Raw genomic sequence first — 144179 nt, forward strand, 5'->3', positions numbered from 1 at the left:
CCATTTCTAAAGGTATTCCAAACTGTTATATACAATTCCAATAGAAAATTCAGCATTAACTATACTTATCATGGTTTGGCAGGCCAACCACTGTACAGCCCCCCTTCATTTGAGCCAGACCTTTTGTTTCTTGAGCAGTGCCACTTGGCTGTCCTCACTGTAGCCTGTAGATTCTAAAATAATTGCTGTGATGGCATGGATGTTTCATCATTTGCCAGAAGTCTGGAAATTAACTAAAACGTGTGTTTGAGATGCACTGCAGATCTTGTGAACAACAGTGTGTCTGCAAATACAGGATCTGTGCTTGCAAATGATTAGAAATTGGAAGTTAGCTTATCCTTCAAAACTTGTATTGCTCAGTTAAAAAAGTCATTGCGATCATAATTTTTTTTTTCCAAGAGTGACCTGGCCAAGATGAAATCATTCCAACTGTTCGGTTTGTCACGTAAATAAATAAATAAATAAATAAATGGGGCCTATTTTAAAGCAAGAGCAAAGTTCACCATGATTCTAAAAGTAAATAAAACAACAAAATAATAGTCACAAAACATGTGTTTCACTGCAGACGGTTTCACTGCAAGACAGGCAGCTTGTTACTAGTTATAACCAGGACACCTAGCTGGATTCTGAAAGCTCTTTACCACATAAAATTATTTGCACATTTATTTTCTGAAAATAAATAAATTAATAAATAAATAAAGTTAATAATCAACTTCTGTTGTTTGGTGCTTTTAAAAAGTCTTTAAGTGTTTATTGTTTTCTTTCAAAATTGTTATTTAATGTTTTTACAGAAACAAATATTGTGCCAAGGACGTTTTGGAGTAAACAGCTTTGTTTTTTCTACTGGAACTGATCCAGTCCTTAGAGGGTCTGTGCATAAGCCAAACCTCTACCTCAGGGGAGGAGACTTCCGAAAAATATCAGGCAAATATGAAATACAGTATGATTTTTAATAAGAGGACATGAAAAAACAAGGCTAATATTTTAACCAAAAGACTTGGCAGCATCTGGGAATACATAGGTTCAGTGAATATTCAAAACACTACTTGGAAGTGAAATAATATTGCAGCAATTACACTGTATACCTGTCACGCCAAAAATATTGTTGTTGTTTATTAAAAACATATAAATTTTATAAAGACGACTGAAGCTTTTTACATTAGACACTATTACTGCTATTGAAAATGCTGCCCACCATCGTCTTGTTTTTATAGTACAATAACATGGGGCGTTAACGCCTGGTTAAACCCTCCCTTTTTGGTTGTCTTCTCCAATGAAATACAATATAAATGATGCCCGAGTTGCACACAGCCTGCAGTACAGTGAAACAGAGATTACTCATAGAGCAAGACTTTAGTACTACAGTCCACAGATACGTGAGAACACCACAGACTTCACCGCCACAGTTTTACCATCTGTTCAAAATAAAAGGAATATAAACTTTTTTTTATTTTATTTTATTACTATTATTATTTTGCTATTGCAAGTAAAGGGAACGGACCCTGGAAGGATCCTTAAGACGGCAGCATACTCCCTTAAGAAAGTTTAATCTTCTTTCTAGAGTAAACCGCGTTGAGGTACGTATCGGGGCTGTATAAAGTTTAAAACTGTTTTTTTTTATTTTATTAATTAAAAAAAAAAAAAAAAAACTTTTTTGGAGTAAATGATCGTGGTAAATGAAACCAAACTGCAAGAAATTTGCAGGACTGAGCTGTGTTATGGAATTACTATTTTCCCTGCTGTACTATTAAAACGACACGTTTACTACACGTTTCGGATCTATCTCAAGGGTAAAGCGCTATGCACGCTTTCCTTTGCGCTGTGGCTGATCTGTTTTTTTTTTTACAGTGGGAGGGTGGGGTGTGTGTGTTTTTTTTTTTTTTTGCATTGCATTGCATGTATTTGTAGACTAGCCTGAATTCTCCCAGTCTAATGAATAAATACAGCAGCCTGTTTTAGTTTTAAGTATATATCAGTGTTTGAAAAATAGCAAACATTGTCTTGAAAGATGAAAGGTGTTAGGAAGGCTGAAGGCTTGCTACAGTAAATCACATTTTGTAAACTCTTTTAATAGAATATTCCGGTTTCAGAATTTACAGCTAAACATTCCAGGTTTCATCGTTTTCCGTTGTTTTAGATAATATTGACTTTTTGTTCTAAGAATTTCACTGGACCAGCTTGATTTAGTGGATGAGTGGACGTTAGAAGGACAGCAAGCAATTTCCATATTTGATCAGTTTTATTATGCATTTAGATAAGTAATACAAGTGGTTCAACCGTGAGCTGTTCTTTCAAGAAACATTGTAACTTTGTGCTCCTCAAATAAACAACGAGAAATAGTAAATTATTTGATACAGTGTTTACACAATTTTAATCGTATATATATATATATTAATATATATATATATAATATATATATATATATATATATATATATGCATACACACACACACACACACACACACACACACACACACACACACACACACACACACACACACACACGGTGGTTTGCAGAAGTATTCACCCCCCTGCAAAGTATTCACATTTTGTTGGCACCTGAGCGTACTCAGCGACTCTTTCAAATTAGACTTTACATGTAGAATCTACACAAACTACTCCACATTGATAAAGTTATAAAAATACTTTAGAGAATATAAATAAATAAGATTTACAGAGAAAAACAGATTAATCTCAGTTGCATAAGTAGTCAACCTTTTTGCTACTGCAGCCCTAAATCAGCTCAGATGCAAATGATTTGTTTGAAAGGTCACACAATTAGTGAAATGGTTTCAGCCTGTGTGTACTCAAAGTGGTTTAACTTGTAGATAATTTCCCTCAGGTATATAAAGACTTTCAAGCTGCAACTCACATAGTGATCCAACAAAGCAACCATGAAGACCAAGGAGCTTTCGAAAGAAGTCAGAGATAAGGTGGTAGAGATGCACAGAGCAGGAGGAGGGTACAAGAACATTTCAAAGGTGCTGATTATCCCTCTCAGCACAGTGAAGTCTGTCATCAAGAAGTGGAAGATGCATCATACCACCCAGACACTACCCAGATCAGGTCGCCCTCCCAAACTGAGCAGCCGGGCAAACAGGAAACTGGTTCGAGATGTCACTCTGAAGCCAACAGTGACCTTGAGAGATCTGCAAAGTTCTGTGTCTGAGATGGGAGTCAATGTTCACACATCAACAATAAGTCGGTCCCTACACAAAGCTGGCCTGTATGGACGGATGGCAAGAAAGAAGCCATTACTCAAAAAGCCTAATCTTAAAGCACGTATGGAGTTCGCCAAAAGCATGTAGTTTTTGTGGTCAGACGAGACAAAAATTGAACTTCTCAGTCTAAATTCCAAGCGTTACGTCTGGCGCAGCCCAACACTGCACATCACCCAGTCAACACCATCCCAACTGTCAAGTATGGTGGTGGCAACATCATGTTGTGGGGATGCTTTTCTTCAGCAGGGATTGGGAAGCTTGTCAGGATAGAGGGGAGAATAGATGGTGCAAAGTACTGGCGAATCCTTGAGGAAAACTTGTTTGAGTCAGCCAAGACTCTGAAACTGGGGAGGAAATTCACATTTCAGCAGGACAGTGACGCGAAGCACAAAGCCACACTAGAGTGGTTGAACAAGAAGAGAATTAATGTTCGTGGGTGGCCCAGTCAAAGTCCTTACCTTGAATCCAATCTAAAATTTATGGCGAGACTTGAAGATTGCAATCCATTGATGATACCCAACAAACTTATTTGAGCTGGAGCAATTTTTCCATGAAGAATGGGCAAAAATGTCACCATCCTACTGTGCAAAGCTAGTAGCAACCTATCAAAAAAGACTCATAGCAGTAGTTGCTGCAAAAGGTGCTTCTACCAAGTACTGACTTAAGGGGCTGAATACATATGCAACCAGTAAATTTCATTTTGTACATTTTCTTTGCAAGTTTTGCTGACATTTAACCTCCTCCTCATATAACAGCGTTCAATTTAACCACTACAGCTTTGAATAAAAAAAGTTTGTTTGAAAAACTGCATACATTATTTGTAATTCAACAAAAAATTATTGGTAGGGGTGAATACTTCTGCAAACCACTGTGTGTGTGTGTGTGTGTGTATATATATAAGTATACCGTATACAATGTGTTCCATGTTGCTGTGGTTTTCCAGTAACTTGCGTTTGAATGTGTAAAGCATTGGCAGTCAAAATTTAAATGCTAATATATACCTAGCTAGCTACATACAGGTTTTTTTTCAGTGTTTATGCTGCTTCAGATTCAAACACACTAACACTGTTTCGAATTGTACTGTCATTTATCATATAGGCTCCAGGTAAGGCAAACTGGGTGGTACACATGCTTGGTATATGCCTTCAGTAGACTCTGTCAGAAGGCTTTGACAGTGCAGCTTGTGTATGTGATCCATAGATGAACAATCATTACAAAAACAAACAGGAACAGCCGTCATATGGCTTTAATCACTGCTGCTATTAAAAATAGATGACTAGATCCTAGGCTGGTATGGAAACCCTTGTTGTGGGGTTTGGAGTAACAATAACAAAAACTCCTTGTTTTATTTATTTATTTTGAAATAGTTAATTAGCTTTTTCTTTGCTGGAACAGCAATATTATTGCTGGAGGTAATTGTTTAACAATTTCTTACATAACTTTGCCTGCATATTTAATAATCAAAGTGGCAACCCCACCCTCGCCAACATAAACATCCACAATGCAAAAACAGTATTTCTGAAGTATTAGAGATCAGATTGATTCCTCTGAAACGATTCCTGCCAAGGCAGACGGATAGAGGAGAGGTGACATGTGTGTGGCAGGCTTCGTTATGCCAAAGATATACCCCAAGGTGAGTCTTTTCTTGTTAGTGCTGGCAGGAGCTGCGCTGAAGGCTATTCTCAATTCCTCCTCTCCACAGACCCTTGAGATTCGTAAAAGGTGATGTTGAGGATAATCTATATCAAATAAAGAACCCAGAATTACTGTAGCTTTCAGATAAACGACTGCATTTCAGGTATGACGTGGGATAATATGTTGAATTTCTAGAGCTGTTTCATTTGTGAGTGTTCTGATAAGTCAGACATTAAATCTGTGTGAGATGAAAGGAAGGCTGAAGGTAATATGTAGGCCTTGTAGTGTGTAGTGAGTCTCTTAAGTGTGTTTTTGTCAGTAAGTAAAGTAAGTGTATGCCAGGCATGGTCCTGTTTTGTATTTGTGGTGGTACTTAGACATGCCACTGTTTAAAGCAACTGAATCAACAGACCACTGTGCCATCCTTTACTAAAACCATATGACAACTGACTGACGCAGCGCTGAATATTTCCACACATGACACTAATACCGGCAAACCAGGGGGGCATTGTAAAAGGTAATGAAGAAGATTTGGTGTTTGTGAGTTACTGTAATGCAGAGTTGGTGGTCATGAAACATGTTGGACTAAGAGCTCTATTGCAGGCACAATGCAAGCTTCACCACACATCTCAGCCAATGCACCCTGCTTTTAATCTGGAAGAGCATTTTTCCTGCATTTTAATAGCCTGTTTTCACTTAATAACACACAATCATCAGACTTTGAAAACGTGATTGCAAAAAAAAAAAAAAAAAAAAAAAAAAAAAAAAAAAAGCGAATGGTAATTATCTTGTGTTATTTAGGTATAACATGCCACAGTTGTGTTACGTTTGGATGAATTTTGCAGTTGCTTTATTTATTTATTTATTTATTTTTTAAATAAGCCTCATTTTAAATAGACAAACCAATTTCCTCATTCAACTTGTGGTTTAGAGGTAAAACATAACCTCAGCTGTTACAGTGTGAGGTGGGATAGTGGTTTGTCATTCGTACACAGCTGGTTTATGTTGGGTCATATTTTAAACTTAAATATGGCACACCTATTTTGTATTGCAAGCTTTAGAATAACTATTTGTGGTCAATTTTAAATTGCGCTACTTTGACTGTTGTATCAAAGAATAGTGAATTGCGCAAGACACTTTGTATTCAAAAGCATGAGTAGGTCTTTTTTTTCAAGGATACAAAGAAACCTTGTAGAAAGAGTAAACTTAATTATGTTGTTTTTTTTAATCGCACAGCAGTGAATAGTTAAGCCTTTTGCCTCCAGTCCAGCCTGAAACCATCCACAGGCTTAATGGGAATTCCAGAATAGCTTAGGGGAAACGTGCTGAGCATTATAAGAGGGTTTAGCACATATGTGATAAAGTGTCAGGCTAGGTGAACTATCCTATTCATAAGTAGGAGGCATTACATCTGTTTAATAATTTACAGTTTATTGATCTGATCTCAATCCTCCCGGAAGGAGCCCCAAGTTAATTACACACTGCTTATTGCTCTTATGCCATGCATAAAATACAGTACAGTACTGTATTTCACTTAATTACAGTTTGCAAGGCGCTTGGCAGTAGATAATTAACCTTCACGCAGCTTTTACAAGGATGTATTCAAGGCCGTCCATGGCAAATTCATATTTGGTGTTTTTTTGATTGATATAATTCAGTAGCGGCTGCAGGATTTAATTCCTGGCTGGGCCCCAAATTTTCACGGACGGGCCGTTTATGACATAATGAAGTAATTACTAATTTGTGTACTGAAGACACTCTATACTGTCAGAAATAGCACCATATTCTCCAAGAACGCGCACTCTACCAAAACATTTTGACAGTCAGAAATCCGATTTACCACCAACAGGCATAGCTGCACAAATTCTGTAACGTTAGCGAGCTACAAGTCACGACCACACATAAAGAAAATGATAGCTTCTGACAAAAGCTCTCCAATGTGTATTCGACTCCCCAAAGTGAGTTTACATTTAAAAAGCTCTCATACAGTGACTAAAAGTGAGTGTTAATACTTCCCTTTGAGCTTTAGAAAAGTGTCAGTTATATGGGAACAAAAACAAAACATGAATAGAGGCATGAGTTGAGCATAACATACAGTACATCTCAGCTGCATCAGTCAACTGAGTTGGTAAAATTAAATGTTTACATTACTGGTGCATTTGTTGATTGTCGGTTCCTTTTCTTTTTACAAAATGTGTCAGGGCATAGCTAATGCACAAGACACAAATGTAGCTCTGGTTTACTGTAAAGTTGGCTAAACGTTCTGTGTTATTATATTTCTTAGCAGACGCTGTTATCCAGGGCGACGTACAACTGTTACAAGATATCACAATATTTTTTACATACAATTACCCATTTATACAGTTAGTTTTTACTGGAGCAATCTAGGTAAAGCACTTTTCTCAAGGGTACAACAGCAGTGTCCCTCGACCCTCCAGTTAGGAGTCCAGAACCCTAACCACCACTCCACACTGCTGCCCTGTGTGGGTAATTAGAAAGCTAATTGCAAATGTAAAAAATAACTAAACAGCATCTGCACAAGCTGGTTGCTTGCGTGCCTTGCAATGAAAGAAAAGTTCCTGTATGTATGCTGCCGACGCGCTGTAATTTCGACACTATAGTATCGAAGACGTAAGCGCTCATATCTCAGCCATCCAATCACCAATCTTTTTTTTTTCATAACCATGACAACGGTACTGGGTGAGATGGATATATATTTTTGATCCACAAGGATAAGCTAGACTTGCTGCAGCGGATTACATTCTGATACGGTTTGGTATGAAATGTTTTTAATTGTCAATCGCTCCATAACTGGGTGGGCCCATGAGCAAAATAGGTGGGCCCAGGCCCCTCAGGCCCAAGTGTGGTGCCACCCCAAATATAATTTACTATGCTTGCTATGGTTTAACCACAATGCAAGCAAACTTAGTAAACACTAACACATTGTTCTGTGTGGCTTGGAACTAGGTTTCAGTTTCAGGCCACTGCATGGCACACCGGAGGAGACTGTTTTCAGTTCCTGAAAAAGTAGCTTCAAGTTTGCTAGACACTCCTGCTCCAGTCTAAAATTGCAACCCCTTAAATCCACAATCTGAATTGTGTACATTAAAATAAAAAAAAAAGAAGTGAACCAATTTTTAGATTTGTAAATCTGGCATGCTGTTCAATTAATTTTCATGGCTTTACTCTGTGTAGCCAATAGTTACACCTTTATAGCAGTCATTGTGACCACTGCTCCACTTGTGCCAGCAGCCTCCAATGGTATAACTGATAAGGGGAAGTACCTGCATTTAGAGCAACAGGAATTTCAAAGACAGACAGTGTTCATACAATGCTCAGACAGAAGTAACAGTAATAAAACTAGAGTGACGCACCTCATTATAAAATTGCACAGTGATTAGCATGTTCAGGGAACTGGTTATACTGAATTTAAATGTTCATTTGAACAAAATAATGCTTTAATAGTTTTGACAGCTTTAGAAAGAATGTTACAAAAGCTGTTTGATAAAGAGCTCCTATTATGTCAGATGGAGATTAGCTGTAAATGACTCTCACTGTTTGATCACAGTTTGTTATGTCATGGTTTTTGTGAGTCTTATAAAATAGCATTGATGTGGCATTTATAGTTCAGCTGTGATAAAGTGTTTGAAAATATTTGCCGCAACTTTCACTGTAAAGTAAGCTATCATTTTATATTGTGTTTTAATGAGAAAAAGTGTTGCCCAGCAAAACTGGGCATTAAAATAATAGTCACTGAGGGTATGCCAGACAAGTTCAAAATTCTAGCTCAAAACCAGATAAGAGCTGATTTAGAGAGGAAAATGGAAAGAACCCAGAACCACTCAGAATGCCTGAAAAACACACTCAATTGTATGAGAAGCGTAAAGAATAATTACAAAACATTGCAGCTACCTACTCATTAAAATACTTCGATTATCTCATGAGCATCAGGAAAATGCTCATGGAACTGTATATATTTTACCTTATCCATGAGCTCTCAGAAAAAATTGAATGCTTTATCATAATTTCCATTAATAATCAGGCAGTTACAGTACATGTAAGCTCCCACATGATTTCCTGCACAAGCGAATAATTCTTTTTAAAATAATACAAAATAAAGATTAATAAACATACATCAAATGCTTATGAAAATCAGCAGTCTTACTGTATGTAGGTATGAACAAGCAAAAGCAGGGTAAACTGCAAACTACAGAGTGATTTTGTTATGCGGGTTGCTGTGGTACACTTTTAAGGGTAATGTGTGCTTCATCTGCTAGCAATTTATGTAATTTGAAATTAAGATAAAGTTTAAGTAGTTTTTTGGCCAGTATTCCCAGATTGTCCAAATGCACAGTATAGTACTAATCTGTTAATTCTGCAATGCCATGTTTAACCAGGTCCCTTTCCCAACCTTGAACATGCCAGTTTATTTGATACTTATTCATTGCCATTGAAGCAACAGCACTAGCTGATTACTGTACACTGTGATTAAACTGAAACACTTACCGTCGTTTATGGTTCACTTCATTGGAAGTTGTTTTGAAAATGAAACTGCTCAGGAGTACTGTTTCCTACATTGAAAGTATAATATTAGTTTTTTCCTGACAGGATATTCTAAAATTACAAACAGTCTTCAGCTGTTGCAGTCTTGTCAAAGAGCCTTTGTTTTAGCAGCTGTGAATGACTGCAGCATCTACCCCAGCACTGTTAAACAAAAAAAGCAAAACAAAAAAAAAACAACCGATGGTCTGATTCTCTGCTGCTAAAGATAGTGTTAGTTACTTAAATAAGAATTATGTTTCCCCCTCAGTAAATTAGTATCTGTTTATTTGTTTTAGTGGTTAAACTCAGATTATTTTCTTGTCATGGAATGCACATCATATTTGTAGACGGATGAATTTGAATTTTGTGGTTCTAGATTTACTAGTACTGCACTCTATCACAGATTTTAATGTTGTTTTAGCTGAAAGGACACAAGCCCCACCCCCCAAATCCTATATACCACAATGCCATTCTGTGACCCAAAAAGGAATTCTGCTCACACTACTTACTGTACTAGGAGAATACAAATGATTGTTTTTTTTATTCCTCTGCCCCCTACAGGTAGATTTAAACTTCGAGTAATAGACTGTATCTGAGTGGTGAATATTTCCTGCACGACAGAAGCAGAAGTCTTGGGACCTGTGAAGAACAAACTTAGCATCACCATGGCTGCGAGTCATGCTGTGTCTGCAGTGCTTTTAGTTTTTTGGTGTGTAGCAGCTTCAGGTAAGTGCTTTTAAACCATTTACATGTTCAAATAAATTGTTTCAAGTTGAAGGAAGAACCAGGTCAAAGAATTTGTTAACAATTTTTGGTTACAAAGTGACCCACCTGAAAAAAAACATTTTAACCCCAATAAAGTGTTTTTAATAAGGAAGATGATTTGGTATTGTTCCATTTTTAATTACAGTATGTGAATGATTCAATTAACCAGACATTTTATGAAATAGTTTTCACAATATTACAAACCCCCCCCTCAAAAAACAGTAAGCGAAAACACAGATGTCAGACTCATATAGAAATTCATTTTTCACACATCAGACGTTTGTTTCTGGTAGAATTTTTCACCTAGCCATAAAGCCATTAGAGCTTAAAGATACATATCGTATTGAGAATTCATAATGTTTAAGGGTTATCATCCCACTGGAATGGGTCAATGCAACAGAAAAAAACTATCTAGGGCTGTAATCAACCCCTACACCCTGTCCAATCTGTAAAAAGGGAATTCTGTATTCTCATCTAATGAAATTTCTTGGCATAGTACACAGTGCCACAGGTGGTCACATTCTCTAACAGCAAACAGACACCAGAACGGGGGCCTTTGAGAGCTGAGAGGCTCTGAAGCACATTAAAAATCTGTTTCAATATGAGGTAAACAACTGAGCAGAGCATCTGTTGTGAATAAAGCTAATTGTGTCTCTGATGTTTTCCTCATTGCAAAGATGGTGAGGTCATGCACAACTTTTCCATCATTTTTTTAATTTTTTTTTACAAGTTGCATCCAGTGGAAGTCATTATTCCGAAGCCAGCGTTGTTTTTTTTTTCCCCGACTGCATAATTTAGTACTTGGCTATGAAACATGTCAGATGTCGGGTTATGAAAGACAGGGGAAAAAAACAACAACAAAAAAACAGCTTAAGCTTGAATTTTGTATGCAGTTCACTGCAATTGATGTCTATTCTTGTCACATCTAGTTTAACTAGCAAATTGTTCTCTTTGGGCATATCATTCCAGTACTCGAATCCTTGCACTGTGAGTTTTAGAATTGATTTTAAAGTTATGTTTACTTCCTTTAAGGGCCTTCATGGTCTTAGGCCATCTTATCTTCTCACACATTCCCTGAAATCACTAAGGTTAGAGATCTTTTGGTGCCAGACCTTTTTGCATTGTTTTAAACAAGGCAGGGTTTAGAGAGAGATTAAGGGTTAGAGTTAAGGATAGGCGTTTCCCCTGTGCAGTGCTGTATATACCTTTTCAATGTAATGTTCTTGAAGATGAGTGCCTGTACTTTTGATGGCAGGTAGGAATGCAATACCTTTGAACTAAATTGCTAAGCTGGTCCGTGACTAGTGGATCTGTCAGCGTCTCGTTGCTGTGTATTTTCTTTGAGAATTGAGAAACCCCTGCTGTATTCTCACGTTTCTCCCAGTGCAAGAGTTATTGTCATTTGTGGCAACCCTTGAATAACTGAGTTAGTTGGAGATTTACCCACATCATAGATATTAAATTAAATAAAGCAGAAAAAGCTGCAATAATATTGAATCAGCTCAATTAACTGTTGAAAAGTGGATTTATTGTCCATTTATAAGTTTTGATTGGATTGTAAAAGAGCTCCCAGTAATTGTGTTCATAATCTCTGTCCTTCCCTGGAGGCTTGCCAGTAATGAAGCTACCAGATCATTCATGGTTAAGCGTTATGGTTTGCTAGCTAGCATTTAGGCATGGATCTGCTTGATAGTGCTTTATTGTATTATAATGAACATGACCCTGTGTGCTTCAAGTTTCAAGGAGATTACAAGGATTATTGAAAAGAAAAACAACAGCAACAAGCGTTGTGTTTGTAAAATGTTATGAAATGATTATATTTATGTTTTTGTTTTTATATTCTTTTGTCAGTCAGTAAGTAGTCTCAGTGTATAGACACAGGAAGCTTGATTCTCTTATTTTCCCGTTGTTTTTCTTCCACTTATAATACTTTCCATCAGCAGAATTCTGGTTGCTGCCTTTATAAACGACATGCCAAATTTCAATTCTCTCAAAAAAAGATATCCAAATTTGTTTTCAATTTCAAAATGAAGAAAAAAAAAAAAAGGGCTGTAGGACTACGTCCAAAAATGAACGCACCTAATATGCCAAAAAAAACTGGAACAGGATGCTTGTGTGACACAGAAATAACTATAAAACGGCTGCATGGCATAAAAAAAGAGCTGTCTAATCTGAACTGAGGAAAACTGCACAGAGTGCTTACTCATGCAAAAAACAAACAAAAAACATTCTGACACCGCCTAGGGAAACTGTATCTTACTGTTCTTTATAACACAACACTTACAGTTAGGAATCCGTTTTGAACATTTGCCTTTACTCCTGCTTCTGTTTAGAACCAACTGGGTCCTATTGATGTTCTAAACAGTGATCTAAATACCGTCGCCTTAAATCTAGTTAAAGGGGGTATTTCATCGCTTAGATCGTGAAATGTGTATGATTCTGAGTTAAAGTTTAGACCAGGTCATTGTTGCTGTGGGCAGCTTTTGGCTAAAGTGAGATTTTGTGTTGTCAGCCAGTACTTGCTGGTGCACATATAACAACTCTCATATACTTCACTATGCTCTTTATCTGGTTCAGCTCGAAGACTGAGGGTGAAAACAAGCAACTGGAGGCAGTTAGAACTGAGCCTTACATATCATTTATTGAGTAAAGCTCTGTGCAAAGATTGCAGCACCAGCACGTGATTCACTTGTAAAGCATTTTTGGGAGAAAAAAGGTATGTAAGCCCAGAGCAGAGCTGCCTAATTGTACACCACTGTTACAGGTCACAGCATCGTTACAGCAGCTCCCCACTGCCCCCATAACAATCCCACAGTGGTGCTTGCGCAGGGGCTTGTGATTCTCACTCTCTGTACCTCCTGCAGTGGAGATGACCTGTATAACAATTTGGGAGAGTTGAGGGGTTTGCCACCATCCTAACTGTCTTATCTAGACACCAGTCTCAATGAGTAGCCTTGGCTGGACTTCAGCTTTGCCAGAGGGTAATTGCAACTGTGACTGGACCCATAACTTTATATTATTTTACAACAGGCTTAGAAAACTAGGGCAAACTATTGCAAGCAGTTTAAATAAATACATGGCTAAGGAAATAATCCATAAAGCTACATAATGGTTTTATTTTTATATGGTATAATTGTTTTTACTGTGAAGCGCTTTGGGATGCTTTGGCATGAAAAGCGCTATATAAAATACATTTGATTGATCGATTGATATGCATTAAAATGTCTTTGGAAACAATTTTATTGAAAGTAGTATTATACAGTAGGTATTGAGTAAAAAATACCATCAAAATACTATGACTACTACTGTTTGAACCAAGAAGCTTCGAATGGCAGCTCTCATCAGAACCTTAAATCAGCACTGGCATTGGAACCTGCATGTTTCCTTAGCGGATTATTGTTTGTGCCAGGCTTGTATTTTGCAGAACCTCACATTGAATGTGTGGCTGCCTTTATCATAAAGTATGCTTTGTGGTTAAAGGTGTTGGCAGAATCTCAGGCAAGTGGCTTTAACAATTCACAAACTATGTAGCAGCTAAACTCAACAAAGGAAATGCTTAGTGTAACGATAAACTAGAATACAGGGCATTCACTGAGTAGGTAACGCAACCAGTTGTTGCTGATTTAGTGCAGTAATATTTAGGATAATTATTTGAGGGATTTGGCGAGTGAATAACGGAAATAAGAAAACTAGTTTTAACCTGTAAATGTAAAAATCCCAAATCAAAAACAGTTTTTCATTGAAAAGTGGGGAAAAAGCACTGCATGAAGAGCTAATGTAGTACCAGTAGTTTTTATACTTCCTGGGCTCCATTCATAAAGGATTGCCGGCAACTGTAAGCAGGTAATTATCCCATAGTTGACTATTTACAGACAACTGAGATTCAGAAGGAATTACGAATCTCAATTCGTAGCTTACATCTGTCAGCTTACATAAGCTTACATCTGTCGCTGAGCCCCAAGGACAATCTTCCATAATAGCATATTTTAAACAGATCTTATGCCTAATAGTTAACGCATATCCTATTTGAATCAGTCCCACAAGACATACTAAATGACATCTGAACATTGTAGTTATATTAAAGCAAACTTTTAAAGGTTTCAGCTGGAAGTTATTCTCAAAGAATTTCTTTTAATATTACGATATATACTACTGTTGATAGTTTTCATAGTTTTGGATGGACAACAGAATGTTCTTGGGATTCATGAACTCTAGGGAAACAAACAGGGACAGAAATATGACTTTAAATCCCTGGTCAGGAACTAGATCCGCAGCTTGCCACATGATCTTCTTTATGGAGGAATAAGGAACATTGCCTTATATGCTATGGCAAAAGGTTTAATACATGTCATTTATGTACAACTTGCCAAATAAGTTAAGGACATACACCATTTTGTAGTTACATTTTTTAAAAGTGGATGTTAAACCTAAAGGAAAGAGTATTTGGTGTTCTGTTATTTTTCGATGACATGTTTCGATAACATAACATGATACTTCATTTTATGCGTGGAAGGTAACCCTATTACAAAGGCTTAGCGATATACAGTACAGTATATAATCTAATTATTGCAAAATATTACTAAGAGCATTATAATAATATTTGATTTAAAGTCCAATAAAAACATATTCTCATTTAATTTTAAAAGAAACGTATGACTGAATATTATTTAAAAATATATATATATTGAACAGAAAAGTGAAATTATACAACAACATATGAATCTCAGCTTTGAAAAATGAATGCAACTAAATAAGAAGAAGAAGAAGAAGAAGAAGAAGAAGAAGAAGAAGAAGAAGAAGAAGAAGAAGAAGAAGAAGAAGAAGAAGAAGAAATCAGTATGTTGCTTGTCAATCTTGTCTGCTAGAAAACAAACAGGTTAATATGGTACATGAAGATGGAAATATGTTGTATAATAATCTGGGGACTTGACTAAAATAGAAAAGATGTACCGTGTCTGGCCATCATGCAAGAACAGACACTTCATTTCTGGCTCAGATGTGAGGAGATAACATAAGGGCCAGTATTGCATTACAGACACAACTGCTGATAAACAATTATTTCACCACTGCCCTATTTAGCTTTATATCCTATACTGTTACTGAAGTAACAAGGTTAATATCTGCAGTTTCAATGGAAATTGTTCATATAGACATTGCCAATGTTCTGGTTTGCAACTCATTGTAACTTTTTTTTTTTCAAAAGCGAGATTGTACCCTGCGAGGTGCATTCTCTACTATAATTTAGGTTACCCCTTCATGGAGATATTCAGCAGTGACTGCAATCCACACAATCATTTATGAACAGCAGGAGAATGTGTAGCAATACGTGACATTTAATGTTTACTTGATCTTCCAGCAGCAATATAATCTTTTCTGACCTTAATTGTTCAGAATTGCTACACTAGCACTCGCTGTGTGATTTCAGATGAACCCGACACAGGGTCTTGACATTGCTGCTTGTGCAATAGCTGGCTAAGACGAGTTTTCTTTTGGCATCACAACTTGAAATGTCAGATTCTTGTTTCAGGGTGATGGATGTTTATTCTGTCAGAATATCCCAGCAATGGAATTTCCCAGCAATTATTCTTTCACTGAAGTACTTAGCATATCTTTCTATAGAATTACACATAACATATTGAAGCGTGGGCAGTTTTGTGGTGTCGTTCTGCATAATTGCATTGAGGTTCAGAGAAATCGAAAATGTAAAAAAAAAATTGCCGGAAAAATCTGTGTAATGCAACCGCCAAATGGTGGGTATTTAGCTAAAAAGTTACATAACCAAGGCCCCATATTAGAATGTACTTGATTGCTGACGGCTAACCAACTGAGACCTTCTAAAAAGCTGAAAAGCTATGAATTGTTTACCTTATTAGTGGTCAGTTACCCGTGTTTATACTCAGTGCATGCACAGAGGCTGCTGTTTATTCAGGTGTTATCATAGAGGAGGCAGTGTGCCGTGCAGTAGAGTGTATGACTGCATGTTTTCTAATAACACACAGCTTGTTGTGTTAAAAAACGTCTACCCGCTTAAAAGTTGTATAAACTCCCGTTTTATTTTATTACCTGAGGAAGGCAGACAGACAACAAAGAGTACCTGTAGATATTTGGAAACTTCAAGTATTTTTATTATTGTGTATAAGGCATTGTGAGCACATAGGCGTGCAATTCAGATGCAAGGAGTGTGCCGATTTTTTTTTTTGATTTTAGCCTAGTACCATCCTGTTTATTCTGAAATAAACCAGAAGGGCTAAAGCTTCCTTATCACTTGCAGATAGACATGGGATCAAGTGTTCCCATGTTGACTGTAGCTGTCGATTCCTGGAAAAGAAATGTAGTAATGTTTTGTCAAGTTTCTGGTTACTGTACTGTTTCCGTTATTATTATTTTGTGTATTTCACTTGGTCCCTTGCCATTCTTTGCACTCTGTAAAGTATGGCCTCCCACACAACAGCATTACAGTGCTAATAGTGGTGAGCAATCAGCTCACACCTCAATAGAAAATGTAAGTGCATTATCTTATCTGGAACTGACTGCCTTTGGCAAACTTGGGAGGGTATTTTAGGAGGGTCCAAGTTTTATAGATCTATTTTAATTGTTTAAACAGACATAAATCTCAACACTGCCACTGTTTTCTTTTGACTGCCTCATTAACTCCACCAAATACAATAGCAAGTAGGCTATTTAGTAGTATGTAGATCTGCAACACTCACACCTACATGCTGTAGGTACTTCACAGCTGCAGGGGCCTTTGGTCTTTGTATATTGCCATGCTGCATCTAATGCTGCTTATTCTCAGGGCAATCTTGTGTGGTTCGGTGGCCAGTCCACAGCACCTCTTGGTTGGCTACTCACATCAGCTAGCTCCCTATTTGCCACCCGCTTTTTGCTGGCATCCTGATTCTTTCCTAATCCTTTGCATGGTTCTCTCTTAGAGTCAAGTTGTTCAATAACCTTCCCCTTGGATGTAGCATCCACACCTCAGCACCCACCAAGGCAGGGTACCCTAAGGTTGTGCAGCCCCAGGTTTGTGCTTATCAGAGTCTCGTTGTTTCAATCTAGGATTTCTACTGAGCCTCTACTAATGTTAAAGTGTGCACATAGGTAATTGCATCATCCCACTAACCGCATGCAAACTCTTGCTTCCTCATGCTGGGAACTGCAGCTTCTTGTCACTGGCAGCTGAGTTTGGACCTAGAACTCTCTGGGCTGCTTTCATCTGGCTAACCCCCCCTCCAATCTGCTTCACAAAGGGGATCTTTCCCTGCATGGAGTTTTGTGACAAAATTCTTGTAAGAATTCCAATGAATCCCCAAGATTCCATTTTATTATCCTCCACTTGTTCTATATCACTTTCAAATGAAAATTCAATAAGATTCTTTCCAGACATCCTGTTTTTGAGGCCTTAAAAGACTGTCCCAATCAGTTTTTTGTATTCACCCCAGCTCGACACGTTCAGTTCAGTGTCCTGGTTTTCCAGATGGATAATTATAGAAATGTGATTCAAGTCCCAATTGCCCCCTTTACCATCTGGGATAGGACTTGGAGGCAGATAAAAAAAAAAAAAAAAAAAAAAAAAAAAAAAAAGATTACAGATTTATTACAACCAAAGCAAAGTGCCCCAGTTTGTTTTCAACAGGATCAGGTAACCATATTTTAGGAGTTTTATTGCAAAACTTCAAGGTCCTTGTAAAATGCATGCAAGAATCTTGTTAATGTTATTTGGTAGTTAATTGATTTTTATATTTTTTGGAGGGTTGGAAGTTTGCATTAACTAGAATGACTAGGTCTTGAACACATTTGTAGAATAACTTAAAACATTATTTGAGAACAGTTTTAAGCATGTCCAATTGTGGGGGTGTTACCAAAAGTCCTGTTCATGATAAATTCTCCCCTTACTGCATGAAGTGACATAAGGGTTCATTTTAACGACTTTAACAGCTGCAGATCAAAATACTGCCACCCTTGAACTGGTCATAGTCCAGTAAAGTTGTTTTATTGATCCCATTATCAACATCAGTAAATGACAAACTGTAATGCAATGAGGCCCAGCCATTGAGCAGGTGCATCACTTCACAGCTGACAGTATTAAGAACTGGTTGAAGTCATTAAAGTACATGGTAAAACAGTAAAGAGAAGAGAATTTGTTAAATATGAAGAAATCAACACAAACCAGTAAAGTAAGTCAGGGAGAAACATTTTTGGTCTAGCAAGCAAACCAGAACCCATGGTCGTGGTAAGGAGGGATGATAACACGTGGCCTTACACCCCTTTAACAGCAGTGGAGTGTTGGGACCATTTTATCTGCTTGTAAGAAGGGTGTACAGATATGACTATAAAAATAGCATCGAATATACATGTTAGCACTTCCCAGTTATCAACCTGGCACCTTATCAGCCAAACATAGCAGTGGAAGGTGGGTGTACAATATGAAATCATGACTAAATAAATCAGTAATTAAGGTTTTACTATACTACACAGCAGATAAATTCTGTGCAGTTTTGTTAATTATATAGTCACAAAGCTCAAACCTGTGTTAGTTTATCTAGTTTTTCACTGCATAATTCTGTTTGATGCTGTTATATTTTTTTTTAGTACACATTTTGCACCCCATCCTCAAAACAGTCCATTAAAAAGAAAAACAAAAAAAAAAACCCTTTGATTCTTCATATTATTATTCAATGTGGGCATGATGTACTGTGCATTTCCTTAAATCTGCAGTGGAAATTACTTAAATCTTTACCTAGTACTCTAAAACTAATTTAGATTGGAGGTTATGAGATGAGTACCCTAATGCTTTCTGTGTGGGCGAGATAAATGCTTTTCGGCATAAATTGAAGACAATAAGTTTCACATTTGCAGAAGGCGATATGGGTGTTTTTATCATTTATGCAAATATGTTTGAATAACCGGCATGATTTCTCTTTACATATTTAATAGCAATAAACCACCCCATTATATTGATTGATATCCCCCATTCTGACAGAATACGGATCAAAAGCAAAGCCTTCAATGTGATTTCTGTATTAAATGTTGTTCACTGACTGCAAAATAAAAATCAATAAACTAATTTGTAGAGGACACTTTTTTTTTTATAGCATTTCTTTGTACAATTTCTTACACGCTTTCTAACATTAACATGTTTGTGTTTCCTTTAAGAAGATGATACAAAGTGATGAGTAAATCTGGCTCTGTAGTTTGTCATTATTGACTCATATGTTTTGGGGGCGGAGGTGTTACCCACTCACACAGAGTTTAGATTGTAAAATACCTGTGCAGTAAGAGTCTGTTTCAAGTTCTCACTTTATTGTCAAATAATCCATTGCAAGTTGCAGAAACAAACCCAAGATTTACATTTTTTGTATTTTTCAAGGGTGACTACATTGTGGTGTATAAGGGATGTGCTTCTAGTTCCACTGCTTAAACAGGAATCAACCCAACTTGTTTCATTACATTTAGACCCCCCACTTAGAAACCAGTGGTTTGGCCACTGTTAAGGAAATAGCAAATAGGTGTTCAGCTGTTCAGCAGTGGGAATGTCAAAGGATTTACAATCAGCCAGGAGTTGGCAACTGCTGCAATACACAAGGCATAATTAACTGCCAACCCTCCTGTTGTTGCTGGTAGATGTCTATAGCTGCTGTTTGTGTTGGAGAGTCCTACCACTTTGCCCTAGTGTATTTGTCAAAATGTATTTAGTGAACCAAGTACTGTGCTGTTGTTGTCAGCTCTGCCAACCATCGTGAGTTTCGTTTAGTTTCCGTTCGAGATCAACAGCTGTGTAGTATGTTTTATATCCCCATGCTCTGATTGGCCACCCCACCTCCATAATTGATGCACTGCTTTCCACCTCCCAGTACCACTCTTTGTTCATTTTTCTAGGTGCGCTTTTGAAATTTATTATTGCCCACATATAGACTCGTAAAAGCTCTCTGTTTTATGTCTGGACTTGCTCATTTCATTTCTCCTGCAGTAAATATTATTTTCCACAACAATGCGAAGAGGCCAGGTGACTTTTTCTAATGATCCAGATTTATATTATAACATTCTCCAGTGACAGTTTTTCATTCCGCTAAATGCCAAAGGTGTCAGAAACAAATTGTATTTATTTATACAACTTTTTAAGGAAAACACTGTCGCTTTTAGTTTCTAATAAATTGGCAACTTTGTAACCAAGAAAGCCAAACAAAATTGTCCCTTCACGGGATTTATTTTCTTCTTTTTGATTTGCTTTTTCATTCAGTTTTGGCAACGAATCTGTCTGATCCACATTAAAGCCATGTTGCTGTGAAGTCTGCTTGCTGGGATTGTCAGACTGCGTTTCCATGCTTATGTCTGCTAACAACTGACAGTTTATTAGCTTTACTTGTTTGTAATTATTTGAGTGAAGCCCATTTTTAGTTTTTCACGCTCGAAATGTAAAGGGTTTCCCCGGGACAGGAAACTGAAAACTACTATCAGAATGCAGCCACGCTGACTTTCAAAGCTTGGTTTAAATAAATACAAAAAATGAAAATGTTTGAAATAATTATGAGCATTTAAAATGTACATTGTAAGTAAAATAAATAAATAAATACATAAAAGTAAAATTCAAAACTGACCTAATTTGTTTCGCTAACCGAAATCAGTCTCTCTTCAGTCTTGTGGCTGTAAAGCTGAGAGTGCCAGTGAAAGTGTATAGGGGTAGAGGTAGATGAGAGAAGAGAGAGAAGGTGAGAAGGGAAAGGAGGCTGCAATGAGGCCAACAGACACATACAACAATTTTATTTTTGTCTGTATTCTCGAGAGGTTTAGTCTGGCCAAAATGAAGATTCCAGATGTTCTCACACACGGTAACCAAGCCTCTGGCCGACCACCATTTGCTAGAGTTCTTGTCAACAAAAAAATCCCTCCCTTTCTGCAAGTAAACAGAGACTACTGGAGGCAATTGCATTTGACTTTGTTTACTGTTTAAAAAGAGAGGAGTTGTTCAAGCAGCTAAAGCAGTTGGAACAATGTATTTAACATTGAAATAATATATTTAATGCATAGCCATGTCTCTGTAGCATGTATTGTGGTACATCCAGATGAGCAGAGAGCAGATTGTGGGAGTAGGCTTTTAAAAGTGTGTTCATATAGAGTTCTCTTTATCTTTACTTCATAGACTCAAGACAGTAGGTGAACTCAGTGGTACACACATGATTCATTGTTCTCCACTGCGTTTACAAAAATAAGCAACTTAGGAACATCCTTCTTCATCTCTCCCATATTTGTATTTTATTTAGCTTAGCGTCAGAATGGAAACAAACATGCTCCATTTCCTACCATTATTCACAAAGCTTGTGAAATTTTTTTCTCAAAAGCATTTTTTTTTTGTTGTTGTTCCAACCATTTTTCCCCCCTATAAAATCATTAGACCTGTAAAATCTCAAATATCTTTTGGATATCTTCCAAACAGTCGCCTTTACTGTCTGGTACTATGTATGGTTGTTTTTTGACAAATTTTACGACTAAAAATTAGACAATTCAGTCTGGCTTTTAAATAAAACCTCAGCTTTGATGAGAGAAGTTGCACCCTGGCAACAGCAAGCTTTTGTAATTATAACCTGCCCTTCTGTTTTTTTTTTTTTTTTGTTTTGTTTTGTTTTATATTCCTTGTTTTGTCTGAATCCCAGTTGGTAATCCGAGGTCACTGTGTTCTATAGCAGCTGTCCTTGATGAAGGAAAATAATTGTTGCAATTCATTAGAATTACTTATTAGAGACCTTGGACACTGTCTGTGGACCAGTGTTCCCTAGATACATTTATTTATTGCTTTAAGTATTACCGTATTGTATAAAGTATTGTAGTAATGCTTTTTTAAAAAATACATATTTTCGCATCGCTGCATTAAAAAATGAAAATTAAGCCATTAAAATGGCAGAGCAATTCAGCAATACCGAATGAACTAACTTGTACTGATTGAGGATGATTTGATTGACAAGTGAAAATCCTTGTTGTTTATATAAACTTTTTATTTCCAAATTGCTGGAGCCGCTGCTTTTGTTTTGCCTCTCCAGATGTTTTCGTTGGCATGATAATGGTTAGTTTCCACTGACAGGCACCATCCCAGTCCAACAGTAACGAGCAGAACCTCTTCAAATCATTACTGCACCCTGCAGGACTGTATTATACTGTCTAGAATTCAGAATTGTGAGTGAGGTTTAATCATGTTAGGCACACTCAACTATCCCTTTATAAAGTCTTGGCACGACAATTGAAAATGTGAGAGTTTTCATTGTGGAAGAATAGATATACTGCGTCTGTATTCAGTATATCTATCGGTATTCATTTTTAAAGCATTAGTTTGAGCCACCGCCTTTACTAATCTCCATATGCAATGACCCATTCACTTCATACTACCACAGTACTAGGAGTGTAAAGTTGTATTTTTGCTCTCAAGTGATATAGTGGTTGCATGAAAAAGGGTTTCAGTACCTCTATACAGTTGGTGTCCTTCATAAGCTGCGGAGAGAAAGGCGACAGCAGGTGTTAACATGCCTTAATGGGGGGGGGGGGGGGGGGGGGGGGGGGGGGTGTTCTCCTCTCATCTGGTCAGGTGATGAGGTACACTTCAGCCCTTGATTGTACACAGCAGTGGGGAGTTTACGTTCCAAGAGAAAGAAAAAGAAACAAACTCCGATCTGTCGCCACTAGCTGCACAGGTGGTCTGTGACGGAGAGCAGGCATTGTCAGACAGTTGCTGGGGGGAGTGTAACTGTAGAGGCTTAATGCTCAGCAGGGGTCAGTGTGGAGTAAAACTGAGAAAACATTTGCTGGGGATGGACAGTATGGTTGTAATATGAAAACATTTGTTGGGGATGGACAGTAGGATTGTAATATGAAAACCAGTAGACAAGATACAGACAAAGTTTCCTTTAAGTTACATAAAAAGCACAATATATAACATACATATAAAGTGATTGCTGTAAGTGATTCCATGTATCTTAGTATTTTAGTGGACTTTAATGTATACCTAATAAAAGCCTGTTTAAATTGATCAATTAATCAGCGATTACAGCGAATTAATACCAATACGATGCTAAAACTGCTCAGTTGTATACTGTTGCTGTCCATTTGGTTTACTGTCAATACAGTCATAATACATGCAGTCCATGCTTTAAATAGCAAACTCACTACTGTGTACTGTATATCAAATGCAATTTTATGCACAGGGCTGCATATTTCATCAAAACAGTAAAATATGAGATATATGTTGGCAAAATTCCCTCTTATTTTTGCTCTTTCGAGAATGAGTCCAGATGTGGGTATAACTCAGAGAAAAGTCTATAAAGCACAATGTGAACAAATACATGGCAACTTGAAAGAAAGAAAACAGGTACTAGTACTTAAGATACAGAACGCTTATGCAACAGATGTGAATTCTGGACATGTGTTATAATGCTGTGCTTCAATGGCTTGCGTTCATCACATGCAGTGTGTCTTAGTCAATAACTGCTGCCGCTACATTGTCTGTATTTCACAGAATGATCTGACAATGTGGATTCATAAGGACGCTTGTAAGAGCATGTTTTTACAACAGCAACAAAAATATTGTTTTGGTCTAGGATGGGTTATGAAAATGGTTGCTGTGTTTCACTTTACTTTGCAGTCCATGCTAGAACCTAATGGAATCATTTTACTGCTATTTTACCTGATTACTTTGAAAACGAAACCTACTTACAATATTGTTCGGTACAATGAAAACTAAAAAATGAACGAAAATATCTGCAAAACCAAAATATCTGCAAACAAAGATAATTATTACTGTAACCATTGCTTTCCAGAAACCTTCTAAGACTGAATCTGTTTCATATTTGAGCTGGCATTTGGTAAATGCATCATTGGTTTTTAGGAAAGCCTCCAATTGAAATGCCAGTAGGTTAGGTCTTTTGGGTCAGGATCCTAATGTTGATACCTGCTTTTAATTACGGACTTGGGCACACGAAACTCCATGCTGGTTAACTATTAACGGCTACAGCAGACAATATGGTTTATGTATTAACAAAATTAAATGATCTGAAAGAAATTCACAAGGCAGTGGCAATGAGTTTTGTTTGCAGTTCAGTGTGTGTGTGTGTGTGTGGGGGGGCACAAACACAAAATGCAAGACTTCGTTAATATGATGGGTTTTTTTTTTCAGAGAATAAACCACATTATCCTATCAATTCAGGAGTACATCAATAAAATAAATCTAACTAGGTCATGAGTAGTCTGAAGTTGTTTCTTATTGGAATTAGAATTTTCTTATCTAGTGATGAGTTTGGAATCTTGCCTGATTTTCTTTGTCCACACCCTCCCTGAATCAGCAGTCTTGGTAAGCAGACAGCTGAAGTTCTGCCACTAGATTGAATCCAGTAATTTTAGACGAGGCCTGTGGAGAATGCAAAGCACAACAGTCCCAGTCAGACTAGTCTTCGTCTAGAATTTCAAGGGCCTGAAGCCAGTTAGCTGTAGGAGTTTCAGGCCAGCACTACCTCACTTGGGGACCCTTAAGTCTTCAGCACTATGCAGAGACCTGCTGTGGCTGTGTCTCTTGCAAAAGCCAGCAGAACAGGTTCCATACAGTGGAGTCACTGCAAGGCAGGAGGTAGGGGTGTGGTGTGGGGGGAAAGATACCACGTCTGCAAAGGCTCTACTCAAAACAAACTTGTTTGAAGAAGAAACAATTCCGACTGCTCACATTTGATTGTGGGAAATGTAGGTTGTAGTTGCGTGCCTTTATTTTATTATTATTTTGCCTTAAAACTGATTGACAGAAATTCAGTGCTGACTTTTTTCTTTTACAGAAGGTTGAGTATAAAATTCTTTCAGTTAAAAAATTATAATATGCATTATGAAGTGATATGTGTACCGTGTTATTAAAATGAAGAAATAAACAATAGGTTATAAGGTGCTGTTGACCATTATGACAATTTTGAACTCCCACAAGGAAATTGGAGACAATCAACTGCCCTGTACAAACAACTTTATGCACTGTATTTCTGGGTGTCTTTAAAGAACTAAGAACAAAGAAAGAGTCCAGTTCCTTTAGAAAGATCCTTTAGTGTATAAATCACAACAAACCATAAAAATAAGCCTATAATTACATCAGACAGGTAACGTATTATGGTTGTAATTTGCGGAAAGGAAGTGCTTGAAGAACTGAATGTGTTTGTTACCTCTTCTGCCCTCAGGCCCGTTGCCCAGGAGCGGATGTGTGCCGGCACCTGTCAGTGAGTCCCACCCTGTGCGTGCCCTGCTGGAGAGCTTCACAGTGCTGTCGGGCTGTGCAAGCCGAGGCACCACCAGCCTGCCACAGGAGGTGCACATCATTAATCTGAGGAGCCCAGGGGAGGGGCCCAGCCAGCACCAGAGAGAGGTATTCCCAACAGAGCCCACATTAAAAGCCATTAACCTGATTATATCGGCAGCCTCCCTTTTAGTTCCTGACCGAATGAAAAAAAAAAATTGGGAATTCCTTGTTCACAAGTATCTAAAATTCTGCTACAGTATGAACACACGCAAAAAAGAAAAGCTTGTGTAATTTGTTCTTTTTTTTTCCTAAAAAAAAAAGTAAAACTGAACAGATTTTATTGCCTTAACAAATAACTGGTTTTCTGACTTTGATGCTTTTCTTCCATGCCCTGAAACTAGTGTTAATAAATATAAAATTAATCTTTCTGACCAAGCGTGTTGCTGTGCAGCCTGGGGTGACCATACTGAGTATCTATTGTGTCTATTGGCAGGGCAGTTATATTATTTAGTTAAATTGTATCATCTAAACAGATTTTCTTTTATCATGGTATGATTCTTTGCCATAGTGAAAAAAAGCATGGGCATCAGATTACTTCAACCACATCAAATGAAAGAATTCAGCAATTACTGGGAACGCTTTCCAGGCTGTGAGTGCTGCTGACTCCAGCAGGCTTCAAGTGCTGTATTAGTTCTTGTTTACTTTATTATTGCACTGCACTGTCAGTCTTAAACAAGGCCCCTATTCAGACCGGCTCCAAAAGTGGGAAGCAAAAATCTTTTCTTTGCATGTTCTAGGATTGGGAAATAATTCAAACCTCTTCACTTATATTTTGTAAATTGCTGAAACATACTGTTCACGTCTTTCATTCCTAATGACCAGATGTTTCTGTAATTAAAGGGCTGTGGATTCCAATCAGCCTTTGTTATGGAGGGAGTTGTCAAACCTATTATTATCCAGTCTGCTTCATTGGGTACTTTGGTTTAATGGCTTGTGTTCTGCTGGTAGCAGTTCAGAGCTGCAGAATGGTTGGCGATAATGCAGGAATGAATGGCTACCTTTCTTGTAGGGTGCGCTTTACAGCAGATGTTTTGATAAGGGTGTGGTGTGACCGTCACTGGAGTGACTGGCTTGCTTCTTCAGGAAAGGCTCTTGAAAGTATGTCCCAGTGCTCTGGGATTGCATCAGTCTGTGCTGTGTGACATTCACCTCTGCGGCTCAACCTCTAATGCCATACCTTGGCGTCAATGGTCCGCTCTCTCTGCCCCCTATTGTAATTGTAGCCCTTGAAAATGGCTGCCGTTCCTTCCCTTAGAATGGACAGGAAACTAAAGAAAGGTCTGCTGGCAAAAGCAAGAGAGCAGAAGATTGTAAACATCCTAGGGAGATCAGATTGTACTTGAAGACTCTGAGATTTAAAACAAAGCAGAGAAAATGTTATCTCGCTTACCTCTGTACAAAAACAACTCTGAGTGCCCTTTTGCCCGAAACAAAATAGTATGGCTTCCATCATCTGATTTTATTCGCAATGTGTTTTTGATTAAACAGTAGTCCCAGACATCTGCAAACAAAGATAACAAACAAATTAAAAAAAAAAAATAGTTGTAACATGCTTTAGCCTTTCAAACGATAGATAAGATTATAAAAAAAGATGATCATATGACCATTCCTAAATCTCACTTTAAAGTTGTGTTAAAATGCCTAAATTGTTTCAGTCTTTTGCCCTGGAAAAGAAACAATAGACTGCTACGTTCAGTCCTTTTATCTTTTCAACTTCCTATTGCAAGGGATTTTATTTCGGGGTAGCGCTTGTTTTTGCGGTTTAAGCACACAAGAGTGACCAATGCCACTGTCGAGACTTGACCAAGACTTGACTGGCTTTACACCAGTTACCTGTTCATAGCGTGGTTTCCACTTGAGTCTGTGTTTATTGCCTAGGACATTCTGCACTGCAGCCCCCTGTGCCCCAACCACTTAGCATCTGTGCTGAAACTTATTGCGCAAGACTATCAAATATCACCATTTATACTGTTTATAATAACACAGCTATGAGTCACATTGTACAAAAGTAAAACTGCTGTGTGTCTTTTTTGTCTTACAATTTGCTTGTGCTTTGATACCATGGCAACAGAATGTTAAGCCCCCCAGGCACTTCCTGTGCATGGGGATAATCTCTCCTCTAAATGGGTCTCGGGGACTTGGAAGATTAGATTAAGGTGGCTATTGTAGTGGCTTGGGTTTGACTTCCATAACCAGCTGTCAGGTTTCCAAAGGTGTGGTTCTCCTTTAACTAACATTTCTCCATGTGCTCACAAGGGATCTTGCTCGCGGTTTCAGCAGCACTACTTGCTTCGGACTCAAAATCTAATATGTTTTGATACCGATTGGAAGTGTATCCTGCAGCTGCTCTAAATGTCGCTCTTCCACTTTGAAATGAATATAGTGAGTTTGCTAAAATTTTGCTAAAAGTTATTGGAGCCATAAAAACTACTCTTCAGAGTTGTAGGGACTGAAATGGGGGATTCAAATCCTTTTATTCAGCAGTTAATAGGCAAACAGTAATCACCGAGACTTATTTTAAAGTTCAAAGTCTTAACCCACCAACAGAGTAAAAAGAGCACTTTCAATAATCTTTCATTAATCCATCATCATTTATGGCAATAAATGTTAATTCTTAAATTACGTGGCAAAAGACTGCATGTATGCTTAATGCACACAGAAAGTTAATGTATAGTGACAAATGTTAATGTAGATGTTTTCCATTCAGTGTCACACATTTCATTAGCAAGCAACTACTGTTGAGTGACATTTGAACCTTAGAGCAATTTCACACTTAATATATTGCGAAGACGTGGATTAAAATGTGGGCACCCTACTCAACATGTTAGTAATGTGTGGTGAGTTTTAACTATAGAGGCTTGCTGATAAGATTGTGATGCACACCATATTCCCAGCCTCAGGTATTTCTGTCTTTGAAATCTTTTAGATCATTATTACAAGTCATAAAAAAGGAAGGAGATTAAAGCTGCAGAACAAAGAGCAGAGGAAGAGTCCAGATTGTGTTCATATCCTCTTCAACAGATATCTCTCATCTTTATAAAGACAGCCAAAGGGTTTTCTAAGGATATTCAGGGAAACCAGCTCCCCATGTCGAAGTGCTCATATTCTGAACAAATTGATTCCAGGATGGTTTTAATTTGATTTAATTAATAGCAACAGTGCTGGCTTTACAGAAACATTTTTAGTGTTTACATAAAATAAATAAATAAAATAAATAAATAAATACACTCTCTCTCTCACACACACACACACACACACACACACACACACACACACACACACACACACACACACACACACACACACACACATATTATAATTACACACTCTTTGAGATTACAATTAAGACTTAACATATTGATTGCAGTCTACCAGTTAAATGTCACTCTACTTTTTTTTTACAAGATGTGTACTGTGAACTGTGGAGGATCAGTCTGTTTCCGTCACTCTGAACAGTTGATAAGGTGTTAAAACCCAGTCTCTGTTGTGTGATCATTAGTCTTGGTGTTAGAATTTAACATCTCGCTCTTCATTAACACTCCTGCTAATGATGACGTGATGAAGCCCACTGTGCCTAGAGGACAGCTCAGAAAAGCTGGACATTCAGTAGTGGGAGGTGGCCGGTTGTATTGCGGTAAGTTTAAATGAATGATGCTTCTTGGGGGAGGTGGTTTGTTAATTCCCTAATTCCATGGCTTTTGGCTGAGGTCACATGTGAATGAGATAGGTGGTGCAGCCCCCAGTAGCTTTTCATCCACATCACAAAACCACCTTCTAATGTCTGTTTAGGTCAGGACAGAGTTGCACATTGTCTGACTGTGGCCAGAGACAGTGCTTCTCACCTTGAGCACTGATTTCACCAGTAAAGGAAGAAGAAACAGAATCACATTGTTTTCAAACGTTTTAACTGCTATACAATATATACAACAGTTGCTTGCATCCCTGTGAAGCCACAAGGTCTCACTTCGTGTGAGGTCCAGCGAGGGGGAGAAGTAAACGGAGAGATATCAAGGTTAGAGCTTTGAAAACATCAGCATGCTCAGCCTGTGAAATTGGCAAAACAGTAGTGGGAGAACAAGAAGTGGATGTCTGTGGACATTACCAAGCTTAGGAAGTAATTATCCTGTAAACATCCACTAGAACAAGGTGTAAGCAATGATGTTTAACCTGGCAACTTCAACTGGCATCTATGAGGCTGCTGCAGCACCCTCCCCCCACTTTCTAAACCTTAACTGTCCTTCAGCTGTTCTCTCAAATATATGATAATGTGAAATATATACAGTATTGCATACACACTATCTACCATAAGGCAGAGGTAGGCGATGTGGGTCTGTTCTACATTACATGGACTGAAGTTGAACTTGGCTTTCACAAAACATTAAGTTGTAACATTATTATTATTATTATTAGTAGTAGTATTTATTTATTTATTTATTTGTAGATAAATAGGAACTCGATCAGTGTGTTTTCAGAAAAACCGCATCCCTTGAGAAAGATCCCACTGTTTCTCCCATCTAAAGCTCTTTCTGTGTACTGTAGGTTTTCTGCCCCAGTACATTATTTCACCTGACAAATTGCGGCTATCTTTAAACAACTACACAACACAACCAGTGGGGCCACTGTCTGTCAGACTGCTTGCATTAGCCCAGCTATGAGCCTTATTTGTGAAGATCAGGTCGTTTGAGGAAAGCCTGAGCTTCTAGACAGTGAGCTTGTTTTCTGTCTGCAGTGAGTACGTACTGGTTTTGTTTTATTAATATATGTATATAGTTGTTTTTTTTTTAAATTAAAGGCTTCTGCAGACACACTTATAAAGTAGCTTAGTTTAAAAAAAAAAACAGCTTTCCCATTAAAGAAGCTTCTCTATTATTGATCCTACTATGTTTAATGTGGCTTCTCCTCTGTTTGTTTTGGACAGAAATCTTACAGAGCTTGTTTTCCAAGTCAATGAAGAAGTTGCTGGTCAGTGATTTTGGTTTTTCAAATTGTACCCAGCAGGACCTTAGAGGAAATAGTGTGTCGGCCAAAAAAGTCTGCTTGTTGCATTCATGTTTAGAGTGTGGCCTTGAGCACAAACTTGGGGTCTGTGGTCAAAATGACATGCAGTTAAATGGTCTCTGGTGACCTGAACAGAGAGAGTTTATGTAGAACGGTTAATTTTCTGTCTCGCATGTTACTGTGGAGTTGTTTTATCAGGATTCCAAAACTCTTGTTTAAAAGACTGTAGTTTCAGAAGAGATTTCTAATAACGCTACAGCAGTAACGATTGTTAGTTACCTCATAACAGCCAGTTTTTTCTTGCAGGAGACTTAATTGACTTAAGTAGACCTCTCTTTACATGCATGCATTCTCAAAGGGATCAATTTTTAGTCAAGCTTTAGTAATTGTTTTGGCAAACATTTAAAATGTTTGTGCAACCAGCATATTGTTTACAGAATTATTTTATTAAGGTCCAAATAATAATTAAAGATCAATATCTTTCTATAAGTGAAATTGTTTAACATTTACTGCTCAAGGTATTGTCTTTTGGATCGAGTTCAGTTGTGTTAAAATTCTGGCAAATTCAATTTTCTCACAAGTTTAATTTTTTTTTAAATAATATTCTAAAGAAGATTAGTCATGAAGAAAACAGTTAATAAATCCTGCACAGGAGGCTGCAGTAACATAGTGTGCTTTGTCAGTGAGTGATGCTTTGTCTTTTTCTCTGTGTAGATTAATGTGGTGAGGATAAGCTACCGCAAGTGTTTAAATGTGCTACCTGGATAAATGCTGGTAACTTCCTTGTCTTTAAAAGTCTTGGCGAGAAGTTTTTGAAATGCAGAATCTTACAAAAAGATGTTGTTTAAAGCACTGATCCACATAATAACTGAGTCTGTATTTTTGCAAAAAATAATAATAATACAAATTAAACAAAATGTGGAACAAAACGACTAACGCTTACCCTTTCTTTTCGATAATGACTGTGTATTTCCTGTGGATACAAGGAAGTGCTTCTATGAAACAAGACAGGAAGGAAAATGGAAAGCCTTCTGTGACATGAATGAGCTTGAAAGTTTGTTAAGAGAAAGGTTTAGTGAAGGGAAAACAGTAATAAAGAAAACCTGGCAACATATGCAGTTAATATAAAGGGGGGGTGGACGGGGGGTGGACATGTTTGCACTTTAATACAGCCAGTAAATGCTTTGAGGCAGCTATTTGGCCTTCCCCTTACCCTGACCCAGTCACTCAATATCAGATTCCTTATTTATAACTGCTACATTATGGGCATTTCTTTTGCCTTGGAATGTAGTTGTATGTACCCTGCCCTGCCAATTTATTAGCAAGGCATCTGTGGCTGTATGTTCAGGGGATCGATGCTGTCATGCTGGACTTGGCTGCTTGTTTGTTGTTTTGATGTCCATGACGATCGCTGCTAGGGTGATCCTAAAGGATAAGATGACTTGCATCCTGCCTCATTAACATCCTCTTCTGGCAACAGTTGTGCTTGGAAGATGCTGTTTTCTGCACAGGCATCGGGGGTTGGGGGGTGGGGTAGATGGCTTTTCTCTATAGAGATCAACGGGCAATGTTGTGTACACAGTAAATGCAGGAGTTAAGCATAGGAAATTGTTGCTACATTGTTACCGGAGCCTGTACATGATCTGGATTAATATTAATACTTATTACAATGTTTCAAAACGAAATAGAGAAAACTCAGGTATTCAGAACTGTTAACATAAATTAACCATCTTGTACTTGTTCCTGTTTTACATACTGTATCAAGGAACTAAATGCTTTAACCTGCTCAGAGATTATACATTACTATGAAAACACTGTTCATCTGAACACTTCAGCTGTATCAGAGGAGTGCAGACAGTTTATTGCAATTTATGATATGATATTTAGTAAAAGAGCGATTACTGGTGCTCTTGAGCTGTTTTTGTGAATCGAGTGAATGCTGAGTAAGTGCATTCGACAGTAATGAATAACTGATGTTCTCTAGAACATTGGATTACACAGTCTGCCTTTAATAGTCTTTTGCTTTCTTGATGTATGGCGCACACACACACACACACACACACACACACACACACACACACACACACACACACACACTACGATCCTCCAGCATTGCCTTATGAGAGTTGGCTAACAACTGCCTTCCATCGGGAGGGGGGGGAGGGAGCAGTTTTGGCCCAGAGGAAGAGGAAATGACATTTTAAACAACAGTTTAATTAGATGTAAAATTGTTTCATTAGCTCTGGGCTTGAAAAATAGCTGTTTCAGCTCAGATAGTGGACTTTACATTGTTAGCTTTACAGTTCCTGAGGGCCTAATCAGCCTGTTAACTGTATCTGTGCAGCCTCCCGGGCAGAAAGCTGACATGTATTTAGCAGCTGTGGCATTCAATGATTTTCCTTTAGGCCTAAATGTATGTGTAATGAAATTAACATCATAGTTTGAAGCATTAAATAAATATTTATTCTTCGCCACCTTTCCAAAAAAAAATATGAAATGGAGCTTTTCCTATATGTTGAACTATCTTTTAGAGAAACAAAAGGTTAACAAAAAAACATTAATGCATACGAGAGAATTACATGGAGGACTTCAGCAGCGTACAGTATACTGTATTTATTGATATGCACATCTCAGTATGATCTGTATGCCATAACCTCATTTGGCCTTTTTAGACCAGGTACAGTTGGGTCAAGCTAACTCAAACTCTGTGTTTAAAAATTGAACAGCTTACATCAATAACATACAAGCGCTCCAGAATCAGGATTGCATTAAAGAATGAGTTGAAACTAGTAACAGATTGGATCTTTATTTATTAATAAATAGCTAATGGGAATTTCAGTCCCTAACTGCTAAATATTTGAAATGGATCCAGATCAAATGATGCAGCTCTTTTTAAAGTCTGCTTTTATTGTAGTAAGAAAGTACTGACAAGACGCTTTCTGAACTGCATAGCTGCAAAAGCTTGTAAGAACCTGGCTTTGTGGGGTTATTCATAAAGTCGCCAGAAGTCACAACTCTGATGTTCTGTTTGATATCAAAAGCTGTTATTTTGGTTGCTACCAAGGGAGTTCTGAAGACTTCAGTAAGAAAATTAAAAATGAATACGGTTCCATACTGCTGTTTGCATAGCAATCCACTACAGGGCCAATAACTTCTGATGAAAGTTTACTTAGTGTAGAGTCGAAACGATATTACAGACTTTATTGTGTCCAATTGTATGTGACTCATATAATGCGCAGTTCACTGCCTACCTCTGTAAAGCGCTTTGTGATGGTGATGCACTATGAAAGGCGCTATATATATATATATATACACACACACACACACACACACACACACACACACACACACACACACACACACACACACACACTTGAAGATACGATTGTCCTCCAATCAAACCTTTCCTCTCCTGTATGAGCTACAGCTTTGAGTTCATAGTTTGAAGCACACAATTTAACCAGTTAACTTGGGATTCTTCTGAGTAGTTATGACTGAAATACAAATCTAACTGTCTTTGCTTAGGAAAGCAAAGCAGTTATTACAAGCTGACCCTTATTGGATAAGCACCAGAAGAAGTTAAATGCAGCATTTTATTTTACACTTATAGAAGATGAGCTCGTTGCCTTGCCGTTTGAGTAGGTACCCAGCTGGTAGAGAATATAAACAACTAGTTGAAGTAGTTTACATTACATTACCCGTAAACTGCACAGCTCCACAGCTCAACACAGCAGACCGACTAACTGCTCCACATACAATACCATGTATTAGGTTATCGAAGGGGTGTTGTTTTTGCAGATCTACTTTGTGCTGAAAGAGTGAAGGGTCAAAACAACCTAGTACTCCCACTAACTGTGATCACTAGTGCAGCTGCAGGCTGGATAGCACTTAAGGTATTGTATACCATATTGCCTAACCTAATGAATCATCGCTAAGCCATTCGGCAGCTTTTTCAAAAAACATGTTTTTGTTTGATCTTCGGCGTACGTTTCTATGGCAGCGGGTGTTTTGCAGTCTTCAAAGCATAGAATTTCTACCAAAAAACATTTCAATAGCATGACTGTTTACTAATATATATATATATATATATATGAGCAGTTTTATAAGCACAAAATTACACGATTAAACCAGACAGTGAACTTGTATCTGTAATTCAACACAGAAGATACATAGGCAAAGTTAATTGAATTACAAGCATAACATTAATTCCAGTAATTCTTGCTGCATGCATAAATATCATTAAATCCTGGTAGTTGTTATTGCCATATGCATTTTGTGTATTGTATATCTAACATTAAAGGGTAAATAAGCACCTTTTTATTTGATTGTTGTTACATGTTCCCATGTGTTGCTACAACTGTTTATCTGTTTATGTTAGGTGTGTGTGTTTGAATTTTATTTATTTTTTTTACATTTTGACCACTTTTTTAAACTTTTAAATTGCATTCCATGCCTCAAGATGGCTTCACATGTACCCGCATGGACCTCTCAGAACTACATTTCCCATCATCCTCGTGCTCATGTATGTAACTGAGATGGATTTATCTGTGAGCAGGTGTGTGTATTAAACAATACACACATCTTACGTAAACAGTTGCAGCAACACATGGGAACATGTAACACAATCAAATAAAAAGGTCCTTATGTTCCCTTTAAATGATTGAATATTTTTACAAGGACCAGATAATTGATCAGAAGCAGCGATTGCCTGAAGTTCACTGACGCAGGACAACAGAACAGGGGTTAACAGATCATCAGATCATGCTGCATAATGTACCACAGAGAATCTCAAAATGACAGGGCACAGCCTGCACCACTACCTTGAAAATAAGAACTGCAGTACAAGCTCTTTCCAGCTCCCTTATCTTTGAGAAAGAAAAAAAAAAGCTTTATCTCCAAGCTCTTTTATGTTGTTCCGACACTGACTGGAGACAGACTGATTGCCATCGGACTGCAGCAAAGAGGCTCCAGGTATTAAAGGAAAATCACTCATGCTCAGCAGCTGGCGAGGATAAAAACAATCAAGACTTTTTATTCTGTTTTTGTTTTCACCAGCACTGCCTCTGTTCTTTTACTGCATGCGATGACCCGTGCGGGACTAAGCGCGCACACACACATTCACAATGTTCAGTAAAAATACAGATTCATAAACTTATTTGTGCACACACATACTCACATACTGTTTTTTTTTTTCTGTTTCAGATTTTTTATTCCAGTTTATCCTTCAAAAATGTCATAGATAAAAAGAAAACTTCAGGTTTAACGTCTGGTCAGGAGTAAGCGCTGTGTGCAATGTAAAAATCCTATTAGGTGTAAAAGATCTGATAAGCCTCTGATAAGTCTTTTGCTTTCTGTCACAGGTTGCAGAATGCAAAGAATGTAAAGCACTCATTATAGTAACCATGCTCTTATGTCCTGTAGTCTTTTGCAGTTATATTAGGCAATTATGTTCAACCATATTCAACGTGTAATCTAAACTGAGTGATCTATATTGGCTGCCCAGGCTAAACTGGGATTTTAAATATGCTAATGAAAACGAATGCACTGTACTGAAGTGCTGCATCTGTCCTCCACAGTCCCCATGTGCGCACATACTGTAAAACCAAAGCTATCAGAGTTTGAATAGCTTGTTCTGTAACACTTTTGAACTATCACTGTCATCACAACTGTCCAATAACTTCACAGTTAGTTATTGAAAAGTTGCACTCTTGACCACTGATCCATTTCCTTTTCCTGTAGGGATACTGGCCCATCCAAAATAGCCCTCCGTTCAGGAGGAGGGGCTGTAGAGGGTTGTGCCTGGGCATGTAGAAACATATTATAACCTCTAGAGGTTTGTTTAACAAAGGTAAAGTAGGGGACTCTCGTATGTGTAATCCGCTCCTTGACCATTGCCAGCGTTCTATTAAATCCCTTATAACCACCCGCTGAACATTAAAGAAACGAACATCTTCTATAATAACTAATGCATAAAAATATACAAAAAGGAGGCTTAGAATAAAATTAAGTATACCTGCTAATACAATAGTAGCTGTTAAGGGAGCAGAACATTTTAATTTGCCTTTAAGAGCCTTGCCAGTTACAACAGTTAGCCATTGGCTGGCAATGTGTGCTATGCGACAAACGTAACAAACAATTGAAGTGAAGGTAAATATAGTGCAGAGTAATATTCTAGCACTTTAGGCAGTAGTATATGATATATGATCTCCTTTAAAGCAACATGGTAGTATAGTAAGAAACTTTAATACAAACTGTACGCCTGTTTTTGCCATTGGATATCAAATCAATTATATAGGCCTTGATTCATATATTTGTGACTTTTCATTTTCTGCAAGGGTGAGAGTGCTCCATTAAGTCAGTGCCAAAAAATGAAGACTCTTATCTAAGATTAATATTCCATTTGAATAATGAATTGCCTCAGCAGTTTTTACGTTGGATTTTCAATGACTCAGACATTAAATACATTGATCAGTCCTGTCAACAGAGGAAACTCCCTTTTCCTCCAGTGAAAGCTAGCTTGCTGTGTCAAGTTAGAAGCTAGAGGCAGTGTCTGGGAGCCAGAAATCTAAAGGCAGCACTTTTCCAAGTTTGACTTTTATTTCTATGCAAACGTTTGTAAGGTTTGGCAAGAGTTGACTTTGCGGTAAACAGAGCCGTCAACGGCCATCTTTCCCTTTTTAAAAAAATGTTTTTGAATTAATTTATGTCTTTAACAACTGAATATTAACGTCTATATTCCCTAGTGAAGGCATAGCGAAGAGTGCTAAATTATAGACCAACATATACAAGGATGTTAGAACACCAGAATGTATACTAAAGGCAAAGTATAGTAAGACACATTTTCAAAATGTGTTATAGTATGAGCAGGGATAAAGCATAATAAAGTGCAAAAAATAAAATTTCTCATGTGTTTCGCTTTACTTATGCACACCTTGACATGACTACCTTCTGTCATTCAGGGCTATCAATGCATGTAGAGATAGATTGCGTCACCTACGTTACAGTAAGCCACTTGGTTCAGGGTTACTTTTTGAAAGGGAGCTTAATACAGATAAAAAGATTAGATTCTGCACATCCAGATACCTTGTGCTCAGTTTCAAGGTTTGTTGATCGCACTTGCATTGAAATGCATAAGCCTCTGCCTACTCACTGCTGAAAGGTTAGGGTCAGCCTGTACACTTTCCCAAGAATGTTGTCTCTGGCCACTTTTCTCCAAGGCAGCACCCAACAGCTGTCCTTCTGTAGACGGCTTTTGTTACAGAGTAACTTTATATGACCCAGTAAGTTTCTATCCTTGGTCTATTAACTGAAATTCGCAATGGTTGTTTTAGATAATACAGCAGGATTTTTTTTTTTTTTTTTTTTTTTTTTTTTAATTTAAGTTATTATTATCTTTAAACCATGCTAAAACAATTAGTTCATCCTTTGGTGGCTTTTGGTCTTTTGTCTTTAATCTGTGTGACTTACAACTTACAACAAAACAAAATATGATTTGAACGGTTCTGTGGTACTTTGATCAGTTTTCAACATTCAGGCCCAGGCCCTGTGACATGGTCTAAATTGCATTACCATGAATCCCAGGGCCCAAATCTCAGGGCTGTTTTTGTAGTTCGGTTGCTATGGTGATCCTCAGCCTTCCGTGAAGACATCATCTCCAGGGAGAAGTTTGCAGCTGTCAGTGGACTGTTGGTATTCAGCTTGTCATATGGGGGGGTGTATACCCCAGTTACATGCATATCTCATACACAGTTTTCAGGACAGAGATGGAATAAACTAGACAGTTTTGAATGTCTCTCCTTAGGTTTGCTAGGAGGACCTTTTCTTTTTGGAATTATTCTTCTGTTAGTTCCATGTCTTTTAACAGGTACTTTTAACAGGTACAATTCAATGACTGCTGTTTTATGCTCTGAGGGTGTACATGCTTTGCTCCACGTAGCAATGACTGAAGAATGGTTGAGGCGAAGTGAATTATATTCTTTTTTCCACACACACACAGACACACACACACACACACACAAAACAAAACAAAAAACCACACACAGCGCCTTTCTCATTCACGGCTGTGTTTGTTAAACCAATGCCAAAACCCACCAAAGATAAGCATTTTGTAATTTCTTCCATTCTTCTCCCTTGTGGGGTATTTATTATTTATTATTTTATGGCTTATACTTCTTCAAGCTGTTCTTTTTACTTCCCTACTTTGGCCTTTTATAAGAATTAGATTATAGCTTCGAACGACCACTCATTTGTGATCCTTCAATCTTTCTGAAATAAACTGTCATAGCATTTTGACCATGGAAACTAACTGTGTCTTACCGACAACAGAAAAACGTGCCGTTTTTATTCAGAGAGTGACAGCTCAGTCACTGCTGGACGCCCCAGCGTGTTTTTTTGCATAACGCACTCTTTTGTAAAGCCAAAAAGCAAAACACTATTTAATGGACAATGAAAGTGTTTGTATGAGGAGGTGAAGGCAGTCTGGATGAATAGAGACTTGTCAGATGACCCCGTGGGACACCCATTAAAAGAGAGGCCCTGAATGCGAGACAGGCTGGAGGAAATGCAGTAGCTTTGCTAGCTTGCAGTCTTCTGATATTCAAGCCATCACGGTAGCAGCCTTAAAGACAGTGCTGCACTTCATTTTACTTTATGTTGGATTTTGATGGTAATGACTGGCATGTCGGGACTGGTCCTATTCACAGCACAAGCAGTGGTGATTTAATCTTCAATGCCACATGCCGGAAACATGCTCGGAGTAGCTCAGTCACCAAGCTGCCCAATCCCTGGCCTCTCTTTTTGAGACAGCTTCCAAAATGTGCCCAGTGCCAATCGTGCTGGAGGTGGTTTTGTGATAGTGATACTAAGGATGTTTTAAATTGTTTGTCAATTTTGCTATCGGTGTTGGACTTTGATCTATTATACGCTCTGTGGATTAATCGCTCCCCTTTCCCTTTTGAAAATCATTATGAAATGTTGCATTTGATCTGATCTTGCAACTACTTGCCTTTACTGTATTTGGGACAATGTAATTTAGTAGTAGTAGTAGTAGTGGTAGTAGTAGTATTAACCCTAACCCTGTCCATTGAGACAGATCATTTAAAAAACTGTCTTCATAAGCTTATCATTATTATTTCGGCACCTCTGTGCTGTAGTTTCAACCTCACTGTCTCGAGGGGATTGAACAGCTTGTGCAGTTTAGCCAAGGACCTAGAGCCAGGAGATCTTGAATGAGATTCACTGAATGATCTTGGGTTAGCCTTTCTGGTACCACAGTCCCAACCAGCTATAGTATATCCTGTACTGCATCACATTTAGACAAACCCTTTAAAAAGCTGTCAATAAGTACTGTATGCTGTGATTGAAACAAGGCAATTCTCAAGCAGGAAACGGCCTAATCTAATTAGCCCTGGAATTGCTAGGGTTAAGATCAGAAGAGCAAGACAAAGGGGAGTTAATAAAGTATTCCTATTTGTTTTCCTCTTCAATCAAATATATAAATCTTGACTTTGCCACTGAAGGCATCCATGTCAGTGGGCTGTTTTCTTTCAGTACAGATAAAAGGACATCTGAATATAATCCATGGTACTTAAAAAAACAAGAATTGTCAATAACAGTCTTCATCAGCTAGATGACTAAACACAAACATTCAGCATATGGTGTTGACTTTTAATAATTAGGTAGGAGTTTAAATTGCTGGCAGTAAATTTGGTCTCTTTCGGCTGCTGAACAGCAAAGTGTCATGAAGGCTGCGTACAAAAACAAAAGTGCTCCACGTAGGAGTGTGCTTGCTTGTCATTAACAGTAGAAGGAAATCAAGCTGAACGGTTGTGTCCATGCTGGGAGGCTTCAAACCATTCATTGTGTGGGATTGATTACAGTAACTCCCTTTCTCATTAATAACAAGGCCCAGTCTGTGCTAAAAGTTCAAATACCATAGATGCTATATAGTTCTCCAGTGCCTTCAGAGGATAGTAATGCTTGGTGACAATGTGATTATTACTATTGCCACTCTAATGTTTGAGCTCCATTGTGGAAAGTAAGTGTCAAGCTGACGGGGTGCCAGGACTAGTTAACCAGTCCGTTATTCCCTCTGAAAAGCACAGATTCTCTGACCTCATGTAGAATATACTGGGGTGTTCCACCATGGTGCAAGCATAGAAAACTGCAGCAAAGGATACTGAAAGCATTGTGTAATGCACAGGGAGACATTGTAAATCACAGAGAAGTATGGTACTGGATAGTAAAAACATGAGGTGAAATACAACAAATGTACAGCACTGCATAAGCATTTGAGGTAGTGCTGTGTTACTGACCAGGTACATTGACCTGCGACTTAATATGGCTGCCATATTGAAGTTGTGCGCGTTTTGAAGTATCAGCTGTGTAGAGGAGGGACTGTTTTCATACAGTACTCTCATCAGCAATGAGAAAGCATGTTTATTGTGATAAATTATGAAATCCAGAGAGTGACTTCAGTAGATAAGAACTGAAGAGTTTATTTTCAGAACGGAGAATCCGCAATGCATTGATTTATTGATTTGCAATTAAATAGATGATTTCATGATGAATGATAAATTTAGCTGGACACCTTGTCTGTGGGTGCTTGACAGCTACCTGCGCAAAGCCAGCTAGGAAAGACTTGTTATCATGCATTCTAGTGCCACTTCCTATCTGTGGCACTCAGGGCCAAAACAAAAGAAGTGACATGAGTGAAAGCCACACAGAGCCTTTATGGTGTTTGATGATGACGTATTGGTTAGGGATGGATTCTCCTTTCCAGAAAAGCAACCAGGTTTTCAATTCTGTATGTTAGATCAAAACATTCATGAAACTCTTACTGATAGGAAAATGATTGGTTTGGAAAGTTAGCTTATTCATCTAAAAAAAAAAAATAATAATTACTAACTGGCAAGGACAAAAAAGTGTTCACCCAAAATTATCACCCCAGTCACTAGTTGAATAGTCAGCTATCAGTCAAAAGAAGATGCAATGCTGTTCTATAACGATGACTTGAGTAATTGTAGAAATGGCTTTCATTGATTTTTCATCATGGTAACACTCTTGCATTTACTCTCCAAAGGTGACTCTTCATGTGAAGCCTATCAGCTCCCTCCTGACCCATCACAAGGCTCTGGTGTTTGTGCTCAATTCACCTCAACCCATGCAATGGAAGCTGAAAGCAGAGAAGCTGTTACCAGGAGTCCAGCGAACCTTCTATGTGAGTAAAGAAACATCCTATTGCTAAAGGCTTGCATTGCTTTCATATGCAAACTTATTTGGTACAATTTCTAAGTGTGAACTCAGTACTGATCATTGAAAGGTATCTAAAAGCACTTTGATACTTTAAGATGGTCCCGTGTTTGAAGTGGTAATTGTGATCATATTGTAATTTTCCGGCATTGCAAGAAATGAGAGCAAATTTTGTGAAGCTACAGGGTCCCTCTGTGGTTTATACTGTAGACCTGTTGCAGATATAGCAGCACTTGGACGTGAGACACACTTGTGTTTCAATATTTGTGTGTAAAGTATTGTTTTGGTAACAAGCTTATTTCATCTCATAGATACAACTTGTCTTTGTATGACATTCTGTGGTAGCCATGGATACATTAGAACTGTTACATGGCTCACTGAGTTCAACATGTTGTCTATAGAAAATAAAAACTTGAAAATATTAGCAAGCTATGCCTCCCTGAATTTGTATTGTGTAATTAATGCAATGTTTATGTCCTATTTATAACATGTGTGCAATTTTGTAGGTGAAGTAGTCCTTTAAAGGAGTACTAACCAAAGTTTCAAAATCAGATATCCTGTGTTTATCACTGCCCCCCACTTCTGTTGAAGATGGTTCTTTGCTTGCATTTCATTCTTTAATTTCCATACTTCAGTATTTCCAAGATATAGCTATAGATGAAAAGTAGCACCTGCTTCCTGGTACTTCATGTACAGCACGTCATGTATTTTAATTCACACTCACTTCACTGGTCCTGCTGCAATCAGACCTACAGCAAAGATACCAGGGTGCCACAGTTTATCTACAAAGTTTTTATTTATTAACATAAGAAAAACAATTGAATAACTGAAATAATCTTAGAATAAAAGGACAACCAGTGTACTTAAAAGAATAAATAACCAAGGTAGATGATCTGATCTGATGTAATACTGTAGCGCTATTCAAGTCATGCAGTAATGATATCCTCTTGGGAAAATGCTGAGCCATATGACTTGCTGTTTTTAGAGTGAATTAATGAGCTACAGTGAGCTGATGGGTAAGCGCACAGTGAGTCAATATTCAAGAGAGCAATGTCTCCTGACAGTCACAGGAAGCAAACAATGAAAGTCTGACTTGGTCATTGTTTCTTCAGGTCAAAAACTATGACAAATGTACTACTTAAATAATAATGAGTAAAGCTGAGGGAACACAAGGCCACTTTTTTATGAATAGCAGCTTGAACCCTTCTTCTGGGAGACCAGCTTTGCTGTGTCAAACCCCAGGTTTCCCCTGGAGTGCCATGCAGTGGCCTGAAAACTAGTCTCCTGAGACCAAGTTCCAGTGGCTTTGTGTTCCCTCAGATTAAGCAATCTCAATCAGCAATATTATCTATTTACCAGTGCTCTTCAGGTGCATTACTCTCGGTAGAAGCATGCCTAGTGTTTGCTTCATCAGTGTGCTTGTCTGTACCGCACAGCAGAGACAGGATGTGTGAGGCTTAAATAACCCCTAAGCTCTGTATCCTTTCCACATGAAGCAAAGGTATTTGTTGGCAAGGCTTGTTGCGAGTAGAGTTAATGTGAAAAGCATGTGGGTATTTGTTTTCACAGGTACTTTGACCAAAAAAAAAAAAAAAAAAAAAAAACTATTCATGCAAAAACAATGCTTGAATATCCTTGCCCAGATTTTTTTGTATGTTCCTGTATTAGGCTTAATAATGTGTTTGGATATATAGTTTTTTGCTTTACAAAAGCTAAGTTTAACTTATAAAGCACAGCGTTTTCTTTTTTTCTTTTTTAATACTCTGAGCATGTACCACTAAACCACAAGAAGTTTGATAGCTCAGCCTTAACTTTTAGACAGCCAATAAAAGTCACTGAAAAAAGTGTTATTTGTTTTGGTTGGAGTAGTATTTATCTGGAAATCAGAAGGCTACATTGGCAATAATAAGTTAAAAAGGTCCAGATGTGAAGTGAAGCAGCAAAATAGAGGCGAGCGCCATGCGGGTCCAGGGGCTGTGTTAATGACACAGACACACTCCACGCTCCAGTTCAATGCAGAGCCCAGTATAGCTTCCAGTTGGGCCTCAGGCACATGATATATTCAGTGTAGTCAATGTTTTGATCATGGGATTCAGTTTCAGACACCCAAGTGATTATGTAAATCACCCACATAAGTAAATGTCTGCATTTTTAGTGTGCACAGGAAGGTTTTTTTTATTATTATTAACCAAACTGTAACTTACATTTGACATTTATTGATTCAGCTATTCCTTGCTGAAATCGGAACCTCTGCTTTGCAAAAGATTTGTGCTTTTTTTTTTTTTCCCAATGATTTAAGTCATAATTGGCTTTCATGTGTTTACTTCAAGATTATTTATTTTGTATCATGAATTCATTTTATTGTAACAGATAAACAGATACTAAAATAATTGTATGTTGGTAATGACTTTGCTGGGGAAATGTGTGTCATTTTTGATATCCCGATTCCTACAATGATAAGTTTATTGTACAGTAATTCAATAATTCTTTGTAAAGAGCCATTAAAAAGTGGTTAACTATCAATGAATAGTTAACTCAATTGAATATGTACTGCAATATGAATACAATAAAAAAACACCTAATCTGTATTATAGGACTGGAGGCAGCCAGGTTCCTAGCTAACATATCTGCATGATATATCTGAAGGGAAATGTCTCTAACAAGTCACTGTGGGCAGTATAGATACAATGAGCGATTCAAGACAGTATATTGGGACATCTTTAAAAATCTATTGCTTATAGTGGATAGTGGCATGCTGCCATTGAGATGTACCTGTGTCATTCGTCTTGTGGAATAGAACTGAGTGCAAATACTGCCTAGCTTTGTTAAGTATAGCTGATCATGTAAGTTAAAGGGGAGGGCAATTTGTAGGTGCTGTACACAGAGAAACTGAAAAAACACAACAAGAATACCAAGATGAGAAAAATATGGCTGATGTCATGTATTGAATTTCATTACTTGGGGAGTTTATTGCTCTTTGATGAGATGTGTAATTTGGCAATAGGACTCTCTTGTTCAAACTGGCCAGTGTATATTGTCTCAGATTTCAGTTTTATTTTTTTAGTTGATTCTCAATATAACGCTTAGTTCCTTCAGCAAAATCTGTATTGAAATAGTCCTGCCAATGCTAATTTCATTCTGCTCCCCATCAATATCATCTAGCTCCAGATAGGCAGGCAGTATACGTTGAGATCAAATATACAATTCAGCATTGTCGTTGGTATGGCTGGCTTTGTGCTTACTTTCTGAATTCGGATTCTGACAAACTTGTGAAAGGGATAATAAGACTGTTCGATACAAAGCAGCTAGCTTTGAGCTAGAATGTTTATTTATCTTAATGTACTTTATTATTATTATTATTATTATTATTATTATTATTATTAGTAGTAGTAGTAGTAGTAGTAATCCATTGCAAAATGGAAACATACAGAGTAAGGTCCAAATGAAATATGATACCCCTACTGGATCTCCAGATAACCAGATAGGGAATACTTTACCCCTTTCAAGCACCAATGCCCATCACAGCCATCATTATCTGCTAGATAACTGACTGTGATGGCTGTTAGGTGTCCTAATCCAAAGATGAGGTCAGTTATCTGCAGGTAATGGTCACTGCATTGAATTCTATTATAAACCAAGCAAATAGTTGTGTGTCCTTGGACATGTTTTGAAAGCGTTTTAAGATTATAGATTGGACTGGATTGCTCAGGCCTCTCACAGTTCAAAGCAAGTTTCAAGATTCGAAAGTCCCTGTTAGCTTTCAGAGGCCTCTGACCAGTGAGATAAAGGATTGCTCTACTGGGAACTCGATTTTGTCTTCTCAGAACCATGACTAATAGATATGCAGAACAACCTATGAACCTAGATTTCATTATTTTAATGCAGACGAAAAATGGCGCGTTACAAAAACATTTAAGATAGATATTTGATTTCCATCAAGCTATTAATGAAATCCCCTGCCTTTGACAAACGTAACTGATTTTTTTTTTTAATGCATTTTTTTTTTTTTAGGCTAAACTGTTGCTTCGTTAGCAGCTGAAGATAACACAAGCTTGATAATTGATATAAAACATTTCGTACTTGCTTTCCTACATTGGGCACATGTGGCAGTAATATGTGAATGTTGACAGGTAGAAACACCAGGAAACCGCATTAAATTGTACTTTTAAAGACCCATGGGCTGGGGTGAAAAGCTGGCAGCAGGCAGCTGTTGTTTTTGAAAAAGAAATAAAGAGCCAAAGCATAGTTAAGTGAGTTTAACCTTTTAAGGTTTACCTCACAGGCACTGCTCTTATGTATAATTGGGTAGAGCAAATCTCGTGAAACTTGGTTATCATATTCCTAAACACTTCAGATACAAGCATGCAGCATAGTAGATGTGCTGGGTAGACAGACATTATTATTATTATTATTATTATTATTATTATTATTATTATTATTATTATTATTATTAATTTATTTATTAGCAGGCACCCTTATCCAGGGCGACTTACAATTGTTACAAAATATCACAGTACAAAGTCTCACATTATAAAATATCACATTACAAGCTGTCACATTATAAAATATCACATATATATCACAAATCTGATTTCTGAAAGATTGAACAGCGATGGACATAAATAAAACTCAGTTGTTCTGGTAATGGTTTGCCTTTAAGTCTCCTCACTTAGTCACAAGAAGTGTCTTTCTGTGGTTACAGTTTTGAAATACGGGTGTTTAAATACAGACACACATTCATTTAGTTTAATACTACCACTAAGCTTGCAGCCCTTCACTAAATGTTTCAACAGAAAATGGATACAGGCAATGAAATTCATTCAATACTTTATTTATTGGCTTCATTGCTTTCTAAGTGGAGGATGTTTAGCAGTGTAATTATAGTGTACAATGTCTGAATTTTTACTGTGTTTAGATGTTTTAGATTGCACATCTCTGTGAATCTATCAAAATCAACATGTCAATGTAAAAAGTGCAGTATAGTTTACTGCATTTAGTGTACACATTTACAGATAGGCCATATTTAAGAGGATGTGACATCAGTTGCTGTTGGCTCAGAACCTGTAGAAGTTGTTATCTGGAGTGAGGGCCAATGTTTTCTCCCCTCATGGAGACTACCTGTTCTAATAGTATGATAAATAATGCTGTTCCCAGACAGTCTGGTACATTTAAAAAAAAAAATTAAAAAATTGAGCATTTTAACTAAAGATTTATTTGAAGCTGTGCTGCAGTAAAACTTTTGGTTTTGTTATCTTTTTATTACCATCGTGCAGCGAGCCAAAATTGTTGAGAAGACGATCCAAAGGTTCAGCGAATGTTTGCCACCACAATGTTGCAGTGTACTGGGAGAGAAATGTCATTAACACAGTAAGGCTGGGTGAAGAGTGTTTAAAGCCTGCACCATTTTGCCATCTCCTTAATATCACACTGAGCTCAAAGCAGCATATTTTGAGCAGCAGGTAAACGGGCAAAGAGTCTGTTAACACAGTTGATCAGTTGGAATGTATATGCATTTGCAAATGTGTGAGCAAGATTGCAACACAGCATCATAGGCTGTCAATTGACTGTTTATGGTATCAAACTGTACCTCAAGAATAATAGTTTTAAAAAAAACAAAAATGAACCAGACTGTCTAGACCAGCTGCAGAGGCTCCACAGAGCAGATTGTTGCACACATGTGAACGTTTATTTCACTGAAATGAAGCATATGGGGCTAGCTTTATTAAAGCCAAAGGGGTGGGCTTTCACATTGGAACGATTCTAACTGGGGCCATGGTGCCAAAATCAAAATCAGCACTTCATTGCACTTTTACACACGTCTTAAGTCACACCCCCCCCTAAACTCCTGTACAATTCAGTAGCTGTTTTTCAGTCAGGTTCTGCTCAGATTGACTGTGTTTACCGTGGTAGCAGCTGGCGCACTGCAGGCTAACGATATATACAGAGGCAAAGTATAGTTCTGGTATTGATGTTCTGAAGTGCATGTGCGCATCCACTGGGATGCAATGATCTCAGTGTTGCAGACTGGGAATGTTTTTATCATTTAAACCAGATGGATACCATGGGGCTTGTGGCTGTACTGTCTGTGCTTCTGCCCAGTTCTGATACATCACCCATTTTGAAAGCCGTCACAGTATTTATAGCTAAGGACAATATGCGTATTGTATAAACACTGGAAATTCAATGCTGAATAAACATACCATGCATGAAAGAATGAGTACAGGTTTCAAGTGATCAGTAAAACCAAGGGGGAGGAGGGAGGGGGGAGACAAGGGCATATTTTGGAATTTTTTTTTTTTTTTTTGTCTTTTCTGACTTCATAGCATAAACATCTTGGCGGTATACAGAATGCTGAGGATAAACACACTCATTTATATTTCATACAAATCTGCAATGCTCTATAATTGAATTGTAGTGTTTCATCCTTGAAAAAAGCAAGTGTCTGTTTTACGTCTCCTTGCCTTTGCTGTATGTTTACTCAAAGCCACTTTAGAATGAGCCTATGAGCTGTCTGGGTAATTGGAGCCTTGTGTGCTGGTACTTTTCCTTTATATGACTCTGACAATGTATTTTCTAATGTGTCAGGTTCTTTAGGTTTAATCCAGTTTACAATGGAAATACAAAGCAAGTAAACCACCTTTCCTGCTGTTACAATGCTAGAAGCCAAACAAACTTCTTGTATTGAGGTTGGATTCACATGCAGCAGGCATACAAGACTGAAGATAACTTTCAAATCCATAGAGGAAACCATCTGTAACAATCACTGTACAAATGTGTGCATTGAAAGTAACAATGTAAATGATATATTTGTCCAATTTGTTTTTTTACATTTACAAAATGTTAGCCCAGACTTTCATTTCATTGGTGTATGTACAGTAATAGGAAACAGGGAAAGTTCAGTCCAGTCAACTATAGTTTTCCAAAGTACCCTCGGGAGATTTAAATACATCATCTAAAAAAACCAAAAACCAGCAACTATAAAGCTTTTCAGTATATGCTTATACCAGATACACTACTGTTGGCTCCTGGGGAAGGGTATAACAAGAAGCACGGTAATAAATGTGCCTGAAATTATTTTGTGTCAGAATGGATGGGAGGCTGTAACAAGAACTGGAGCTTTGACAGGAACGTGTCTGGAGTATTGTGGTAGAAATGAAACCTCAGAAACCTTCTCCTATGTGGCATCCCAGATGTGTTCATACACCAAGTAGCTCGGTCAACTTTCTCATAGCTACAGGGACTCTCACCCCTAATTGGAGGGTGCATTGAAAGATTTGATTAATGTCCGGATCCAGATGTTGCGCTGCCCCCAGCCAGTAACCATGACTGTTGGTAACAGTGACAGTTGGAGTGGTGAAGCTGAGGTTAACGTCTGGTTCTTTCCTTCCCCGTAGGTGTCTGAAGGTTCCACAGTTCGCTTCGAGTCTGGAAACTTCTCTGCGTCTACAGCGCAGCACAAGGAGAAGCTCCCTCAAGGCAACAAACATCTTCTAGTCTGGGCCCAGAAGAAATATGGTGCGGTGACCTCATTCACAGAGGTCAAAGCCGCTCGGAACATCTACATCAAAGTAGGAGAGGGTAGGTGAAACAGGGGCTGCAATAAGAGTGTTAACCCATGGCATTGTGCAACACAAGCGAGTGTCTTACCACTTTGCTTTAGACCTGGTCTCATATCATCGAGAGGGATCAGAACCCGCTGCTCATTTCACTAGCTTAAGTCAACCCTTTCCCTGACCCCCATAGCTTTTGGCACTGCCAGCTGGAAATCTACAGTATGACTTGAGACAACCCAAGAGGGAGTAGTGGGGGGTTCTAAAGTCACTTGACCAAATCATGGGTATGCCATTAAGAAATATAGAGAGACTTAGCTATGGTGTATTGTTGCAGCCTGAGACTTTGTGACTGTGACGTATCCATATAATGGGCCAGTTGTCTATTTGGAGTGTGTGAGTAAGAATGAAAAAAGCTTTTTTGTCCCCCCAGTTTATACCTCTAGAAAGGAATTGGAGTACATGTATTTCTATTAGGGACAGGTTTGATAACATAACCCAATTGTATGCAGACTGATTCCACCAGTACACAAGGATTTTAAGTTTATATCACTTAAAAACACTAATAAGTCAGCAGCTGTGGTAATATTTACAGGATAGAGAGCTTAGTAAAGCCTAGCCTCATATTAAAGAGTTAAGTCAGTAATACCTGGTGTAGCCAAGATGACCTTATTTCGGGTTCGTGCCCCTATAAAAACATGACCCAGAAACTGAACTTGATTTTAAGTCAGTAATACCTGGTGTAGCCAAGATGACCTTATTTCAGGTTCGTGCCCCTATAAAAACATGACCCAGAAACTGAACTTGATTTTTCAGCGTTTTATTTGCACACTTTTGTTTTAAACAAAAATAATCAAAAACAAACAAAACACCTAGCTCTTCCGAGCACTTGCTACACATGTACAGGTCCCTGCCTAACTCTCAGGATGGCTAAGCCGTTTACCTGACATACAAACAAAAACACTCAGGTTTACAAACAGGTTCACACTGTACCGTTGTACAGAGTACACGCCACACAGTCAGGCTCTTCACACAGTAGCCACCCTGAATGAACCAACTCTGGGGTTTATATGCTCAAGAGAAGCAGGTATAGGCAGCTAATTTCAAAATAATGAGGCCAACTGCCTAAACACAAAAACAATTAACATAAATTAAACAATTCAGGCTGGCAGGGAGATTTTTAACCCTGTCCCTACCACAAAACACACATATTTACACTTGCAGGGCCCCTGCCCTTTCACATTGGCTTTTTCATTTTATAAAAATTCATTATAGGAGGTTAATATTTTACTACTACAATGATGGCCCAATTTACATAAAGCATGTTAAAATATATGGTGTCATATAACATTATTGCATATATTTAAAACTGTATTACACTTCCAGCACGCTACTGCATCACAAATGCAGCCCAGAGTGAACATTGTCTGCTAATAGTCCATCAGTCATCATTGAACTCACTGCAGTAAATTATTAGAACACTCACTTGTTGAATGCAGGTGTTTAATAATTAGGATCACATGTGTTTAGACAGAAGTGGCACATCTTTTATATCCTTCAGACTGGCACGCTTTCACTTGCTTAAACTTCCCTTCCTGCTATAATGGGGGGGGGGGGGGGGGGGGGGGGGGGGGGGGGGGGGGGGGGGGGGGGGGGGGGGGGGGGGGGGGGGGGGGGGGGGGGGGTTATACCTCATGTATAATAAATTCATAGTTATAAAGTCATGTTGGCAATACAGTATGTCACACATATGCCATTTGGCTTGATGGCTTACAAATCCATCATTGTGCTGGTTTATGTAATGTGTCTTGAAGTTATGGTCAGTTTATTGTTTATTTCCGTTTTTTTTACTGATATGTTTGTTATCTTTTCCAATAAAAAATATCTAAACAGTCTTCTGAGCATGACAGAAATATTATCTCTGTCAAAAAATACTATTCCCTGTCTTTGCCTCAGGATTTTCCGTGTGTCAGTTTTTCAAAAACATGGAACAGTACAAAAGGAGCGTGCCGATAAAGATGATGTCTACCCTCCATCGGGTTCTTCTGAAGTACAAAGCGTACAGGAAGAGATAACTGGAGGAGTGGTGTGTCGCTTCATAACATAGAGGCTGTTAAAGAGACTTATCAGAGGGGTCTGTGCTACAACTTCAAATGAAACAAAAAAATACAAACAACGATACACATTAATTCCCAATCCTCTTAATTATGAACTCATCACAGAGGCGCAGACAGACATGGAAACAGAGAATGGAAATTGAAGTTTTACACACAAGCCCTAAAAACATGTTCCTGTCTCAAGCTGGAACACCTCATTTAATGACCTGTATACTGATTGCAGTGCAGTTAAAATATTCCCGGAGCAGCGTTTGGAAAATTTGCTTTTGTATTCATGCCTCTATTGTGTTCTCTTTCAGACCCAGTTTTTCCTGTCAACTGCACCATTGAGAAGAACTTCCTGTCTCTGAATTACCTGGCTGAGTATCTACAGCCTAAGCCTGCTCAGGGCTGTCTGCTGTCCAGCCTAGGAGAGCAGAAAGAGGTCCACATCATTGAGCTGCAAGCTCCAAACTCCAACCCCTACAGGTACTGTGCAGCAGTCTGTCTGTCTGTCTGTCTGTGTGCAATGGGAACCAAGCCTTTTCACAGCTTACACTGCTGGTTTACAGAATACTGTAGAAAACAGTTATGAGTCACAAAATGATTTATCAATAGATATTAAATGTTCTCTGTATTCTCTATGTAAGATATTTACAATAGTTTGGTGTAAATATTTAACTGATGTTTCCTAAAATACCTTTTCCTTATCCAAATGTAGAAGCCAACTAATATTAATCTATTTTTCTATTTCCTTTCTCAAACAATAGTGAATTCCCTGTTGTTCAGCGTTTTTTTATTTTATTTTTTAAATTTATTTTAAAACCAAAAGAAACTTACACTCCAGCAGGATTCATTGTTTAACAACACGCAATGCAATACAGTACAATTTTAGCTTCTAGTTCTCCTGTTATGAAAGTAAGAGATCTTGCTGTAAACTAACCTCCATTTTGTTTTCTTTTTATATATAAAAAAAAAAAAAAAAACATTGTTAAATGCTTTTGTGATATGGCTTCTTTCAGCTGTTGGGGTAAAAGTCATAAGTTATCAAGTACCAAGCTCAGACTGTAACTCCAGCGCTGGCGTGGGCACCTGTTTCATGCAGACTGCTCCGTATTCAGAGAAAGATTACAAATTGCAAGCCTGATACCAATCTATTGTGTACAGTATAGTGAGTTTTAGAATCTTGTGAAGGCATTACTGAAAATTGTACCCTGAAACCACTGGCACAGGAAGAATGCAGCAACAATGTTATGTACAATCCAGTGTGTGTGTGTGTGTGTGTGTGTGTGTGTGTGTGCGTGCGTGTGTGTGTGTGTGTGCGTGCGTGTGTGCATGCGTGTGTGTGTGTGTGTGCGTGCGTGTGTGTGTGTAGTAGTAGTAACTAGTCTGTTATGCACATGTCTTGTTGTCTGGGACACTGTCCAGATTTTTTAATCATTTGGCCAGACATTGGAGACATGATAATATGGAAGAAGTTTGATAAATGTACGATTCCTGGCATTTAGAGTTTTACTATGTGTCCTTTCTCTCCAAAACAGCGCTTTCCAGGTGGATATAATTGTTGACATCAGACCTCTCAAGCCAGACAGCACACTTTACAGAGACCTGGTGCTAATACTGAAATGTGAAAAGTCAGTGAATTGGGTAATCAGGGCCCATGGTGTCATTGGAAAGCTGGACGTGCTGGTACGTACTCAGCCTGCACTCTGGATGACTTCTTAGGGCAGACAGTTAATTTATGTTGTGAACAAATTGGTTGAAACTTGTTAGCATGCTAGGTTCTGCACCAACTGTTATTATTAACGATTTTCAGATTCTGGAGGGACTGAGAATAGGATCCCCTACACTGTATTTCTTACCTGTGGCATATGCTGTGTGAAAGTTTCCTGTTTTCCAACATCTGCCACACTCACTAACACCAGTTAGACAATAAATGTGTCACTTTTGTGACATGTGAATAATGCCTTGTTTTGGCTGCGCTGAGGAAGTAGGTTCTGTGAAATTTTCTTTAGACGGCCCTGTAGTTTTCAGCATATCAAACGGAGGGAGGCAGACTTTTTTTTTCGAAAGCCAACCTGACAGATTATTTTTCTTGTATGTCTGGCCTTGCTGGTCTGCCATCCATCAAAACATGAATTATGTGAATTGCTGACAGCGGGCACAGTTTCTAGTATTTCACATGTTGTGCTAGCAAGCTTTGCAATCTTAATTACTTTTTTTTTGTAACAAAAAATAAATGTACCCTTTTTCACTTTTCCAGTTAAACAATCCAACTGTTTCTTGGATAGAAAACCTTATTTAATCCCTAAAATGTACACAGTATTTGTGAATGGTCCAGAGAATTTGTCTGTGTGGGGATATTAGCTCTCTAAAGTGTAGATACTTCCAGTTTCCTTTACTTTCTAGATTTGGAAAGTGAACCCTCTCTAGTGAGTTGTCCCGGGGCGCAAGGATAAAAGCGACTCCTTTTCTAATTACAAAAGAAACAAGATCTTGGACACATGGTCAGAATCAGACAGGTTACTGAGTGAAATGAAGAACGGCCTCCAAAACTGAAAACTACTTCTTACATGCTTGAAATACTGCTCTAAAATAGGCACAATCCTTTAAATGTCAAACATGTTATACCTCATCCTCTAAATCACCCATGTAGCTCTTCCAAGAGGTTAGTCCTAAACAGTTTTCCACCCTGCGTACAGTATATGCAGTGAAAAGTATCACTAATATCAGAGATAGTTGTATAAGTAGCCATAGTTAGAAATACGTTGAAGCCTCAAAGCACAGACTTCCTTCAAGCAGGGGATGAATTTATTAAAACCAAAATCTCTCTGCATTATATTTGTGTAGGTTCAGTTTAAGGCAGATTTCTCCCATATGAAATGATTATTTTAGATGGTAATACAAGTATTATTTTTATTATTTAACTACCAAACGCATCATGTTTCGGGTTTCCAAGAAGGCAAATACTACGATTAACAAAGTCAAATAGAAAAAACGTTTTCATTTTTTCAAAGTCTTCATTAGTATAACCTGCTCTTTGCGAGTGCGCTTGTGTCTCCCTGTGGGAAGATGCCGTTACTGCTTGCCAGGGTGTGTCATTGCCTTCAATTGAGAGAAGTGGCCGGGGCAAGTGCCAGACTTGACAGTGCACTGCGCCAAGTGTGTTTGTTCAGCTGCCCTGCCGTGGTATTAGATCAATGATGTCAGCGGCACTGGAAAAGGGAAAGCGAGCAAACGTGGATCACTTTTTAAACCAAGCCAGCGTCAACTACCGTTCGATTGGAAACACATGGAAGAAACCTGAAGTTTACGGACATTGCTGGAAACTGGAAGGCTATTGCACCCAGTTAGTGAACAATATCAAAAATACTTGAATTGAGATTATTGGCCCATCACACTTAGAGAATGCTTAGAGCACAGTCAGGAAATTGAAAGGTTCTTTCAACTTAACCAAAGCTTTACTTTAAGACTAAGAGAATTTCACCATTTACAGAGTGATTTCATGGATGTTAGCATTTCATGACAGATAACCTTAGCCTGTAAGAATTTGTTATAGATGAAAGGATATGGGTTCAGTAACAGGTATGTCTTCCAAGGATGTCTGTATTCTAGACTAGAGGGGAGAATGTTGGTCACAGAGGTATTATAATAACCTTATAAAAGCTTTGGTACTGTAGGCTGTGGCCACAATGAATTAAAAGGCATGGAGATGTGTGGGAATTGTCTGTGGGAAAGGATTAACATTTGTTCACAATAACAGCAAACCGAATGGGGAACAAATGGGGAATTCACGGACAGTCATGAAACCCTTGCTGAAACATTTTTATATTTTGTATATACTCGTAATGAAAAGGAGCTTATACTAAGTGAATCTAAACATGCATAAACTATAAGATTAGCACGCCATAATATTTCTCAGATATATTTGATACACTGTTTAGCTGGACAAAAAGAAAAACTACATTCCATTTGAAGTTGGAATATAATTAAATAGATTTGAAGCGTATTTCAGATATGTTTGTTTTTCAAAGGGGAAAACACTGACGTGTTTGTGGGGAAAAAACAAAGATAAAATAAATAAAAAACAGCTACATTCAAGCAACCACAACATCAGTTAGGCACCGTGGTATTTACATATCTGTAGCGTCAATGGAAATAACCAAGCATGTTTTCTTATCATGTCAAACCACCATACTTAGAATGGAGGGACAGGAAGACAGTGTTTGGTGTATAGTGTCTTGTGTGGCTTACTAAGTCTGTGATTTGTTTTATAATCACTTTTAACAAATACAAAAGATATTTATTTGCATGGCGCTTATTCCTTTTGTAAAAGGAAAAGCAAACTAGCACAACATGTTACTTTCTGTGTATTTTTATATATTTTTTTTTAATTAAAAATCCCTTCCTACATAACTTTAACTCGTGAGTTATTTCAATAATGATGAAATCTGTTATTGTGAAACACAGTTTGATATTCTTGAAGTGGTACTTTGTATAGCTGTTGCTGCCTGGGTTTCTTATTTATTTTGTATTGCCCCATATAGTATAGGTCATGGTACGTCACTTTTACCTAATTTGCTGCACAAATGGCCCCTGGTAAGGTGTCACACACTGAAGCAGTTGTTCCCTCTTTACAGACGTCCGACAGCACTGGCATCGACAAACATTCACGGGAGAGCGCATTTATTACGACAGCGAAGTGGGATCTGCCCTCCAGCGCTGAGGCTTTGATTAAGTGGGTCAATGATCATGGCTATGGCCCTGTCACCACCTACACCAACGCTCCCGTGGCAAACCGCTTTCATGTGCGCCTGGAAGAAACAGGTATGAGATACGAGAGAGAGAATAAAAAAATAGTCGTGATGTCATGATCGATAATGTGCTGAAAATGATTGCGGTAATCACGATTATCTGCCGATTGATATATGTGTTTAACAAACATATTATTACCATACCTATCTGGGCTTTACAATGCTAGCCTACACTTTACCATGCTTTCACTATACTTTATTACACTCTGCTATATGTTTACAATGGTAAATCTTCACAAGGGTAATATGATCGCAGATAATGTAAATGAGAGGAAACCCAATCCAGAGGCTGGGGAATTAGGAGTAGTTTGGACAGGACTGGGATAATGTTTGTAAGAATGCCAGTGGAGTCACACAAGAAGTTAAAACCAAACTGTTCATTTTATAGATTGGACCCCAACCAAATTTCATGAGGTTAATCCAGACACCTGACATGCTGTGAGAACAAAGGGGCTGTCTTATCCTCTGGTATTCTAAGCCCATAAAGATGTTTTGGAACAAAGTACAAGGCTTTGCAAAAAGTTACATTGGAATAATACATGTACAGTGTGTTAACATTAGATCATTCGATAACTCTAGTTCCCAAAGTACAGATGGACCCAGCATCATACCAGTGCAGGAAGTGAATTTGGACGTGTTGGGCTACAGCTTGAATTAAACGGTAGCACAGTGTTCTGCAATAATCACTATGAGACTGATAAGTGAAGCCAGTAATCAAAGTGTAAAACCTCCTGGGAAAGGATAAACAAAGCAAATAAAACAACACTTAAAACTAATTTTTTTGGTCTCTGTTGTAAAACAAAACAATTTAAATGGAAAATTCAGTTGTTCCTTCCCTGGCCCGAGGCGACATAGAGGATAATCCATTAAGCTCTCTTTTAAATGGCAACTCCTTAGCCTAGAGATAAATAGAGGAAGCGCCTTGCCTCACACTTTAATACTAGCCCAGGTACAGACTTGTTGTGAGTGTTTTTCTCATTGTCTACCAACCGTCAAGGAGGATGAGGTATTTAATGCTGGCTTTGACTTCCAGTCGTGGGCGAGGAGGTCATTCAGATGATCCCCACTGAACCGGAGATCCTGCAGGACCCCAACCCCCAGCCTGGACTGAGAAGCCAAGACGGCTTCGGCTTCCCCTTTCCGTTCGGCAGGGAGCGCTACAACCGAGTGGATGAGATGATGCGGCCGCCTCACGCTTCATTGCCCTTTGGAGACGACATCAGGAAGATGCTGGAGCCGGAGGAAGTGCAGGGCAGCCTCAACGTGGGGCTGTCTGTGCAGTGCGAGGACCACAGGATGGTAGTTGCTGTTGACAAGGAGAGTCTGCAGGTGTGTATGTGTGTGTGTGTATGTGTGTGTGTGTGTGTGTGTGTGTGTGTGCCTTCCAGCCCTGTCACCTGTGGCAAGTGGCACAGACGTGCATACCAGGCCAGTGTGTAATGTCAGAGTACAGTACAGGGCAGGGACCAAGCAAAAGTGATTCCTCAAAAAAATTTAAAAAAACCAATAAATAATACTAAAAAAAGACAAATGTACTATCATACCCTCCAGTTCAAGTTCTCAGATAAACTTTCTGTTTGTGAGCTGTATCTGTAATGCTAGTTATGAGTAAGAGTGTCTTTAAAAATCAGTTTACTGCATAGATGTGTAGGGGGGTGGTTTTTGAAATGTGCTGCAGTTTGACCTTCAGTGTTGACCACAGAGTAGGTGTGAAGCAGTCGAAAGAAGAACACCAACACAATTGTAAAAGAAAAAGAAATAAAATGGAAGTATAATGACGGCTATACAATATACAGTGCACACCTTCAAAACTGATTGATAAAACCTGTGTGGATGTTAGTTTTAAAATGTTATTCCAGACACTGAATGGAAGCGTTTTATTTATTTATGTTATTATTGGTTTTTGACACAATATGTTATTTACATGTTTGAGGTGTGATATGTATGTTACTAAGTACGTATCTCCTTAAATTTATATTCACACAGAACAGAACAAGCTTTTTATTTCCCCTATCATACAATACAGACATGTAGAACTACTGTACAGGGTGACTACTGAGAAAAGGCAATCATACTTGGACATGTGTGTGTGTGTTAGATTTGCAGAGGCTTCACTCTTGGAATTTTTCACATATTTACTGCATATTGCTGCCAGTTTCATACAGGCATCTAAGGGGTAGGCCTTGAGTAAGAGTACTGGTGGCCACATAATAGGCAACCATAATTGTCCCTCTGCAATGCATGGTTTACTGGGTTAGAAGAGGCTCTGTTAAGCATTTGTGAGCCCTTAGAAGCGGACGATACAGCACAGCCTGATGTACCCTTACATTGGGGAGACTGTAAACAACACAGGAAACCATCATGTTGTGTCTGTTTTAAACTAAGAGGGAGGTATGGTCCCCCTTTAATAGAAGTACTGTTTGTATTCAGTGCAGTCTAGAATTGATCTTTCTTTCAAGAGAGTAATTTCAATTGTATTTACTAAAGTGCCACAACTGTTTTGAATCAAAAGTACAACAGTAAGACCTTTAAAGGGAATGTTTGGTTTATATGCCATCATCCCTACTATTGTAGCATCAAGTATAACGCTATGTACTACAAACTGAGAAATGGCCTTTAGCTGTAAAGAGAAATTGTCTCCATTGAAACTAATGTTCTTTTGACACATTTTGCTCCAGGCTAATGGCTACAGAGGCACAGACCTTACTCTGCAGGATCCTACTTGCAAAGCAACAGAAAACATTACACATTATATCTTGGAGACGTCTTTGACTGGCTGTGACACCACCCCCTTCCCCTTTCCCAGTGGCTCACATGTGGTTTACATCAATTCTGTAAGTTCAAATAGGTTGGGATTGAGCGACTGTATGTACCCTGTTCCACTGACACTGGCAGGATTGTAGGCAATTGCAGGATTGTTGATAGTTTGTACAGTAACCCGTATGGTTGAGAATAGTTTTAAGGTGTGTAAGATGGTTGTAACTTTATAAGCCTATATTGAATATATCAGCAGTATATTTTTTCCTGAAAGTTATCAATATAACAACAACAAAAAAAGAATTATAAGAAAGCAGGAGTATGTTATTAGTATATGTTATCTCTGAAAAGCAAGTTTCTTTTTAAAAATGTGTTCTTTTTAATTGGTTTTATTAACAGGTTAGAAATGAAAAGAAAAACCGTAATACATGTTAGTGTAAAACAAAACAAATATATCTAATTAAAATAAATAGGACTCTTCAGTAATAATCTATGTCCAGTTGTGTTCATTCTTTCTTGTTTTTTTTAATGTGTTGGATAAGTAAGACTCTCAAGACTTACTTATCCAATCTCAAAACTTTCCCTTGTGCTTTTTCCCACATATATTTTGCAGAATGTTCTAAGAATATCTCTATGATCATCTAAAACACATAACGTTATCGGGTGATGCAAAACGCTTGGCCATAGCTGTGTGTGTGTTTTATATATATAAAAATGGGAAAATATCAAAATCTATTTCAAAGGGTGCAATGCCTTCTGCAATGAATTTAAGGACAGTGTATGCTCAGCTATTGTGAATGCTGTACTGTGGGAATTTCTCTTTGTTGTGGTTACCCTTGTGTTGTTGTTTTTGCTCACGGGTAGATCATGATAAACCAGTCCTACCCTGGAGAGGGAAGTGGTTTGCTGAGTGATTATGAGGACATGGAGGAGTCTGAAGATAACAGATACTCTGTGGACACTGAGGAAAATGTCGACACACTTCCTGACTCAGTGAGGAATAGACTCAAAACCATCTTGGTAGGTCCTTATCTCTTCACTTCCATGATCATAAAAGGGCTCTCAGCTGGGACACACTCAATACATTATTTACATGAACATATTCATGGACACATTGAATATGTTAAATATATCTTTACTAGGTGATGTGCATGTTACTTTTTATACCCACAGAGTGTTTTATTTCCCTTGCTGTGCACTGCAGTACCTCATTACTTCCCCCAATGTACAAGGAATGTAGAATTACAGTGTGACTACTGAGAATAGGCAGTAACACATGTACCATAAATGCTTAATATTTGCTTTGAGGGGGTTAAGCGTCTCTTAAATTAAGCACGCATTTACTGCATATTGCTGTTGTCCCCGATTTTCATTCTGATGGCTCAGGGTAGCTGTTATTTAGTAGTGCCTGTAACTGGTTTGTATAAGCTTTAGGTTCACATTGATTTGGGAAGGAGGACTATTTTATTTTATTTTTTTTATCCTAGAATAAAATAACCCATCTACTGGTATGTAGCAGAAATATGTTGTTGTTTTGGCCAATGCTTTCTTCTTTGTGATTGTTTTGTAAGGATTGTGATTTTTGTTGGCACCAATTTTTTTTATTATAGTGAAATCTTTAAAGAACATAATGAAAGCTAAGCTCTGGTTTGCTGGAGAATTGCACATTTTCCAAGTCTGGAGTATGTCATTCTCTTTACTAATCAGTTAGTTCTCCTTCCTTATCTTTCAGTTCAACTGTACATACGAAAAGCCAACAATTCCAGAAGGCCCACCATTCAGACCTGGCGTGGCTAACAACAACGTGACCTTCGGCATGGAATTCTACAACACGGCTCTCTTCCTATCTCCAGCCCAGGCTCTCTACATGGCCACAGAGAACAGACAAGTCTTTGTAGAGGTGACTTGCTGAGCAATTCCCTCCATGTTAGTACCCCCAAGTGCCAATTGGAAAAACAAAAAGCAGCCCTGTCCCTTATTATTTTTCTCTTTCTAGTTTTGATTTTAATTTATGTAACCATTGTATTTGAGATCTGTGTCTTTGTAGACTACTGTTATTCTTCCAGTATGTCCTCGAATCTGTTCCTTCTGCTCACAGTCTACATGTTTCATATGCATATGTACGTAATGTCCTGTATTTCTAAATAATATAAACACTGCCTTACTTATGATCAAAACATTTAGTCTGGATCATGGTCGCTTTCGCTGGCTCGTTAAGATCCTGAAGGCTTGGCCGGGGTCATTGGTTGTTTGGTCTGGCTTTTGCTTCCAAGATGATGAAGCAACATTTCATCCTCATAGATTTAACCCCTGTTTCGCTGTCCTAATGCATTGTTTAAATATGCTGTTGGGGTTCCCAGACAGGCTACTTGTAACATACAGCATCTGTATGCAAGTTCAAGCTGTAACGATGGGGAACTCCTTGTGAAATGATTGGTCAGTTTTCTACAAGGTCTGTTCCATTTTAAAGAGACAGAGGACAGGGACGAGGAGAGGGATTTGTGCATAAAGCTTAACGTCTGGTTTTCTGAGGTGGTAGGGGTTGTCAATTCAACGGATTCATAAAACCAATTGATGACAGTTATGACAGTTTGGAGGATCTCATTGAAACCCTTGCAGACCAGTTCACCTCCTTACTTAACATCACTGGAGGAAACAGTTATTGAATTAACACATTTTTTGTGGTGTTTTGGGTTATTACCAGTTTTACTTCCTTTTTTCCAAATCTGGGAGCAGACTTTGCTAAATGCTTGGTGAAGAGGATCCATTATGTATACATTGAAATAAATGGCAATGTATTGCTGTAAACAGTTGTAAAGGATGTCAAAAGGAAAAGTATGATGTGGTTTTACAGCACAGTGGGAGATGGTAGAGAAATGCTTGGAATATAGCAGCCAGGAGCAATGAGGACTGTGATTGTAGACAGGCTAGTGTATGTTTTAAAATCTTGGCAGCGCAAGATAGCCTTTAGCAGACAGATGTGTAGCTTGTGGTTTCTGAGAAGGAAAATAGGGATCATAACTCAAAATGCCTTGTGGTTTGAGATGGAAAGATCCTCTTAAAATGTTGAAGTGACCAAAGTCTTACGACAGAATTGTGTGATTTTTGGAACCGTGTCTATATTTGACAATATTCTTTGAGCTTGTTTCCTTTATAAAAGCCAGTCTTTTGCTCTTCACCAACTAAAAATAAATAAATAAATAAATAAATAAATAAAAACAACTGATGTAAAGAAATACTGGCAGAACATGATTGTTCTTAAATTAAACTGGATAGATTTCCATTCGGTCAACCCTATTTCTTTTCATTAACTGTATATATAAAGTACTAGGGTTAATCATGGACATGGGACAATAGAGTTAAAAAATGTTCTACGGTTTAAAAAAACAAACTGAGAAAAATTAGAAAACTCTTCTTGTATACATTATTCCTTTCATCATTTTAATGGCATTCCAAAACTCCAGTGCAAAACTTTAATCTTGAGCTGGGTTTGTAGGAGGAGAGAGGGTCTTGTAACCCACTTCACACACTTACAACCCTGTTTCTGTGATCTTGTTTTTGTACAGGTATCTGTGACCAAGACTGACCAGGAACTTGGTTTTGCAATTCAAACCTGCTTCATTTCACCCAGCTCGCTCCCCAACGAGCGCTCAGACTACATCATTATCGAGAATGTTTGTCCGAAGGACGAGTCGGTGGTGTTCTACGACCCGCAGACTGTGGACTTCACAGAACCGTACGCGCAGATGGACAAGAAGAGGTTCAGCTTTGTGTTCAAGCCAAAGTTCAACACATCACTGCTGTTCCTCCACTGTGAGCTGACCTTGTGCACAAAGAAGGAAGTGGACAGCAAAGGGCTGCTTAAGGTCAGTTATATAACATGTAATATCATTTGCTGCATATAAAAAATAGGTTAGGTCTTAGCGGACATTTTGAAAAGCAATTTGTGACCTGTTCAGATAGGTAAGGGTTCAACTTCATTATTGTTTTGTCGATATTTGTTCTGATTAAAGCTACATGAAAGAACTTAAAAGGTTTTCCATGAACCATGTTTCATCTGTTTTGAAATGCAACTCTACAACAATGCCCATTTCCAGGAACTTCACACGAAACATACATTTCTGAATTGCAGCGTGCAAAATGACACGCACTCAGCCCTAATGAACTGAGCAAGCGTACAGCACTATTACTCATGTTATCCACAATGGAAAGAGGTATGATTCTGAAAGATTAATGGTAACAATTTAATTTTCCCTTCAAAATCTTAAGTGGGCTTCTTTTTAATGCATTCATTTAAGGAACTTACAAATTACTCAGATACTTAAATCTCCATAAAATCAACAAATGGGTAGTTATTATAATATACAAAAAACATCTCATTCAATTCTATCCAGCATTTCTTTGAAAGTGTAACCAACTGTATAAGCTCACATAATAAATGTATAGTTCTGCCACCAGAAGAATATAATTGAATATAGTTTTAATGGTGATTTTAGTTTATAAATGTGTGCAATAGTATTATGGGTCAAATAAATGCTGTGGTGTAAAGGACATAAAGGGATGTCGTCTTGTAATATTTGCACAAGTAGTATTCCATTGTCTTCATGTAAGATCTTGATCATAACATGCTATTGTATAATACCATAATGTTACATTTTCTGCAATTTACATTTTGTGACTTGAATATATATATATATATATATATATATATATATATATATATATATATATATATACACACACACACACACACACACACACACACACACACACACACACACACACACAGTATATATACACACACACACACACAGTGATTTATAAACAGTGCACCAACTGAAAAAAAGAAACCCATTATGACAGAATTAGGCTCTGCCGTGAGTCTGGCGTCTGGCCCATGGTAATACTTTGATTTCAGTTAGCTTGGAGATTGTTCAAAATGGCGGCTGTGACGTTTGTACTTTCTGTCCTGTTTATTTTGTGTCCTGTAATTCGGGTTTCAAAATGTTTTTGAATTTCAGATTCTATCCTCAAGTCCTCTGTAGTAAGCAGACATGAGTAATGCTAATACTACTACTACTACTGCTGCTAATAATAATAATAATAATAATAATAATAATAATAATAATAATAATAATAATAATAATAATGTGCTCTAGGACATGTTGGACATTGTCTTGATCTCACACTGCTTGTTCTCTTTACCCTGCAGTGTATACCTCCGGATGAGGCCTGCACCGCGGTCAATGGGGACATGATAATTCAGATGTTTAAGCACAGGAAGACCACCACCAAGCCACTGGTGGTTGTATCCGATAAGGGCAGGAAAACTGGTAGGCTGCTTTTCACATGGAGTTTTTTGGGGTGGGGATAAATAACTAACATATTACGGTATACAACAACTGTATACTGCTCTCCCATTGCTTTCTGGACTGATTTAAAAGGATAGATATGTACACTCTTGTCATAGCATGGCTGTTTCAGTATTACAGCACACAGGTTGTGCCTAACTAGACAGGGAGACAATTAAAAAAATATATCGGTATTACTGTAAAAAATTGGCCTTGACTCAACATTTGGAACATATTTTTAAATTTAAAAAGTCGTCACTTTGTGGGGTGCTGAGACGCAAAGCACTGAAAAAGTTGGCGCGCAGGGACAAAGGCGTTTGGTGACGTTATAACACAATCTTGTTGTAAAGAATAATATGTGCAGGATCGTTTACCATCTGGAGCATGTTAGTTTTCAATGTTCTGAATGATCTGAACACAGAGGCAAAGGGATGGGGAGCAGAAATCCCTCTGCCTCAGCTCTGCCACATGTGCATGTTATCATTTAATGAGGATGGAATACAGCTAGGGGCGATTCTTGAACAGTTGTTTCTGCTTAGCTATTCTGAGGCACCCTTTCCCTTGCTCCGGACTATTCATGAATCAGTCAGCACAGAAATAATGTGCATGAATGAGATGTGCTGAAGGAAGCAGTTGGAGATTATGCATGTGGTGTAGGTACTGATACACTGTACAGTGTTAACTTTTGCATCAATATCACATTATTTATAGTAGTAGGTTCTATAAATTAGTTCTCCGGGGTTATAATAAGGTAATAAATCAAAGACATCATCTGTGCTTGAATTTCAGTGAAAACCCGAAAACATTGGTCTGAACCTGACCCGAGCCGATATAGCCTGGTCTCTTAAAAAGAAAAAATAGGGGCCATTTGTGGGTACCCTGGTGGACGAAGAAACAATCGCTTGAAAGACATAGCCGTGCATTTTGTTTTATTACTCTGCAACCGAGGAATGTAGCTTTTTTTTTTTTTGCTTGAAATGGCAAGATGAAGGGGAATCAAAATGGATTCATTTATTTCTCTTAACTAACCTGATTTTGCTGAACACAAACAAAGGATGTAGAGGATTATGCATAACTGAGCTCTCATAACAGATGTGTCAGGAACATTATCATAAAAAAAAGCAAACTTGCGCGAGGTCACACTTAAATATTCTGCCAATGGAAGGGTGCTCACTACTTCATCGTAATTGTGCATTCCTCTGGCAATCAAACATCATTTCATTTGGCTGACTCGGTTAAGGGTCCCTGAGAAATGAATTTGTGTGGTCTTTTTCCATTATAGAATAGCCCAGGTTACAGGTTAATAGATTCCAGAAGTACAGAAAGTTTGAGGAATAGAAACCTAAAGGACCAATCCCATTGATCAAGCCAGAATGTTGCACTGTGATCTGCAAAAAAATACTACTCTTTGAGGGAACTAGACACTGTCAAGCATCAAAGAATAGTGTTTTTTACTTCATGGCTTTCACTCAATGTATTGCTAAGTATTACGAAGAACAAAATTCTTTGGCAATGGCCTGTCTGTCCTTATGTCTTGCTTACATTTTTAGCGATCTCTTGAATTATGATTAAACTTGGTACAGGCATCTCTTAACACATGTTCTTGGTAACACGGCCGTGGTAGCATGGACCCTGTCTTATTAAAAATAGAAACACATCATGATAATGTTTTATGTTTTACAACTGAAATACAACAGTAAATAAACTGAAGGATGCACAAAACATATTGCTAAGGTTATATTGTGAACTAAGAGTAAGCTAAGGCAAATGGTTTGACCTCTTTGCAGGTGTATAGTTAATTAAAAAGCTTAGGGATAAATGGACTTTATCATACAAAATGACTGGGATTAGTAAGAAAGCATCCATCAGGCATCGTCCTTTGAAAATGCATGTGTTGAAAAACTCAACAAGACCATTCAGCACTTTTTTTATACAGCTGTATAACTTTAGACATACTGTACTGTACCCTGTACAAAAAGCTTTAACTGTTTCCATGGTTTACAGTAAAAATAAATAAATAAATAAATATTCAAGAAGGTGTTCTTCTTTAACAGGTTAGAAAAGATTCCTTGGAAACAAAACTTAAAAGAAAAATATAATAGTGAATATGGTCCACTTTATTTCTTTATTTCTTTATTGCTTTGCTTTTATATTACAGGTATGGTCAAAGAAGACCCAATAAAAGCTGAAAAACGTCCCCAGCCATGTGAGTATTCTAGAGAAGGACCACTGCCATGAGTCTGTATGTGTATACAGGGTGATCAAAAGCCATGGAAAAAAAGGGGTGTGTCCAGTCTGGTGTAGTGCAGGATACCATTTGAATCTCTCCACTTCTAACCTCTGCTGTATGTAAAGGCCACCTGCCTCTATAAACTTTGTTTAACTAAAAAGCTCTTTATGTTTTCAGCTGATGCTATTAATGGGAAGGGGCGCAGGTTTTTAGGTCTTGTCCGTTGAGTTCCTGCTCTGCCTTGCCTGTCTTGGCAGACCATTGGTCTGGGGCTGCAGGCTGTGGTTGCTCACCTCTGTGCCAGAAGAAGCCAGTGTGGTTGTCTTGAATCTGGATACTTTAGCTAATAGAACGTAATGTACTGTCACAAACCAAAATTCATACAATAACTTTGCGCAAATATTATACACCTACATGTAGCACGCACACATGCAGAGCCGGCAATATTCTTAATCTGTGTAAATCCTGTATATGCATAAATGACATGCAGTTTCCTTTTAAAAGACTGTGCATATACAGTAAACACGCACACAGGGAAATGTACGCCCCTGCAAAATGGATCACGTATAACATGCAGATGCACACAAGTGTTTCATGGTGCACATTTTTATAACATTGGAGCTCCAGACTGGAGCAAAGACTAAAGACTAAAAAAATGTAACTGCTTTGTGTTGCAGATGTTATGCATGGCTTGGACACGCCGACTGTCGTGGGAATCGCGTTTGCAGCTTTTGTGATCGGTGCTCTGCTGATGGGGGCCCTGTGGTTCATTTACGCAAACACAGGTACGTTTCTTACTGGGTAGATGATTAACTTGATCAGTGACAGCTCTGTTAATCCTTATTGAGAAACAAACTCTAATAGCAGAAACTTCAGCGTGGCCATCAGGGTGTTTTAAAAAGGCAGTCAATGTAGGAAGCAACACCTTTTGGACTGGGAGCTTTTACTTTGAGGTGTTTTTCATTTGTCTCCAAATAGGGTCTTCACTGAGCACACGGTTGACTATTATAATACAATTTAAAGGGAAAGTCTCCAGCCCGCCCAGTTAGCATTACAGTGGGTCTCACGGAACAACCCTGTGGCTACACAGGAAGATACACAAGCAAGCAGCTGTATGCCCTGGGGGTCACAGTTCTTCTTGAAACCCATTGCTTGGCCCTACAATCCCTGTAAGCAAAGGGAGGTCAGTGGCCCAAATCACATTCTGCCCAGATTACAGAATAGGATGAATATTCCCATTGCTGAGTGACCCCTGATTCAATAGGCAATACAGCACTTCTGCTACGCAGCTGAGCTGGCCATCCTAAAGACCCAGCAGTAGAATGATCTGAGAGCTGAAAAAGATTAGAAAGAACCAGGATAGGAGCGCATTGTCACAGAGGTTACTGTACTAGTCTTTTATCTTGGAAAGCATGGGTGCAAATTCACGGCTGAAAGCATGACAAAGAAAACCGAGAATGGCTGCACTGGGGCAGTGTGGTTGTAGACCAGCAGACAGCTCATTCTGAGGAGAGATTCAGGAGTTTTGGAGCAAGGAAATGCCAGCCAAAGAGTAGAGTCTGACAAGTTATCTACTCCAACACATTAAGCAGCATGGCACGAGAGAGATTCATATGTGTAATGTGTGGTTTCAATCTCCCACACACAACAAGCAGAATATAATATTAAAAGTACAGATATGCCGCATGTGTTTTATTCAGTTACTGTAGACTATAGTGTTTTTTGATGGCATGTCAGCTCTCTGTGGTCACCATAACATTTTTAAACAATTACAAAAAAACAAAACAGCATACATACACATTACATAAATAAATGCTATTGAGATTCCTATTATATTTCCAGTGTATTGCCCTGGAGAAACCCTAGCAGGGCCATTGGCTGACCATAGCATTACAGTACCTGCAATGGAAACTCAATGGATTGAAAAACTATTTTCCACAGTGGTTCCTGTACAATTCCACATTGGTACCTGTGTGCTGCTACAGCTATGTATTGGCATAATGGAAAATATTACCATAGGTGTTCCATTTTTCCAATGACTCCTTTTGCTGTCCCTGTCCCTGTGCTGCTATTGCCCCATACAGTAGTTCATTATTACACTTTTGCTTATTACACTAACACTACTAGTAAATTGATTGAAAATAATAGTTGAGGTCGTACATTTTGAGTGAGTATACTAAAAGTTTGTGTGTCTGTGGAGGAGAGGTGAGTCTTGTGTAAATGCCTCTGCCACAATTATTTATAACATTAAGTGTTATAAATAAACGTTTTCATAACAATGAGGCTAATGTTATATGAGTGTGGTTTGAAAATGAGCAGTCTCAGAATAGCAAGGAGAGACTTATATGTGGTCTGCCAAGCACAGTATCCATAGCAAGAAGTGTTAGAGTAATGTGTGGCTTTTGTACTAGGTCGTTTTTTTGATGCGTGTTTAATAAGTGCTATAGAGCAGCTATACATTCTTCTGGCATCAATGAGAGCTGAAATGAATGCAGCACTATTAGTCACCCTCACAAGAGCAGTGTATCTAGAGACTAATGTTATTACTGGCTGTCTACCATGAAAGAAATGTAGTTTCTTTCATCTACATTCAGTTTTTTTCTGCATTAAATGTTTGAATTCCCGGATTAAATAAGAAAGTTTAAACAGGTGCAAAAACACATTAGTGCACACGTACTCGTGCACCATCACTTTTGGGAAGAATGGTGTACAGTATGTACCTTCTCCCAAGAGGAGTGCAACACAATGATTATTGTGGTTAAAACACTCCCCTTTTTGAGGTGTTATTACAGTTGTCATTTCTCTTAAAAAAAAGTCAAACCCAAAAAGACATGAGACAAAGGAGGCCATGTATTAAATGGGTTAGGATATAGAATAACCATGTATATCGCCACATATCTTAAAACGTTGGTTCTTTACCCTAGATGAGGCCATCCTTATCATCCAGGTTTATGTCTTTGATTTTAGTAAAACCAAGAGAAAACCAAAATATGTACAGTATAAACTCTATAGAGCGCATGAAAAAAAATCAATTGGGTACAAGTTAAAATGATGGGTAGGGTAGGTTACAGCAAACCAATGTATTTTTTATCATGACCTGACAGGCAGAACCAGTATAACATTTGCTTAAAAACTGTTTGGCCACACTAGCCGTCTTCTCTTACAAACAGCCCAGAGGAATGAGACACTGTGTGGTGTGAGATACCTTTCAGCCCTGCAGCCCCGTCAGGTCGGTGGGTGACAGCCACACTGGCAGAGCAGTGTGAAGCCAGTGGCTGTTGCCTTTGTGTTTTGCCTCGTTTGTGGAGACAGCAGGTTACTGCCTCCGGTGCTCTGAACCACAGACCTTTCGCAAAGATTTTCTTCAATGCCAAAATACTAAGAACAAAGGTTGTGGCAGGGGCGTGATGCTGGGCTGAAGTGTGGCTGGAGAATGGCGTTAGCAGGCAGATCCTGATGGCTGTGCTCTAGTTCTGTAATGCAACAAGAATCTGCTTTCTTTTTTGACAGAGTATGACTGCAGGTAATCTTGCAAATACTTGAGTCCTAACAAAAGTCTCTGCTAATAATAATATAACATCTCCTTAAGGAGAAGCAGGTAAGTGGCAATTTGTAAGTGGAAGCTTATACTATATCTCAGTATACACTTTTTAAAAACATTTCCCCATTAATCTGTATCATTTGAGGGTATCCGGTCACATAGCGCAAAGCACACAACTGTGAAGCTAGAAAGGCTGTCACAAGTGATATATATTTGGTAGGTGCAATACTTGCTACTGAATAGGATTTCACCTAGAGCTTCCACAAGACAGTTATCACAGACCTGTTTTTGATCGCACCAGAAATGATTCAGACTAGTTTCCTCCTCTGCTGATCCAAAAAGTTTGTCTCTGTCAGTGTTTAATGTCTCAAAAAGATATAGGCTGCGTTTAGGGAGGCAGCCTGAAGGTTTAGAGAATTCTTCCAGTCCAAATGCCCCACCTGCTTCTATTCTCTTATACTCTTAGTCAGGTGCCTTTTTGTATTATTATTATTATTATTATTATAGTTTATCCTTTTTATCCTAAAGTTATCTAGGTTAGTCCAAATCTGTAAAGCTTGTACATTTGCAGAGTGGTGGTATCTCACACTTGGAATGTTTATATTTTAAACACATTGAGAATTCTTTATAAAACTGTCTTGAGAACATGATCCAAATAAATAGGCAAGTGTGGTAGAAGATGCTACACATACCTACCTTGAGAAACACATAGTATACCGTGATTTTTTCTGATACATTATAATAAGAACTGAACCTATCCAGATGAGATGTATGGGATGGTGCACACAATTTCTGAATCAGATTAAGAACTTGCAGACTTCCTGAATATGAATATTGCTGACAGTTTGTGCCGGAGATAACAAAGTACATTTCCAAGTTACTCTCTAATGAGTAACAGCCTGTTTACTGTCAATAGCTGGATGTCTTCCCACTGGCTAGTTTAAAATCCCTTTCTTTCGTTTTCACACTGGCCTCATTATCGAAAGTAACCCCAGCTTCTGAAGGCATAATAATAGAGGGAGCAGTCGAATTGAAAATGCCATTTTTTTCTCTTTGGAGCAGATTATGTTTATTTACATACAAGTCTAGACATAAGCTTTAATTTTTATCATGAATTGCCAGGACGGCCCTCAAGTCTTACTAATTATACAGTAAAATAAATGTAGCCCATCCAGGCTTGGGCTTATCTCACTTTAATATTAGGGTATCAGTAAACTTGGCAGCCAGGAGAAGGATTTTAGTGAGGTTGGGTGGTGGGTGTCTATTTAAAGGCACATTACTTTGAGAGTATGCAGGATATCACTGTAAACAGAATGGGGGTCTTGCAGGCCTTTTCCTGGATAAATCAGTGGAATGTTTGATAGGCTTTTCTTTTAAAGCAAAGGGTAGGATACAATCAGCAAACAACAGAGCAAAGCAGGTCATGTCACAGCACTTTAGAGATTACCGTCACATGTAGGAAGCAGGAAACATTCATAAAAAAAAAAAGTGAACTAACTTAATTCGGAAAATATCCTGCTTTTGAAAAATTACCTGTTTGACTCTTGTCCATACACCACATCAGGTGCAATTAAAATGAGAAAAAAGACCCTTCAATAGAATTTGTGAAAGGGTTCGGAGAGATGACCGTCATGTTTGAGAACTTTCTAGATGGAAAGACATTCATTTTTATTTTATTGTATTATTTATTTATTTATTTTACTTAAGTTATCTGTACCTAAAAGGAGAAGTTTAGCTGAAGAACTGAGAGGGAGTGCATGTTCTGTTTTTAGCTGGCTTTTGGCAGGGATTTGCAGAGTGGAGGGGCCTGAAAAAGGGAATTTCGATAGCCGCTGTTCCTCAAGTCCGACAAGGGGGGAAAAAAGCACTTTTTTGTGGCTCTTGATAAACAACCGGTTCGCAAACTGGCAACATCCAAAAGTGTTCTCTTATAGCTGCACAGGAAGGGAGGGACCAGCACAAACAACAGACGGATGCAAAGCCATTTCACATTTTTAGAAGAAGAATAGAAAAATGATATGAACAACACACCCTTTAAAATCTCAAAACTTCACTATTGCCAGAAAACATTCCATTCAAATTGAGGACTTCAATTTTCCATAATAGTGGAAATATGTCAAAACAGTTTTTGTGAATTGCAGGAAAAGCAGAAACCCACAGAAGAAATGTAGACAAATATATAAGCCATGTTTTCATTAAAAGAAAAAAAAAATCTACTTTGCATCCACTTGGAAGCTAGATATAAGAAGATTAATAAAAAAAAAGGGGGTGGGGGGGCAACAGAGGATATTAAAACAGTGAAAACAGTGTTATACTTCTCAGAAACATTTTTAAGTACCGATAAGAATACACTCATGGGGTTCAAGATACATTATATTTAAAGTGTTCAAGTACAGGGTACTGAAGTGTATAGCTGAATGGAACTGATCTGCAAGATGAACAGGCAGTGAATGAGTAGACAGGTAAGCACTTGTTGCTATGGAGACTCACTGCACCTATAAGTTTATTGAACGAGGCGTTTCCAATTGGATAAGATGCCACTGCCGCTATATCTTTATAGACTAATAAGCGATCCCATATGGTATAGTCATCACAAACTTTAAAAACACTCATTCATATAGTAACACTTTTCAACAAGTGTCTTTTTCAAAGCCTGGATGCAGACACACTCACATCATACAGTGACAACTGTATTTTTTTAAATGTACGCATTAGCAGCCATTAGACTTCAAAGATGAGCAAACGCTGTGGCTTTTCCTGTTGTTGATATTTTAACAGTTCTGCCTTATTGCTTTCACCAGGTGAGACAGCTGGAAGACAACAAGTCCCCACATCTCCCCCAGCCTCTGAAAACAGCAGCGCGGCCCACAGCATCGGGAGCACACAAAGCACTCCCTGTTCAAGCAACAGTACAGCCTAACCCTGGGGAGCGTGGAACAGCCTGGGAGCACAGGAAAAGGGCATGGGTTCACAGCGACTGTTTGTTGATATTAGCTTTCCCAGGATGAAAGGAATTATTTCTGGTTGCTTTTGAAAGCAGAGAATTTTTTTTTCTTTAAAAAAAAAAATCACCTGATGTCCCTTCACAAAACAAAACAAATTGTTTTGTGTGACAGAGAACTACTAATTACCCTGCACTGGGAACTGTTGAAAGGGGCTGAGTTCCTGATGTGAAATACAGGACAGTGTTTTTTGTTTTTGTTTTGTTTGTTTGTTTGTTTTTTTCAAATGCTGCTTTTGTTTATAGAAAAGGAAAATCATGATTTCGTTTTTGTATTCAACCTCTTCAGTATGTTCTTGTAAAATGGATGATAGAAGATGACAATATGGTTTTATACAAAAGAATAAACAAAACTTTAGAGAATGTCTAAAAGTAAACAGCTTCAAATGAGACTTTAATGATTTTTTAATCTTTCCTTAACCACAATGGTTCTGAATTCTAGAGAATGTTGGTTGAATTTAGCTGAAAGCCAATTAAACTACTAAATATATGAGAAACCGAACTCAGAACGACTGCAGACATTATAAAAAGTTAAAAAAAGTAATTTGAAGCTATTTACTCCTTTAATTTTGTATGCATAGTGTAAATAATTAAAGTGTTAAAACAAACAGTACAAAGATATATTTCTTAATAGAATGCAAATGTTCCAAATTAATTCAATTGCGGTTATGTTCCTCGAAGACTTAACTGATTTGTATGGAAGATGATAATAAATACAGTTACAGGATTGGACATTATAAACGAATAAAGATGATCTATTGAAAATGAATAAATAAATAAATAAATAAATATGCTTATTTGGAGGTTTACACCACTATCTTTTTTTTTTTGTTTAAATAATTTACATTTTTATATATGTATAGATAGATATATGAATGGTGATGAAATCCCCTGATTAAAATGTATGCAATATTCCACACTGAATAGCTGTAAATACATTCTCCCACTACATTCTTAGCGTCACTCAAGAAAGCTGAAAAGATTACAGTGACATGATTCACTGGAAGGCACCGTCATTCCTGACATCATTGTAAATATATAAATACAGATACCCAAAAACATAACATTTAAAACTGCCTCCCAGGCCCCACTTCTGATGAGTGTGTTTCTCAGGCTTGACTGTGTCCAGCCAGCATTTACACTATCAGCACTTCTCTTATCATACTCTAAAGCATATTTATCAAGTGCCTTCGCTAAACTGATCGGATGTATTTGATTGGAAAAAAAATCTAAACAGGGCAGGAGGGAAAATTGAGTTTATCGATGCAGAGATGTGATTGTTCGAATTCTGTAGTGTATATATTTTGGATAGAAAACAAATAAGTGTTTATATATAAAGTGTTACCTGTGAACTAATTTCTTGTTTTTACTCAAAAACTTGTGCTTCTGTAACCATGTTTCTTGCTGCAGTTCATGCCTTGTTAGAATGTCGTTTATCTTAAAGCTGTTAAATATATGTTGTATGTAAAACATTTATAGAGATCTTCAGAGAAGACAACAGAGTATTTTAGTAACACAGCTATATTTTTTACAATTTTTGTGGACAGTTTGTTTGTATAAAGTCATATTTGTTTGAAAAACAATTACTTAAATAGAGCCAACCTATACATTTGTTTTAAATTCATTTACTGTGAATTTTGTTTTTATCCCCGCGCCATCTAATTGTGTTTTTGCTACTGTTTTGTAAGTCCCAGTCCTCTTGTCTTTCTTGTGTGAGTTTATGTGTAAATATGGTTTGCTCCATAGAATTAATCCATAGAAAGTGTATTCAGCACAAATACCAAATGGAATCTCACGATTTGCATTGTTTGTCAAGCGCTTTATTTTGTGGGCTAAATTCAATAAAAGATACAGGGAGAATGTAGAAAAGTATTACTATCTTAGTCTATTGTTCTCTGTTACAAATTGTATTATTAATTTAATGTTTGGGGAGGTAAAAAAAATTGTGGCTTTGAAATTCAAATCATTTTACATATATATATAATATATATATATATATATATATATATATTATATTATATATATTATATATATATGCTATAATGTTCAAGTTAAAAATCATAAAAAAAAAAGAATTGTAAACACAGAAAAGATAACTTTATTAGCGGGTTATAATCCCAATTACCCACAATCCTCACATTTGGAGAGATATAGCCCAGGATACACGGCAGCTGTTTTTCAGCCGTGATCATGCTGTGATCCTGAATGTTTCACAATAAAGCATTTTAAGCTTTGTTATAAAGCATTAGCGTGATAGACGGTGCTGAGCAGCTCAGTGTACTAACTGCTCTGCTACTGCATCATGAATGCGAGCCCTCGTATGAGGAGAGTGAATGAGGCTTGTTTTCCTTTCTTTCTAACTAGAGAATAAGCTGTGGTGGAAGGCTGGTAATCATTGCCTATAAAAGGTATTCCAGTGGTTTCGTGTACCTCGGGCCCTTTAAAAACATGTGGTCTGAGGCAGCTGCAGATCTCACAACCTTGCACCAGTTCAACAAATTTTTTTTAAGATTGTACATTTCCTGTTTCTCAACTTTAGTTTTTTTCTTTAAATGTAGGCCTATATCTACCTCACTGTTTTTTTACTGCTAGTTTCTTGACACGTGTGAGTGATGAAGCTATTGTAAGGGGTCTCAGCTGTAAATAGGTCTCTTGTATGCTTTTGTACGCTTAATAAAGCTGTATAATCATTAAAGGTGGAGTCTTGTTATACTTTCTGTGGCCCAGTGAGGGATTCTGGAAATATTTTTTAAGTCATGTTGATGTCATATTGCAGGTTTTTTTTTTTATTTTAATTTTTTAAACGTGTTATTGTTTGGAAATGTTAAAATGAACAAGCAGTTAATAATTAACTAGGATTGTTAATAGTTCCACTATGACATAGTCACAAATCCAAAATCCAAAGCAGTAACAACTATATAATTTGCAGGTTTCCTGCAATTATTTTAAGACCTTTTCCAGACTGACCCACATTATATTCCATTGATATCCGGTGGGCATGCGTTTTCTGGAGTGGTCTAGGTGAAATTGTTCTGTTACGTTAGGTTTGTCCCAGGCAAATAGGTTGATTTCCATATTACTGGTAATAAAGTAATAAGATCAGGTCAATGCTTAGCAGTGGCCATTGGATCAAATCCAAGGGGTTTTGGAGCAGTTACAGCTGTGGTTACGTCTCCATTGGTTATATTCTAAAGGCCTCTGAGCCAAATAAAACTGGCGTGCTGAATCAGACCCAGCGTTTTACAAGCAGGAAAGAGGCCAATGACATCATCCTGGGGCACTGCTAGAGTAAACCGACATGATGGGTAAATATCAACCTTCCACTGAGAAAAGTGTGCTGTGTATGAAACAGCTTGACGAAAGGGGACGGAGCTACTGCATGCGCTTGTGTCTTTGTGTAATTACCTCCCTTCCTTATGGGAGAATACCCCCGGTGTGTCTCCCTGCACCTTCACTGCAGCTAATGCAGACCACCATGAATTGTTATGTGATGCAGAGCAGTACATGCAGATGAGCTTGTGGGTTAAAGACACATGTTTGCATGGCTCTGGACAGACTTTAAAGGGTTAACCAAGTTGCTTTATGAACTCCCCTTGATATATAAGGAGAAATATGGATGTAGAAGACTATGTCAGCTGTATCTAAACAAATGAGTTCATATCAGCAGTGTATTATTTAGTCACCCACTTATGGACAGAGTTAGAAAACCTATTTATTCATTCTTCTAAAATTAGCTATTTGAGGCAGGCAGTGTAGGTTGCATGTTCTAAATTTGCTTGCTAAAAGGCTGTTGCTAAAGAAAGGCCAGATTGCACTTTCCAATGACACCCGGTGTCATCTCTCCGTTGATACAGAACTGATGTGCACGCTGAGTTTTGCCACGTGGGTTTAATTCCCTTAACCTCGAGCCACCTGACAAAGACATCAGTCTAGAACAGAAGCAACAACAGCAGTACAGCACCACCAATCTGCACAGTCTCCTGCATCCACCACACCAGCGTCTGTGCAGAATAATGGCAGTGTGCATTAGTTACAGGGGTAGTTAAAGGGACCAGGAGATTTGAGAGGACACACTGGAGGGATCGGAAGGAGACCCGAGCTAAAGATGATTATACAGCATACAGGACTAAAAACCTCTTTGAAGTGTTTAAGCTGCCCACATGATTAAATATATTGTTTACATATTTAAGCTCATGTTGAAAATATTAGCTTGCTTGGAGAATTGTTATCAGTATATAAAAACGTCAATCGCCTTGCTTCTCTGAGCTAAAACAGAGCTTACATATAGCATTCATAGTCAACCTCCCCTGCTGATGCTGCAAGGTACTGTAGCAGGAGGGTGGATGACAGAGTGCCAGAATGCACCAAGGAAGAGGATGCTTGTGTGTCTGCAGCTAACACTACACAAGGTAAACAGACTGCTTTTTGTTGTAGTGCAGGGCAGAAGGCTAAAGAATGTAGTAAACATCTACCCATGAGTTGGTTTTTTTGGGGGATTTTTTTTATGTAAAACTGAACAGGATCGTGAGGCAAAATAAGGCTTAGGTAGGTCACAGAACAGTTTTGAAACTGTATATTTAAAAAAAAAAAAAATTCTGTAAAGATTTACCGGCACCACTACAGAAATGAGATGCATCTTCCTCATGGGTATGCAATAAACAAGATTGCCTTTCACTTGCTGAGAAAAAACAAAACAAAAATGATAGAAACCAGTGAATACAATAGCTGTTGTTGAGAAACTGGAAATGACATAACCTTATATCTAAGTGTGGATTAAGTAAAACAATATAACACAGACTGCTATTTTGTATACAGATAATACTAATACTATGAAACAAACTTGATGCTAACTTAAATTCCATGAAAATCTGTTGACCCCACTAGCAAAGTTGAGACTTCTCCCTAATTATCCTGGTTGACAAACAAAATAGGTCAAGCCACTTAGAAACTGGTTTCTGAAAATGAATGTTGCATTTCCCAAACCCCAGTGGTGCTCTGTCCTCCTGATAAGGCTGCCTGAGTGACCTGCATTCATTGCAGCTCTTTCACTGGTGCTGTATATTGGGAAGTGCTTGTGAACTTCCGAAATATCTTGATAAGTCGTTCTGTTGATATCAATCACTTTGAATTGTTTCGAGAAAGGCTCAAGTGGAGCGTTAATAAAAAAGAGGTAAGTAAAAACTAAAACAATATTTACACAAGATGAAAAATAATAATAATAAGACAAATTACCACCTTGTATATTTTACACGCTACTTTCCAAGGACCCCAACTAATTTTTCAGCAAACCTTTTTTTTTTTACAAAACATCACTGACCACTATCGGCCTTGGCTGGAGTGGAAAGGTCTTCAAAGACCACTGACAACTCATTGACTGAGCCAGCTAAACCCCCACAGACTCCAATCAATCATATTACACAACCTGCATTTGGTAACCAATAAACCTGGCCCCTGAGTATAATATTTTCATTCTGCAGTACAGCTCTGTTTGAAAACAATCAAAATAAAAGAAGAGAAGTTCATATACAAGTTGGTGGGTTGCAAGACCTTTTTAGAGGCCCCCTCCATTTCCAGATGTCACTGTTTAGTTCTGCCCTTGTGTATATAATACAGACTACCAACCACGCTTGTTTAGGAAATATGAGGCTTATGTGGCTGTGTCCAGTCCATTATATATTTCCTATTCTGGAATATTAAACATGTAATGTATACACACATTCTAAAACATTTAAAAAGATGGAGGGCATTTTAACCAGAATCTAAACTGGACTAACTTTGCAAGCATGCAAACTGAACCTACTGAAGTGCTAAGTGAGGGTTCACTGCAATAAATGCTATTCTTGGTCAAGTTCCCAATGACTTCGCCAACAACGTCAGCGCTGTCTTTCTCCCTTACTAGCAACGATTTACTCTGGAGGATAAAGAGATGAAACACCCTTTGACTGACTAATGGAAAGATCGAAGCACTCAAAGCTTTCCACAGCTTCAAATAAAAAATAAATAAAAAATAAAGACAGATAAAGGATGAAACTATATTCTCGTATCTGCTTTTTATTCCAAGGCATCAAATTATACAATTACAGTGTTCTCTGAACCCTTTCAAAGGGCCCCCTTTGAGTTCTGTTTGGTGCACGACATAAAACTGAATCCAGCAGGGTTTCATTTTTCTGCAGGAATTATAGCCCCTCTCACCAATAAATAGCTAATACAGATGGTACTATAACAGTGGTAGGAGGGCAGTCTATACACCACATTCAAGACAGGACTTTGCACAAACAAACCTGATCATTGACACTTTTTTTTTAGAAATTACAACCACACTTCCTCATAAACTAAAGGAACTCATCCTAGTTAAACTTACTGAAAGTGTCAGAGCGAACTAATTAGTATTTGATTTCCATTAACTGAATCAACTGTGCATAATAGAACAATATGGTGATGTATTAGCTGACAGATTTGAACTTACTGAGACAAGGCCTTGCAATGCCAAGAGAAACAAAGCTGTGACAGAAATCAACAGCATGGATAACAACAACATCAATACAGCAGATGCTTTTTAATGTGTTGCTGTTATGAGAATATTTTAGCACCAGACGAATTGAAAACCTGCAGGTAGAAATCATTTAAATAAATACACTCCGAGCTGTTTAATGCTACTTTTGCAACATTAAGTACTTTTATTCCACTTGTGAAAAAAAGTGTAGCGATTTGCACTGAGGAAAACAACCTACTTAAAAAAAACATACTGCAATATTAAGTATATCTTTATAGATTACTTCATAGCAAACATGACTTCTATTTTAAAACCCCATTGCATTATAGGCCAAAATATTTTGAAAATAAGGAGGTTTAAAGAACCCAGAGGATCCGCAAATGATACATATTCTCAAACGTCTGTGGATGCTGTGCAGTTTAGGGTCCCTTAACTAAAACAAAAAAGAGGAAGGAAATCAATTGCTTTAAAAGCCCAGATGCATTAGCTGGTATAGGTTTCCCCTAGACTTAAAAACTTATATTCTCTTCAACAAGGCTTCCAATTATTATTATTATTATTATTATTATTATTATTATATTATTATTATTATTATTATTATTATAGTGTTTAAGATAACTTAAAACGTGTTATAATAATATATATAAATTATTATTATTAATTATTATAATAATAATAATAATAATAATAATAATAATAATAATAATAAATAATAATAATAATCAGTTGTTCAACAACAAGTAGAAAGATATCTATGATGTAAATTGGGTTAAATAAAAATGCATGTTTAGTAAAACCAAATTCCTACAAATAGTTTGCTCTTAAAACACTCCAGGTGCAGTTTATAAAAAAAAAAAAGTTAAACCATACATTTCAAAAGAAATTGAAAACACCAATTGCAGTAAGGGTTTTCAGTTGTTGTGCGCTGCTGGTAAATATCGTGTTTAATTACAGGTTGCCACTGTGAAACAAGAACAAAGCAGGAAAATGCAACCAAGCAACCTGTTTTCATCCATTTGAAATCCCATTTATCAGGAATAACCACGGAGGAGGCTGTTTAAAAAGAAATTAAAAACAAATGTTCACACTTAAAACAAAAGCCATTGCATGTTCAGCCAATATCAACGATAGCATCAGAATGATTTCAGAGGTCTCAATGTATTTCAGATGTTCCCTGATGTATGATTTACCACCTACAGGCATGCTTTGCTTGAACTTCTTTGGGGCTAAAAGTGCACTTTCAGATTGGGGTAAACCAAAACAATAAATGCGTAAGTAAAAACAAGACATAAGATTTCAGACTGAATGCTTTGCTTTTTAGTTTGCTTGTGTTTTATTGTGAAAACCCTGAGAAACAGCTGCACTTAGCTGATTTAGTGCGGTCTGTAAATGTGGTTTATACATCAAAATCTAAAAAAAACCAAAGAGTTCTGAGGAGAGTGTCTTCGCTTCCTTTATGATTATACTTTAAATCGATAATGGCCCTTGTTGTGCAGTTACATCATCTACGTTAAATGGCATGAGTATACAGTGCAATTCATTAAATTCACTTTAACTCTTTAGTCATTCCAGCAAAGCAAATCTGGGGAGGCATTTCTTCCGTTTGTTGTTGATGAGACTGAAAGCTTATGATTGGGAAACTGGGTCCAGGGCCAGTGTCATGTGCATGTACCTCATGCTCCAATGTGTTGAGGAAACGTTAGAAGGTGGTAAAAATGTGGTGATTTTTGACCTAATTTTTAAGCCTGTTACCAGGGTGACATGGTCTTGTTTTCTCTTCTACCTGTAAAGCCAATATAATGTATCACAAAGCCACATTCAGTAAACCCAAAGGAAGCACAAACTAATTAAAAGTAGCATTCTAGACAATGTTGAGAAGTTCAAGGTCAGGGCTAGGTCTCCCAGATCATGTTATAATCAACTCTCTTAAGGTGGTAGTTTATCCATCTTCAGTGGTAAGTCTGCTCCATTGTTTGTCGTTGTCTTTTTCCAGTAACAGGATACGAAGGTTTCAGCAACACAACTTAATTAAAATTACGTTATGCAATTGAACGCAGAAAAGTTTAGAAAGTGCCTTCAAGGGCTCATACATTCTTCAATTAAATAAACCCAAAGCCTCCACGTTCATTACTTCAGACTTAAACACATCCAGATGTTTTGCACCAAACCTATAATCGGACTAAACATACACACACTCCTTACAAACAGTAGATATATAATCCCAGATTATTGCCTGAATGGAAAAGACAGATGTGAAATCTCTGACTTCACTTCATGCATCAAAATTTTGCAGCCTGGGGCAAATTAAAAGTCTGAAAAATTTTGAAAAAAAAAAAAAGCCTTAATTCTCAAAAAGAACCTGTCTGGAAAGTAGATAGTAGTCAACCAAAACTGTTGATGTATCTTCCCAGGAACAGCTTAGTCTGTATCATTGATAACTTGTTGAGATGACAGATCGCTCATAGTAAGTAAGCTAAGTAACCCACTGTACTAAAAAATACAAGAAATCAAGAATGATTGTTCACTGCATCTAGCTACGCAAGTTTGATTTTATCGATCTGCATTGCAACACAAAGAGGGATACACACACGTGTTTGCTTTAAAATAAATATTTTGTATTCTTTTTGTTCCCCTTGGAAGCAAAATTGTTTTGGCAGTGGTCTTTGGAAGACCACCAATGACATTTAAAAAGAAAAAAAAATCATGGAAAAATAAAGTTAGAGCAACATAGTGCAGCGGATTTTTTTTTTCAAGCCTAACTAATTTCAGGGGGTTCAGCTAATAAAAATTGAGCATTTTTCTGTGTTGGGCTATGACCCAGCATCTAAGGATTCCGTGCTCTTTTCCTGACCATTGTTAGTTTGATCCAAGGTTCACAGATTAGAGGAGGCTATGGAAGTTGCTTGAGGAACGCCATTGTAAACACATGTATTCTTTTAAATTATCAGGACACAGTTTCTCCCCCTTCGCTATTCTATAAATGACAGATCTTCAAGTTAAATATTGGGTTCCATTTCAGTCACACTACTAGTGCAGCGCAGGAGTATACAGGCTTGCGAGAAGGACTGGATTGAAAACTCTGCCAAGAGTGTGAAAAAAAAAATAGCTCCTTACTTTATGATTACGGTTACAACTGACCAATCAAGTGTTGGTTACTGTAGAAATCCCTAAGACCTGAGGTCTAGGATGTTATAGGTTCCAGATTTTGGCCAAGTAAAGGGGCCATCTGTATTAAGAAAATGACATCCTTAAAGAAGTACATCATATAACTGTTTAAAAGTAAAATAGGGTCATAAGATCTCAATAAAATTATCATGTCCACCTGCATGACCTCTTTTTGTTGGGTAAGGGTTTTGGTAACACTGTACAGATATTCCTGCACCCCAATTATAGGATTCCAATCTGCACATTACTATAACTTTTTTGCACGGTAATTAACGTTAATATGCTGCCTATTAGATTAATCTGTCTTCCTGTAAAATAGAAAAATGCATAGCTATAAAATTGATCTATAACAATCTTTTTTGCAAGCCAAATGACGAAGAAAAATGGGGCTTGCCGCCAATTAATTTCCAGCTTGGTTTTGGCAAATTGCTAGTGTGATCTTCTCCCTCGTTCTAGTCTAACTGAGCCTCAGGAGAGCCTGTCTCGTCCACCCAATGTCATTACCAGACTCTTCCACCTCCCATGCCTGTCTGTCTCATTCGTTTAATAATAGTTTTCTTTAATCATCACTCTTTAGACTTCATACTGGAAAATAATTTACCTTGGTTTCCTTAAAATGATTCATACACAGACTTATGGTTGGGTCACATTATGGTCCGTAGATCCATTATTAGCATCTATAAACATGTTATTAAATGATTACTAACTAAGGGATAATTTAAAGATGTTTTGTATTCCAATTAACTATTTTCAAACTAGGTAACTTTACACTAAGACATGGATATTCTATTAATTTGATTGTGTGTGATGCTGATAAATGTACACCAATGATACAGTGTACCAATTTTTGAGTGTATGACCAACCTCGTCTCTACATGCATCATCAAGCAAGCTATACATGGTTCATATGTCATTGCTGTTATCTATCTATCTATCTATCTATCTATATATATACATTAATTATTATATTATTAATTAATTACATCAATGTAACACTTACATTAGTAATCTTTCCTACACTACCAGAACAGTCAAGAGTTTTATGTGGAGTTATCCATCCTAAACCTGCAGCACTGAAAGTGCTAATGTTGCACCTGAACAAATAGACCTCACCTCGATTAGAGACTTAAATGTAATGCTGATGAACTGTGAGGGCACTGGCTAGCCAGGCAACATGCCAACAGGCACCATACAAGCTTCTCCTGAAAGCTTTGTGATTCAATCTTCACATGAACACCCCTTTCCATTCAGCCATCTCATACAAAGACTGACAGTCTTGTTGTATAATGACAAATTGTGTGGGGTAGTTTAATGTCCATTTAGAGCTAAGTTGGGTCCCATCGAACATATTGTGAACCAAGAAGGATTTGAACCCATGTCTCCAGAGGTGAACGGCATGAGAAGATATGGATGAGAATGAGAAGAGTTTTCAAAAGATAAAAACATATATATATATATATACACTTGATATAGACGCATCTCATTCTAGGCCTCTTTCCGAAGATGAGATCTGTCTAGACAACTCCAGATCCAGGAGATTCTGTTTATTTTATGGTTTTAAAGAAGGAAATGCAAGTTCACAAGGCTGAAGCTATAAATCAGTCTAGAGAGAGAGAGAGAGAGAACTGCACACTCAATTGTGCTCCAATCTTTATTTCATATGAATTCATAAAAACATGTCACCAGTGTCTCGACACAGAAGTGCTTTTGCCAGGGTTTTATCTAATATATACTTGGGGTACCAGTTCACTGAACTAACAAGGTGCGTTACAGTATATGCTTGTTTACTTGCTGTGGGATCTTGCTGACTCTCTGTCTGCCTGGAACACCATGCTTTAAGTAAAACATAAACAAAATGTATTTTGGGACCTTTTCAATCTTTGCCCAGAATCTTCTTTTCCTGTCCAGCATTTCCAATTATATTTCTTATTCTCTACCACTGCACGTTCTGCTTCATTAAATCTAAGACACAGTTTCCTCTTTCTGGTTAAAATATATACCCTCATCGCTCTTAAGCTTCAATTGGTTCTGCTGCTTTTTATATTTGGCAGGGAGGCAAAAAAACTGTAAAAGTTAAAATGCTCTACTGCCAATCAATAGTTTTTTTTTTTTGTTTTTTTTTGCCAGTTTATTAATTTGTGGATTTGCAGCAAGCTGTAAAAACAAACAAACAAACAAACAAAAACACATTAAAACCCATGTTACAGTTCCTTTGTTTCTTATGGGAACTGCCCAGGTATATTTTTTGCTCTGATCAGTAAATAAAATTTTGATTTTGGTTTGTTTATACGCAGGGATGCAGGGAGGCCGGCCAAGAGTTGCAGTAGTCTAGGCGGGAGAGTACCAGGGCCTGGACGAGGAGTTGCGTGAAGTAGTTGGTGAGGAAGGGTCAGATTCTTCATATGTTGCTCTGGAAGAACCGGCAGATGCGTGCTAGAGTGGAGATGTGCTGGGAGTAGGAGACCCAGTGGTCCAGGGGTACTCTGAGGTTCCTGGCTGAGGAGGAGGGAGAGAGAGTGGTAGATTCTAGAGAAATGGAGATAGAGAAATCAGAGGAGGGGGAAGATGAGGAGGGGAAGAAAAAGAAGATTTAGAGTGGTTAAGTTTGAGTACTTCCAGGAGGAGATAGCAGACAGACAGGTAGAGATACAGGAGAGGATGGTGGGTCAGAGGGGGGGGGGGGGGGGGGGAGAGGAAGATCTGAGCATCATCAGCAGAGAAATTGTATGAGAAACCATAGGATGCGATGAGGGGGTCCAGTGAGCGGTTGTAGAGAGAGCACAGGAGAGGGCCCAAGACTGATCCTTGGGGGACTCTTGTTGAGAGAGAGTGAGGTGTGGAAGTTGAGCCGTGCCAGGTTACCTGGTAGGTGAGGTCAGAGAGGTAGGAGGAGAACCAGGCCAGAGCCCTACCAGAGATTCCCAGGTCAGTGAGAAAGGATAGAAGAATAGAGTGATCGACCATGTCAAAGGCAGCAGAGAGATTGAGAAGAATTAGGACAGAGGAGAGAGAGCAGAGTTATTCAATCAATATACATCACATCATAGTTCGACCAGCATATAGGGGTGGCTATCTTGTTCTAATGGTCAAGGCCATGGGCCAAATTATATTACATTCCTGTGGATGTCTCCTTTCTGAACTAGAGCATGGAAAGTGTTGTTCTCTTGGCTAGCGCTAACAGACTGCTGTACTTTACTCCTGTCTGACACTGTCTGAACTGGCATCCAGCTGTCACAGCATGTTTTTTAGGTTGTTATTATGTTTTGATTCTTTTATTCCCTGTCATCGTTATCCCATACTGAAATCTTAGATAACACGATGAAAGTGGAGGAGGAATTGCTGTAGCAAGAGATATTGTCAGACAGTGTTGCTTGCCAATTTGGGCCTCAGTTCTTTTAGATAAATAACTTCTTAGTGATGTGCTGGGCCTAAATTACATAAACAGCAGAATTCGTTAAGACCTGGGCCCCAGGGCGCTATGCCTTTCCAAACTGTGTGCAGTTAATACACAGACATCTGCAAACATTTTTGTTAGGCAGCTGATGCCAGAAACAAAAAGAGATGAATGTCATTTTAAAAGATTCTGCAATGATCTTGAATCCAATGGGCTAGATTGCATTAAAATAAACAGCACTTTCTAAACTGTTGAGCCTGTAGAGGTCTGTTATACCCAAGATGGATTCCTCACCTTATATGGGCAGGTTTAATAAAAACCTTAGGGTTACAACCCTGGAGAATTTATTAGAAGCGACTCTTATTTATGTTAACAGCCCTTTCTTAGTATTCTTAAAATGTTTATATGGAACTCTGTGTTCCTGAATCTGTAATCCGTTACAGTATGATTTATTAACACAGGAAAGTGTCAAATAAACCTCAAGAGTGCCTGCCTCATATTACAATTTTAGAGAATCATTAATTAGTGTTAAGATGTGCTTTTAAATCCTTCTGCTTTTTGCGGTAACCCAGAAACTTCTCCTCAGCAAAAGAGCAACAGTGAAGTGGTTTCAAATTCAAGATACAATGTATTAGAACTGCTTAAAAACTCACACACGTTATATATATATATATATATATATATATATACACACACACACACAGATGTAGGCAAAAGTTTACATACCTCAATGGAAATGTATAATTTCTCGAAATTTCTCAAAAACAAAGAATTTTAGGAAAAATATTTCTTAGTAAAAGTTTTTACTTTTGCGATTACTTTTTGTGGTTTTTGAGAAATTATACATTTCCATTGGGGTATGTAAACTTTTGACTACAACTGTATATAGCTGACCCTGATATTGATGTGATCAGAAATGTATTTGTAAAAGATAGTTTATCAAATGAAAATGACATCACACTGAGATTAGCTTTACTGTTTAATTACTATATATTATAATAAAGTATAAATGCGCTGTGTAATATATACTATAAGAAGATTTTGACCCACTTAAGGTCAAAGTTGGAGCCAACATCTAGGTAGCTGCTTTGACCTATGACCTGTGGAGAGGTTATTCGCTCGTATCACACTACACCCTATACAATGTTCTATATATATTATTTAATGCATATTTAAAAAAAAAAAGGTTGCGAGCAGATGTTAACTTGCTGAATGTGGAATACACAGCAAGTGTGTCCACCAAGTATTGTACTGGTAACACCTTTTAGTGAAATAAATCAAGTGTAGAGTCTTGTTAAGGCAAGAGACTATGCAGCAGTCCTCTGTCACATTGCCCCCCTAGAAGCATCTGGCAATCTGTTACAAAGCTGCATGATAAAAGTTTCTGTAAAAGGTATTCTAGAATTGAAACGAATTACCCCCAAAACAAAAACAAATAACACTCAGTGTTATCCCAAAAGGATAAGCCTGGACTGACTTTTTTTTTTTTTTTTTCACGTTACAAAAAATAAACATAAGCAAATAAATACTCAAGCCAAACTTTGTCACTCCGAATTATGTCTGAGAACAAAAGCTGTTTTTTGAATGCCTGAGGCTTTACTAGACTGTTAGTAGCATGAGATACCATTGTTGAGATACAGAGGTATAATTATTATACCAAAATAAAAAGCAAAACTATTGGCTGGCTAGTAAAATTGATCACGTCTGTCTATTCAGTAAAGTCATATATACTGGTCAATTTTACTAGGCCAAAGAGAGATTATCTTATTGCATGGGCATATAAATACATATTAGGTGTAAGTAGGTATTTTAATGGTAATACCCACAGTAAGAAGCAAAAGATAAGGTTCCAGGCAATGCCACTGTGGAGCCAAGGCTCTCATATGAACCTTTATCGACAAGCAAACACACCCTTTAGTACATGTAAAGAAGGTAGTACCAGCACATAAGGTAAGATAGTTTGAACTTTACGAAACTAAAGAAGATGGAATACTGTACCACCATTTGTCTACAACCAGGCAATAAAAAACGCACTGCACCCTCAGATCACAGATTGCATGCTCTACAACAATACATTTCTAGTTATTTATTAAATTACCTCTGTTGGAGATGTCCAAGTATGAAGAATGATTAAACTGTTACTGGACAGCATAACGTTGTTGTTGTCTAAGCTGGCTTTTCTAAAGTTATAATGGATTTTGGAGTTTAACAAGAATAATGTTTCTGTAATGATAAATATTCACATCTATAGATGGACCAATTTTGTCGCAAAATCTAGCTGGTAGAACATTAATTTGGGCAAGATTTGCATAATATCTCCAGCATGCAGGCTTGCCTTTTAATCATTAAGAGATGAAATCCTGAAAGACACATTCTCATCATTGAACCGCAAGAACTCAACATTGCAGTAAACTTTACACAGTTGTGTGCTTTTGAAGACATGGATAAACTTTCAACTAAAACCTTTAAAACAAACACTCCATTGTAAACGATAAGCCGTAGTGTCTTCCCTCCACCAGCACCGGAATGGCTTTCACCTTCCAAACCTGACCACAATGTTTTATTGTGTGCAAGGCGTGTCCCACCTGTATAACGGGAGCCAAGAAAATCTGTCATCTCTGCTTGACTGTAATTTTGCCTTAATGCTTTCTTTGTTCAAAATACCAAGCGCATTTGCAGATGAATAACTGTTCATTTCATTTCATACACTAGAAGGGGGATGCTCGGCGCACAAAGATAACTTGCTTTTTGTAGTATGAAAGCCCTATGTGGATCAATTACAACTCTTATTAGTACAGTGCAACAAAATATAAACTGCAAAATCAGTTCTTAGAAGCTAAGTACAGCATAGCAAGCTTACTTTTGTTGTATCCATTGGTCATTTCATGACTGGATTGCATGTCTTTCTCCTCAAAAAGAATTTCAGCGAACACTAACATAAAATGTAGTGAATATATATATATATATATAGAGAGAGAGAGAGAGAGAGAGAGAGAGAGGAGAGAGAGAGAGAGAGAGAGAGATGGTCTTCAGTGAGTTACAGGAAAATAATTCAATCTAGTGTTTCTGTGACGTAATAAACTATGAGACTGTTAAGTCGAGTAGTTTATAAACTGTCACAGAAACCCGAGATGGAATTATTTTCCTTTAACTCACTGAAGAAGCCAATCTATTATTTTTTTATAATACATGGATACCCTTGTGATGCAAATATTAAAGACAAGGTTCAGTAGTAGTTCTTTTTTTTTTTTTTAACGTAGTGTTTCAGTGCTGTACAGATATTCACTGTCGTTATCCATTCGTGCTTCAGCTTTATTTGGATGATTGCCTTTACCTCGTTTTAATTTAATTTAACGTGTTCTCATTTTGTTGATCATTAATTAAAGTTTCTGTACTGTGGGTGTTGTCGAGTGATTGAAAACAAGACATTTTGTGTTTGAATTGAAAGTGATGGTCTTGAGGAGTCGAATAGGTCAAAGTTCAAGTATATTTTCCTATTGTGGTTTTTTCAAATGGCTCGGGATGCAAATATAGCTTTTATTCATACATACATACACACACACATATATATATATATATATATATATATATATATATATATATATATATATATATATATATATATATCTAGAGCATAATAAACTTTAGTGACTTGTTATTCATCTCTGCCCATGGTTTTGCCCACATCATGAAACATGGGCTAAGATGTTTTTTCTTTTTGTTTTTTTCCTCTCAATTCTCCAAGGGTGCTTTCTAGTACTGCAGTTCTTTCATTTAGCCTGCTCCAACACTGGAAGCATACAGAACTACCAGTGAGGCCGTTTCCAACATGGGGCACAGCTGCCATCATCTTTCAGAACCTACTACTGCAAACAGAGTAGAGCTGGCAGGAGAGTGGGATGAAACAAAGTCATTTCATTCTTTGGGTACTTGCAACTCCACATACTTTGATGGCAAAAGGCCTCTTCACAGTCCACACAGCCCTTTGCTCTCCTCCCTTTTACCTTCATCTTTTGCTCTTGATGAAGTCTCTGTATTCCAGCTTTGATGCTGCTGCACAGCACTGTCTCACAGAACTCTTTAAACCCTTACTTTCATCTGCAAATCAAAAATCATCTTTCAGCTGCCCCCTCCATCTTATTTGTTGGCTACTTACAACCTGTCCTAATGGTACTGTCACCTTAAATCTACCCTCTGCCTTGGACCCTTGCCTGCAGCCGTACCAGCATGGTTTTCTTTTACAAGCAATAACCGATTACAGTATGTGTTGTAAAAGGCTCACATGTACTGTGTATAGGGTAAGCTCAGGGTAAGCTTGTGTCTCATTCTCAAGTAGTAGAAGAACTCATGGAAATTGATAGTTTGGTTTGCTTAGCATCCTCAAGTCCTGTACAAATCAAACCTTGACCTGGTGTAATTCCTGTTCCTTGATGGTACGAGCTTTGCTGTTTGTACTTGACCCTGATCTGCCTGTACAGCTGAGGCTCTGATCTGCTTGTTTTGGCTTTTGGAAGGACAAGCAACTTGTTCATGTGACAAAGAACAAAACAAAAAACAAAACAAAAAAGGTTTCAGATGCCAAAAACACCTTGGCGATTGCGATTTAGTCAGATCTTTAAAATAAACTGGCCAAGCCTGTCCTACGCTATCCCTAAATAAGGCGTTACTGGCTCACTATGGGATACTTTTCCAACAACAATTAATTTTGGCATTTAAATTTAACAAATACTAATCTGTTCATTGTTTACAGCAGCTGTTTAAGGTATATTTGACGCATTTTATATCTTTTTTTTCACTTGGCACAAGACCTATAGAACATCATTCCTTCTTTATTGCTTGCAGGACTGCTGCCAACACAGGCTTCCATGGATTAAACTGGACCTCTGGATCATGCATTATTCTTAGGCTTGCTTATTCCCCTTAAAAATGACTTACAGGGCTCTTCACTTTCTGTTTTGCACTTTTATTTTGTGTCTTTCCTTTGCTCTCACCCCCCCAATAATGACTTTCTTATCACAATGACTCAGCCTTAACGTTAATAATCCTTAATTTCTCAGATGCTTCCTTACTCTTCTTAACCTCTCTAGTGAAACCAAGGTTTTGTACATCTGACTTCAATTTATGCCAGCTTTCTTGAAGCCTTCAATGTGTCTAGTTAAATAGGCATCAACAGACAGTGCCAAGTTTGTACCAGATTCCTCTAGGCTTTAATAATGCAATTTCAGTTTAATAATTAATTTACTGGCCTTTTCTTTATTCTAAAGTCCAGTCCCATTACATATAGATCAAGTATTAATGCACCATACTTAGAAAATATCATTTTTATTGAACTTTAATTCTGCAATTACCCTACCAATATAAAATGTTATTAAAAATAATTACAACTTTGCTTTAAAAAAAAAAAAAAAAAAAATAATATATATATATATATATATATATATATATATATATATATATATATATATATATAAAGCAGCACTTTCCAACACAATAAAAAACACAATGTATAACTGGTTGTTATCAGTAAATGCCAGATGAAAAAGTACATAAGGAAAAAAACTACAAAACACGGAAATCCCTCACTGCCCTTCCTGCCACGTGCCTTGGGATGGGTTGTTGCAATGGCAATTTATAGCCAAATAGTCTTGATTATTGTTGGATTATTTTCCATGCCTTCTTTCAGATGTTGTTTCCATTATACCATCTATAATAACCTATCCTTGAAGTTCTTTGTCCAAAGAGAAAATAGAAACAAGGCACTTTGGTGAAGCTTGGCAGAAAAGCAGAGTTCACCCACCGCTCCAGCAGTGGGGTCAAAATCACAAGCTTTGAAAGAAAGGGTGCAGCAGGGCCTGGCTAGCCTGTATCCTTGTAGCAGGATTCAGATCTAACAGTTTGTCAAGAAGATCATATGCCGTGTCAGGAACTCTGTCCCACCCCTTTACATCTGACGACATCTTGCTGTCTTTGAAGCCTGAGTCGCTTGGACTGTCCTGCTGGGCCTCTTCTTCAAGACTATATTGCTGGGCTTGCTGGCATCTTGCGAAAGAAGTCTCTGCCTTTATAGGAGCAGTGCAAGCATCAGGAGTAACCAGAACATCTTCCGAGACTGTGTTTGTTTCAGAGACACAGCTCCCCTTCTGAGAATGTGTTCCTCGTAGCCTCTCACACAGAGTCTTTAAATCCTGAGCTGGAATGTCCTTGCTGCACAGCACTGATTTACCTGCAGAACAACACCACATATAAAACAAACTGCAATGCTACTGAGCGATGCACACATAAGCATTTCCAAAGACTTTACTGAGGATGTCCACATGCACCAAAATGAAATAGATAACTAGACTTTGCTCATGTGTCGATTTGAGGGAAAAATGTATTACATTTTATTTTACTTAAATTTTTAAACAGTGTATAACTGGCACATGCATTTGTCACATGTCACAATGTAAAAAAGTATGCACATACCAAAGGTTTTAGCAGCACGGACAGTTTCTTTGGATCCACGGATGGTCATAATTTGTGCTAAAGCAATTAAGTCATCACTTGCTTTGAAAAAAGGATATCTACCACTGAGCAGGGACAGGAAAATGACTCCTGCAGACCACATGTCAATTGCTGCAAAATAAAACGCATTGTAATTTAGTATGAAAGAAACCACAATGTTAGGCATGTCTTGCTCCCTAAAAGGACTGTATCAATTTTCATCAACTACAAAATATAATATAAAACATCTAAATTCAGTCTCTTTTAGGTTTGAGACACCTACAACAACATCATTTAGATGATTGTATTATTTAGAACACATTTTTGATAATTTAACATCATGTAATTAAATAAACTATAAAACGATATCACAAAAGTCTACCGGAAGCCACAACAGTAGTACAGTATACGGAAAACTACAAAGCGGCACGCAATTCAATATGTTAATGTAACATTATTCAGCAGGTTTCACTCAAACTTATGAAGCAAAATTTGTTAATTCTATAGGGTGATGGAAAACTTTTGGCCATAGCTGTACATACTGGACTTTAGAGATGGCCATTCATTTTATGTAACTGTTATACCAGGCCTTTAAGTCTACAAAATCTACAGTTCACTACTATGCAGATAACTAAGGAATGAATGATAGAGCAATATAATGGAAAAGCACACTAAACGTGGGCAATTATTAGAATAAAACTTAAATCAGTACCTTGCTTAAGTTCTTAATGTGATACAAATACATGTGCTTCTAATGTGCTATATTAATCTTTATTTTTTGTGTCAGCCCTGGTAAACTACATTTTGAAAGCAGCGTTGGGATTTATATTTTAAAAATATATAAATCTGTATCACATGGCAAACATTTTGGGGCCCCACTTTGGACTTTTATTACATGTTAACCACATGACTTGCAACACATTGGCATTATATGGAAACCCTACTCACAGAACTCAATTTCCCACAAGCTGAAATAATTACACTGCTGTCAACTGTTATTATTTGCATATGTTTTTCAATGATCAAACACATGATTAATATATAAAATTCTTTCCCAGTTTCTTTAATTTTAAACAGCATATTGTGTTCATTAACAAAGCACAACAGCCAAATTACTATGGGTCTAGAGTGTGCATTCCAGTCTAGAACAGACCTAATGTTTTGCCATGTGTATTTCCTATAATAAAGACACCGCTGAAATCAATATACTGTAAAGCAGGGGTGTCAAACTGCAGTCCTCATTCCAACTGAAGCTCTCAAATAACTTAATTAATCTAATTAGTTGTTCAATTGGGCAGGCTTAATATTTTTCAAGGTCTTTTACAGTTAATGATTTAAAAAATGTAAAAGCAACTTTGAAATTGTATACATGTTTCCCTTAGATTAGGGGAAAGAGTCAAGAATGTGAAGAGTGTTTAAAATCATGAATTTAGGCAGAAGAGACTTTAGAAATGAGGCAGCCAGATGTTTTGGTTATAGTTTTGGCTGCTTGAAAGTAGGCAATTATTTAAAGAATTGAAAAACTGAAGTCTTGGTTACATAAGAAATAATAAAAAGCAGGCAGCCAGCATTTTATTTGCAGAAATGGGGGGGGCATGCTCTGTGATAATTAGTTGTGCCTTTCAGTTATAACACAAAACAGGAAATGACCTAATGGTGTTAGAATTCATTGTAAAATTAATTCCCTATGTAATTGAAAAATATGATAACACTTAAACACAACATACCCAATTGAGAAGTTTGCTGAAGGAATTATTGGTTGTTTAGTTAATTTAGCAGCGATGGTCACTCAAAATTTTAAAGAGGCAAACCATCTGTAGAAACAGAAGTACTGTACCTGTGTTTTGATTGGGACACTTTGTAAGGACTTCAGGTGCTCTAAATCCAGGAGTACCCGCCCTTGGGGCTACTTGTTGCCGTCTTTAAAACAAAAACAAAATACAGCATATTTATTTATAGATGGTAACTAAACCTGCACAATCAAAATTTACTTAACACCCACCTTTAAAATACAATTTCATATCTGCAATATGTGCAGGACAGTTGGTACACAGCAGGTACATAACACTGCAAACCTGGACCATTACTGAATCCTAAACAAACGTTTCTCTGATTTTGATAGTTTTTTTGGCTAAGCTTCTTTACCTCCCACCCTATGGCTTTCTTTGAATCGGGCAATCATGGTATCCAAGACAAATGAAAGCCTCCTTGTCACTTCAAATTCTTTTCGTTTTGTAAAAACTATGCTGGTCTTTGTTTATTTTTTGTTTGCAGATTTTGTTTTTGAAGTTATGTGCACAATTCAACGACCATCTGGAACTACTTATTTGGCTGGTGGGAGGTACAGATGCTTTTGTTAGCCATGGAAACCATGCACTAGAGAATGGGAATTAATATGGGAGATGTTAAACAGTGTACAAATGCACACAACAAGATAAAAAATTATATGTGAATAAAGCAGTGGAGTACTTGCTTATTTTCAGGAATAAATAGAAACACATGCCCTACACTTTCTGGTCAACACCCACAAGTTCTTGTTATAAACACCTGCCCAAAATTAACTAAAAGTAACGTCAGATTATATTTATTACATTAGGATTAACATCCATTCTTCTCATAGTCCCCTTCTGAGTACTGAGCAGTCTCTAACTTAAGGTCCCAGAGGTAATAAAAAGAGCAGATTCAGAAATTCAAAACTCTTCAGGTTCAACAATTTGAAGAACAGTTTGTGTTCGGTGTTACCTTGAAAGGCACACGTTGCAAACTCTATCCGTCATGTAGCAGTCACATGTCAGGGTTGCAGGGCACTGGGCGGTTGGTTTTCGGCTGTGATTGCTGGCTGCACCTTTAGCTAGCACTGGCTTGCGTTTTGTTACTGCCATTTTTCTGGATGTAAGATCTACAGTCTTGGATAGTTTCACTGGCTAAAATAAAATAAAAATTAAATGAAATAAAAGCACATAAAATCAACAGCATATTCATCATTCACATTGTATCGGCTTGTTGGGTCAAATTGCTTTTTTCTGTTTCTAAATTTGATCATGTTCTTGGACCCAAATGTCAGCCACACTTAAATTTCTTTATGAACTGTTGGCATTTTTATACAGCCAGTAACACACTTTAATGCACTAAGAGCAATATATTCTGCCTCAAACAAGGGTACATCTATGTGCGATAACTATTTTTTTAATTCTCCATATATACCTATATACAATCATTATAAACCACTAATAAAGTACAGCAATGAAAAGGGATGCTGTGACAGTTACCTTGAGTATAGCTCCTTCATGCGGGTTAAGACTGTTTAAATTTCTTTCACCAAACACAGAACGGTGTGAGTTGACCAACAGTGATTCCTGTAAGAACATCAAAATTAGGTTAAAACTTCTGACACGGCCATTTCAGAACTATGTTATTTAAAAAAAAAAACATGGTCTCGGTTAAATAAATAAAGCAGATGCTTGAAAATCTTTCAGACACCTTGTCCCCAGTGCATTAACCCAATAGCAACGTCTAGACAGAGCCATAAACACCCTCGCAAGTGCAACATGCCATGCAAAAGCCGAGAATACAATGTACCAGAAGGTGCAATAAGCTGATTTAACAGCAAAGCTAGAACCTTCAAGTGGAAAAGTTCTAAATCAGAGTTAACTAATTATGTTATTTAAGCATACTTAAGGTGAGATTGTCTTTTAACTATATTAATAACTATTTTCAGAATTCATTTTCCCAACGCTTTTGCAAAAACATATAACTGGTAAGGGCTTTAGTAGAGCCTTTATCTATAGCTCCCCCTTCTGGACAAATGCTTTTATTAGCTCAAAAGTTTTCAAACACTGCAGTACTGACCATTGTGGAGTTTGACCTAAAAAAAAACTGCTAAAGCTTTAAACTTACAAGCACAATTTTGTAATTTACTTTAGAATTCACTCCTTTCCAATTATGTGTTATTGTTTGTTTTGTATCAAGGGTGTTAAGTTACTAAAATGTACAAAAAACACCAATTAAACTTGTTTTCGGTTTGGTTTTTTAATTCAAATATTATTTATTATTCAAATATATTCAAATATATATATATTTATATATATATTATAATATATATATATATATATATATATATATATATATATATATATATATATATATATATATCAAATCAGCTTTGTGGTCATAACAAAACTATTTTTACAAATGTATTTTGAAAAACAAAAGAAATCTGATGCAGAACCTTTCCTTGTTTAGCCTGTACAAGAGACCAGGATCGTTTAACAGGTGGTTTTGCAGACGAGTTCTGAGGGATGTCTTTAGCGGCTGTACTACTGTGAGGTGTCTTATTCCCCGTGGTGATGTGAGATTTATTTTTCGAGCAACTCCCCTGCTGGCTCTCGCCCTTTACAACCTTGAGGAGCTCAACTTGGGTATCAGGAGTACCCTGTGCAAGGCCAAAATCCACTAATGCATACCTGCAATTAGGAAAAAAAACACACACTTTAAACACAATGGCTGCAAATTCCTATTGACTCCAATGCATGAGCTGCATGTAGTGTTCCACTTGAATTCATTATGAATGTGTTGCAGAAAAAAAATTAAGTGTTAGTTAAAAATGCACACAAGTTAAAAGACCTACAATTATACATTTACGTTCAAATGGACGTTCTACTATGAAATCAGCTGTACTTCCTGAATAATAAAAAGGAAGCATGAATTGAGCGATTTCTGTTTTGACAAGGCCCGTATTGCAAGAAAAACCTTGTATTCTCCAATTACTGACTGTCTCCTGGATTTGTTTAATAACTAAAAATCTGCAGAACTCAACGTTACAAGCAACTACCTCTAAGGTTTTTGTTTGGATCGATGTTTCACATGCATTTTCCCACTGTGCCAAAAAGAACACACTTTTGATCATGAATCCAAAGCAATTATTTCTATTGCTAGTGTGCCAGATCTGTGTGATGTTAAGGCCGTTTGAATATTTTTTATTCTTTGTGGATAAACTAGTGACGCATGTATCCCCACTATTTATATTGGCTTAATTTGGTCATAAAGCAACATTCTAAGTAGATATCCAGCCTTCGTAATATGATCTCTAGTTATAGTCTCATCCCCAAGGTGCACCAGTAATCCTAATTCAACATGGACTAATTAATTGTTTATTTAAACTTAATATATTTAAATACACTCAAATGGAGGATAAAAAAACTCACATTCCTGGATTTTTTTTTTTTTAACCTTTTAATGATCAATGCAAAAAATAAAAAGTACATGTTCAAAATCTGGCCAGTGTCCATTGTCTGGTTGCTTGAGTCAGAGCCATAAAAAGAAAAGCACTCGTCCCCCCTTCCTCAAAAGGATTGCAAGATACAGTGAACAAATAATGTAGTACATTTCGAATGCAGTACTCTTCGCTATCGGCAAACACCATGAAATGAGAACATGCATCTGAAAGGGGGTAGATATATAGTTCACTGAAATACTTGAAATAAAACAATTAAGATTTTACTGTGACAATTAACTCTAATAAACTGGAATACGAACTTCTGTGTTATAGATTACACAAATGGAAAAAAAATCAGACTACATTTACTATGTTTTGCTAGAGTCTGCATTCCATAAATGCATAATAAAGTTAGTAAGGTATACATACTTTTTCTGCTGCCTGTTGTACAGGAAGTTGCTTGGCTTGATGTCACGGTGAATGATGCCAAAGTGATGAATGTGCGTTAGAGCTTTGAGCATGTGGAACATATACTCCCGTACTTCTGCAAAACTGATGCAACCTAAAATTTCCTGAAAGAATATGGTAGCATAAACTTTTTTTTTTTTCATTTGGTTATTTTGCTGTATTAGGGCTGTCAGTTAAGCTTCAAAATAGCAAACGATTAATTGGGCACACAAAATATAATCGTTTGAATAAATATTGATAACTGTACTGTCCACAGTTTCACTCGCCCCCCCACCCACCCTTGTGTGATTATTTGAATATCTTGCAGTTCAGTAAAAGCTTGTGCACAACAACTGAATGCAAGGTGTAATTACACTTTGGTAGTGTCAGAAGAAAGAAAAAACACAACATTCGCCTAAAGCAAGTTTAACGTACTACAGAAGTGTTACTAAAATATTTATTCAAAAAGGATTACAGTACTTTGGAATGTAATCTATATAAACTAGACACGAGGTTATGAAAACCATCTTTTTTTTTTTTTTTAATTAGTGACAGCTGCAGCATCATGCATTGCATCTTGTTAATACTGTACCATCTAATCTTCACTATTTGTGAAACACACAATGTGGAAATTCCTGCTTAAAACATAATAATAATAATAATAATAATAATAAATTGATTTACTTACCAAAACATGCAGACCCACTATAGGTCAAGCTGATCGTTACTCCAGAATTGTGTTTTACATCACTAGCTTTTACATCAGTCGTTTAATCATTAATATTATTATTATTATTATTATTATTATTATTATTATTATTATTAACAACAACGTTATTGAATATTGTTAAATAGTCATTATATAACAGTTCTTTTTGAAACTCCAAAGTGCAAACTATATACAGTCAGTTTTCTTCAATGAGCACAATTTATTGAAATGCTATTTGCCAGGAATACAAGCCTGTCGTCCGGCTCTGGATACAAGGTGGCACGCTTTTTACAAAGCGGGGCATATTTACAAAGCATTTTCAAAACTAACTCTGATAGGATGGGTCCAGCAAATCAGATGCTAGTTAACACGAGCAATAGAAGAAGAGCACGCCCACTGCTTGTCTGTGACAGAAATACTGTAAATAGCAAGGCACGGCGTTTAGTGCGGTTTCGTTGATAAACTTAAAAAATGTTATTAACTGTGCAAGTTCAAAAAAATGTAATTATTGAAATCGGTTATCCAGTACTTCTATTAATGTATATAAAATTGTTTGATTTAATCGTAGCAGCCCTATTCTGTATTCACGTTTGTGGCTCACATTACAAAACAACAAACTTACCACAAAAGATTCATGTTCCAGATAAGGCATAACAATAACCACATGGTCACCCTTCCTTAGGCAAGATGTCACTCCCATGACATTTTCTTTTCCTCTAGAAATAAAATTAAAAGGTTCTCTTATTAACATTTCTTTGAGCTACCACAAAAATGCACTTTTGAAATGTCAAATAATAATATTGCGATCACAGAGTTGCTCTGTGTGAATCTCAAACAATAAGATGTAGTGGTTGTTTGATTCCTTGCTTAATCCACAAGATCAGGAACTCTGGTTATTACACTTTTACAAATTGATATTTTACTAAAACCAACACACAGGTACAAAATGATACAGCAAATATATTTAACAGCAAATAACAATAGGGTAAAATAATAATAATAACAATAATAATAATAATAACAATAATAATAATAATCTGTTCTGGGGTACACTTGCAGGTAAAAGATGGTAACAGTTTAGTTTAAGTGACCATTACTGCAGCTGTTACCATAACAGACAGGAACTTTCACAAAAGGAATTACCAAACAACACTCACCCAGCCACTGTTAAGCACTGAAGTTCTGCAGCGATTCGTATTGGATGGCTGGTAGGAATTAAATGCTTTAAAGCAAACTTCTCCTTAACTCCAGATCTCAGCTGTGCTGTTGCCAAGTAAACCGAGCTAAAGGTACCTGTCCAAATAGAAAAATGTAACTTTTTATATTTACACACACACGCAGAGAACTGTACAAGTCCTGGCTAGAGACCAAGCTGCAAGAACAAAATTAGAGAGAGAGAGAGAGAGAAAAAAAAAAAAAAAAAAAAAAAAAAACACTGCAAGTAGCAGGTAGTTTCCACTGGTTATAAAAATAATGCAAGTACTGTACACACCTTCTCCAATTTTGTTTTCGATCTGGAAGATTTTTGACAGCTGTGGTACCGCCTCATACAAGCTTTCAATATCTGCTCTTACTTCACCTAAAGAAAAACAAGAAAAGTCAATTGGACTACCCCCAAAAAATAAATCATAACAATTGAAACCCTTTGATAAGTAGGAGTATAAAAACGCTGTGGAGTTTATTATATTATTGATCGGAACAGAATCTAATACAAATATAGTGGTCCTCTTACAATATTCATCTCAGTGCCCCTCCAGCCTGGATGCTTTATTAACACCCTCCCCCCTCCCCATGAAGTAAGAGTGGGGAAATGTCAGCATTAGAGAATGTTAAGGAATTAAAGGTTCTGTCTTTTTTTTATATTAAACCCACAACTCTGTGTTGTTACTTCTTGTACAAAAAGCCAAGAAGAGGGGATCCCAACAAACACATCTAAACCAACTAAGACTGGTCCATATGAAAAACAAGCAAACAAACCAAAAACAAAAACAAACATTTATTTATACTTACTGGAAAGTTTATATCTTCCATCGTGTTTGTCATCCTTTGACTGAACAAACAAAAGGTCACTTTTCTTCTGCAAAGTTTGTGGGGCAACTTCCATTATATGAATACCTACAATGTGAAGAAAAACAAAACACAACAAAACAAAAATGAAGCTTAATGTTATGATTGCTGTAAGAATCTTCTAGAAATTAAAGAAATACAATTTCTTCACATTTTGATTCTGCTGCTTGGCTTAGTGCTACTCTTGGTAACCCACCTGGACTCTCAGTAAGGTATGCATTCTCACTAAAGTATAGTTTACAGATGAATAACATTAAAAAACTGTGGCAAACAAATCCATTCAAATTGTAAGGTTTATTTCAACAAGACTGTTGTGTTTTATTAGAAAACATGTTGGCAGCTTACTAAACTATACTACATATTCACAGCATGATTTTGTAACTAGTCGCACCAATGTATGGCAATTCAGATCAAGCAGGTCCTCTACATTCACAACCTGGACAAATATTTACACAAGCCAAGTAGCATTTTTAATTTACTCTGTATAACTCGGTGACTTTCGGCTTTTAAACGCACAGAATAGCCACATTAAAATTAATAGATGGTTAGAAACGAGTAAATGGCCTCTGTCTATGTGTAACACTAACAGCAGCACGACACAACAAACTTTTTACAAATCTCGGACTTGAGATTGAGATCAATAAGTACGGTCAAACTTTTCCTGAAAAACAAACAAATCACTATTATTATTATTATTATTATTATTATTATTATTATTATTATTTGACGGTGACTGTGTTGTGAGACAGTACATAACTTGTTTACAACATGGAAACTCAAACATATGATTACAACAGATAAGTTACGGTAGATACGGTCATATGCACTACTGAACACAAACAATTTTGGTATGAAACAATGAAAATGCAATAATAACATAATCAATACATAACATTAAGCGAGCATTCCACCTCCTGATATCCCGGTATTGTATTGCACAATACAGAGCAACTTTTTTGGTGATTATCTGTTGCATACTTTCTCTCAATGCACGTTAAAATCGTCACATGTATTAAACACCCCAACAACACTGTACCTTGTTTATGAATTCAGTAACTGAAAGCAAGTTAAATACCTTTTAACTTCTTAATACCACAGTAAAGCGCCCACTGCTTCTGTTGTCTTCTCTTCCGTTCTTTCTTTTTCCGCCAACAAACTACCCGCTCAAAATGACGTAAACTGGGATGTCCCTTACCCGGAATCTGAATACAGTACTATCATCAAAGTACCATCGGTGCGTCACTTTCGGCATCATCAGGTAATTAATTCAGATCCTGGACACAGTGGTTTCCATGGATACGTGTAACAGTAGGCGGTACAACGTGGCTCGTCCAGACTTGAATATAATCCAGTCTCTGCAACAACACATTATTTCCGTATGAGTCATAGGAAAGCATCGGCGGAAATGATAGAAAACAGATGTACGGAACGGTATAAAATAAAATACAATATAAATGCACGTATCCCGTACCAGTGCCCTGTTACTGTATAAAAAATTCCAACTTGCAAATTGATCATGGAAATAGAGAACATGGTAAATGTATATACACAGAGGGAAATAGTTTTAACAAATCTTTAACATGTTGCAAATAAATTCTCTTTTGCCCTTCAGATAATCCACAGCTTGCTGCACGTGTTGAAAAATGGGCAAAGTGCTAAAGCAACAAATCTCAAGAGGAAAGATAAAACATATATATAAAACTTCTAAAGTAAGAATGTAGTTGCTATAGTTGTATTAAACTGATTTTATTCCTCAGGCATGTTAACTTTCTGGGGGAGTCTAGTCAAATGTATGCATTTATTGTGGTCTGTGAAGAGTGCAGTAGAAGCGAAGAGCATGAATATTGAAATATGTGCTTATCTGTACTTTGCCAATTAACCAAGCCAGCACAGAAATATCATATAGAGCAGTGACGTCACAAATTAGTATGTATAGGGCAAATATCATAATACAGTACCTTCTGTCAAAAAAACAGTTTCTGTCCTGATCCTTGAATTTGTAACCTGTATGTGTACAGTTTATAAAAACAAAATGGTAAGCTCACATAGAGACACCTGGACCAGGTTATGATGATGGAGCAAGGGTTCTATTTTAAATGTAGTTCAGTGAACAAACAATATCTGTGTCGTCCACTGTCCACCCCCCAAAAAAACAAAAACAAAAAAAACCCAAAAGAAAACAATATGACTGTAATTACAGGGTGTAACAATTTTTTTTTTTTTTTTTTTGGTTCCTGGGTAGTAAGTGTTATTTCCTAATTGCTTATGCCTCAAAAGTATATAAAATGGCTATTATTCCCCACAAACTTTGCTTTTGTGACCAGGACAGTGATATTTTGAAATTTACCTATTTTCCAGAACATTCCAGATAGATTCAGTGCTGAGCAAACTTGGAGTAACTTCTAGAACTTTCTAGAACTTTCCAGTAACATAAATAGTAGTTAAATACAGGGGCCTTAAACCCACCAGTTCAGTTTAGTTCCAGCTGCCTAAATGGATACATATCTGTATTTTTCTGAGATGGCATCAAGAGGCTGCAATGGTAGCATTCTTGATGGGTCTCCAAGGTGGTTTTACCAAGTTTCCCTGCTATCTTTGCCTTTGGGACAGCAGGGACACCAAGGTGCACCACCACAGGCGGGACTGGCCACAGCGGACCGAGTTCTCTGTGGGGAAGAACAACGTCAAGTGGGAGCCACTGGTGGACGCCCGGAAGGTGCTGATGCCACCACTGCACATCAAATTGGGCCTTATGAAACAATTTATCAGAGCTCAGATAAGGAGTCGGCAGCCTTCAAGTACCTTCAAGACTTCTTCCCTAAGCTGTCTGAGGCAAAGGTCAAAGCCGGTGTCTTCGTCGGACCACAGATAAAGAAGATCCTGGAGTGCAATGAATTCCCCAAGAAGCTCACTAGTAAGGAGAAAGCGGCTTGGAACAGCTCTGTCGCAGTGGTTCGGGGCTTCCTGGGCAATCACAAGGCTGAAAACTATGTGGAGCTGGTTGAGACTCTGGTGAAGAACTATGGCACAATGGGCTGTAAGATGTCCCTCAAAGTCCATATCCTTGATGCTCATCTTGATAAATTCAAGGAGAACATGGGAGCGTACTCGGAGGAGCAAGGCGAGCGCTTCCACCAGGATATACTGGACTTTGAACGCCGCTACCATGGACAGTATAACGATAACATGATGGGAGACTACATTTGGGTGCTGATTCGTGAAAGTGATTTACAGTATAATCGTAAATTCCGAAAAACTACTCACTTCTAAGTCTTTTGTAGTCATTTTTGTATTACTTTAGTATAAATGCATGTTAATTTGGATTCATATGTTGTTTTTTTCTGACTTTATGTGAACGAAAAGACCGTTTTCTCATTGGAAATAGGTACATTTCAAAATATCACTGTCCTGGTCACAAAAGCAAAGTTTGTGGGGAATAACGGCCATTTTCTATACTTTTGAGGCATAAGCAATTAGGAAATAACACTTACTACCCAGGAACAAAAATTATATAATATATATATATATATATATATATATATATATATATATATATATATATATATATATATATATATATATATATAAATCATCAATCAACAAAGAACAGAACATACACTTTATTTATTGATTTTGATTACTACATTGTATACATTTAGCTTTTAAATATATTTCAGATAGAGTAGAAGGATGTGAGATCATTAGCTAAAGAATTTACAAAGATGATTAAATGTTTCTACTTATTAAGATGAATTTTTCGTAATATATAGTAATAATAATAATAATAATAATAATAATAATAATAATAATAATAATAACATCACAATGGCTCTCTGTTACATTCTAATAAATGATTTGCAAAGTGTAGTAAGGAAAGCTTCCTGAAACATGAAAATTGATATGCACATTACCTCTGATTACCTCTGTCAGGTGCACAGTGTAATATAAATCAATCAATCAGCAATTTTAAACACACGCAGTATACTTGAATACGCAGTTTAATTGTAGTGTATAATTAAAATGTTTTGAACAATGTTGGCAACTGTGCAGTTTCAAACAATTCCATTTAAAAAAGTCAAACATGTTAAAATATTCCATAAAATATTCCAAGGAATGCATTCACATCATTTGATTTGTCTTCCTCTGCATGCCTGCAAAACAGATTTATATAAATTGTAATGTTTGTAATAACTAATGTTGCAGTTTTTTGTTAACATTTTTAAGAGTATAGGTTATTAGCTCATTAACATAATTTGTATGATAAACCTGTATACCTACTACATTAAAGAATAAGCATTTATTTAATTGAGGCAAGCTACCATTGAACATCCACAAATAATTGGACAAGTTTATTGATAACATCTAACTAGGAAGTAAACACGTGAGGGTGTTTCTAACTTTATGCTTAGATAATTCATAACTGAATAGTAATACTCATTATGACATCTCCTTTTCAGAAAACATCTGCATACTACAGTACATGCCAGTGACCTCCAAAGCACTCTTCACATTATTCTGCTTTGTAAAGAAATCAAACATCCCATTTGATGTAGACAGTTCTGTTTCATTTGCTCTGGAGTGTGAAGATGCTGGTTTATTTCCATATATGTCAGTGTAACATTTTTAAGAAGAAACAGAACCCAATTAACTGAAGGTTATATAGCATAGTTTATTATTCCTTGTCTAAGGTCATGTTCCTGGGGATCTGAAAACATATAAAAGGGCTCTGTTTGGCAGAGGCGCCTCTAGGGGTGATATGAATAGTCCAGTTGCATTAGGACCTGAAAGGAGAGATAGTAAAGGGTTCCGACTGGTCTGGTGCTGCCCTCGAATGGGGTGAGTCACGGCCTCAGAGACAGAGAGAGATGGGTTAGTCTGGGACTTGGGCACTGAGAGCGTAAAGCAGGCCACATACCAAGCGAAAGAAGCACAGCACCTCACATGGTGAGGTAGAATATGCGCTGCACAAGGATAATGTGGCCGGGGGTCCCCTCTGACTCACTCGGTATACTATACAAACAAATACCATATGTATTTTAATTTAACAACAATACCATCTCCAGTTCCCGTGCATGAGTTGTAATCCCTGCATTTACCATTGTGGTTGATAGTGTTACACCTGTAAATTGTTACCAAACACAAACAAAACAATGAAAGTGTGTCTGAAAGAGGTGCCTGAAAACAAAACATAAACACTTTTAATTAGAGAACATTACTGAAGGAAGCTGTAAAAAGTACTCAGTTGGCAACACTATAAATACAAGGTATTATTATCAGAATTCAAAATGTAGAGAAAGAGTTGAACAATGAGAGGGAACTCCAACTTCACCATCTTATACTGTGATAGCCTATAGCAATTACTTCTCCTTTAACATTAATCACAGTAACTGCCAAAACAGATACTCAAAAAGTATATGTGACCAAAGAAAGTGGTAAAAACCAATGTAACAGCTCATTATGTATGAAGCCCTGACGACTGCCTCCAAGTTGGCCTTCCAAAAACCCACTAAATAGCATTTCTAAATCCATTGCATTCCACATGTTGGCTTTTGGTTTAAACAAAATAGTTACACATTGTGCCAAGAATGGATTTTAATTCAGAAACACTTGCCAACATCAGCAGAAAACTTTATTGAAACACAAGCTATCAGCACAAGGAGGCTGACCAATACGTCTGTTAATTACAAAAATATGGTGGCCTTGGTGAAAAACCTGAACTGCCAGTAGAAATAAAGTGTAGAAATAGGCGCCTACTCAAGAATTTAAAACAGTCATAACTGCTCTTTATAAAAAAAGGCCAGTTTGAAATAATGAGTTTAGTTTTTTTTTTTTATGTCACGTTTTTAAGCCATGCTCTTTCTGTTAGTGAGAATGTTGTGAGGTTGTAGACAATTGCTTCTACTTCTTAACTTTTACTAGCAATAAAATACCTAACTGGCTATAACATAGCGCAGCCTCTGCTGTGAAGGAACATGCTCTACTATTTAGATTGATCTAAAACCAAAATGATTTAAATGTGTTGTGTTGGGTCTAAAGCTATTATTCTTTAAAATGGTATGTCTTAAAACTTAAAATTAGTTAGATGGTTGGTCAATTAAATGTTGTCCACCTAAAGATCTTCTCAAGTTGCTTTGATACGAATGGAGTTTTAGAAACATACAACAAAATGTTGGCTTAAAATTGATAAGCTCACCCATTGTTACCAAGCCAAACGAATGGATGAGGATAACATTGGATAACAGGTTTTTACCTATACTGTTCTGAATTATTACTGTGCAATAATTTAGTTGGCAGCATCAATACTATTTTAAAAGTAGGAAAGAACATATTTCTTGATGGAATTTCTTGCCCGCTCTTCCAATCATTTACAGGGAATAAATAAATAATGAAATCCAATAACTAATTTGCGAAGTTTCACCGGCCTATGAGTTTCATCCATTTCCAAACATGTAGCTGGCTCAGTGCTATCTTACAGTCAATCTGAAATCTAAAACAATCCAATAATAACATGTTATTTAAACTAACAGCAAGCAAGGTACTATAGTTCATTAACCCTGCAATGCCCAAAGTACTTTCTCAGCATGCTCATATGATACTTTTTGAAAACTTGATTATGCTACTATGTCCAGAACTTATTTTATAATGTAAACTTGTTTATATGCTGTCTCCCATTTTTACAGAAATAACAACACCTAACTTATTCTGTGAGGGACAGTAACTCACACACTCCCAAGCAAACTCAACTTTAAAAGGAAAAAATATTTCACTTTATGTGCAACAGGTATCTATTGTGTGACATGAGCACATTGAAGGAATTATAAATGTACACAGTTGAGTGTATTAGGCACCAAATAGTTATGGATACTACATATACCAAAGTGGAAGTTCTTCATAGCTGCTTTAACACTTAACTAAGCTTCAACAGTTAAACTGCATATGTCGTGGAAGACTGCTAGTCGTTAATAAAGAACAAAATGTATTCAAGGATGACAAGATGATTTGGTGGAAGCATTCATTTCTGTCTTCCCATTTGGAAAGGGTAATTTACAGATGATCTTATAAAACACAAAATAAACAAGAATATCACCATAATGACAGGAAGGCATGCATGGTTTTCATTCTACTGACAACCTTGAGAGTTGCTCCATGTGTTGGATCTTTTACAACATACTAAAAGTACTAAGAAAAAATTATTATTGGTATCAGTTGCAATAAATAGTAATTTTGAAAGATATTAAAAATGACTAATCTTGTGTAAAATAAATAAGCTTGCCAATTAAACAGCAAGAGCAAAAACAGAGACAATTAAATAGTCTCTTCTGTAGTCTTTTCCACTGAAAAAAGTGAAAGAGTTGAACCAACTGTACCAAACAATTATCTCTCCGTTTCCTTGAATATTCCAAAGAATATTAATGCATTTAGTATGCCATGTTTACTGACGTTTAAATTTTAAATTACAGAGAATATGTGCAGAGATAAATCACGTTACATATTAAAATAACATTATGGGTGACATGACAGCAGGTACAAAACTTCACTGCTAAGAAATATTATATTACACACACCAGTGATATTAATAGATGGTGCATGCCATCTACTGGCATTGGCTCTCACTGCAACTTACAATGGTAGCAGCTGTGGTAGTACTGCATTCAGAAATATCAAAAAAAGTGTACTGCTAATTATCTATCTACCATACTTTACTGTTTCAGTATAATCTGTTTCAACTTGGCTGCATACAACAGCAGCATACTTGAAAATGTATGTGAGATCAGGCATAGTATTAGTATTTGTATAACTCTATAATTTACCACAGTACTGTCTCTACTGGGTTATAACATGTTTATTTTAAAAACACAACCATGTATACAAATAAAAATCAGAACAAACGGAATACCCACAAGCATAACAGACAATTCGATTATACAAACAATAACACATTTGAAAGATGAAAGTCGAGGCTAGTACAACCGAAAATAAACAGACTAATATGGCATCATTTAAGAAGACCTCTTTTATTTCTTAACACAAATCTTCTCCCCATCTAACCAAATCTCCTCAGGTTTTCAGTATCTCGCTTTATAAATTATTATGTACTTTTCTGTCATGTTCCAACACTGTGGCTCCAGGCAGGAGCTTAGCCTTGAGTATACAGCATCAGAAAAAAAAAAAAAAGAGTGTGTGAAGATGGAGAAACATGGCCTGCAGTACCTGAAGGAATGAAATAAATGACAGATGATATATATATATATATATATATATATATATATATATATATATATATATATATATATATATATATATATATATATATATATATATATAAACAGAAGACACAAACAGCATTAGAAATTCTGGGAGATTTCATATTCTTTTGGGAGACTTGGGAGACTGAAAATCAAATGTGGGTACCCGATGCACATCTGATTTCTCACCAGCAATGATGTATTCTACAAGTGCATTACAATAAATATATGCATTTTGGTGAAACTTTTAAACGGTTAGTCAGATCTCACCTTGTACGTTAAGAGGTTGTGGTCTTAAAGGAAGGACATGAGCTGTTTTTGTAGTTTGTTGGTATTTTGCAGTGGCAGAATCAAACGTGCTGAACAGTTCTAAGAACTGAGCCATGCAAGGGGCTCTGAATGTTCTCAACGGTTTTCACAAATTCATCCTCTATAAACTTAGACAATGTGACATTAGAACTATCACTTTGCTCGCTAGTTTCTAAACCTGATGACTTAGAGTATATATTTTTATGACTTACTTTATAAATATAAATATGCCAGAAATACATCCACACGTTTGCTATTAAAGAACTTTGATCATTGTAATTTCAATGTTTTAAAGAGCAAGAGTCTGGTAATTCCCTGTTGGGTGTAGTAGTTCCCCTTTAAGTACAGTACATCTCCACAGAATATCACAATGCCATTATTACTCAACTTTAAACCATTTTTTTGTACACCCTTGTAATTCCTTTTATAGGTTGTTTTTTGTAAACTCTTCACTAGTATGAAGATCTGTGTGGATATTTATAAGTTTTAAATTGTTGAACAGATCTTGGCCAAGTCTTTGTACTTACTTACCTGTATACACATAACCCAAGCATAATACTTTATTAACACAATAATAGGCAAATACTGGCTACCATGCTCTTATCTTGTATTGTCTACACAGTATCTGCATACAGCATTATGTAGCCCCTTATCCACAACAGATAATGCACAGAACTGTCGACATGAACTTTCATTTCTGAGCATTTGTTGGCAATTAATGCTGGCAGCTTCTAAACCAATTTCATATATTTCATCATTCTGAAGATTATATTTTTGTTGAAAGGAATTCTCTCTTTATGTTGTTTTTTTCAATGGGGGGGGGGGGGGGGGGGGGGGGGGTGCTGGTGAATCTTTTTGGTCTCTCGGTAGAAAATGCTGAAAGATTACCATAGCACAGACACAAATAACCAATAACCAATAACCATTGAACTCTACATTGAGTTATTTTAGCAAAAAAAGATGAGTGTTGCTGCTTCCTCTCTAAGTCAAACTACAACCAAACTAGTCATTACTTGAGTCACTTGGTAACTATAACATGTGCCTGTCATCTCTGGTATCTTAATCTATTTTATTTCAATTAAAAGCTGCTATGTCCCCCAATCCTGTTAATTGTTTTCAATGAAATATAATTAATACATATGTAGTATCTGTTTTCTTTCATAGTTTAGCCTGTACTCTTTGTTTGAAAACAGGCCTTGTTTGTTTGCACTCACCAAAATACATTTTAACAGTAGGCAAACAAGCTCCTCCCCTTTCCCTGTGAAACATGCCTGCCACCTTGTCACTCTGGACTCATTAATCAAAAAGAAAGGATAGGATATTTTAAACCTGGGGGGCCTAAACTTAATTTTAACTGACTGGAAACCTACAACAGCAAATAACCTTCATCAATGTGATACATTAACATTTTACAACTCATTGAGGCAATAATTAAAGCATAAATGCAGACTTAAGCTACTGACAAGTTTTCCAAGACCATTCTGACCACATGAGAGTGGAAAAAAAAAACAGGATATAGCATCAATTTTATAGGTATTAAGTTTGTTATTGTTCATTTTGAAATCTATTGAAGGCATTATTTAACTATAATGGGAGCGATGTCAGCATTATAAACTTATACAATCTCATTGGTGCCACAACATCAGCAAGATAATGAGAAACAAAGGTAATATTGCACTGCTAATGATATGGCTTATTAACTTGTGTTCTTAGTTTAGGATCCCATGACACCACATTGCGAGTTATCCCAATTAAATAATTTTAAAATACATTTTACTCAGTGAAAGTCTGACTTTAAAAAAGAAAAAAACACTTATATATATATATATATATATATATATATATATATATATATATATATATAGTCAGATCTCTTTCGCTAGCATAAAAATCATTGATACTCCACAATCAGTCGATTTTATGTACTATGAAGACTGTTATCAGCTCATACACTCAATTTACCCTCTAGTTATTGCTGGCGTGTGATAGTGATTCACGACCGCACAACGCTCACAGTGGGGAGGGGGGAGGGGGAAGGGGGAGGAGAAGGGGGGGGGGGACACGATGACACACGACTTAATCCTTTAGACCAGAGTAGCTGGTATTTCAGAAATTGACAGTGCAGAGGAAAACTAGCATATCATTTTACATTTTGTGATTGACCTATTGACCTTGGTTTTGTGAAGCTAACAGGCAATTGTACAATTTTAAACCATGAAAGTTTTGACTTCAAAGTGCTGAATGACAAAAGCTGAGTCACAAGTGAAATGTAGAAATATAAGTGCTTTGTGATTCCAAATAGTTAGTCAGATAAAGTGGGATCCTCTATCCTGTACCCAGAGAGCACCTTTTTAGTTTGCTAACATACCAAATTTGCTACAAAGTATTGTAATGCAAATATTTAATGATGTTCTAAGGTTTCCAAAATAACTGTTTGCATTTATATGCAGATTTATAAACTTGAACAGAAACTACTACTACTACTACTCACATTTTCTGAACAACTGGTCTTTCAAACAAAAAAAAAAAAAAAAAAAATCCAAAGTCAATGTGTAATCTTCAGGTTCAAACATTGCTAATAAAGTTATATCCACCGTACTGCCATCTGAAAAAAAAAAAAAAAAAAAAAAAAATCAATACACCGAACAAGCACAGATTTCAACACAGTCATGTGGGAAACGGCACTGTAATGATTACCTTCATATAGTTGAGATCCTATGTTTTCAAGCCTCAGTACAATACAATTCCCATTTAAGAATGACATTGGTGGTTTTAGCTGGCAAGTAAGAATACATTTATCTTACTGAAATAATAAAATACAACTTGGAGTTTACAACTTCTGTTTTCCTAAACACATTAAAAAAAAAACAACCCCCCCCCCCCCCCCAAAAAAAAAAAACAAACAAACAAAAACATTTTTGAAGTGGCTTCTAAACGGAAACCACTAGCTACCAAAATCAAACTAGCACCATGCTGTTATTAATCAATGATCGATTTAGCTCCAAATACTTAAAGCACAATTCTCTACTATCTGTCAATACAAAAAGACGTATTAGTGCTAAAGGGGCAGGATTAGTTTTGGAATAATCTCGAATCCCAAATGAAATGCACCCCCTCTGTGTAAATCTTGTTTCCTATTGAATTGATGCCTGCATCTTCAACCAAGCCTTCCAAGAAAAAAAACACAAAAACAAAAACAAAACAAAAAAAAAACAGAGCATAGATAACACATAATCAGGTGCTGTGCTTAGAATTCAAAGATGTCATTCCTATAATGCTGCAATAACGCATTACAAAGGCGGCTAAATATCGTCAATCGTTCATCCCCATTTGTAATGAATTACGGTCCTTGAATACTGTCTTCCTGACCTAATAACCTGGCAATTAATAGGCTATAAACGATTACCGATAAACATTGGGGAATGTGACAACACTTCTCAAAAAATGTCTTTATAGATGGTATGTTACAAATACAGATGAAGAGTTTCCATTTGATAAAAAAGGGTTGTGAAAAAGCACAAAATATGACAAATCCAATATAAAAATGTGTCCTAGTAGTGTTATAACCTACGTTAACTGACATCTAGCTGCCCTTCTCTTGTTGATTCTACGTTGCTACGTTATTGTTTTGACATTTATGCAGTGCGTGTTTTTTAAAGTTAATTAAACGAAGACATTACAATTATATTTACTCGAATGAGTATTACGTTTATAAATTAACATCATGTTTAGATTTTTTTAAAATCATATTTACAACTATCAAGTAGTTCTACCGCCTGCTTCTCTTGTTTGTCCTCGGAAGATTGTGCTACGTGACTTAACGATCTTTCGCGTGGTGTTGTGTTGGCCAATACATACAACTCAGCGTTATTTTGCTACAGTATAACCTCCTAGATTACAACCGTGAAAACATACTCATACTCACGGCACATGGAAGAAATATGAGTAAAACATACTTATATGAAGGACCTGATATTTTGAAATGGATGGCATGTATTTATTTTAACTGATTAGAATTGTTCTGTTTACACATGTATAACCATACCCTGATTCGATATGGTTCATACTTTTTCTTCGCCTACTAAAAATGTAGGTACATTTTATATTGAACAAAATAGCAGTGCTAATAGTTTACAGGATAAAGTAAAGCAATACATTTCATCACATACATATTTGTACTACTACTATTGATTCTACAGTGGGCCTGGTTGGTTTATTTTGAAATATGTAACCCTTTTGGTTATAATTTATATGTGAGACTATAACAAATTAAATGGATTTATATTTCAGTCAGATACCGTAATCTGTTTAATGCTCTCGTTTTCGCTGATTGAAAAAAAAAATGTTGTAGGCATATTGCTATCAACGTTGGAGGTTGTGCTGCAGACAGTTTGGAGTCATGTGACTTGTGAGCACTGCCGCAGAGCTGCTAACAATGGCGCTCAGGTCTCCCATGGAAACCTACTAGTCTGAGCTGTCAATGAGTACCATATCCAATGATTGAGTCCAAGGAATTGAGAATGAGTTTGAGCATTAGCCCATTTCTTACTCTTGATATGTTAGAGCATGGAAATGTTTTTTTTTTTTTTTTTTTTTTTTTTAATCATTACCTGTTTACATGCAGAAATGCATCATGAAACCAGCCTGTGTTTTATTAGTGTCCTTGTTCCACACAGTATGTATACGTTTATTTAAACACAGAAACCACAGCTTTTTCCTCCAGTCAGGATATGAGCACGTCTCTTGGGTATACAATATTATTGCAGAAATGTTGCTTGTAGGCTAGTCATAAACATCACATTTTATGTAGGCTAGAAAAACAGATTTTTAACCCAAACTTTATTTATGATTACTTTAGTTTACAGACGCAGGTCTTCTCAAAATAAATAACACCACATACAGATTATAAAGCCACCGTTGGTTTTATTCTGCCACAATGCAAGAGAAAATACCAGGAAAGAAACATTCTGAAAGTCAGTGGGAATTAAAACAAGCCTAGTCCCCACGATGTCGTGACTGTTTGGCATTGTGTTTTAAAAGCTGGGAATCGATGCCTCTGTGGTTCATCGTTTTGTTAAAAAATATATTAAAATACATTGCTTCAATCTGTCCAGCCAGCAGCTTTGCACATTTTCTGCTTGACTAAGGCTCGTTCTATAGGTTCATTAACTTGCTTTTAAGCCTAAGAAAAAAACATTTGCATTAATTAAACCAGCTATATTTTTACATAGTGGTATTGCTTTACTTGCGGTACGTGAATTTAATATACAATTCAGTTACAAATCGATGTTTGCTCCATGATATCCCACCATTTTTCCAATCTTCCAAGCTGCCACTTTTACCAAGAATGTTCCTGCTGCCTGTCTGGAGTCTTCCATTCTACGAACTGGGGAGGACATTTTTCTTTGTTTCAGGTCAAACTAAAATATTCAAATTTGACAACAATTACAGAAACAAGTAAACGCGTTAAACTGTAAAATTATATTACAAATGCCTAAAATATACCCAGAAAGTTACATTTTAACAGTTGACCTGTTTCTGTGAGTTGAGCATGGTCGCTGAACATCCCTGAAAGATGAATGGGTTAGCCTGCAGAAGTGCAGGCAAAATGGCGGCTGTGAAATGGATGGAGGACGATAGCGAACAATAATCAAGTGTAACCACTAATATACATACTGTTAACGTTTTCCGAAAGGCAAAGGTAGGTCTGTAATTACGCTCGAAAATATTCAGTTGTCTGGTATATTAAAGCGCCTCGCTCTGTTTTCAGCACGCCGCGTCTTGTGTTGGTTGGATCCTTGGTATGGAGCTTATGGACACGGCTGCACACGAGAGGTAGCAAGAGCCAGACAGTATATATCGTAAGGTGTTTGTGCGAATGGATTCTGTTTGGATACCATGCAGTACCATGCATGTTTGCACAATGGGTAAACAAATGGACAGATCCATTCCAAGACGCCTGTGCTGTTATATTATTAAGCCTGTCAGCAATCACAAAAGTTTTGAAGAGCTTTTTTGTGTGTGTTTGAGAGAGAGAGAGAGAGAGAGAGAGAGAGAGAGAGAGAGAGAGAGAGAGAAATATCCAGCGCCACACGACTTTGTTTTTATTTGAAGATTTTACCCGTTTTAAATGTAAGGAGTCACTCCTACATTTAAAAAAACAGGTTATTTCATTAAAAGCAATGGAAAACAATACAGCATGTTTTGCTATTGATGCATTTTGAAGCGTATTTTTAGTTAGGATTGACACCTCGTGAGTTGATTCATTCACTGCACATCAAACTTGCTCGGTCCAATTGGGCGCATCACAGTACCAGCGCGTGTTGCTTCTCATCTTTCACACAGACTCTGCAGTTCTTCGTCAGAAGAGACGCAAGTCTACTTCGATTTGACTACTTTAAACCCAAACGAGTTTGCATATGTTTCCAGCGCCCTTGGTGTCCAACTTGATTACTTTTTATCAGAAGTTATGTGAGTGAGGAAGAAAATAGTAGCCATGCCTTCAAATCTGTTGAGTTCTATAGGCAGTTTTAGCTTGCAGAATTTAAATATATTTCCATAATTTTGCATTCAACAGTGCAGGAACATTTGTGAAGACTACAATATGATTATTATTATTTTTTTCCAGTTATTACGGAGCTTTGTGATTGAATATTGTCACTAATGTTTTTGTTTTGCAATTTACAAATGTATTATTTTTTATTTTTTTTCTTAAGCAGATATTTTTGTATTATGTATAGACTATTTGAATATGCAAACATATTACACCTGTTCATTCTATATGGGAAGCCGCTAGTGCTTGAAGTGGAAGGTTTCCTGTAGGTAAATCCTGCCCTTTATACTAGTCCTGTAGGTAAATCGATGCCTTTTATACTAGTCCAGACATGGCATCAAACAACCCGATTTCCATTAATTGCTTGAACCTACTCTCACTGAGCTTTTTGCTGACAGGAAACCATTTTGTACTTAAGATGTGGTAATCAAACAGCCTAATTCTAATAAATAATAATGGCATGTATTTCAGTACTATGCAGACTCTTTTAAATATGTTGTTCGGTTGCAAGACAAGTATCCCATTTTGGTAGTCATGGTATTATACTGCGTGTGTGTGTTTTTTTTAAATGTTATATATGAAACCAGTACTGCAAAACAATGAATGCATGGCAGTGATAATGTTTGTAGGGCCATTGATAAGAACACCTACAATCTGAAGACCTGCCCTTGATAATTGTACATATTTTAAAAACAACATTTACACAGCTTTAACATTTTCGACACTGGCTTGCAAAACAGTATAGAAGTCTAGGAAAGATAACTTTGCTCAAAAGCTCTTATTACAGTAACAGCACCATTATCTAACTACAAGATGCATATAGTAAAAACGTGTATTAAAATGCTAAATGATACCAATCCTGAAAAAATCCCTTGCTTGTGATGTGATGTCAGTTGCCATGGTCTCATTCAAAGCATTCAAGGCAACTATCACTACAGTATAACAGATCTCAAACAATATTGTGTTTTTGGCATTTCTCTCAAGTGTTCATTCACAATTCCTGAGTGCTTGTTTCACACAGTTGTGCACATCTTCAAACCTTAGCTGAACATATTGTGCCCTTTTCCAGTAGGCCCAGTGTTAAGCCATGTTGGCTTGTCGGGTTTCAAGCTGAATGGTTCAGTATAAAGTCAGATTTTGACTAAATAGTTAGAGATTTCCAGAACTTCCACCTCTTTTCACCAAACAGTCCAACTAAGTTTTATTTGTATTGTATTCATATATGGACCTCCAGTCTTTTAACTGGTATAAAATCACATTTAAGTGACATACAGGTACAGGCTGTTATAAGGAGTAAACTGATGGCCTACAGCTTTCTCCTGCTGAATATTACTGTCTACTGTAGGGCTCTCTCCCTTACATGGCGTTTCTTCCATCATTTGAGCCCGTGCACTTCCTTGCAGAGCAAAATACTTTCGAATCGTCGACAAAACAAATAATTTGGATGTATTCTAAAAGTTGAATTTAGGTTAAAATCCTATTTTCTGAAAAATAAAATCAGTTTAGGTTAGCATTGGAAGTTTGTTGCTTCAACTCTCAAGCCGAAGTATGACGTGCAAAATATCGCTTCAGGCACGGAGGAAAGGGCCTAACAACATGAGCCTGCAACTAAATGTTATGATAGTCTACAGAAAGTCTGAGCTGCCTATTTATTGTTCAAACAAACACATTATCTACATGAGGTTTGAAAGCAGATGTTTGGATCCAAACTGATGAAAACTGAAAAAGATTAGATTATATAGCATAGGACTAAATTACTATAATATAGTATTTTAACATATTTTCAGTAAAGGCATATTGAAATATTAAGTGTGGTTTAGTGTGAATGTGAAATGTATCACTGCTGATAAAAAAAAAAGGTTTATATAATTTGTAATTATTTTATAACAGCATTCTGTGAGATTTTATTGCATACTGTATACGTCTTTAGGCTATAAAAGCTTAGCTGATCTGCTACATCTTATGCCCGTCTTGTACTTTAGCAAACCAGAAACCAAAAACCCAGCAAGAGACAGACAAAATTTAGTCATTTATATGTATTTACTTTGGAGAAAACAGTAGACATTATTAGTTCTTTACTTGTGCTGTAAAGCTGATTGTGATCTAGAAATGCAAATCTTTATAAAAAGACATCCCTCTAGAGATCAAAAGTGGAACTGCACAAAAGGGCTCTTTCAAGCAGACATTTTGTGGAATGACACGTGCAGTATTCAGAAGTTCACATCACAGTGTGCCTTTAGTGCATTAGATCTTTATAAAGTGGAGTTATAATTTTCCAACCGTAGAAATACTTTGTTGAGAAATTGGGTAGTTTCTTTGGTAAATGTTAATTGCATTATATTTGTACAGTAGTTGGTATCAGAGCTGTTACTTGATCAATACGTAGAAACATGGGGACCTGCATTCCAGTTAGGGATGCAAAGCTTAAGATTTCCCAAACATTTGCATGACTTAAACTTGGCCCTGGCCCGAAAATGTATGTGGGCGTTGATAGAAAATGAAGCGGTCATAACTGACTTATATATGGGTCATTCCACGCCAACTCAACCAGAAAAGGGACATTTCGTTGCCCGTCTGTCTCAGATTTTCCTAGAAAAATTCACCTGGGGGTTTTCTGACACGTGAGTTCAGAAGTGATACCCGTTATTTTTTTTTAAATTGTCTTTTAAAATTAATTTTGGTCAGCCTAAAGGGAGAAAGGGCCCTTGATCAGAAAAATCACAGTTGGTACAATTTAGATGCTACCATCATGTGTAGCACCTCATTCTACTCGTAATGAATAGAGCTTTTCAGAAAAAAAAAAAATACTAGCAGCACCCTACTCACTTCTGGCAACTTGCCAGACTAGGGGTAACTGACAAGTTTTATTCGAACTTCAGCCTAACGCTTTACCCTGTAGGGAATGTGGGTCCTAAAATGTAAGTATTGCTGGAATACCCTTAGGAACCAGTCTTCTAAATTTTGTGAAAAACATTTGGTTTCAAGCCCCACCACTGGTCATTAAACTCCCTTGAAATTAGAATTTTTGCTATTTGTACCAGGTTTAGGCTGTAATAATTTGCATGGGGGGGACTCCAAAAAATCACCCAAAGATATGTTTGGATAGATGCTGATGAGACCTACAAGCATCAAGCATAAGTTGCATTCGTCATGCATTCAAGAATTGCTTATGGCCACTTTGGTGAGGTTAAAGTACCACATAGTTCTATCCATACTGGCTATTTCTTCAACTTTGCATTCTCTGAGGATTGATCTAGAGGAAAAAAGTAACAGTATGTGCTTCCACTGGCAGTAGCTTGGATCTGAGGGGTTATGAACTTGCATGGGACTTGGGACTTCTTCGTTACGATGGCACATTTGAAACTACCAAAACCTTACTTAGTTGATTCTTCTTTCTCACTTTTGGTTTACCTTTGCAAGGTCACAGGTCGAAGCGGAAATTTAAAAATAAATAAATAAATAGTAGCTATCAATTCTGAACTCGGCATGCCAGAAACCCCCCAGATGAATTTGTCTATGAAAATGTGAGACGGTTGAGCAGTGGCACTGGTTGAGTTGGCATGGAGTGACCCATATCTAATTCCAGGTGCCCAAGGGCAGAGGCATTTGAAATAACACAATAAAGGATTTTCTATGAGAAAAATGAAAGATCAGTTTGTCCTCTAGTGGTCTTTGGTCCACATCACAAAAAACACAACAACAATTGATCACAACAGGCAGTCTGGCTAGAGAGACGCGTAAACCTGAATGCCTGGATGTGTTTAGGTCAGGAATCACCATGCCTGGCAGTAGCCAGAACAGAAATAGGACAGGTTGGGTTGATCAGAAGATGAATCATGAATATGAGGCCCAGATGAATGAACAGTTACAACAGTAGAAAGAAAGCATGGAAAGAAAGCACTGCTTACTGAACAGGAGCACATGTTGACTTGGAGTAAGTGACAGACTCTCTTCAGTGAACCATGTACTTATCCTTTCACACTACCTACTCGGTGGCTCGTTAAAATCAGATTAAATGTCTTCATTATTTTTACCCCACTATTCCTAAGCGCTGGGCTGTATTAATTGTTTATAAAGGCTTTGCAGGCAACCCAAAGCAAGCTCGTTGTTGATATAGCGACCAGGTTTCTTTTTTTACTGTTCACAGGAATATACAGTAGTGGAGGTGGTTGTGTACTTTCTTCCATACTGTAAGTCAATGTCCAAAACCTTTTTTTTTTTTAGCTTCAGCTTTATCTTGAGAATCACTAATCTAATTGATTTGAAACTTGGAATCGACATCCTTGAGACAATCATTGTGGTCATGGTGGGTGACCTACCTGTGCAGAGATCTGGATTGGTGATAAGTCTTTACATGGTGATTTGCTTTGATGTTGGCCAAGGTTACACCTGTAGTGTGTTAATATAGGGATAAGAAATCATTGAATCTTAACAAACTTGTAATTGTATGCATCAGTAACAGTTCTTTCATTTTCTGTTGCAGGTGAGGTTTCAGATGAGAACAAGAAACACGTGTTTTTTTGTGAGTGGACTGGTAAGATTGACATTATTCATTCATTCAGATGCTACAGTGCGCCCTAAAAGTTATATCCTTGTACCAATTACATCACCTAAAATAAACATTTTAGAGCAGTTTAGGGATTGTGGGATTCTTGCTAATGCTGACACAACATTTGATAGATAAGCAGTCACTACAGCACAATGAGTCTTATACTGGGAGCTGAACACCCTTGCAAAAACACAGTGTCTGTTTGTAAATGTTGCACACATTGCAAAGAAGGGTTTGGCGCTCCAGCCCATTGCTTACTTAGCTGGAATGCAATGGACGCTGTTGTCATACACATACCATCACAAATATGTGAAAGAAAGCAAAGATATAACAATGTCCAAAGAGTTGTAACAACATTCTGCAGTCAAACCAACAAAAGCCCAACTATTGTGCTGAACGTGGTCTGTTCATCACTGTCTTGCACAATCCAGAATATACAATGTGTTCACGTCTGGCTGAAAGATTTACCCCAAACTGATGTGGCTTTGCAGAGCGGTAAAGTAGATGTTACAAAACACTTCACACAAAAAATATGTTCAGTCTAATTACAAAAAGTTTTTGCACATTTAAAATTTTTTTTTTAAAAATTACACATTTAAAAAGAAAACTCTTTAGGAGGAAACTAATATATGCAGTGTGGCCCTCTTCACAATCTTATGTTGTCAGCTTTACTACCCAAGGTGCTGCACAGGTGGGGTACCTTATAAACACATGCATCCGTTGGCTGTGTTATGTTCAGTTTGCAACCTCCATATGAAGTATGATTAAGTTGCATTTTGCATTTTAATTTCCCAAAAAGTTATCAGTGTACAGTACATTCCAAAAAAATGGCATCTCTAAACAACTGAACGAGGCAAAGCCATGTTTTGAAGTATTTTGAGGAACCAGTTGAGAAAACCGTGGTATGTAAATAATTATGCCTAACAAAATTGGTGTACCACAAAAACACAAGTTCAGTGCTTCACCATTTGAAATGAAAACATTCAGAGACTACTGTGGATGGAGCTACTGATGGCAGCAAAAAGTAAACATCCATAACATTTGCTGTAGATTGGGCTGAACAGGTTGTGATCACGTTATCTCCTATGAGAGGACAGTCTGTGAATTGTGAATGCAGCACTTTTGAAATCGATGTAAGACTATCCCAGTAATCCTTAATTGCAAAATAAATATATTATTTAATATAGCCCACCGCTACTATCAAAGACTGCAAACTTTTTAATCTCTGAGACTTTTTAATGTCAGTCACAGTGCTCTTTCCAGTTCCAAAATCTTGTGCTATTTTATCCCTGGTAATTACCTTTTATAGAACTGAAAGTATTTCAAACTGTTTTTCAATTGTAAGCACAACTCGCTTTCGCTTTCCTGTAACCATTTTGCATTAGCGCAGTAATCTGGGTTAAGCTGCTGAAGAGCTTCATCATGTTCATCTTTTATTTATTTAAAAAAATGTAGTAACAATCTTGTAATTTGGAACAAAGTTACTTATAAAAAAAAAAAACAACTATGGAATAGATTCCTGTTTTTTTTTTTTTTTTTTTGTTAAATGAACCTTTAAGAAACTATTCTAACTACTAACTATTCTAAAAACACTATACTATTCGAAAATGTGTTGAATATGTTTATAGTTCTATCTCTGCTGACAACTTCAGTTACAACCGTTGTTTGATTGAAGAGGAGATTTAAATATAAACATTTCAATATATACTTTTTTTTTTTTTTTTACTTTCTAGTTAAGTCTTTGCGATGTTAAAACGCTGTTTGCTTATTTAGGGTTTCATTGCTTAGAAAACACTAAGCAGGGCTGTCAGTATACATCATAATGTAATATAAAGAGTGTGTGTATGTGGATATGGATATGGTTTAAATGCTGACACTTAATAGCATTTAAACATTCATAAAAACTTACCAAAAGCACATACCAGCGGCAAGAATAGCATCTGAGTCGGAAACTGCAGTTCAGCGCTTCTGCGCACTTTTTAATTTTTTACAAACGAAAGGTGTAAACAGACACAAATCCAAAACAAAACACTTGAAAACAGCACAGAGCCACGGCTATCCCTGTGCGTAAACCAGGAGCACAACCTACTGCTCCCAGCCTCCCCTAAACGCTTAGCCTGTTCTGGATTGGCAGTCCACTGAACTGTCTTTCTCTGCTGCCTGCTGCACAAACAAGCATGTCTTTGTTCTTTAAATAGTATGTGGCCAGGGGGTCATTGACGATCAATAAATCAACCTGGCAGCATTGCATACTTCCAATTTAACTTCATTTACATGTGGCTGTGAAAAGGGTGGCCATCTTGGCTCCAGGGTGTTCCTCTACACCTGAGCCAACATGGCTGCCAGACACAAAAAAACATATTTTTAACAGTGCATAGCCACTGCCCTGTCACATCATTAAGTACCAAATACAGTTTTCTTTACATTTACTTTTGCAATTTAACAAAATAAATTAAGTTGTCGTAACATTATAGTTAAGATAAAATGTAAAGTAACAGATAGGTGCCAGTTAAAAATGCTCCAAAACAGTGTGAACAGTGGAACTTAATGGGGTAAAGATTCTACAACTAAGCAATAATGAGGTGGTCATCTGCATGAGGTGTGGTCTTTTGTCCAGTTATCTTTTATGTTGCCCATAGGTGGGAAGATAACAAGCTATAAAGTGTCTATTGACAGGAACATGCATTTGTTAGCAAGCTGATATTCAGCCCTGGTGGAACAACAAAAGTTACCTTTCCATAAACACTTTTTTATGGCACGATATGAAGAAGTGCTTGAAAAATACATTCATGAAAATCATGTTTTTTGTGTTTTTTTTTTTTTTAAATGCATAAAAATAAGTCTCAAATAATAATAAGAATTTTGGGCAGGAGGGTCCGGATGAGTCATACAGCTTGGACGGCGCCAGTTCGCGTCCAGGCTGTGCAGAGAGGCCGAACTTTGCTCCCGCGGTGGGTGTTGGAAAACCGGCAGGGATTTATTCTCCTCATCGCACTACAGCGAACCCTACTGGCCAGACGCTGAGCACATTCAGAATGCATCAAAAGCAGGGCTGATCTCTGTTCTCCGGGATCAGTAGCTCGCCCACCTCTGCTTTGCTCTGTTCGGTGTAAAAGCGATTCTGGCTTTAGGTTTGTGAGATCAGAGGACACTCACACAGCCTCGTAACGTCTGTGCTGTGTGGGGACTCGGTGCGCTGAGGAGAAAAAAACATAATTGGACATTTCAAACTGGGGGAAAAATAAACAAACATAATAATTGGTCACTCTAAAATGTAAAAAAATAATAAACAATTCTGTAGACTGACTCGTATTTTGACATGCCTGTAATTTAGTTTATTTGTATAAATGGGAAAGGGCATATTTTTAATGGATTTAAAAAAACAAAATTGTTCTTGATGTGAAGTACACTGGTAACTGACCTTTAAGTGGTTTCCATATTTGTCTTTATTCGCAATCAATTTCTATCAGTGTCTGTACTTGACTTTAGTACCATTGTATACACGTATGACATTTTCAATCCATAAATGAATGAGGTTATGGTGTTTCAAGTGACACGGTTCAAAATATTACATGTTTGATCAATTTAAAGTAATGAGTCTGAAGGGTCTGAGATACTGGTAGCCACAATTTTCAAGGGCCCAAACAATGATGGTACTTCATTTAGATTTTCTGGTTGTCCAATTCTAAGTGTACCACCATCTAGAACGAAGGTTTGCTTCAAATAAAAAATAAAAATAATACTTTACAGAGTACAAACTGTGAGATTATTTAAACACCAGGTACTATTTTCCTTATCTTGTAGTGTCCTAACAGTTTCCTTGCCATAAGGTAATGTATTTTACATTGCAATTAACGCCAGTGCACATCAGCGCCTACCTCCCAGTAGGGATGGAGACCCCTGGCAGCCCTGAGGCCCGCACGGGGGGGCTTGATGTATCGAACCACCTGCAGCCACAAGAGCTAAGGCAAGGCAAAATGTGAATTGAGCAATTTGAAATTAAACGAGTCAGGCTTACTGTTCAAATATTGGCATTATATTGCATCAACTTTACAAATGAATTTCTGATATACTGTTTGATTAATATCTGCACATTCTTTTTACATTTCCTGTATTTTTTAAAGTACAGTACTTTTTAAAATGTCATTAACCTGACTCTAAATCCTTACATTGCCACAGTATGACTGGCATGATTCTCTTCTAGCCACTTGGTGGCAGAGTATGGCCAGTGTATTTAGGTTATGTGTTTTTTTTTTTTTTTTAAATCTGGTTGTGTCAGTGTATCTGGGTATAAATCATTTAGATACACTAGTTCTGTACTGTACATTACATTTTTCCTGTGCACAAAAAATTACTTTTCAATAATATGTATTTGCGTACCCTTCTTGTGGTGCATTGTATAATTAATATTAAGTCAGAATTCTCCATTGTACATTGATACTGTAATTTTTTTGTGTAAAAATATCCATATTACGTTAATAAAGGGACTATACCTAATATTAATATGGAAATAGAATGAAAGAAAAATAAATAAGGCACAATGTTTAAAGTGGGATCTACGTACACTGTATTTTCTGAATGCTCTCATATTCTGCAACAGTAATAGAAGTTAGCTGTGATTCAGCAGTTGACGAAGTGCCCAGCTGCAGCGTGCAGATGCTGAATTAGCTTCAAATTTTATGTCATTTCGGCATCTGCCCTGGCTGGTCAACTGCCCACAGCCACCCAGGCGAAGAAAGATTTTTAACAGATAAATACAAATAGAGAGTGAATTACCTTTTGTTGCCTTTAAGCACAAAAGCACACCACCACCAAGCCACTCATTGCAATGTTTATTTAAATAACTTAAGTACTTTGATCATGGGTTAGATATAGAGGTTAGAGTAAGTGGGGGGGGGACGAGTCAAGAATAAAATGCAACAATGTTTTATTTTATTCTTATTGCAGTAATACAATACAAATTTTGAGTAGAGTTGCGTTGTTTGAATGAGAGATCATTCAATATCAGCAAGAGAATAATAATCACAGTCAAGTTTAAACGTGTAAAAGACACCCAGTTAAATCAGTCAGAAGAAAACGTTTTCTATAAAAAGTTTAGTTTTCGTTCTGTAGAAAATGTTTTTTACACATTCTGGTAGATATATATCTACCAGAACACATTAATGATAAATCAGAACACACAGAGTACTGACAACATACTGCTTTGCTATCACAATATATAAGTGTATCTGTTGCGACCCAGAAAATAAGAAAATCATCCTCTTAATAGTCAAAAGGTGTTGATGTTTTTGCTGTTCATTGAGTTTCAAGACAAATGTGAAAAAAGACATTCATCTTTGGGCTGCAAGAGACGCTAGAATCAATATTACCAAGCCCACAGGATGTGGAAGGTTTTCACATATTAAGCACCAATTAACCGAAATTTAAATTCTGTGCTGCTATTGATTGAAAGGGTAGGGGCAAAAGTTTGCCACTAAATTGGGGCAAAAGTTTGCCACTAAATTGGTAGCAAAGCACCTAAACCTTTGGCATTTGCTATCAAAGTTATAGTTTGAGAACACTTTTGCTCATTAATTTTGCAAGAAGCAATCTTCTTTTTCTCCTGGAGCTTGAAGTGATATTTTAGAAACCTGCTTCTGGAGTGCATAGGTTAGATGCAATTAAGTCCATACTCTGACTGAGCATGCTTGCTGTTAAATGCACACTGAGTGTACTTTGGCATTCAGAACCACTATTATTGATACAATTAGTAACACTCTGATTAACCTGTTTTTTATTTGCATTGCCTAATGAATACTGCTATAGGGGTTTACTGATAATTTGTTAATCAAAGTAAAACCATACATCTAGAAAACAAACTACAGCATACCTCTGGTCCAATAATAGAAAAAAAAAAGAAGTGGGCTACACAGTGTATCTTTTAACGTGTGACATCATAATTATTGAAATGTATACTAAATGGATGTCTCAGCACCAGTAAATGAAACTCTAAAATTGAGCATATAATAAGCAACAACTTGTTAGCAGCTTTAATGAGTGTTGAATCACAGCAAGAAGAAAACTGCTGGTTATTTGCAACTGTAAAAAAATAAATTAAAAATTATCACACATCACGGAAAATCAGGTAAGTTGAGCCTCCGCTGTTTTCTTTCTTATTTTTGCTCTAAACATGTATAAGTAAATTGTAATTGCTTTTAATGGCCAAGTGTGCTTCCATTTTTCCAATCTGAAAAGTTAAAGTACAGTCCCTGGTTTTAAAAGTGTGTTGAATCATTAGATTGAATTACTGTTGCTGCTCTCCAAACCAAATATAATTTCCAATGGCATCCTGGCAAAATAAATATTAAAAAATTAAGCGGACAAAAAATACTAACACTACAGATATTTATATAAGTTTTTGGCAATGATGATGATGGGCTGTAACAATGTAGTAGAGGCAGAAAGAGTCAAGACATGCTGTAGCAAACTATAGATACTTACTTTCCAAACCTTTTAATATCATTTTTTGTTTACCGCTCCTGTAAATGTCTCTCTGTAAATAAATATTCTGAGAGGCCCGACAACAGCAGTCAAACCGAATATAAACCATATTAAATGAAAGAACAGCCAGAACTGCTTGAGATGAAATCTCTTGTACAATAAAAGACAAATTCCAAACTAGATATAATAACTTGTAAACAAAAAATAACACAATTCTACATCCAGAGTTATTAAAATCAACTTAACTAATTGCAAATATTTAGGCAAAGTATTAGAAAGAAAAAAAAAGTCAAAGTATAAACTTTTTTTTTTTTTTTTAATCGCACCACGTTTTTTGCTGGTTGAAAGAAGTTTTGGTTTAAGAAAACTGGAGAGTAACCATCCTTTGAATCCATTTAATTGGGACTATTGTTCTAATGCTTCAAAGTTTGTTGTTTATTCCCCCCTTCACACAACAGTCTGCAAATTAGACCATGTCAACAGTAAGAACAGACATAATCTGCTCCACACACTGGAAATCCATCTGCCAGAGAACTGAATAGGGCTCTTCTCTTGTGAACTTGATGTTTGATGTACTTACCTGCTCTGTAACATGACTTCACTGGAAACCCTTCTGCCAGACTACTGAGTAGGGCTCTTCTCTTGTGAACTTGATGTTTGATGTACTTACCTGCTCTGTAACATGACTTCACTGAACTGGCACTTGTTACCTCTCATCTTTTATCACAGAAAACCTACCTTTTTTATCAGCAAAACTCCCATCAGTGCACCACAGCGTCTTCTGTATTTAAAATGGTACTTCATGTTTTTAAAGGTTAGTGTGAGTTCAGCTAAAAAAGAAAAACTTGAAATCCGCAAAGGCTTGGACATATTTATTTGTAGTCAATTGCAGGATGTATGTCTGTATATTATTATTATTATTATTATTATTATTATTATTATTACTGATGATGATAACAATTATTTTTGGTTTAAAATTAGTAGTTGGAAACTGTTTAATTTCCTAAGCATTATTATTCCTGTCTTTTAATCTTGATCATTCCGTTTACTTTCTTTCCCTTCAGTTGTTTTATGTAGCCAGATTTATATCACCCTGTGGCATCCTGAGAAAACATCTTTAACATTTGTTCATGCAGGGCATTCGCTTTATAATCAGTTTGCTTGCTCTAAGAAGTGCTGTAGAGTTATCACTATCAGCCATAAAAAAATGGGCCATTGTTTCTGTCTTTTTTTTAATCAAATTTTCTACCCAAGCAAAGTCCCCTTCAAACAATGCTGACCATTCTGATCCTGAGGTTTCAAATGTGAGTTTTTCAATCGATCAGCACTTATTCAACCTCCCAGTAGTAAAATAAAACCATGTTTTTAGCTGAGCTCTTGGCTGTGATCCAGCATTTACAAGAATTCCTACAAGTCTTGACTTGCATTGCAAAAAAAAAAAAAAAAAAAAAAAAAAAAAAGCTTTTTTCCTTTTTAAATTATGTTCATTCTAAAAGGCGTAGCTATTGAGTGGAATGCTGTGTGTGTTTCAATTTTTTTTTTTTACAGCGATAAGTTGTTCCCCCATGAAATACACCCCTGTAAGCTTTGGTGGCATCTTTCATCTATCGGGTGCCTGCCACGAGTTTCATCTTATTTTAATATACTGGAACATGCCTTCCTTTACAAAGCATTGAATGGACAACATTCAACAAGGCTTGTTCCGAACTAAAAAATAGGGGTCGATTTGGGGTTCCAGCAACTGTAGTACGTTTGTCTTTTAGGCTGCCACATGCCTCATGTAGGATTACTTTGAAACCCTGGATATTAGAAAAAAAAAATAAGACAGTTTCCAACTACAATGTTAAATTTTACACAAAAAAATAGTAATAGAAAAAGAATAGTATGTACAGGAGTGCAGTGAAACACTGAAAATCAATAGGATCTGCTTTTTACATTTGCGGGTTCACACTCCATTCTTAACAACTTGCCAAGGCCTGTCCTGTAATCACCCGATGCCTTCTGGGTAATAGAGACCTTGTGCTGCTGCATGTTACTAGTAGCTCTTAAAGGAACTTGTGTAAGTCATCACTAACATTGTTAAGCAACTTGCCTAATGGCTTTACAGCAGACAACTGCAGTAAGTACCGTGAAATTATTATATGGTTGCAAAAGCTGTTTTCCCAGATGAAAGGCTACAGATAATTTGAACAGGTGTCATCTAGAATAACAGCCTAGTTGCTTCTGCTCATGACACATACAATCGAATGTACAACCCCATTGTAATGAGAAGATGTATTACCATGAAAATTGGTTTCATGAGGCCTGTCTTGCCCTTTTTCTAACAACCTAAAACACCATTGCAATCAGGAAAAGAAAAGTAAAGACGTCCCAACCCCACACACAATTTCCTTTTTAGCATATAAACTGTTGTTAGCAAACCCTGTTGTGTTTCTTCTGATTTTAGTTTTTTTCCTCATTGCTAACTACAGATTCCTATTGAATAATATTCTGAATAGTTCATTTGTTTTCTTTGGGAATCTGGAGGTGTCGGCTTCAATAGCTGTCGTGTTTGCGCAATGCTTTGAAGTGCTTGCACATGAATGGTGTTACAAGCTCCCATTGCATTGTATAGTCGATGGCTCCTATTACCAGTACATTAAGAACTTGTTTAATGTCATAAAATTTATATAATATATATATATATATATATATATATATATATATATATATATATATATATATATATATATATAGCCCATATCGCCTGTGTGTGTGTGTGTTGGCGCTCTCTTCATAACAAAGCAGCAGCTTCCTGACTCATTTGGACATGGAAGGCTGACCATTCCCAGTGGTACCTCCCCTGCTGTGACATGGAAGCTGTCAGTTGTGTAGAAAGTCAGTATAGATGATAGTTTTCCTTTGTCTTGTGTGGCATTTTGGCTTTTTTCTGACACTAAATCAACTTATCTCTTAAGTCCTAAATGGCACGTTTTGGTTTGGAAAAAACAAGAAAATACTTGATCAACTTTCAGAATTTGATTTAGCCCAAGAATTATCTGTTTTAAAAATCCAGGCTGCCTGCTTCTTCCACTAACTTAACACCTATTAAAATAACAGCATGTGGTGACTTTGATGCAGACCATTCATTTTGATCTCAATGGTATGTGTACCATCCCTCAAGACCTTCAATCAAGGTCATAATTCAGTAGAATTATTTATTTTCTTATGCGGATGTACCCTAATGGGTAAACCTAAAACTTTAGGGATACAAACTATATAGCAGACCGATTTATGTGTGATTGTATTTTTATGGAACATGTTATATTTCTTGTGACTTTTCCATTCTCATGTATTTCGGTTTTCCATCTTAGTTATCAGAATGTTATTGTGATTCTAGATCTTTTTATTGGGTTATTGGCAGAATGGTTTAAGGTAAAGGTGATTAAGGTAAGAATTGTGTAAAATGGATACTTGTAAATACTGTAGTCATTTCTTTAAACAAAAAAGTGTGCTGCAAAGGTTTGCTGACAGGAAGTTTATATGCTTTTATTAAATGACCCAGGAAGCATGCTCTGAGGAATAACAGAATAATTATGATAATATGCAATTATCACCTATTTTTTTCTGCTGTAATCTCAAGATGTAGTGTAATGTGGGTGTTGCAGCAAGTGCTGATAGTTTGCAAAAATACTGACATTTGAGGTTTCCAAGTCAATAAGATTTCTTTGTTTTTTATACTGTAGTAGTGGTCTGTAACTATCTTTACAATATGGGGTGAACAGCAGACTTTCAACAAAAAATGTGCATGTGTATCACAAGGTGGTGCCAAGTCATTACCAAATTTTAAGAGACCTGTGTGAAAACGTTGATTCAGGTCCATGTTTAGAATCGGGCTGATAGACAAGTGTTTTCAACCATTTTAAACATGTTCTACTCAGGATTGTGTAGAAAAATAAAATAAACAAAAAAAATTCAGGGTTGTATTTTCTGTTGTCTGCATACACAAAAAGGTTAGAAAAAACTCAAATTTATCAATAAAAAGAGATTTGTACAAATGTTCAGCGTCAACTGTTCCATATGGAATCAGGATGTAAACTTGTACAGGCTTTTGAAACAGAAAGCCTGTTAATGAGCTTTATAATTTGAGAGCAGACATAATATTCTGATAGCTTGCCACCCTGCTGTTCAGAGGGTACCAGTGAAATTTGCTTTAAATGCGAGGCGTCTGTTCTTTCTCTGAACCCCTAGCACCAGAACAGATGGGTAGAATGTGGAGCACGGAAGGTTTTACCTCTGAGGTGGTAACAGTGAAGCCACTCATTAACACTGAATTTACCACTTCGTTAGCAACGTTGCTTCCTGTTGCGAAAAGCTAGCATTGGATGTCAAATCGACTGAGCGTACATTTGTCTAGCTGTATGATTATAACAAGCTTGGACATTTTTAAACACAAACATTGATTTCAACCACCTTGTTTCATTTTAAGGCTTGAGTTAAATTAATAGATTACATTATGTCCCCTCATTTTTACTGTGATTTTTTGTTTTTGGTTTTATGAAGTACTAAAAGACTTAAAGTGATTTTTTTCAGTGTTTCACTACACTCCTGTACACACACACACACACACATATATATATAATATATAATTTCTTTGTGTAAAATTGAACATTATAGTTGGAAACTGCCTTATTTTTTTTCTTCTAATAAACAGGGTTTCAAAGTAATCTTGGTAGAGATCTGTGACATCCATATTAAATCTTATTTTTAAAAAGCTGTATTTGTTTTTTATAATCATTAATGTTTTTGTTTCAGGTTTTTCACACCTGTTTGTATGTGCCCACCTCTTAGGTTCTGAGTATTTAACACAAGCGCTTCATGCTGGGAACTGTTTTAGCGCCATTTTAGAGTGATAAGATGGAATACCATCTCATTGGAGGTGTGTTTTGTTCCCATGGAAATTGGTCAATTTTAGCAACAGCTGAGAGTTTTAAAGGGAGAAGGAGGAAGGTTGTAACCCAAGGTGTGGAATCCTTATTCTCTTCTCAATTAAAGTCCCCGCTAGAGTATTGAAAGCTAACAGCAGGATTTGTTATGCATGGAAATGGGGAAAATTGGTGTTGAATAATAATGGGATTGCCATCTGTAAATCTTATTTTGAGGAATCAGAATACTGCACACAAGGCCATTATTTATGCTCAAGAATATTATTAACGTGTAGTCGACCTATTATTCAGGTGCAGAGTGCCTCAATTCCACTGACCAGAGTGTGTCATTTACTTATGTTATGGTCCAGTCCATTTATTTGTTTTTATTAATGTAATCTTTTTTTTCAGAATAAACTGTAAGAATGGCTGATTTGAAGGAGAATACAGGTGCTAATGAGGAGACCAATTATGACTGTGTTAGTGACTGTCTGAATGCAATACCAACATCATTAAAGAGTCAGGCATCATCAAGGAAGAACAATACTTCAAGTCTGCCTGAACAGCTGTCCGGGGACAGTTATGAAAAAGCCTTAAATGGAGCCCAGCCATCACTATTTGTACATAGTGGTGTTCCTGCTGTTTCTATTGAAGACCTCACCTTGCCTAAAGGAGCTGTTGTTAATGGACCTGTTTCACACTCCACCTCGGATAAGCTTTGTGTCCTGAAGAAAGGCAGTGTTTCATTAAGTGCTGTCCAACCCTCAGAGCAGCCTGCTAAAGTTTCAAGCCCTCAGGTTTCACAGAGAGTTCATGAGCTTAAGGTTCCTACTCCGCCAGCAGCTCAGAAAACAACACAGCAGCCATTGATGTTTTTTGTCCCCAATATAGTGCCTGTCCAAACTCTGAGTGGTGCCAACATACAACTACCTAGTGCAGCTGCCACCGAGTCTGAGGTGGAAAAGGCAAGTGGAGATGAGGAAAAAGCAGAGGAAAGACCCATCGGTGAAACAAAGACAAGTGAAGAGATTAAAATTAGGAATACCAGAAGAGTGGAATGTGCAGAGGCATCTTCAGAAAGCTCCTCGGATGAATTTGACAGCGACCATGACCTCAACTGGGATCCTCAGAAAGAGTTTATGCAGTTCCTGTTGGACGATAACGATCACGATTTGGAGAAGGAGGTAGGTGTAGCCCCCCAACCTACTGGTGAAAGGAGACGAAAGCGCAAGATGGATATAATCGAGATGGAAGATCTTTCTGAAAATAACTATTCTGATGTACATTATCCATCCAAAAAATCTAAAGTGGTGGATGTTTTTGAATATGAGCCAAGTTCTGCCAACCATGTTTCTATTAACAAAGTACACACTTATAAAAAAAAGCCTGCAGTGCAAACATCCATGGATTCTCAAACAAACTTCCCCAGTGAGACAGTAGAGGCGATCAAGCAGCTTATTTTCAGCTCGCCAGCAAAGAAATGCCGTGATGGAAACAACACTGTTAAGACTGACAAGTTTCCTTTTGTGGGAAACAAGTTTTCAAAGAAAAAGACTGCGCCATCACCAGTCTTAGGTGCTGAACAAGAACCGTCGTTTTACCCGTGCACAAAATGCAATGTTAACTTTAAGGAGAAGAAGCACTTGCACATGCACATGATGTACCATTTGGATGGGAGCACCCAGTTTCGTCACGTGGATGTTCCAAGGCCCTTTATATGCAAAGAATGCGGACGCTCTTTTCGTGATCGCAACTCTCTACTGAAACACATGGTTATCCATCAGGAGAGGAGAGAGAAGCTGATGGAGGAAATCAAAGGTCTAAAAGAACTGCAGGATGAAGGCAGGAATGCAAGATTGCAGTGCCCACAGTGTGTATTTGGAACCAATTGCCCCAAAACATTTGTTCAGCACGCTAAAACACATCAAAAAGATAAAAGGTACTACTGCTGTGAGGAGTGTAACTTCATGGCAGTAACCGAACATGAACTGGAGTGCCACAGAGTTGATGCCCATGCTGCTACAGTGAAGCCCACATACATAATTATACAAAATCCGCAGACCAAAGGTGAGAAAAATGTAACGGCGAAGTACGATTTGCACAGTTCACTTAAAAAATCAACAACGTATACTTGTAAAATATGCCCTTTCAACACATCAAGAGAAAATGTCCTTAAAAAACATGTTGAGTATGTACATCAGCAGCAAAACTGTGAAACGTCGAGAGCTGCCATTGAGCAGCAGAAATCCATAAGTGAATTCAAGAAAGCAGGTACCTACAGACTACAGATGAGTCCAAAATACGGTTTGGAGACAGACATTTTCAGAAAGGTGCCCGAAAGGCCATCTTCATCTGGTAGTTTTTCAGGACTCCTTAGAAAGAATTTAAATAGACGTAAAGCAAGGAAAGGGGCAATCAACTCATTGGCAGCTAAATGGAGTCAAAGCAATTCTAAATCATCTTATTTACAAAGAATTGACAAGCAAAACAAGCTATTCCTTCATCAGCAAGCTGGAGAAACTGATATGACAACAGGGTGTCTTTACAGCGATGCAGAAGAGAACCACAATGAGAGAGAGAGAGAGCGACAATATGGAAACTTGTTTCCATTAAACCATAAAAAGCGAAATGCTAAGCCGAGCTACACTAAGCTGCTTGTTTCAAACGAAGAAGAATCCAGTAGTTTCTTACCCGGTTTTGATTCTGATCAGAGCGTAGGGGAAAGGAAGGACTTGGTCGGCAGGAATTTAGAAGAAGGAAGTTATATAGGAGAAGATGTTTTGAATTCTGACAGCATCCTTGATGATCAGTATCCAGATGTTGTTCAGAAAAAGACTGCTGTGGTTTTACATAAACTAAATCTACGTGTGAAGGAGGAGAGTGATGATTATTATTATGATGATCCTGCAGAAGACAGCTTTGAAGACACGTATGACTTCAGTGACTATACAAGCGAAGCTACAGCCAATTTTCTAGACTGCAGTGAAAATGAGCAAAACCCTTACGCTAGGAACTATTTTATCCGTAGGCAGCGGAGCCCAGTGAAAGGGGATAGGAGTTTGGATAACCACTCCATCAGTAATACCTATGAGAACGATAGCGAAACAGTACACACGTTTAAAGTGAAGGAGGAATGCATTGAAACGGAAGTTTGCTCAGAAACTCAAAAATCTGTTTTGGTGCCGCACAATAATTCCTTTTCAGATTTGGATTTGACACCGTTTTCTGTTGAAAGTAAATCTTGCCCTTACTGCCCTGCTGTTTTTGAGTCTGGTGTTGGCTTGTCCAATCACGTCCGAGGGCATCTTCACAGAGTGGGTCTGAACTATAACGCACGGCATGCTGTTTCGCCTGAGCAGGTAGCATCACAAGACAGAAAGCCACGTATCCGAAAAAAGCTTGGCACTATAAGGCGAATTAAAAAAGGTAATATTTTTTTTCTGCTTTTTGTTTCCCTTGTTTTTGTTTTCATTTGTATTCATGGGCCAAACTATACATTGTTTTTCAATTAAATCAAAGTGGGAGAGTTAGCACACAGTATTAAATTAAGTGGGACATAGTGGGTTATTGGATCTTGGTTAAAAGATTGATAAGCCATGCTTTAATGTCCGTGCAAGTATTAGTACTAGCAACGATATTACTGGTATTAAATGAAAATAAAAATAACTTTATCTGTGCATAATGCAGACTGAAATGGTTCTTGATTATATGTACTTAATTTCTGCTCTGTGCTATGTAACAAATGTGGTCTTTTTGTTTTTTTGGCCCGAATGGATTCAAGGGAGTTAATGTTGTGGTGTTTTGTTTTGATAGCGGAGAAGTCTGAGTCACAAACTGAACACACATGTCCTTTATGTGGAGGATGGTTTGACACAAAGACTGGACTGTCCAATCATATCCGAGGTCATTTAAGAAGGATCGGTCAACCAAAACAAAGTGCAAGTAAATCCCCTGTATGTATTCTAAATGAGATTATGCAAGACAAAGAAGAATATAAAAACATAGTCAAGATTATGAACAAAAAACAATTCTTATCGAAACCATACGTTTCTCAAAAGTTTGCCACCAGCGACGGCCTGTTCCTGTCGCCCACTGGAATACCAGTTAAAATTCACCATGCCAATCAGGAAACAAAACCATGGGGCACATCTGCATCTCAGCATGAAGAGCAGAGTCTGGACAACAAACCAAACGAAGCTAAACCAGTCAAAAGCCCTCCTTCAAGTTCACTGATTGAGCTTCTGAAGAAGAAGAAAATGGAAGAGGAAAAGGACATGAACCAGAACCTCTCCCACACAGCGAGAAAGCGACTCGCTGGGTCTCCTTCCAGAGAGAATGTTGTAGCCCATCATCATCCAGTGAAGGTGGATCTAAACTGGCAACCAGGTAAGGCTTTTTAGAACATTATCAGGTCAGATTTACTAAGCTTATGTAAAGAATCTGATAGCACAAGTATGTCTCAGGATGTTCATTTGAGGGCTCAGGCATAACTTCTGAAATAGGGCCGTTTTTTCACAACAAAAATCTTGGTCCGTGTACCAAACGTACCGTATTCATGGAATGTGTCTGGCGCGAGAGCAAAAGAGCAAACTCAGTAAATCTGGCCTCATGATATTTTCTTAATTTATAGTCTCAAAGTTCCCTACAGCCCTTTTTTTTTTCAGGAAGTGTGTTGGTGGTTTTTGTTTCCTTGGAAGACATTTGAAAAAGACTTTTGGTCAAAATGTTGCTCACTGCATTTTAGTTTTTTTAGTATTTCTAAATGTAATAACTATTGTTCTTCACCTTACTGAATTTCAAAAAAATTGTTAGCGGAACACGTAGAATACAAGCAAGACATGTTACATCTCAAGTACCCGGTAATGATTCTCCATATGATGTTCTTTTCTTTAACACAAAGACACGAGGAGCAGAACAGAACAAACTAATCTGCATTACTCTGTGAACATTAAATGTAATGAATGTTCAAAAGCCCTAAACAAAGTGTTTTGTTTTGCAGCTGTTTTGTATATTTTAACACCTCTGCAGCCTTCGTCATGTAGGTAATGTTAAAAGTGCTCTGCTTCATTCTTGGAATGGATTGGAAGAGTTTAAAAAGAATTACAGTTTTTAAAAAAGTGTTTTTTTTATTTTAGAGGTACTGTGCTTTTGTCTCTTGGGTTCCCCCACCTCCAATGTCTCGTGGGTTTAAACAAATAAAGTTCAATAAAATAAGAGAGAGGGCAATCACGATATATTTACTGTAATGTTAATCTATCTTTTGAAATTCAAATGAAGTAATTGCATTGTTCAATGCAGATTGTGTGATTTATCTGTTATGCTTGCTTATCATTTTATCATGCTTGTCGAAATAAAGGGGAACGCAATTGCATGCTGTCTTTATTTACAGCAATGAAAGATGTCTTCCAGATATATACAGCACCTGATTGAGCTATTAAAGGCAATATCCTTTGAATCGCTTGTCTGATTTTGGAAAACTTTGCATGTAGTATAAAACAATGTTTTGTAACTGGTAGAGGTACTGACATTTAGAACTACCTGACCTATAAGGTAAACTAGCTTTAACAGTGTCTGAAACAATTAATTAAAAAACAATACTATCGTTTTCCTGACAGATGTCTGTCTTGGTGTGAAACTAAAGGAAGCTGTTGTTTTCTAGCAGTCTTCGATATATGTCTCTGTCATTGGTTACTGTTGGTTATTCATTTTTTCTTTTTTTACAGAAAAGGGTGAACTTAATAAGAAAATCTGCGTGCATTGCAACACAGCGTTTCCTAGTGCAGTTAGTCTGTCAAACCACGTGCGAGCTTATGCGCGGAGGAAAAGGGCTGCACTTCTGGATGGAACAAGTAAGACTTTTATAAATCAATCTTATCAAGTAAACCTGTATTAAAAGACCAACTGATTTCATGATGATCCCAACTGGACACTGGACATTGAGCAACCCTTCAAATTGCAACTTTGTTCTCTCTAAGTGTTGCTGCTGTGTCAGGTCCACCCAGAACATGGCTCTGGTTGCTTTTCTTAATTCATCCATAACTAAATTACATTTTCAAGTAACAGGTGATATCATATACTGTAGAATGATCGCCATCTGCTTACAACAGTCAGTTGAAATTTGAAATTGTAAGTGCAGTTGATCTGTTGTTGAATTGGTGTCCTATTAGTGATAGAATTTCATTTTTTATTTCTGAATCAATCCCTTTTGCAGAAACTGGCATGTGGTAAAGGAATATAAGAACATTATCACTGTGGATGGAAATGGAAGTGACAACACTTTAGATCTAGAAGATTGTGTAAAACATATCTATTACCTGAAACATTGTTTTATTGTTTTTTTTTTTTTTAGCTTATGACTGCAAACAGAGGAAACCCAGATCAAGGCCTGGAACAAAAAAAAAGATTTTTCCATTACCTCACACAGCTGATGAAACCTACAGACTAACTTGCAGGTATAATTTTTTTTATTTCTGAGTTATTTCTGAATGTTCAGTTTTATAATGAAGGTGGTATAGATGCTGCTAGAAGTAAAATAAATAATTCACCGATTCAGGCCTGTAGAGATTTATACACTTGTATCAGGAGTAAAGATCTAGTCAGACCTCAGGACATTTGGTAAAGACACCTTACAGATCCTTCTCAAGTGTTACATGGAATTGTAGAAGTACATTACAGGATGTTGCTAGAGACCCGAAGGATGGGCCTGCAGCCGGAAATATACTGTACGAATGTGCACTGTAGGAGGAAACTGTAGGGCCCAGTCTTCAGTTTGAGCACCAAGGGAGATCATGCGGATTAAAGCTGTTCAACAGGGGCTGGCCAGAATATTAGAAACACCTGCTGACAGAACACTTTCAATGGGGTGGTGGGGGGTGGGGGGTTAGGCCCATATGTCCAGGCAGGGTGGCCCTGGGTTTCACATGCCCAGTCTGCAAGGTGTAAATTGTTCTGGAGTGAACGTTTCTTAATAATTGCTGCCTCTTAGTGGCACTATTCATCTGAGAATTGAAACATACAATTGTATTTTATATGACAAATAAATCAACATGTAATACATGCAATGTAATACGTGTAATATATAATACATGTGGCAGGTGTTGTTTTTTTTTTGGGGGGGGGGGGGGGGGGGGGGTGTTTTTTTTTCGAAACCCTGTAATCAGTTGATTTTACAACCTCGGTATTCCTTTTATATTTATTTTTGTGTTCAACCTTTACGCTACCTGCTATATGTATTGTACAGGGAAAAAAAAAAGTTTTTGTCACACATGGTACATATTATTATGGTCTGTTTATAAATGTTGTTTAGGTTCTGTGACCTAGTCTTCCAAGGTCCGCTGTCTGTCCAGGAGGATTGGATCAAACACTTACAACGGCACATAATGAACGCAAGTGTCCCACGAACTGGTGCTGGCATGGTGGAGGTGGCATTGCCACCCAAAGAGGTGTCTTCAGTACCCGAACATGCAGCTCCTTTACTGGTGCCACAGGCAGCCTTGTGATTTAAAACAAAACTGAAAAACAATGTTCTGATCCAAAAGATACGGAATATATATTTTATAATGCATAATCACTAACACCCATTTTTTATGTCAACATCTTGCTATAATTCATTAAAAAAAAAAAGAAGAATGTGTCATATTTATCCAGAGATTAAATAAAATAAGAACTTGGTCTTGAGTCAAAACTGTCCCATCACTTCTGTATTGCTGGTCATTTGGGGTTTTTTTCGCTGAATTTTAGCAAGGTTCCAAACACAATTTAAGGATAGTCATTGATATAATGTTTTTCTTTCCAATGGTACATGTAATTCACTGTGTGAATCCACTACCAAAAGAACAATCCATACCTCAAATCATATTCTGTGCGTAGCCAGTTATAGTAAATACTGTTTGTATGTATTAGGTCAGTTTTGCATGTACTGTAAACAGCCTTACACTAAAATGGTTTAGGTAGAATGATGGTATTTTCATACATGGATAACAGTATTAAACATTACCTGTAGAGATCATTGTAAATGCTTTAAAATATTTTCAGAAAATAATCTTTACAATAATTTGAGATGGGTGCCACACCCACTAGAACCAGGGTGACTCTTATTGGTTATCTCATCATAACTTAACTATCAAAAACAATGTGAACATTTCAGTCGTTTTTCTAGCTAACTGTTTTCCAGTAGTGTTTTATGCAACGAGAAAGCAGTTAAAAATGTAATTCAATTTTACACGTGAGATCCTTTTGTAAATATAAAACTCGGGAGGACTGTTTTTTTTATGAAAATGATTAATATATATATATATATATATAATATATAATATATATATATATATATATATATATATATATATATATATATATATATATATATATATATATATAAGCTAATTAAAACTGAGACCTTTTCTGTAAAGTTGAAAAAAGTTAAATATTCATGCCTATTAATAATTGATACAAATAAGTTTGTTGGTGAAATTGTATTCTGTCTTATGACATTGTTCAATAACGTAGTTGTTATTATTAAGAGTCCTGATGTAAAACTACCTTATTTAAGCTGATTAACTGTGTCAGGGTGTGTGCTGATAAAGACATGCTGAGAATCTTCTGCAAAAAGCTTTTTATTATTATTATTATTATTATTATTGCAAACACATGCTAATGGTGCTGACAATTATTTTATGTTACATTTGCTAAAGAATGTTTTTAGTTTTAATAATTCTAAAAAGTTGTGAGTTTCTCGGTATTGAATGTAATGGAAGCAAAGGTAAACACATTTGTTTGTGTTAATTTCTGGATGTAATGGGATACGAGTATGTGCTGTGTAATCATTCAGCTTGTCGCTGTAGATAATAGCTGCTTCTGCTGAATAAAAATGTGAATTGGGGAAATTGTTTCATTTTTTGCCTCCTGCCAAGGGTGTAACTTGATGTAGTGAAAAACTAATTTTACTGTATTTTTAGAACAAATCATTAGTTTCTTGTTAATAAAACTATTGATTTAAAGCATATTTAAATGTTTTGATAAACGTAAATGTGTATATTCACAATGTAATTCTTGAGTTACTTCTCAAATCAGTCTTGACAAGTACATGCCATATCTGTATACTATTATAGCGTAGCTATTTAAAAAAAAAAAAAAAAATTAATTAACAAAAATATTAAGCAAAGGGACAGTTATCCGAAGAAATTTTCTTTTATAGCAACCAATTGTCTTAATGGACTCCCTAGTATTTTCCTGTATATTCTAACCTTGCAAAATGGGGTACAGATTCTTCTTTTGAGCAGATCTGAGTCCCAGGACTGAGTTGCAGGGGCTGTTCATATCAGGATTAAGTTGCACTCGCAGAGCTGTGAGGGGAAGCTGTTACAATGCCAGCCTGCAGCCACAATCCAGAATCGCCAAAATAAACAAGTGCAGTTTGAACAGTGGTAACTACAATTAGTTAATTGCGTTTCATTTGTGTTGCTCTCGACTGTCAATAATTTAGCATGACACGCCCTCTCCTGTGCTGCTCGTCCTATATCTGGCCTTTCCCATACTTAAGAATAGGTTTTCTATTGTAAAAAAATATATATTTAGGTGAAAGTGAGGTATGCCTTAAATAAAAAGGAACCGTGTAGCTTTCTAAAAGTCCATAAACACCTTTTGACGATACAGACGCCACTATTTTCGCAGAGGACTGGGGGTATGCCATTTTGTGGGACAAGCTGCTGCTTGGTGCAGCTGCAGTTTAATACATGTTGATAATAGGTTTGCTAAGGATCAATGGCAAAGGGCTAATCCTGCAGTTTACCATTTCATCCCAGGCAGTATTTAAACCAGTGATCAAAGCTGTACAAACCAATTGCCCTCATAGCAGTCTAAAGGGAATCGGAGTACATTAATGCCTTTTTCTTTGGGGATAATTGTGAGGCTTGGTGGCTTCATTAGCTCCCATGGCTGAATCAAAAGATGTACTCCATCGAGGTTGGAAGTCGCATTGTGGGCAGACGTCCTCGCAAGGGGGTTAATAAATAAAAAGATTATAATGAGATTGTAGTACCATGACCAAGTTTTGTTCCCTGGCAGCATTATGGACGAGAAAGAAGGAACATAAAAAAAAAAAAACATGTTCCTGGTATAGAACCTGCAATTGCCATCTGGGCTACCCAGGCAAGCAAAACTGGTGTTCATTAGGCTATATAACGCAGTGTTAACCCCAAAGGGATCTCTTAATTTACAACTGTATATAAAAGCAATCCTGTTCAAATGAGGAGGGGGGTCAATATGGCCTCTGACTTGATTATGACTTGTGTAACATGCAGACAAAGTTTAGTAGGAACCACTAAAAATAAGAACTTAGCTGAGTCTATTCAATTTATGTGTTATATGCATTAATGCTGCCACTGTTATGAACATTAAAATAGTGCCTTACATTTAACAGTGTTGTGTTTAGCTCTGCCGCCATTTAGATCCATTGAAAAGGCCACATGTATTTTCTGATAAAAATGTTGTATAGGAATTTCTCATTATTTTGTTCTGGTACAAAAAACAGCCAATTAGTAAAGGCTAAAGGCACAACGTACTGTCAACATTCCCTTATAATATGAATTCTCAATTGTGAAATAAAAAATAACAAATTAATGGGAGCACATATTTATATGTATCTCAACCTGTTGTTTTTATTAAAATGTACACTTTAAAGCAATATTCTCTTGAGTAGTCACATTGTGTTGCTGCCTGCAGTGGCCCTAGGTGGTACTTACTGGAGTGTGTGGATAATGTCCTTAATTTATTGTTTGAAAAGCAATTTTTGGTTTTATACATTAAAAATAACAAAGACACTACTTAGTACAGTAGAAAACATTTACTTGACAGTGTAAAAGTGAAACTTTGCACTAATCACACACACACACACACACACACACACACACACACACACACATATATATATATATATATATATATATATATATATGTCATTCAAAGATCAAGACAGTTCATCAAACCTTGTTGGTTGGTCAATTTAAAGTGCTGAGACCCAGGAAAATCAATAGGCTTCCATTATCATGTCCGGCGAGGTCACTGGTCTGTCAATAAGCTGTTATGGTTGCTGTACAAGGGTGAGACTGGCCAGTCAGTCACTGCTGACAAGAGGAAAACATGCTGACAGCCACACCGTACAAGTTAGAACATAGATTTGCACTTCAGCTGACTGTCCAAGGACTGGAGCAAGGCCATTTACAAGGTGCAGGCCATGCTCAGTGGGAGGGATGCACGGGGCACCCCGCTTCAGACTTGCTTCATTGCTTGCACTGTGTAGACTTAGCTTTTGTCCTTACATCAATTATTTACTTCTGGACACACCAAAGAAAATGCAGGCTCTGAGACTTGAGGCCAAAGAGAGTCTTGCACGTTATATTCTTCACTACAGTACATTATCTCATGCATTTTTAAACAATACTAGACCTATACCCACCACCTTCCCAAAATAATTTTACATCCCCTCCGTCATTTGCGTGTTAAATTGTCACGGTGTAAATCAAAGCTCGAAATGCTCTTACTACACATTTCTAACATCATGCATGTTTTGTTTTATTTTTCCAGCTACTACAAGCACTGGGTTTGTTTTGGAAGTGTTTTTTTTTTTTTTTTTTAGATACAGGCTATAATATATATAAAAAAATAAAAACATAAAACGTTACTTGTCAATATGCTTCTTGTGATTGTTACCACAACATTCTCTGAACACTATAAACCTGGAAGCCTTGTTTTTCCAACTGCACGTTACCGATGGCAATTATGATGAAGTATGTCAAAAGGCTAATGACTAATAAGTCTACTTGCTTTTTTTTTTTTACGTGCCAACATCTACTCGAAAATGTTATCAAGACTTAAAGCTCGGGGCCACTTTTGGCATACTGTTAGAGGCATTAATTAATGTACATTTCTCAGATAATATAAAATGCCAACTGCTTTTCAGTTGTGTTCTTTTTTTGTAATGCACCAATACTGATCACGAGGACTGTGGGGAATTCGGGTTAATATGTTGACAAGACTTAACGATGCAGGGTCATGTTGCACAACACGGTTGACTGGTTCGGTTCAGCACAACCCTGACAGGCTCTTAT

At 37.1% G+C, this 144179-nt stretch overlaps 3 protein-coding genes across 3 annotated transcripts; 2 read left to right on the top strand and 1 right to left on the bottom strand.

Moving 5' to 3' along the window:
* The first annotated feature begins 1328 nt into the window (after positions 1 to 1328).
* LOC121330666 (transforming growth factor beta receptor type 3-like) lies at positions 1329 to 73543 on the top strand. Its single transcript, XM_041277356.1, has 17 exons — positions 1329 to 1577; positions 9960 to 10124; positions 25355 to 25539; positions 41552 to 41689; positions 49116 to 49299; positions 51688 to 51856; positions 52909 to 53056; positions 56008 to 56194; positions 57215 to 57510; positions 58860 to 59015; positions 59803 to 59958; positions 60671 to 60838; positions 62505 to 62804; positions 64151 to 64271; positions 66448 to 66495; positions 67197 to 67304; positions 72862 to 73543. The coding sequence occupies exons 2-17, from the start codon at positions 10064 to 10066 to the stop codon at positions 72978 to 72980; spliced, it is 2544 nt and encodes an 847-aa protein (XP_041133290.1). The 5' UTR covers positions 1329 to 1577; positions 9960 to 10063; the 3' UTR covers positions 72981 to 73543.
* An 18049-nt stretch (positions 73544 to 91592) lies between these two features.
* LOC121331115 (cell division cycle 7-related protein kinase-like) lies at positions 91593 to 102235 on the bottom strand. The gene is made up of 12 exons (XM_041278318.1): positions 102110 to 102235; positions 100978 to 101082; positions 100460 to 100546; positions 100125 to 100260; positions 99590 to 99683; positions 98241 to 98383; positions 96825 to 97059; positions 95866 to 95952; positions 95339 to 95520; positions 94434 to 94516; positions 92579 to 92728; positions 91593 to 92336 (listed from the first exon to the last, which is right to left on the bottom strand). Exons 2-12 carry the CDS (start codon positions 101069 to 101071, stop codon positions 91933 to 91935), a joined length of 1695 nt encoding a protein of 564 aa, XP_041134252.1. The 5' UTR covers positions 101072 to 101082; positions 102110 to 102235; the 3' UTR covers positions 91593 to 91932.
* A 12962-nt stretch (positions 102236 to 115197) lies between these two features.
* Positions 115198 to 140343, top strand: LOC121331108 (zinc finger protein 644-like). The gene is made up of 7 exons (XM_041278312.1): positions 115198 to 115290; positions 120626 to 120676; positions 132487 to 135501; positions 135889 to 136461; positions 137799 to 137924; positions 138425 to 138527; positions 139382 to 140343. The coding sequence occupies exons 3-7, from the start codon at positions 132501 to 132503 to the stop codon at positions 139572 to 139574; spliced, it is 3996 nt and encodes a 1331-aa protein (XP_041134246.1). The 5' UTR covers positions 115198 to 115290; positions 120626 to 120676; positions 132487 to 132500; the 3' UTR covers positions 139575 to 140343.
* Positions 140344 to 144179: the final 3836 nt, after the last annotated feature.

Source organism: Polyodon spathula, chromosome 18 (assembly GCF_017654505.1).
Source record: "Polyodon spathula isolate WHYD16114869_AA chromosome 18, ASM1765450v1, whole genome shotgun sequence".
NCBI lineage: Eukaryota > Metazoa > Chordata > Actinopteri > Acipenseriformes > Polyodontidae > Polyodon > Polyodon spathula.

Excerpts from the sequence above, each read along its gene's own strand:
- LOC121330666 (XM_041277356.1), top strand. The coding sequence starts at position 10,064 with ATGGCTGCGAGTCATGCTGTGTCTGCAGTGCTTTTAGTTTTTTGGTGT. Across the intron at positions 49,300-51,687 it reads CTACATCAAAGTAGGAGAGG|ACCCAGTTTTTCCTGTCAAC; the intron begins GTAGGTGAAACA and ends GTTCTCTTTCAG. Across the intron at positions 57,511-58,859 it reads TTGACAAGGAGAGTCTGCAG|GCTAATGGCTACAGAGGCAC; the intron begins GTGTGTATGTGT and ends ATTTTGCTCCAG.
- LOC121331115 (XM_041278318.1), bottom strand. The coding sequence starts at position 101,071 with ATGGAAGTTGCCCCACAAACTTTGCAGAAGAAAAGTGACCTTTTGTTT. Across the intron at positions 100,261-100,459 it reads CGAAAACAAAATTGGAGAAG|GTACCTTTAGCTCGGTTTAC; the intron begins GTGTGTACAGTA and ends CTATTTGGACAG. Across the intron at positions 94,517-95,338 it reads TGCAACGTGTGCCTTTCAAG|ACGGCAACAAGTAGCCCCAA; the intron begins GTAACACCGAAC and ends TTTGTTTTAAAG.
- LOC121331108 (XM_041278312.1), top strand. The coding sequence starts at position 132,501 with ATGGCTGATTTGAAGGAGAATACAGGTGCTAATGAGGAGACCAATTAT. Across the intron at positions 135,502-135,888 it reads TATAAGGCGAATTAAAAAAG|CGGAGAAGTCTGAGTCACAA; the intron begins GTAATATTTTTT and ends TTGTTTTGATAG. Across the intron at positions 138,528-139,381 it reads ACCTACAGACTAACTTGCAG|GTTCTGTGACCTAGTCTTCC; the intron begins GTATAATTTTTT and ends AATGTTGTTTAG.